Source organism: Cupressus sempervirens, chromosome 4, assembly GCF_028749045.1.
Source record: "Cupressus sempervirens isolate cs-2001-9-10 chromosome 4, ASM2874904v1, whole genome shotgun sequence".
Classification (NCBI taxonomy): domain Eukaryota; kingdom Viridiplantae; phylum Streptophyta; class Pinopsida; order Cupressales; family Cupressaceae; genus Cupressus; species Cupressus sempervirens.
In genome coordinates, this window is record NC_143121.1 from 417,111,289 (window position 1) to 417,255,467 (window position 144,179).

At 36.2% G+C, this 144,179-nt stretch overlaps 1 protein-coding gene across 4 annotated transcripts; it reads left to right on the plus strand.

The window, feature by feature from the left end:
• The first annotated feature begins 2,822 nt into the window (after positions 1 to 2,822).
• Positions 2,823 to 91,087, plus strand: LOC149561817 (Transcriptional coactivator/pterin dehydratase). Of its 4 annotated transcripts, none has more exons than XM_089825356.1 (5): positions 2,823 to 3,018; positions 38,382 to 38,467; positions 38,605 to 38,728; positions 55,521 to 55,589; positions 90,568 to 91,087. In XM_089825356.1, the coding sequence occupies exons 1-5, from the start codon at positions 2,994 to 2,996 to the stop codon at positions 90,657 to 90,659; spliced, it is 396 nt and encodes a 131-aa protein (XP_089681482.1). In that variant the 5' UTR covers positions 2,823 to 2,993; the 3' UTR covers positions 90,660 to 91,087. The 4 variants fall into 4 exon arrangements, with proteins under 4 accessions (XP_089681482.1, XP_089681481.1, XP_089681480.1 ...); XM_089825355.1 differs by having other exon boundaries at positions 2,864 to 3,018; positions 38,376 to 38,467; XM_089825354.1 differs by having other exon boundaries at positions 2,958 to 3,086.
• Positions 91,088 to 144,179: the final 53,092 nt, after the last annotated feature.

Sequence of the window (144,179 nt, forward strand, 5' to 3'; positions counted from 1 at the left end):
CTTTTTCACTCTTTAATTTATTTTTGAAGCGTTTAATTGATAAAATATTATCAACTCAAATAATAATAATATTTAGCATTTATTTAAAAATGATCTCCTAAATATATTACTACTTAATAAATATTATTATGCTCTAAAATTAAACTATAATTTTCTCTTTAAATTTAATTCTTTTTATTTAATTAATTTCTCAAATAATTAAATATAATTAAATATTAAGAAATATCATAACAATTTTTCATTAAATTAAATAATTAATTAAATCATTTAATTTGACTTAATTAATAGAAAAATTACCAAAGACTCACAAGACAAAATACGAAAACCCATCGTAAAATACCATATACAAGATCAAACTAAAGGGTTATAGTCACGAATTTATGTCATATGACACATTCAGAAGGTAATCAACTCAAACACTTGTCCTAATTTTCTAGGACAAATGGGTTTAAAGGTTAGGATTTGGACTGAAGAATTTATCTCCCCTCTCTTACTATTGAGATAATGCGATAGGGTACACTCATCCAGACAATTTAGGGAAGTCGATACTTGGTACCTACAATTTGCATAAAATCCATGCATGTACAAACACATATATACTAAGCTAAATAGGCAGTGGTAGGAAGTGGTGCATCATGCAGATCCCGACTAGCAGGTGACTACAATTGCCTTCCTTAACCACATCAAAAATGTCATACATAAAGAAAATATACAGGCACACCATACACATGTGGTATGGGGTAAGTATCCAGAAGAAAACACATATAATAATCCATCTAACTAATCATCATCAATAACCGAAATCACTATAATAATCGTCATGCATACATGAAGTATATAGTACCAAGTAGTCTCATCATAAAATCAACTGAATATGAAACAATAGCTGATAATCTAAAAAATAATGCTACCAATCAACAAGCATAAAATTGGCCTAAAAGAGTTAGGCAATAATAACAAAATGCAAACTAGGGCACGTACTGCATTCACCCGTCTCCTCTTAGTAACCTAGCCTACATTATATTCCCAACAACCTCACCCATGCCTTGAGTGTTTGTATAGGCTAGGGGTGGAAATAAGATGATACCTAGTGAGAGGTATGACTAGTTTACCTTGTCTTCATGAGAGGGTATTCTGGTTCCGCATGTGTCATGTTGAGGGTCTGGGTTCTAGAGTGACCAGTCTAGGGTAACTCAACACTTGAAGGTTCAAGGTCTAATGAGAGACTAGTCCAAGATAACACAAGTAGTTGACCATTTGATGACATTGCCTACTATGTAGTTTGAGTCTCCTTCATATATATATATATATATATGCCTTTGATTATGTACTTGTTGATGTTCCTCTCATTGGATTTTTTTTATTGTGGGTTGTTACATATTGGTTGGATCTCATTTATGGTTGGTGATTTACTTTTATTGATGATAGTTTGTGATCTGTGGATAATTGTACCTTTGACATGTGGCTTGACTTGGAGTGGATATCTTTCATTGACTTTATCTCTTGATTTCTAGTATTTGATTCATTCATGGTATTTGTATGTTGTCATGGTATGTGGTGTTGGTATTGGATTGAGTGTCCTTTCAATTTTGGCTATCTTTCTTCTTTAGGAGTTTACATACCCTTGAGGTAGAATTGACCATCAAGATTCTTTCCTAGGATCATTTTATAGTTTGATTATCTGTACCTCTGTACAATGGGATTGGGAGCTTGACTAGGTGACCACATAGTCAGAGGTAGTGTCTTCTTACCATTTGGGTCCTCCTCAGATTCCCAGTTGTTGGATGTTCATTGAAGCAATTTTACCTTTATCATTCTTATTCATATCTTAGAGACTTCTATTTAATTGATGTATATATGTTAACATGTATCTTGTATTTGGATGTACTTGTATCTATTCTCGCATACCCTACAACATGTGCATGGATGTTATTCATTAGATGTGTTTCATTGTGTCTGTTGTATTTATGCATTGACTTATGAAATGATGTATCCACTATTTTTTTAATGATCATGGAACATTGTACTTAAGACTTAAACTAATTAATAAAACTGTTGTGTTTCTATATATTACTTCCACATTGTTACTTCGATATTGTTTAAACTTAAAAAAAAAATAGTTCAATAAACACCATAACATGTTAGGTTCATTTCTCTTGTGTTCTTGAGCGGGGTGTTACATTAACCATTTAGCACTTAGGTCCTCTTAAGCCTAGTGAATTGTTTTCCTTCCTAAAGTATTAAGAACAATTTATGTTCGAGCTTGATTATCCATTCCAACGATTGTCCTTTACCCCTATTTCCTTTCTTTATAAAACTTCAATTGTAATACAAATATATTATTTCACATCTTGTACTTACATAAACTTTATCAAATACATTTAATAAAAATAATTATAATAATATATAAATACTCCTTTTGAAATATGAAGTATACATACTTCACTTTTGTATGTATTGTCACAATTTAAAGATTATAAGAACAAGAACATTATTATAAATAGAAATTCCCTTGACATAACAAAAACATTATTATATATATATATTTTATAAATAGAAATTCCTTGACATAAATTTGATAGCTAATATACAGTCCATTTAATATCAAACCATATGAAATATTACTTTACCTTTATTTTCTATTTAAGGTAGTTATTATTTTAAATTTTAATTAATCTTCCAATGTATTGTCCTTCGCATATCTAAATTAATATTGGCATCCATTGCACCTCATTAGAATGCAAGTGCGAATTATATCAGCATGAGGTACTTCACTGTATATTTACCCGTTATTCCATACCCAAAAAACAAAAGTTTGCTGGAGACCTTTTCTTTGCTTACAACTGTAAACGTTGACGAAACTTTTACTTACAAGCAACTCAGATCAAGACATTTTTAATTGAGAAAAATTAACCACATGTAAAAATGCGACAAATAGAAATTAACACAACATAATACGGGGTTCTGTTAATCGCTCTCCGGATTTTGCCGCAATGTCGGCAGCTGCATCCTCTTCTGGTAGTTAACTGGTTCATTTATTATTGTTTTTGACATGAATTATGGAAAACCGTTTCTTAAATCTGTAGGTATGAATGTAGGAAGTCAATTCAAATATGATAAAAGTGCACCTTTCAAATCTAACATGTATTGCTTGAATCTATCTAGCGTCATTCTTCCATTTTATGTACAGAGGATCAATTGTTCTCAGTGTATTAAATGCTCGAAGGGAAAATCAAATATTTTATGACATTCTGACGACTTTTGAATTTTTATAAACTACAGATTTTGGTACAATATGAGATTTTGTCTGTTCAAGTTGCAGCTTTGAATTGCCGATTTAGGGATACGTTTTAATTTAGCTATTATAAAGTTCGGAGTTCAAAATCAGCTGTTTTCAGGGGAAAACTATACCAAATTTGAGTTGGAATTGTGAATCTTTCTTGTGATATCTGTAGCATATGATATTTTTCGGACACCATTTTGAATTCCTTCCCCGCTCTATTAGAATATATAGTAATCGTAGTTTTTAACTCCCCTTTGCTTGAGATTCTGAGTGCTTTGCAATAGAATGAGGAGTCATCGTTTTCTGATCTCTTGGCCCATAGTACTAAAACTCAGAATTGAAACTTTAAGAACATACAAATTTACCTATGGTTTAAATGTTGATTTGTGCTCTGCAACTTTTTGCGCCCTGCAAGCTTTTTCGAATTTAAAAAATGGCGGTCTTCTGGGACCCCTCCCCCTAGTCCGGTGAACCCCCTCCGGATTCTTCTATCGGTGGTCTGGCTGTTGAGCTTGCCAAGGGTTCTGCAGTGAACACTTCAGATTCCCTGCCAAAATCTCCCCCAAAGCTTACTAGAAAGGTGCATTTTTTGGAACCCAGAGTAGTCTAGATTTCTTTTTGACTGATTTTACTTGCTCGGAGGAACTGAAATTACCCTTTAGGAGTTTGTTATGGAAATAACCATGGCAGATTTGAACCTGGCCGTCGTGTGTAGATATTTTAACTTTTGGCCCACCATTGATATGGTGAGAAAGTTGGTGGGATCTCAATGGAAACTCAAAGGCAGTGTAGTGCTCTCCGTGATGCCAGGAGGTCTATTCCTCTTCAGATTCACTGCTTTATAAGATCTCTCTTTCGCCCTCTCAAGATCTTGGTTGTATGGTATGTTGGCATAATTGTCTCAAACCTTGAAGACTGACCGGTGAACTCAGCTATGAAGATGTTGTCATTGATGTGAAGGCATAGGAAGGAACTAAGATCGGTTGTAATGTTCCCATTATAAAATAAATCATTAATCAAACTATTGTTAATGGGCTGATTGATTTAATATATCTCAGACCCATTTTTATTTTTGTTTCCGTAGTTTGTGTCGCTGTCGGCTATCTTTGTACACCCTCTGAAAGTTTTTCCGACGGGTATTTAAGCATGGCTTGTAGGTAGTCATTAGGTATGCAATTTGGATTATTTTCTCTGCACTGCGAATTCTTGTTGGAGTTCTTTGTTGTTCGCCATTTCGGAAGTGAAAGACCTTCCCTATTTGGTTTGTCCGATTTCGGTGGGACTTAACCCCCACCCTATTCCGTCGCTTGTAACACTTCGCTCGGATCTGGCAAATCAGAGCATCATCTTTCGACATATATATTACTTAAAGGAATTATCTGTATTCGAACTTCTATCATTGTGTTTGGATTTCATCTAAATCTTTGTGTTTGTGTAGGAACAAGAGTGTATTCATAGTTGGGTTTAGATATCTAACCGTGTGGCCTCTTGTCATTTCCATAAACTACATCCTCCTAGGCCGTACGACCTTCACCCTCTACCCACACCTTCGTACATCACTTGCGTCTTCTACCAATCCACTATACGGCTTACCGTACGACCATCCCTCCCCACCTTGCCCATCTTTCCATCGTACAATTGTAATACAGCTTCCGTATGACCACTACTCAGCTTCCATATGGCCACTATTGTGACCTACACACCGTACGACCCCCACCCTAGGCTTCTGTACGGCCATCAATTCGGTCATCACCAGGTCTCTGCACTTGGGAACATTATAGTGGTATTAGAGCTTCGATCCTGCCAGTTTGTGAACAATGAATGAGTTTATAACCAGAAGAGACAAAGAACCCATTCCGTTGATAGAATGGCTGTTGAATCGGAACCAACAGTTGCCGAACTTGTGGCACTATTGAGAGAACTTGCGAAGAATCAGGCACAAATCACTGATACTCAGTGACTCATGGAAGAGACTCTCAAGAAGTTGGCAGACAATAAAATATCCGGAGAACAAAATGGTCATAGCGTGGACTCGGTGTCGGGTAAATCAAATCCTCATCCAACACGCTCTCGACTTTCCATGTCGTCTTTTCCCCCAAAACGGAGGCACCACGCGGAGGAAAACAACCAACCTTTGAAGAGATGCAAGAACATTTGAGAGGAGATTGGAAGAATGCGAATTTTGAGGAAGATATATCCAACAAAGATTACGCAGATCTGCGAATGAGATATTCGGGAGGTGGAAATCGAGGATATTTTAACAATGATCTCAAAAGAAAGTTAAGTAAATCTATCTCCATTTGATGGATCCGGTTCCATATCTGCGCAAGTGTGGGTAATGAAGGCCGATACTTACTTCCAACCGAATCCCATGCTAGAAGAAGAAGCAATTAAATTTGCTGCATTGCACCTAGAGGGAGTTGTGCATGAATGGTGGCATCACGACACCATCACACTGGGGCATGATCAAATAAATACTTATGCAGAATTCACTAAGAGATTGATAGATCGATTTGATGATAAAGATCCAAAACTCAATTTCAAAGATTTGGCACAACTGAGACAAACTGGATCGGTCGACCAGTACATTGTGCAATTTCAAAAACTCTCTTTTGGTCACAGGCATTTTTGAAAGAAGACAGATAGTGCTCTTCATGGATGGACTGACAGAACCACTGAAAGGTTGGGTAAAGGGGTTCAATCTTGCCACCCTGTCGGAAGCTATTAAGAACGCATGGAGCATGGGATCATCATCGACGTCATCCTCTCAAAGTTACTCACACCCCAAACTGCCATGGACAAAGATAATAAACCTTTGCCTAGGAAGTTGTCATTGGACAAAACTACCAGACAGGAACTCCGAAGGAAGAAATTATGTTTCAACTGCAAGGGACCTTGGGAACCTAGTTACAGATGCCTTGGAAAAGGAAAAATACACTACATTGAGGTCATGTTCAATGATGAGGATAGACAGGAAGAAACACTCGCTGGAGACAACCAACATTGCGATGACACCAACATGGTTAGTTTGAACCATATGAAAAGGATTGCAGCGTTAGTATGATGCGGAGGAACTATCGCCCTTAGCTAGTAGCCCGAGGTGCACAGTGTTTCCCTTCAAGGATAAAGGGTTATGGTGATGCTCGATAGCGGAGCCACTCTAAATTTCATAAACTCATCTCTGGTGAAGTGAAGAGGTCTACCTACGGAGACACACACAGGATTTTAGGTCAAGGTTGCCGGAGGGACTCTCCTACCCTACACATGCCTTGTTCCTCAGCTAAGTATCACAATGGCGAATCACACAGTCATTGGGGACTTCTTCATAGTGGATCTTGATGATATGGAGGTTATTCTAGGCATATAGTGGATGGAGATATTTGATGAATACAGTCAAAGTTTCAAACAGATGGACTTCACTTTTGTTGTTGATGGAAAAAGGTTGTTCTCTGCAGAATGGAAAATGAAGGTCCAAAGGAAGTTTTTGCACATCGGATGGAGGCAATTTTTTGGCGTGATGACGTTGCGTGGGCTGCACATTGTTTTGTCTCAGCAGAACCTATAAAAGGGCAATAGACACCTCCCCAGGATGATGATCTCAAGAATATTTTGAGTAAACATGATAAAGTTTTCATTGACATTCCTCCTAGCATACTGCCTCATCGAGGGTTTGAACATACTATTGAGTTGGAAGTTGGAGCCAAGCCGGTCATAACTACCCCCTACCGACATCCCAAGAAATTCAAAGATGAGATCGAAAAGACTATTCAAGAATTGCTGGAGAAAGGATGGATCCATCCCAGTTCTAGCCCCTTCGCGTCATCAGTAGTATTGGTCAAGAAGAAGGATAGGATGCACATGTGTGTGGTCTACCGTGAGTTGAACAAAAAAAAAAAAAGAATAGATATCCCATTCCAAGGATAGATGAGTTGCTGGATGAATTACATGGCACAGTCTATTTTTCAAAAATAGATCACTGTTTCGGATACCACCAGATCCGCACGAGGGAGGAAGATGTAGAAATGATGACCTTCTATTGTCACTATGGGCATTACGAATTTCTAGTCACGCCGTTTGGATTGACAAATGCCCCTGCTACATTCCAATCTTGCATGAATCACATCTTCAGCAAACAATTGCGTAAGTACTTATTGATATTTTTTGATGATCTTCTTATTTATAGCAAGACATGGGAGGAGCACCTGAAGCATCTGGATGAAGTCCTAAGGATCATGGAGGTGCAGTCTTTGTTCGCCAAGCAATCCAAGTGTGAATTTGGTATGACAAAAATATTGTACTTGGGGCATGTTGTCAGTAAATATGGAGTTCAAGTTTATAAGGAGAAGATTCAGGCTATCCTTGATTGGCCTCCTCCAAAATCACTCATGGATTTGTGAGAGTTTTTCGTACTGTGCAGTTATTACCGAAGGTTCGTTAAAGGGTTCTCTCAGCTCGGTGCACTCTTAACAGATCTGATAAAGAATGAGTCTTTCTAGTGGAACGAAAAGGCACAACTCACAATTGATAAGCTGAAAGAGGCAATGAGTACTTGTTCAGTACTTGCATTACCTGATTTCACTCGACCGTTCATTTTGGAGTGCGACGCATCCGGAAAAGGCATTGGTGCGGTATTGATGCAAGATAGACACCCCATAGCTTATGAGAGTAGGAAGCTTACACAAACAGAATGCTTATATTCCATCTACGACAAAGAAATGTTGGCCATTGTACATGCGCTAACCAAGTTTCGACAGTATCTAGTGGGCGCCAAGTTTGTTGTCTGTATGGATCACAACAGTTTGAGATATTTTCTGGAGCAACGGGACTTGAACGAAAGGCAACAAAAATGGGTAAGCAAGGTTTAGGCTTTTGATTTTGACATTGAATATGTGAAAGGGAAGAACAATGTGGTTGCAGATGCCTTGTCCAGGAAACTCGCCATCTGCTCACTAAACAAGATTTCAGCGGATTAGAAGGCACATTTATTGGTAGAATATTCCAAAAATACATTTGCTTGTGAGCTAATGGATGACAACACCCAGGATGATCAGTACAAAGTAGTGGATGACATTATCTACTATAAGAATCGGATATTTTAGTGCCAGAATCCAAATTAAAGCAGAAAATCTTGAAGGAAGTACATGACTCACCCTTGGTAGGACACCTGAGTTTCCTCAAAACTTACAGAAGTTTTTGGGAGAGGTTTTCATGGAAAGGACTTAAGGGAGACATGTCGCAGTATGTAAGAGTGTGCGATCTGCCAGTGGAACAAATCCGAACATACTCTATCTGCCAGGTTACTGCAACCTTTGCCAATTCCATAACATAAGTGGAAAAGTATCTCAATGGATTTCATAACGGGGCTTCCCAAGGTGAACAGAAAGGAATGTATTTTCATGGTGGTTGACAGATTAACAAAGTACGCACATTTCTTCGCCATCCCCTCAGATTTTCAGCCCACACAAGTTGCCGATCTGTTTTTTAGAGAAGTATTTCGTCTCCACGAGTTACCTCGAAACATTGTCAGTGATCGGGATGGGTGATTCATCAGTATCTTCTGGACATAACTATTTCGATTGGTAGGGACAAAATTGTCACCAAGTACTAGTTACCATCCTCAGACAGACGGACAAACAGAGATTGTGAACAAGTGGCTTGAAGGTTACCTTTGAAACTATGTTTCGGCACAATGGGCGTGGGTCAAGTGGATACATCTGGGAGAATATTGTTACAATACCACGTATCACATGTCCGTTGGGATGGCACATTCAAAGCTCTGTATGGGTACGAACCCCTCTCCTTCATCGACATAGTGCTGGGAGATAGCTGGGCACCAAAGGCGAGAGATTGGCTTCAGGAGGGACAAGACATCCTACGATACTTGAAGGAAAGCTTGCAACGGGCACAAAATCAACAAAAGTTGTACGCCAACAGACATGGAATGGAGAGGAGTTTCGAAGTAGGGGATTGGTTTATCTCAGGCTCCAGCCATATCGACAATCTTTATTGAAGGAAAAGGGAAAAGAAAAATTGAAGCCACGATTTTATGGCCCCTATCCCATAGTTTGCCGCATTGGTGAAGTTGCTTACGAGTTGGAACTTTCGAAGGGAAGCCGTATTCATAACGTCTTTCATGTTTCATGCCTGAAGAGGGTCGTAGGGCAGAATGTCACAGTAGCCACAGACCTTCTGCCACTTAATGAAGAAGGAAAACTCATATTGGAACCAGCCGAGATCATCGAAGTACTTGAGAAGTCTCTGCGGAACCGCACAGTGAAGGAATATTTGGTACGTTGGAAACACTTGCCATTGGACGATGCAATGTGGGAGGGCGAGCACATTCTCTAGCACCCAGCATTGCATTTGCTTGAGGACAAGCAAAATTTGGGACGAGAGGACTGTAATGTTCCTATTATAAAATAAATTATTAATCAAACTATTGTTAATGGGCCGATTGATTTAATATATCTCGGACCCATTTTTATTTTTGTTTCTGTAGTTTGTGTGGCCGTCGGCTATCTTTATACACCCTCAGAAAGTTTTCCTGACGGGTATTCAAGTACGGCTTGTAGGTAGTCATTAGGTATGCAATTTGGATTATTTTCTCTGCACTGTGAATTCCTATTGGAGTTCTCTGTTGTTTGCTATTTTGGAAGTGAAAGACCTTCCCTATTTGGTTTGTCCGGTTTTGGTGGGATTTAACCCTCACCCTATTCCGTCGCCTGTAACACTTAGCTTGGATCTGGCAAATTGGAGCATCATCTTTCAACATATATATTACTTGAAGGAATTATCTGTATTCAAACCTCTATCATTGTGTTTGGATTTCATCTAAATCTTTGTGTTTGTGTAGGAACAAGAGTATTCACAGTCGGGTTTAGATATCTAACCGTGTGGCCTCCTGTCATTTCCGTAAACTGCTTCCTCCTTGGCTGTATGACCTTCACCCTCCAACTGCACCTTCGTACGCCACTTTCGTCCTCCACCAATCCACCTTACGACTTACCGTACGACCATCCTTCCCCACCTTGCCCATCTTTCCACCGTATGACCATAATACAGCTTCTGTACGACCACTACTGTGACCTATACATCATACGACCCCCACCCTAGGCCTTTGTACGACCATCAATTCGGTCGGCACTAGGCCTGTGCACTTGGGAACATCACACCGGTAGGAAGCAACAAATGGCAAGGCACATTGATCTAGGTTGTTCGACTCTAGTTCATGAGGTTGATCAGAGAAAGATGAAGTACAAGCCCTAGTAGAGGTGATGGCAGAGGAGATCCACTTAGATGGAAGTATAAGTGAAGAGAGACTGTGCATCTGGATGCCAAGCAGAAAGGAAACTGGAGCGACCGATGACCATATAGGATGGTTTGGCCGAGTCGACAAGGAAAGCATAAAGCAGGATACCCATGAATGCCATGTCACGAAGTAGGTAGAAGTGCGCTCATTGTTGCACTTAATGGTGATGGGTTAACATATCGAGAAATGGTCGAATAAGAATTCTTTCCAACAAGAGCAAGCCATCAAGGACACAAGACACCCATGACTCTTGTACGAAGATGCCACATCTGGCAAGAGCGACGCACTACTGGAACGAGAAGTTGAGCTTAAAGTAGGGTTGAGGATTCAAATTTTGAATTTGCAAACTAGAGTTTCAAAGCCAAGCAAAGTAATGAGAATCAGAACTGGCAAGGCTGAATTGAATTGCGAATCGGCTATGAAACAACAAATTAAAAAAACCCTTGAAATTTAGAGATGTAACAATTTAGGACTTATTTCATGCACCCTTTATTGAATATAACTTAAATACATTGTAACATTATCAAATAGAATCTAATAGACATAAACTTGGAACATAAATGATAAATCCATCACATATGTAAAATGTAAATAATAGATTAAGTAAATAAAAATCGTAGGATCATAATGAGTCACGACATAGATATATAGAATTATAAATGTTGTCAAATCATAAATGTATGTAAAATGAAGATCCTTAAAACCAATGACATCAAATCCTAAATGTATGTAAGATGAAGATCCATGAAACATATGTCTATCTATAAGCAAAACGAAAAGACAAGTCTATTTGCTCTATCTCTAGCTCAAGTCTATCTCTCACTTTTCCTCTCTTTTTGTCATACTTAACAAATAGAACGCCTTTTAGAGTTATAAGAAAGAGAGATGTTGAAAAAATCATTAAAAAAGTTGTATTTTTTTTTATGTTTTTATGTTGCCCAATTGGGCTGCCCGATTTTTCCAGCCAATTCATGCCAAGACATTGCCGATACGATTTACTGATTCACAAAAAATCGCCTAGCTTGAATTGAACCACCAAATCACGTGAATCGCCACGATTCTCGTTACTATGGAAGAGAGTATAAAAGGAAATAGAGTCAAAAGAGAAAAGGTTAGATTTATGAGTGATTAGCCAAAGAGCCAAGCGAGCCGAGCTGAGTGTAATCTCAAAGTGTAAAGAAAGTGACAGAGAGAAGTCACAGCTACAGAGTTAGCGAATGTGTTGAGGAGAAGCGAGGAGAAGCTAGTGAGCCAGAACAAAACAAGTGTGATTGTGTGTAAGAGCGGGCAGAGCCAAGCGCACAAGTGATCGTGTCTGAAGTTGCAGAGCCAAGAGAAGGTAGAGCATAGTTCCACACAGGTCAAAAGAGCTGAAGAAGGATCTATTTCCAAGCTAATTGTAGTAGCTACTTTGTTAGATCATTCCCTGTTGTTTACTAATCTCTACAACAATAAATCCCGTCAAGGGTGGAGGTTCTTTGTATGAAATCCCCTAACAGGGTGACACAAAAACTTTTGTTCTGAAGTCCTTTAACCAGGCTGCTCCTAACAGAGCAAGAATTTAATAGGTCTCATTAAAATCCCTTAATCGAGTGGCACCCAACAGTGTCTTTGCAATCTTTTAACAAAGATAAGCTCTTGACTAGGCGTACTTCAAGAGAGTGCAAGCTTTGTGATGATCAACTCACATACCGCGGTTTTTACCCTAGCTGGGTTTCTACAAGATAAATATTGTGTTATGTGCTTCTATGTTCATGTTCTTTGTTTTTACTCAATCCTGACCGGTTAAGTTGTAGCAAGCACAAACCTGAAGACTAGTGTGAAGTGTGATCAATGCTAAAAAGTTGAAACTAGTATAGTATATATTGATTCACCCCCTCTAAGTATACGGACCTGTGTGTGGACCAACATTGGTAAGCACTTCCTTACTTTTGCAAAATGGAAGCCAAGTTTCAATCCTTTTGCTAAGTTGAGTAGAGTGACTTCGGTTTGGGTTTGTTTACTTGGGTTTACTCTTGAGTTCTGGGAGGAACAAGTCTTTAGATGGATTGGGGACTTTGTCGGGCACTACATCTCGGCAAATATGGTTACGTTGACAAAGTCACGCTTGGTTTTTGCTAGGTTATGTGTCAATGTTACGATAAATTAAACCCTTCCCAACTTTGTGTTCCTAAAATCCAAACTTAGCCACTTGACTCAGGCTATAGTCTATGAGGATGCCACTCTTCTATCAAACTTGTAACTCAAAAGGCCATAGGGGAGCATATTGCAAGGCGTCCCAAAAGGAGGAGCCCAAGTTGAAAAACAAGGTTGCAGTGGAAATGATTGAGGTGGGGGTTAGCTGACTAAACCCTTCCGGGGATGAACCCCTTGCAAAGCCCCTTGTTTTGATGATTGATGCCTTGGTTTCTTTGGGGCTCAAAGATGGTGAAATACTGCTTGGTTCTACCACCACGGGTGATGGACTAAAGTGCTCACAACATGAGGTGACCTCAGATCTAGCTAGTATTTTTGGGCCCCCATTGTTTGGCTCCCTTGATGCCTCTACTTGGTTCCTCTTGTGGTGATTTTGATTCCGGTCCGGTTCTTGAAGTGCTTCCCCTACCATTTTTGCTCCCCCCAATATCTATGCTTGATCTTGTCCTATCACCTAAGGTGTTTGGCATGCCAATAGATGAGAAGGCTGATTGGTAGATTGAAAAGAAAAAAACCAGGAACAAGAAGGTGGATGTTGGCGCTGAAACAAAGGTGGGAAGGCCTTCTCAAAGGTCTAGAAGACAAAAAAATGTCGCAAGGGAGATTGTTGTGGGGAACCTAACCCAAAAAGGTAAGAAATGATTTTTCTCTCTTGGAATGTTAGGGATGTCAACAACCCTCAAAAACAATACGCTATTAGACAATATATTAATGACTACAAGGTGGACATTTTGTTGCTACAAAAGGTAAAGGTGACTTATGGCCTGGGGGCCACTTCTACTTGGAGGTGTTTGGGGTGTCAGGGGGCATTGCCACCTTGTGGAACCACTCTCATGTTATGGGGGAGACCCTTAGTTTATCCCAATATTACCTTGTGGTTACTTTAAACTAGTTTGAACAATGACACAACTTTAATGTGTATGCTCCTAACACCTGCTCTAGGAGGAGAGAGTTGTGGAACGAGCTATCCTTTTGTTTCCTCACCATCCAGGACTCCAAATTATGGTGGCGAGCGACTTCAACTCCCCCCTATACCCCTCGAAAAACCTAGGGGGTTGATGGATTACATGGACAACATGGACGACTTATCTATATTCACCAGCAACACTGGTCTCTATGATTTGGAACTGTTGGGTAACCCCTTCACTTTGTCTAATAATAGGAAGGGGCATCACCTCATCCATGTCTTCCTTTATCGGTTCTTGGTTTCCACCTCCTAGGACTTGAGAGCTGCTTCCTCTCTAGCTTTGCTTCCTAGGACCACTGCGGACCACAACCTACTCTTGCTCAAATGGGTGGAAAATCAGTGCCATGCCCTTGCTCCCTTTAGATATGAAATTATGGGCTTCTCTTCCTAACTTTCGCCAAGTCATGCATTGTTGGTCCATCTTAGTGAGGGATTCTGCTATGTTCCATGTTGCTAAGAAAATTGAGATTATTAGGGCTGCTATTAAAGGATGGAGTGAAATCAACTTTGTAGACATCTTTAAAACCACGAAGGATCTTGTTGGGAAGCTTGAGGTCCTCCAACAAGGGATGGCATTTGGTGACCTCTGCTCGGACCTTCACAATGATGAGAAAACTACTAGAAAGAACTAGAAGGATGTCATGACCAATGAGGAAGTCTTTTGGAAGCAAAGATCATGTGTCCAACGACTCGAGGAGGGTGACTGCAATATTGCTTTCTTCCACAAATCTGTTTGCAAGCATAAGAAACAAAGTTCTATCCACACTCTCATGGATAGCTAGGGGCAAGTGGCCTCTAATGCCACTTAATTGGGTACTATGGCTATTGAGTATTTTGCTCACCTCTTTTCAGAGACGAACACTCGGGTTGTGGATGACTTGCAAGATCAACTTCTCACCCACCTACCAAAGACCGTGACTAATGTTGACAATAACCTCCTCCTCTCTAGGGTCTCTGACTCTGAAGTCAAAAGAGCAGTCTTTACAATGGGTGCCTACAAAGCCCCCGACCCATATGTGTTCGCCCCAACAATTTTCCAACTTTTTTTGACATTGTGGGGCTTGATGTTACTTGTGTTGCTAGAGATTTCATTAGAATGAGCAAGCTGCTAAGACAACCTAATGATACCTCCAGGGTCTCTGGATTTGAAGTCAAAAGGGTGGTCTTTGCAATGGGTACCTACAAAGCCCCCGACTTGAATGGGTTCCCCCTAATGTTTTTCCAGCAATCTCCAGACATTGTGGGGCTTGATTTTACTTGTGCTGCTAGAGATTTTATCAGAATGAGCAAGCTACTAAGACAACTTATTTCTACCTATACTGCCCTGGTCCCCAAAGTTGAGAACCCAACATCTGTGGAGGATTTCAGACCCATAAGCCTATGCAACAACTTTTACAAAATTCTTCCCAAGATTATTGTTAATAGAACCAAATCCCTGCTTGATAAGATTATCAGCCCAAGGCAAAAGGGGTCTGTCCTAGGTCAGAATATTATGGATTTTGCCAATACAACTCATGAAATCTTCATTTCATTGATTGCAGTAAAGTTGTGGGGATGACCCTCAAGCTTGACATCTCTAAAGTCTATGAAAAAGTCAATTGGCCCTTCCTCTACAAGGTGTTTTCAGCCTTTGGGTTTAGTCAAACCCTCATCAATATTGTTAGGGAGTGTGTTGAGATTATTAGATCCTTAGTCTAATGAATGATGAACTTGGAAACAAGTTTCCCCCAGAAAAAAATTCTAAGACAAGGGGATACCCTCTCTCCCTACCTCTTCATCATGTTGATTGAGATTCTCAGACACAATATGATGCATTTGGCTAAGGATGGCGAAATTCGGGGAATTAAACCTGTCACCACCCCCCTCAGTTCTGCAACAGTTTGTCGATACGATTAGCCACCATCTTTGGCTATTGAGGCTAGGGTGTGGAAGATCCTTCTTGATGACTATGCCTCTACCTTCGGTCAGTACATCAATAATCACAAAAGAAGAATATTTTTCTTCAACACTAATCAGGGACTTAGAGGAAAATTTTGGATATTTTGGGCCGCTAGTCGGCCACTCTCCCAACAACCTATCTGGGTCTCTCCCTGATGATTAAGGATGTTGAAAATGATTTTAGAATTCTATCCTTGAGCATACTCAAAAAAAAACTTGCTGGATAGAAAGGTAAACTTCTCAGTATTGCTAGAAAGCTTTAATTGCTCTCTGCTTCCTTGTAGGCGATCCCGGTGTATTTCCTCTCCATTTTCAAAATTACTAGCCATGGCTGATAAACTGGAGAAAATCCAACACACCTTCATCTAGTCTGGTTGTGAGGAGTGTTGGGTGGATATTTTGAAACTGATAATTTTGGGTAAAAATCCAGCCGCAAAATAGGATGACCAGCCATAACATGTGAGATAGAGTCTCTCCTACCTTAAAGGGAGGGTTCCCCCTTCTCACCGTTTCTTGGATCAATTCAAGGTAAGCAAGAAGTTGAGAGATTTTATAAAATGGGTGTTACCAATATCCTTTCTTCTTATCTTTCAAGAAAGAATCCACTTACTCGTGGAGCGAGTAATGGGTAGGGTGAATCTCTAATTACACTTCTATCAAGAGCTGGAAACAGTGATACCAATAAACCTTCACTAACTCATAAAAGCTAGCTAAAAATGTATTGGTTTGGCTCTAAGTCCGGTTGTATTTCTATGTGAAAAGCTTTACAATTAGGGCACAAAGACTCCTAAAAGTAACAATACTTAACTATTTTTGCGAATTAAGAAATAAGTGTAAGTACAGACAAAGCTTCTAGCTATATGTTTCCACAACTACTCCTAGTCAAAGCTTCGGCTCCTATTGCTTCTTAAATCACTATGCTCTTTTATTGAACACAGTAATAACATGAATCAAGACAATAGGCACAAATTACAGTCAAAGATTCTAATTTGTTCTATCACAATTGCTTCCAGTCAAAGCTTCGAATCCAATTGCTTCTTTTATTTACTTTTCTCCCAAAGTCGTACTACACAATCAAAGTTATGCTTGCACAAATGTGGCAGAGATTTCTTACATACAACAAAAGATGATTTTTACAATGAGGGGTCACTCCTTATAGGCACAAAAGTTGAGAAAAAGGTGAAGGAAAAAGTGGGAGTAGCTCAACCAACTTTGAGCTAGTCTAACTAAAAGAGAAATTATAGGGTTATATGCAACTGCACGTGCAACTCACATTACCTCTTTACATGTACATGCGACTCTCATTACATGTAATTACACATCTTCATGTAATACATTTTTTTCAACTACAAACATGAAAGAAGAAGAAGAAGAAGAAAGACGAAAGAGAATTGAAACAGTCCTAGGGATTGTCCTGAAAGGCCTTGTACTTGACGATGCAATCTTGGATGATCACAGGATCGAAAGTTCTTGTACTTTGTACCGCTGCATTCCCCTTGATAACCATGGTCTTGCTTCTTTTGATAACTTGACTCTCTTTGCTGAATTGTCTGTTGTCATTTGAAAACTTGATGTGATCAAGCTTTTCTCGTTCAAGTTGTTGTGAATTCTCCTTTATAAATTGGCACATTTTGGTTTCTTCGACACTTAAAAAAACCTTCTTGACAATGTCTGGATATAAACTCGGAATAACTTTCCATCAACACCTTTTTATTTATTTATTTTTTAAGTAAAGTGCTTGGCGCATGGGAATGCGTACAAATGGAGATTGCTGATTTTTAAAAAGTGACTTGGGCTTTCAAGATGTCATTGCATGGAAAATGGATTACATATAAATGCAACATGTTATGGGAGATGAAAGGTGAGATGAGATGCGAATGTGGATGGAGGATGCGCTTTACATGAAAATGCGAATGGAGGATGAGGCGCAAAGCATGGAAAGATGTGGAAACATGTATTTGGTCATGAAGGTGCGAATGCATATGGAGGAATGGAAATGGAAAATGGAAAAGGGATAATGAGCTTTATAGTCACTTTTGGTGAAAAGGGGAAGTCAAAGTACATGGGAGATGAAAATGACATCTTTTTAACTTTTCAAATAGTGACTTTTAATCAAAATTGGACCTTTTGGATGTAATTACATGGAAGGCTTTTTGTGTAATCGTGTCGTGTGAGTGGATGCGGAAAGTGAGATGAGTGAAAATGGAAATGGAAAATGAGATTACATGCATGTGTGGATAGTGAATGAGATAGAAAACATGTAATCGCATTTGTCAGATGGGATGTGAAGTGTTGTGACATGGAAGATGAGAGTGGAACGGAATGATGCTTTCGCATGAAGTGAAACAAGAACAAGTTCTTGGGAAAGAACTTGTAATTTCTCCAAAGTGGAGAAAACCAACAAGCAAGCACAAAACACAAAAACACAAAGAAAAACGTACCTTTGGAAAGTGATTCAAACATGCCAAGATGCAAAACACTTCAACACTCAAATTCGAAATTGGAACTTGGGAAAGAACCAAAAACATGAAAATGAACAAATTATTCATTTTTAAAGGAAAAATGCACTTTCCATGGCATAAATTTCAACAAGTGGCAATCATCAAGTAATTATGTGCATAAAATCAGCAAGATAAGCACAAATTAAATAACAAGAAAGAAAAAGTCCACTTACGTGAAGATTAAGTGCCAAAAATGAAGGAGAAAGATGCTCCAATGTTTGAAAAATTCTCCAAAAACGTTTGAATCTTTCAACTTTTTATAAATTCGAATTGAAAAGGGCAGAAAACAAGGAAAAGTTGTTGAAAGATGCCAAAACGTGCCCTAAGCTTGCTCCAAAATCCAACGTTTTTGAGATGCTCATGCTTGGGACATTTTTGGTAAAAAATGTTTTTCACCATGAAGTAAGATCAAATCGATTTGGTGTTTAATCACCAAAATATGCACCAAGATGCCATGAAAACATCAAATAAAGCCAAATCGATTTGGAATGGAGCAAAAACATGGACCAAAAATGGAGTTATTTGCTGGTTTCTGCAAAAACGTGCCCTAGTTTGGAGCTTCCAAAAATGTTTTTTAGATTGTTGAATCCATTTTGAATGCAAGAAAACTCATTGCCCATCAAAAACACTTCAAATGGAAAAGATTTCATGTAAATCTATCAAGAAAATCTCCACTTATGATCAAAATCGGGTTCTTGGAGGGCAAAAACATGGAGTTCTTCAAAATCGAACTTTTTGGAGGCCATAGCATATATTAAAACATGTCTTAGTATAAAATTGGACCTTTTGGGGTCAAGAACTTATTTTAAAATGTGCATACAAGTAAAATCACACTTTTTGGAGGAAGATGCATGTTTAAAAATCTGCATACAAGCAAAAATCGAACCTTTTGGAGGAGGATTCATGTTTTAAAACATAGTTCAAAATATCTGCAATATGCTGAAAAAACCGCGAGATATCGCGAGATGACCAGCAAAAAGATTTAAACACCCATAAACTTGGGAACGATATTATCAAAAAATCGTGGCGTGAAAATGTAATTAAAATCGCGACTTACCAATAAAATCGTTGGTTAAAATCGTGGATGACAAAGTAAATGCAAAAGGACAATTTTTTTTAAGGTTTCAATGGAAGTCATTTGAATGGAATTAAAATCGCAACTTACGAATTTTCGGCAATGGACAGGACAACTCATGCATATAAGCTTGCTCCATGTATTTTCGGCTCAAGCTCTCTATCAACAAATAGTGAGAAGGAAATGGATCATCGGGAAAATTCTATTTTGGTCTTTACATTCTATCTTTAGGAATTGCAACTGAGGTAGAGTACTTCAACCAATGGAATTATTGGTCTAAGTGCAGTAACCCGGATCCTTATCTCTGATTATTTCAGCATTCGGTCTCTTCTTGAATTACACAGAAAATATCCTAGACAGTAATGCGTGGTCAATATAAACTTGTTCCTTCTTGTATATAATAATGTCCTCCCACCTAATAATTAATAACAAGTTTTACAATTAAAATTATAATATATGTATTGGTATATCAACTAATATTAAACAATAATAATTTATTATGATTAATTGAATAATAATTATTTACTATGATTAACTAAATAATATTAGTTTATAGGACATTTAACTAACATTAAATAATTAATATGATTAACTAATGTTATACATATATATAAACTAATGTTACTATATATATACTAAAAAATATATATCTTTTAAAGACGAATCCAAAACAAACCCGAACCCAAGCAAAAAAAAAAATGGACGAATTTTGAACCAGAATCTCGAACCCGCATTCGTATCGGAATCTTTTTAACATTACCAAATTGAGGGATTTTGTAGCTCCATCTTCTTGCCGTAGACTGGGTGATTTCCATGTTCAGATATTGGTCGTGGATTGGTATGACCGGTATCCTGTTTGGGACGGTGATGGTGATGGCATTGGAGCATAAACCATAACATTATTTCACATCCGTTGCTTCCTAGTTTTCTTGTAAGCTTTAAGGAAGCATAGACAACAATTGCACAGGTATAGATTGTTATTTTGTTCCTGATAACTTTAGTTGTGCTCACTGTTGTGCATTCAAGTTTGAACAGTCTAGATTCCTGATAAAAATTTGGTGTGTATGTATGCATTTTTAAGAATATTTTAAAAAATTTTATATTTTTAAATGTTCGATAAAAGTGCCAATTTATTACCGAATTTTTTGCCGAGTTTTTCCGATTTTGAGTTTTTCAAAAAATTTGGGCAGGCCGAGATATTGCCGATATCAAATTTCTAAAGTATGTTTTAAAATATGCATACAAGCAAAATCAGACCTTTTGGAGGAGGATGCATGTTTTAAAATACATCTCACTTTTTAGATGTAAAGGCATAAAAACTTCACTTTTGATGTATTAGCATCAAAAAGGTCCACTTATGATAGCCTTTTGATGTAATGATATCAAAAAGGTCACCAAAATGAACTTTATATGCAGTGACATGTAAAATGTCCACTTTTGATGGATTTTACATGTAATTGCATATAAAATGTCCACTTTTGATGATAATTCACTTAAATTTATAAAAATGTTACTAAATGGGCCATAAACAATATTTATCTATCATATTAAAAAATATAACATATAAACATCATTTAAATAAGCATTTGATTTAAAAATAAAAAATTAAATTGGAACTATATAGTTATATAGTCACTTTAAGTGAAAAATTAAAAAGTAACACTTAAAATTATAACATAAAGTGCACTATAGTCACTTTAAGTGAACAATTTAAAGTTAAAGTTACTTAAAAACATAACAAAAAGTGAATTTAAGTTATATTTATCAAAAAGTGAAAGTCAAATTAAAAATATAACATCATATTTTTAATTCGTGCTGTTGCACCAAAAAGGTCCACTTTTGAGGCACTAAAATGACATATCTTTTGATTGACAACTCCGATTGAGCTCTAGGTTAGACCGAATCAAAGGGAAAAGTGAAAAGCATGACATGAGCAAAACCAAAGAACTAAAAACCGACAAACACAAACTCGAAAGCAAAGAAAAGGACGATGAAGGTCTCAAAAATCAAGCAAAGACTTGATAGAAAGCAAAACGAAAAAGACTTGACAAAAGCCTTCAGTAAAAGGATTCATTATATCAATTGGTGTTGTTTGATTGATCAATACAAGCCAATAAAATAAAGAAATAAGCTTAGAGAAATGCGAAACTAGTTTGAAAAAGTTTCGTATTGTTACCTCCATTTTGTGGTGACAAAATGTAGGATAATAAGGAGAAGAGGAGTCTCCCTCTTGATTGTTGGGGCCAGGTCTACTTACCCAAGTCTCTTGGAGGCCTTGGGTTGCAAAAACTAAATAATCTTAACAGAGATGTGCTGACTAAGATTTGGAATAGCATCCTCAAAAGAAGAATCACACTTTAAAGGGGGCTCACCTGCTAGGTCGGCAATGGTAGGGACATCCGCTTTTGGGATGATGTCTGGTTGGGTGAACTCACCTTGGGCTCCACTAGGTTCTCCCCTCTCAAGGATATCCTCATGCTTAGAGTGGGAACTTTAGTGGCTAACTGTATCAACAATAGAATGAATGAACCTCCTGTCCCTCTTGGCTGATAGGGTGACCTTCTCTTCTGGCCACAAGTCTCATGAACCTATTGAAATGGACCTAAATTCCTTTGTTCGACCACCCTGATAGAATCTTCTGGTCTAACATTCAAAATGGGAGTTCTTGGTTAAGTCGGCTTGTTCCATGCACATCAAGGAAGTTGCAAACCTGACCTACTACAAAAAAGTGTGGAATTCCCAGCTTATCCCGAAGGTGAACTTCTTTTGGTGGGCTATGGCTTCATGGAAAAATCCTAACCTTGGATAATTTAGCTAAATGGGGATTTAGATGGCTAATAGATTAGCCTTTGCAAGGATGAGGAAATCATCAACCATCTCTTCCTGCATTGTGAGTTCTTCTTGACTGTCTGGCCACTGGCTAGCAATTCCCCTCTCAACATGTGTTGATCCTTCTTCTTTGGTAAAAATCTCCCCCCATTTCTGTATGAGTATCTAAAAGGAGCACAACAAGAAATTTATTCGAGACAGTCAGCTTTCCCCTGTTGAGGTCTTGCACCTGGGCTCTAAGTTGCTTTTGGAGAACCTCTCAGTTGCTCATTGGAAGAGCCCGAACCACCCCCTTTGTGACGTTGACCTGCATATTGCCAAAAGCTGAAGTACTCACAATTGACTGGATAGATATGATAACACCAAGTTGTTGATTAGGAAGGCAACCAAATGGCTTGGCCCCAAACATCATTGGGACAAGCTTAGCTTTGACGAGGCTGCCAGATGTGGGGCTAAGGCTTGTGGGGGCATAATTCAAAATGATAAAGGATGTTTAAAAAACTACTTTTGCTGGTCCTCTTTCCAACTACACTGTTAACCAAGTGGAAGGTATGGCCCTTTTGTGGGGTCTAAATTTGCCATTCCCATTAGAAGCAAAAAACATGAAATCGAGGGAGACTCAAAATCATTATTGAGGCTGCCAAAGGTAATTCCAAGTCTAGGTGGAAAGTGGATACTATTTTAAGTGACATCCTTGGTCTCCTTGGTAGCCTAGAAGAGGTTGACATAAGCCAAATCTATAGGGAAGGGAATTCCGTGGTGGATTCCGTGGCTGCTGTTGGTGTGTTGTCTAGTAGCTTACAATGTTGGAGAGTTGTTAATCAACTCCCTGAGTCTACACAAAGCCTAATTAGGTAGGAAGAGAGTGCTACGAAGAACTAACAATGATGATAAAACCCGAATGCCTTGAGAACCCTTGGCATGACATGACCCCCCTTCTTTTTGTTGATTTTTTGAGGATTACTGCAAATGTAATAGCACTGCCATTATGTTTGGTATGTGTTTTCCAAATGACAATGATCTCTTATTTATATTGAGAATAAGTCATGAAGAGACATGTCCCTTCATGGGACATGTCTATTCGTTAATCAAATAATTAATATAATAACAAATTTAATCATATATATACACACACCATTATATAACAATAAATTTATATCTCAAATATATGAACACACACATATATATATATAAATTATATCTCATGTATAATTATATATAGGTTTATCCGATTGAAGCTATCAAACATCAACAGTTTTCGCCTCCAGCTTTTTGTATTTTGAATCCAACGAACCTAGCTCCCGCTAGTTGGTTGGTGACAGAGTACTTGTGCTCACAAGATGGATGAGATGGAACCACAATCATAAATTAGTTTGCAACCTTTACAATATATGGGAAAGTGGGAATGTCACAAGGAGCACATGGCAGTACAAAAATGTGAAAGGTTCTTTAAATAATTCAAGTTCCCATCATATCAAAAAGGTGGATTTATGGAATTTGCCCAGCGTGATTGATTATCTTGGATTTGGTGTTTACATTAATGATAAAATAATAACTTGCTGCAAGCCCCATTCATGTCATCTTAACTGTGCATATTGAATGTACATTTTGGCATTCATTACAACTTCGCTCTGATTTATCACATCATTTATGGAAGGATTACTTATTTGCTGAGCTATTGCAATCACTTTAGTTTGGTGTTAGCGAACAAATGGGTTTATTCTGCTCTTCATTTGAGTTTTGTTTGTGATTTTGGGTTGTTACTCACTGGTTTGAATATGGGTGGCAATAAGCTCAAAATTGAGCTTGACAAAATCAAAGATGAGTTTAAGACTGACTCCATGGTGATTTATTTCTGCAAGGAAGGATGAATTCTCTCCTTTATGAAGAACATGAATGGTTTTGATGAGAGTGTATCTCACTAATTTGTGGCAACCTGGAATGATAGAAATGTCACAATGAAAGGCATTATCTTTGAAATAAATAAAGAGGTCAGCCACTGAACTCCCCGACACTGGTCATAAGTGGAAGTGGGCCAGCAAAATACTTGACCAGGTTGGGTTGGATCAATTCTTCAGTGACCCTGATGAGAAGCCCGTCCGCAAGCAAGCTGGCTACCGTGCAAAGGATCTCCAAGAGTTGTGACCTAAAATGTGCAAGACCATCACCAAGTACTTCACGTTGGAGGGTTGGTATGATATCTTTTAGTTTTACCATCTCCCATTCTTAAATCATCTTAGGCACAAGGATTTAATTTCTATTCCTTCCTTCTTACTCCACTCTATGGAGAGTAATGTTTGTGATGTGACAGAAGCCAATCCCCAGGGCAAAAAACCTGTCATTCTCCACCAGGGGCTAATGTTTTATCTTTATAATTACCACTGTGCTCTATGCCCCTCACTGAACATTTTGGTTTTAGCTATCAACCACCAGCAACCCAACCCTTTGTCTTCTGTGTCTCAGGACCAGGGCCCTTCTGAGTCAAAAGAAAAAGATGCATTAATACCCCTTCTGTGAGCCCTGACTCCTCTGGAGTCTGCCCCATCCTAGAAACTGCGGTTGATAAAAAATGCAAGAAGACCCTTGATGCCCTTGACCTTTGCCCTGGTAAAAAAGAAAATAAATAAATTTTAACCTTGATTCTGAAGATGTTGTCACCGCGTAGTGGCAAACTCTTTGCTTTAACAAATTGGCTGAGCGTGTTAAGAGGGCTATAAAAGATATGGTGGAAAAAGAGGAGACCTCGATTGAGTCTGGTAGTGAGAAGGATTTTGAGAGTAAATCTAATGGTGACTCCATCTGCAAGAACTCTCATAGTCCTAAGAAGAACATTTCCTTGACCGCTTCTATAAATTCCCCCTCCCTCCATGGTCCCTATTGAAAACTAATCTTTCCATCCCCCCCATGGCCCCTTTATTGAATTTGAGGCAAGCTGCGGTGGAAGGGCTCAACAAAAGAAACTTTAGCTCCGCTGATGTGTTGGGTAAATTCAAACACTAAATTACAGGTTTGGAGGTGTCCCTCAAGCAACTAAAGGAGGAAATGACTGATATGAACAACTGCTTGAGGGATGTGAGCCAGTTTGCGCTCAAAGTTATGCATGTCTCTATTACTACCCTTTGCCTGCTCCATGAAAAGGCCTCTGGTGGTAACTTGGCTGAGGTTGATGATGCTCGGGAGCTCTTCAAGTTCCTTCATGAGGAGTGGGCAGATGTTCTGCCATCAAAGTGTTTGGGGAAAGGTTATTGATATTTTTTTTCTTATGTGCTGTCATCTGGTGAACTCTCTTAGCCCTAGGGGCTGTTTTTGCTATTTCTGTTATAGTTTTAAGACTAAGACTAAGATGGTTACGTTTGGTTACAGCCCGGTGTGGCTTGTTATGCTTTTTAGACTTAGTATTTTGTCTAAGTACTCTGTCATGGTTTACACTTTTCTAGAATTCTGTTTTGATGATAAATGGCGGTGCTCTGCTTTTCTTAAGAGGGATTTTAATAGAGGTAGACATTTTGTTCTGCTTTTCTATGTGCTCTAGATATTTCGAGTATGCTGTTAATGAATATCTAGTGTGCTGTCATTGTACCACGGGCCAGCACTCTTTTGCTGCTGCTTATTATAAAAAATTAAAAAATCGTGAAACAATTTTCAAAAATATGCACAAAATTAAATTTATAGAACTGATGAATCATTTGTGGAATAAAAAGAAGTCAATGCATAACCTAGTATTGTGGGAGTATACTAGTGTAATGTCCCCTTCTTAGGCCTGTCTGACATGGAGAGACCATTAGCGTATTCATGAGGTTTGCCTAGGCAAATGAGTGAGTTTAGGAAGTCCTAGAGTTGTTGACATAATCATTTTCTTGTTTAGATGGATATAAGGAGCACAATGCTTTTTTCTAGAGCCTTTTGAGACTCTTTCTCATATACTTATATTTTTAGTTAGTGAAGTCAATTGCTATTTTTAGTAATCTTGGTGGAGATAGTTTTTAATGTTTATCATGAAATTTGATATAGACTTTTTTTTTGATAGATAATTTTTTTTAAAAAAAAGAAGGGTAAACGCTTTTGACCTGGAGCTATGAACCAGTGAGGCCACAAATAGGGGACCTCATCCCCATTAGATTTGAACCTTGATGGCAAGGATAACAACGCAACAATTCAACCATCACAACATGCCACTATTGGCGATAGATAAATTTGATATAGACTTGAGTTATTTAATAATTATAAGTTTTTGATTTATAAAATAGTTATTTAATAATTATAAGTTTTTAATTTATAAAATTAAAATTCAATATTTAACTTTATTGTTATTTTAATATATTTATTTAATGAAGGGACTATAGAGGGAAAATATTAAATCGAAAGAGATTATTTTATGGGATGCACCTTTATTGTTTAATGCTATATTGGGAGATTTTTTATTGAATGAAGGAAAAAAAGGTTCTCCGAAAGAAACATTCCTGAAATAATAGCTAAAAAACATTCCCCAAAAAATAGTGGGAGAAAAGAAGCTCTGAAAAAATAGTAGGAAAGGCAGTCTCAAAATTATAGTGGAAAAACATTCTCAAAAAAATAGCATAAAAAGCAATCTCGAAAAATAGCTTGAATGCAAAAAAGGTGTTTTTTTTCAAAAAAGAAGCTAAAAGCTATGAGAGGATTGAGGCTCGCATAAGGACATGTTGAATATTGTTATTTCTTATGCTTCTGATCTTGAAGGAGATTGTGAGGACAAAATCGCTTGTAGGCAACATTCTCCTCATTGTTAAGAGATACCATCTAGAGAATAATCTGGTGATTTTATTTAGACGTCACCTTTAAGCATATTAGAGTTTACATTATTAGATTTGCAGAGCTTATTGGATACCAGATTTGCAAAGAACAATTTTGGAGAAGATTGAGGAGAGTTAACTTAATTGGGAAAACAGGTTTCAAGATTTCCAAAAAAGAGCAAGAACAAATCACAAATGCAAAATCTCTGTTTTTCTTGCAGAGGGCCCTAATTACCAACGCACATGCAAAATGGAAGGTGAAATAGTATTACATAGACTATCTCATTAACAATATGGATATCTTAGTTGAGGGATCCACTAATGTTGATCCTACTAAAAATTCTTAAATTCCCATGTTAGTGTTGGATATGCTAATGTTGAGGAAATTCCTTCTGTTAGTCTTGATGCTTACCAAATCAAGGATGAAGCTCATTCTTCATATGCTTTCACTAGTGAAGATGAATACTTTGATGATATTAAAGAACTCGATTTCACTTAGACAATAGGAGGAGTTGGAGCAAGCAACAAGAAAGATAAAACCAACACAACTTTACAACAGGTTAGTATTGTTGAGGAAGAATCAATGGCTGCAAATGAGGGGTGTACAAAACTGTTTACTGGTGACCTGTAGATCATTATTGATAAAAAACAGAAGAAATAACTTCTTTGATGAATCCATGTATTATCATAATGCCATTCCATTGTTTCTACACAAAAGGTGCATGGCATCATCTAGAGAAACAATTGGGTGGGATGGTGATAATGTTCCTATGATTCAGAACAAATTGGAAAATTTAACGTGTGATAACTCATTTTCCCGAGATGAATTTGAACAAAGGCCTTTAGCATTGCAGGATTTAAAGGACATGTTATTGGTCATAGAAGAGAAGATTGTGCAAGTATTAACCAAGGCAGACGAATCTCATAAATACATAGAAGATCTTATTTGGAAAATCCAAATTGATGTTATTGGTCCAAGTATTGCATTTAATGTTTATCTTTTTTCCGGATGGGTTCGTGTTATGTGTGACCTATCCTTTGGTTTGGATGCACTTGGCTTGGGACCTTATTATAATTTGTCTTTGGTATGGTCGACTTGTAATTTTTCTTTTTTCATGGGTGACCTTGTTGTAATTCTATGATTTATCCCATAAGTAAAGTGTGTGCAAAGATGTAAGCGTGACAAGTGAGAAAGTGAAGTTCTATAAGCAGTGTTTAAGAAGAGCAAAGTTCAGTTTATGAGATGGTTATTTTGTGACTGAGAATAAAGGCAGAGACAATGTGTTGTTGAGGTTGATAGAGTTGTGTAGGAGAGCTGCATTATTAGGAGAATTTCTCTTTATCTATTGTGGAGAGTTGAATGTATCTCCTCCCTAGGAAAGTTAGTCATAGGTGTACAAAGTCTTTTCTATATCTTGTTACTTTCGGCAGTGAGCCTTTGTTTGCAAGTCTGAAGCAGTGAGCTCCTATTTATATTCAATGCTGTATTGGCGGTGAGTCTTTGTTTGCAAGTTTGGAGCAATTAGGTCCTACTATCCTTGTAATTAGAGCAAGCACTCACTATGGTTTTTCCGAGTTTGAGGTTTCCATGTATAAAAATCTTGGTGTTAATGTGTTTTTGTTTTAGTTCATTGTTTTCTCTATAAGTTGTGGGGTGGTTACTATTGATGATTGATTACTTAAGATTTTTCATTTATGCTGATTCAACCCCACCACTACCCCCACCTTCTCAGCATCCGGCGTGTGTTCTGTTAGCATGAATGCCGATGATACTACATTGGGGGAGTATCCTAAGCATCGGAGAGTATTGACATGTTGCATTCATGACTGTGTTTGTCATTGATGTCAACATAGCAGTAAGTTTGTGTAGACTGGCAGAGTAGCAGATAGAGATCTTAGTTGTATGGACAAGGTTTTGAGTGTCTGGTGATGCACGTTCATGGACATGTTTAGTACAGTGTCCTAATGACAAGGTTTAATGTGCAATATGTAAGTCAAAGATGTACGGAAGTTGTACCTAATTTAACGGAGTACCTGAGAAGCCATTTCTGATGTTTGTATTATATCCTCTAACAGAGATATAATCTGGTAATGCGCGGTCAACTAGTGACAGTGGACAGTTTGATGATGACATCAACAAGTGCGCAGGTCTTGAAGTCGCACGTGTGAAGTTTTGTATATATTGTGAGCCAACAGTATTATTGTAATTGTAATTAATTAATTATCTTATTATAATTAATTGGAAAAGCCTCAAGGTCGACTTAAGGAATTATTTTGAAGATATGGTATAAAGGAAAGATGTTTTCCTTGTTTGTAATGTGTTGTGATCATTGTATGAAGTGTGAAGTGCGAAAAAGAGCAGAGTGTTTGGTGAATGTGAGTAAGTGATCCAAGGGATTATTGGATGCGAGTTTTGTGCTTTGGTTACAAGATCAGGAGCAGAAGTCTAGTTGACAGGACAGAGAAAGAGGAGGTACAATTCATTTCTATTATTCTGCAAGGAATAATATAGAGATCATTTGGACAGTGGGTTCATTGGTCTTGCCTTGAAGCTATTTGGATAGTGGGTCTATCTATTTTCTGCAACTCCTAACAGGGTTGGCACAACTCCTAATAGGGTTGGAATCTCCTAATAGGGATTCAAAGTTTCCTAACAGGGACTGATAAGTATTAAATGTTGTTATAGACTCCCAATAGGGACTGATAAGTATTGAATGTTGTTATAGACTCCTAATAGGGTCCATCTTCTAACAATATTTATATTAGTACATCATCTTGTGGGTACCATCCCCATCGGGGTTTTCCCTTTGATCAAGGGTTACCCTAGTTAACATATCTAGTGTTATTGTGCATGAGTATCTTGTTGTGGTTTCTGATTATATTGCTTATATGGTTAAAGTTTAATAAGGTTGATAAATGTGATATTAGTTGGATAACTGATTCACCCCCCCTCCTCTCATTTATATTGGTGGACTATGTATTCTAACAATTAGTATCAGAGCGAGGTCCTTGAAGAGAAAGCTTAACAACCTTGATAGATCATTGGCGAGTTATTTCAAAAAAGATAGTCCTAAGTCTGATGGAGGAAATTTTGACACCCAGAAGATGGAGCTTCTTGGTGAGACATCAGAAATGTTTAAAGAATTGAGCATTGGGTTTCCAGATCCAGAATCCTTTTGTTACAAAAGAATAGAAGCACAAGTAAAGACATATTCAGATTTGAAGAAGACATGATGATCAAAGAAGGTATTGATCTGCTTATGGAAAGAGAGGCATAAGGTATGAAATTTTTTGTTTGTTGGACGTTTGGTCATTTTTTGTCTAGATGTCCTAAGAGAGTAAGGAAAGCTAGAAATAGTTCGCTTTCTAATGAAGATAAAGAATTTAAAGCAAGTATGGAAAGATTCTTGAATGATTGTGATGATAAAGATAATGATCCTGAATTGGTTAAGGAAGAGGAAGTAGTAGAAGAGATAGCTTTGGTAACTATTGTTGATCCAAAGTCTAACCATGAAAATGTGGATGTTATCATTGAGACTAACAATGATTTGCAGAATGGAAATCAGATTGAAAAACAAAGATCTGAGACTAGAATAGAAGAAAGAGTTGAGTTGACAACTTCTAGCAGAAGTATATCAAAGAAAATGAATGAGCAAGGCGAAGTTGTAAGAAACAAGGCTAGACTTGTGTGCAAAGGATATTCACAGCAAGAAGGAATAGACTATGAGGAGACATATGCCCCTATAGCTAGAATGGAAGCAGTAAGAATGTTCTTGGCTTATGCAGCGAATAAGAAGTTCAAAGTATGTTAGGTGGATGTTATATCAGCCTTTGTGAATGGAGAACTTGAAGAAGAGGTATATATTGAGCAGCCTAAAGGATTTCCTCTGACAGGAGACAAAGATATGGTATGTAGACTAAAGAAAGCTCTATATGGACTAGAGCAAGCACCTAGAACTTGGTATGCAAGGTTGGACAGCTATTTGACAAATCTTGGATTTGCTAAAGGTATGACAGATAGTAACTTGTATTTGAAAGAAATTGAGAATGGTTTGCTGATAATAGTAATATTTGTTGATGACATCATATTTGGAGGAAATGATGAAGCAAGTGATAAGTTTGTTGAAGAGATGAAGAATGAGTTTGAGATGAGCATGATAGGAGAAATGAAGTTTTCCCTAGGATTGCAGATTGTGTAGAATAGTGATGGTATTTTCATCTCACTAGCTAAGCACTTGAAAGACTTGTTGAAGAGATTTGGATTGGAAAGTTGTAAGCCTGTTAGTACACCTACGATAACTGGTCACAAGTTATCTAGCAAGGATGAGAAACCTACAGTTGAGTAGAAGAAGTATAGATCTATGATTGGAGGTTTGCAGTATCTAACTCACATCAAACCAGACATAAAAAATGCAGTTGGGATTGTAGCTAGGTTTCAAGCTGATCCTAAGGAGTATTAATATGCATTAGTAAAGAGGATATTTAGATATTTGAAAGGAACATCTGATTATGGAATTTGGTCTGATAGATCGAGTGATTTCACTCTATGTGCATATACTGATACAGATTGGGTAGGCAGTATGGATGACATAAAGAGCACCAGTGGTGGAGCATTTTTTCTTGGAGGAAGATTGGTTTCTTGGCTGAGGAAGAAACAAGATTGTATTTCCTAGAGTACAACTGAGGCAAAGTATGTAGCAACAACAAACAATTGTAATCAAGTGATGTGGATGAAATAGATGCTGAAGGATATCAGAATTGAGTTTGCAGAACCTATTATTATATACTGTGATAACACAAGTACAGTGAGTATGTTTAAGAATCTTGTATTGCATTCTAAGACTAAGCATACATCTATTAAGTATCATGTCTTGAGAGAGAAGGCAGCAAAAAAAGAGATTAGACTGGAATATGTGAGTACTAAAGATTAGATTGTAGATATCTTTACAAAGCCCGTACCTAAAGATAGATTTGAGTACTTGAGAGGTATGCTTGGGGTTATGCCCTTGCCTACTTCTGAGTAGATGATGCAAAGATTGCATCAGTCCAGTGGTACAGAGCACTATTGTTAGACTGGACTGAATTTTGATGCTTCTTGTATGGGGGAGTATCTGTTATGAGTTGATATTGAGGACTCTTGGTATTTGGTTTTGAACAATGTCTTTGGACACTTGAGCTGGTTGAAGACTCGGAACAATTAATTGACATAATGAGGCTTTTGTCATTGATGTCAATGGGGGAGAGTATGCATGAAAAACATCTCCTCAGTATGTCTGGAAGTCTCTACTTTATTAGGGAGATTTAGAAAGATTCATGTAAAGAAGGAGAAAAATCTCTTTGAGGGAGATATGTAGCATGAGAAATTCTGATGTATGGCGAGTTGTTTAGTGTGAACAACTATTGCCGATCCTAAGAAGAAGAAAAACAAAGTAGTGTTCCAGAGGATTTTAGATTTGATTGATGAAGAGGATTTGAGAAGATGAGAACTGCAATGACAACAAAGTACTATTTGGTATTCTTAGAACTTAGACGTTTTTCATCTATGTTGCCATCAATGCCAAAGGGGGAGATTGATAGCATGAATGCTGATGATACTACATTGGGGGAGTATCCTAAGCATTGGAGAGTATTGACATGTTGCATTCATGACTATATTTGTCATTGATGTCAACATAGCAGTAAGTTTGTGTAGACTGACAGTGTAGCAGACAAAGATCTTAGTTGTACGGACAAGGTTTTGAGTGTTTGGTGATGCGCATTCATGGACATGTTCAGTTTAGTGTCTTAATGTCGAGGTTTAATGTGCAACGTGTAAGTCAAAGACGTATGGAAGTTGTACCTGATTTACAGAGAGCAGTACGGAGACAGAGTACCTCAGAAGCCATTTTTGATATTTGTATTATATCCTCTAACAGAGATATAATCTGGTAATGCACGGTCACCTAGTGACAAAGGACAGTCTGATGATGGCGTTAGCAAGTGCGCAGGTCCTGAAGTCGCACGTGTGAAGTTTTGTATATACTGTGAGCCGATAGTGTTATTGTAATTGTAATTAATTAATTATTTTATTATAATTAATTGCGAAAGCATCAAGGCTAACTCAAGGAATTATTTTATAGATATGGTATAAAGGAAAGATGTTTTCCTTGTTTGTAATGTGTTGTGATCATTGTATGAAGTGCGAAAAAGAGCAGAGTGTTTGGTGAATGCGAGTAAGTGATCCAAGAGATTATTGGACGCGAGTTTCGTGATTTGGTTACAAGATCAGAAGGAGCAGAAGTCCAGTTGACAAGACAAATAAAGAAGAAGTACAATTCATTTCTATTATTTTGCAAGGAATAATATAGAGATCATTTAGACAGTGGGTTCATTGGTCTTGCCCTCAAACTGTTTGGACAGTGGGTCCATCTGTTTTCGACAACTCCTAATAGGGTTGGCACAACTCCTAACAGGGTTGGAATCTCTTAACAGGGATTCAAAGTTTCCTAAGAGGGATTGATAAGTACTGAATGTTGTTATATACTCCTAACAGGGTCCATCCTCTAACAAGGAATATCCATATTAGTACATCATCTTGTGGGTACCATCCCCATCGGGGTTTTCCCTTTGATTAAGGGTTTCCCTAGTTAACATATCTGGTGTTATTGTGCATGAGTATCTTGTTGTGGTTTCTGATTATATTGCTCATATGGTTAAAGTTTAATAAGGTTGATAATTGTGATATTAGTTGGATAATTGATTCATCCCCCCCTTCTCAGTTATATTGGTGGACTATATATTCTAACATGTTCAACAGGGCTAACATTTCATCCAACATAATATAACTTTTCACAAACTTTATTCTTCTTTCAGATTGATTTTTGAATTGTTCAAGTCCATTTCTTAAAGCCACAACTTCTCTTTCTTATTTTAAGCATCCTTCAGATTTCAACAAAAGTTCAGAATCGATTACCTCTTGTATTCTCTTGACCTCGTCAACTTCAACTTTCGGATTGACGATCATTTGATTACCTTCTTCAAGTTTTCTTCAGCGCTTCGTTTTCCTTCAATGCAGAAATCTTTTTCTTCTTGTTCTTTTTCATTCTTGCGATTTCATCTAAGACACACAGCCTTCAAGATCCATCTCTCCTTCCTCAGCATCATGTAAAATGTTAGTTTCATCATTGCTTTGATCTCCAGGAATTGATCCAACAACTATGAGTAAAGTTTCATATTCATCAGCATCAGATGCACAGACACTGTTGTCTTTTGAGTTGTTGATGTCTTCTTCTTTGATAAACACACTTTTCTTGTTCTTCGAATAATTTCTTTTCTTATAATGAAACTGATTTTGTTCTGCTTCTTGAAGTCTTCATCATCTTTGACATTTCTACCATAAGGACACTTAGCAACAAAGTGCCCAATCTTTCCACAACTGAAGCACTTATAAGACAACTTCCTTGAAGCACTTAAAAGGCAGCTTCCCTTGTACTTGCTAGAACCCTTTTTTAAATTTGTTAATAAGATTTGCAACTTCTTCATTAGTACCACATTTTGATTTAGAACTTGTCTCATTTTCTTTCCTTGCAGCCTTAAACACAGCTTCTCTTTTGAATGTATTTCACCAACCATTTTCATCTCAAATGCTGTAAAAATGCCATGTAGATCATCAATTGTAATTTATCAAGATCTCTGGCTTTTTCAATTGCAGATTTCCTAGAATCTACCTCAAACACATTGATTTTAACACCTTGTAAACAATGATAGTATCTTTTATGTCTCTTTCAAGACGTCTAATCACATTGACTATCTCATCAGCTCCTAAGAAGATGATCAGCAATCTACTCTTCTTTCATTTTCAAGCCTACAAACTTCACCTTGTATGTTTGAAACTTTGCTTGCTTTACTTTGGCATCACCTTCATAAATACTCCTTATCTTGTCCTTGATGTCTTTGGTAGTTTGACAATACATCACTTTAACAAATTTACTATTAGATAAACCAAAAAGAATTACATTCTTTTCTTTTGCATTGTTTTCATACTGCCTCTTTCCAGCCTGATCAGTTGGAGGAGTTATAGGGTTTACATAACCATATACAACAGTAATCCATCCATCAAATCCCAAAGAAGGCAAATAACTCTCCATGCTAATACTCTAGAAAGCATAATTAAAACCATCAAATAAAAGTGCTTTATTTGATTAAGATCCTTCTAGACAAGCCACATGCTCTCTATCTAAGATATATGTAAGCTGCTTAAGCCTTTTTGAGTGCTAGACTCTGATTCTAATCATAGAACTCAATTCTTCTACTTGGGGGGAGGGGGTGAATCAGTAGAAGATATAATTTAGATCCTTAAAAACTTTGATAGGCTGATATGCATAAAAACAGATTTAAAAAGAATGCAATCACACAAATAAGGAATAACACATGAAGTACGTGGGAAAACTAGGATAGATGGAAAACCACAGTGAGAAATGGTGCTAGGACCTGCTGTTTTAATCCAGCTTTACGAATAAAAATATGTACAATGCTTTAAGGGCACCGACTGTTTAGGAATCATCAAATTCCTTGCTTGAGAGCACCAACTCCAACAAAAAGATCAACTTCTCAAATTGAGCACCAACCCAACATCCTTTAGGTGCCAACCCTTTGGATGTTATGACCACCTTTCACAAAACTCTTTGTTTTTTTGGACCTCTCTACCTTGCAGTTGTAATACAATACATTTCTCTCAACTTGATGACTAATCTAAATCAGACAATAAACTCTCTTTCAGATTTTACAATGACATTCTCAGACTTTACAGCATCATTCAATTTTAGTCTCTGATTTACAATATCAGCCGACTATACATAAAATGAGACTAAACTTTCTTTACATCAGCAATCTCACAACTTACTTTGCATCAGATTTGATATCACTTATGAATGATTTACACACACTAATATCTCTCTTTACATTAAAAAAGTCTATTTTTCCCCATTGGAGTGGTAGATTTATGACAGTTCAAAATTGTTTAGAAATAGTTGCAACTGTCTTCTGTTACAACTGAATCTTTGACCAAATAACTTAGTTATTACAAGTACTGATGACAATCTTTTCAAATGCATTAAGCATCAATGATGAATATCTTCAAACGCACTGGTTACAAGCAGATACTTGAATCAGTCTCTAACAAAACTTTCAACCAAAATTCAGTTATAACCAAATAAACGATCAAATAATCACCAATAGCGAAAAGCAAAGTCTGTTCAACAGATCTGATTTTTGACAATGTCTTTCACCCAATGAAATCTAGGCTTACAGCATTACAGAATAAAATGTATGCAGAGCATGAACCTTCAAAAAGAATACATCTGCCTTCTAAAAATCAATATAGACAAACCATGTAAAGCTCTTCATTATTTGAACTTGCTTGGTAGGATTAAATGACAATATTGGATGAAACCCGATCTGACCAACTTCAGAAGCACACAACTCTAAAACCAAGATAAGTGACATTACAGAATGAAGAGGATTCAATGTGCATATCACCAACTTCCAAGAATAATATCTGTCTTCTAAAACCCAACATATTCATATCATTTATATTCAACACAGAATTTCTAATTCATTGATCGAACAACCTAATGACCTAGGGAAAGTCAAAAGCAAGATAAACAATGTTCAATTCCAATCGCTGTGAAATCAATACTGGAAACAACGTTCAATGAATATTCAGAAACTTTCTTAGCAACAGTGCTCACATTTATTATATATGATGCATTCATTGTTTTACTTTGCTTTATCAAATTACACAAACTTGTATTCATAGGTTTTGCGTATCTTTTGAACTTCAAAGGCAACTGCATTTCTTTGGAACATCAAAAACAACTGCATATCTTTTGTACATCAAAAACCAATCTGAATATGATAAATCAGTCTATCTGTTTGCATATTTATGTCTTTCTTTTTGGCATTGATAACAATCTATCTATTAAAGTTAACCTGAAATACACTAATTTTTGTTCCTATTATGAGAGCTGACATGGTTGTATAATAGCATTTAGCAGTGAGAATGTGCTAAGGTGATTCCCTGAGTGCCGAAGGAGTGTTTATCCTGTCCACCAAGCTGTGATCTAGTGGTAAATCAAGATGCTTGCCACCAAGATGGCTCAAGTTCAAAGGGCATGCCATGAGGCATTTGTAATTACATTGCCACTGTAAAAAAAAATATAGCCACTCACATGTTCTATAATGTAGGTCCCAAAGCTGTATTGTTCAATTGGAAAGGATGAGTACCAACTGGAGTATATAAAATTTTAGCAAATAAACATGCAATGGGAATTGATCAAATGTTCCAATATTTTCTCAGAATCCCAGAACTGGTTTCTCGTAGGTCTAGGATTTGTTTCATGAATTTCAATGCATTGCCTTGCCCTGGAAACAGCCAAAAACTCCTAGAGAGGCGACAGTAAACTTAATGTTTTGGAAGAGTATAGCCATTTTGTAGGATTCAACAAGTTTCTGGTGTTGGAATTCAGCTTCTCAAACTTCTAAAGGAAATCAACAAATGTTATTTGAAAATGTTTTTCAAAGTTTTCCATTACTGTTTCCCAGAACATTGAGAATTTTGTTTATTCTGATGTCATTTCGAGCTGCTTCTTTGATTCCTGCTATTTCCATAATAGGTCCATCCCATATTTTCCTCAAGTTTTAATATATTCATCTTGCCTCCAGTACTCATATAACTGAGCTTCCCAAGTACCTGTCTCCTGTTTCTGGTGCAATAAAAACAACCATTCTATACTAGTAGACAATTTCCCAATTAAAATTTTTCCCTGAAGTAATGCAACTTATGCTGAAGATATTTAGGTATCAAACACAACATTATGATACTTGTTCAGGTTGTAAGTGTTTGTGCACTACTAAAAGCTTTCAAAGTACCACAATTCAATGTACTAAGAATAAGATAAACAAACTCACTTTCTTGTTTTGTTTTATGAGGCAGGGCAACCAACACTATTAGTTGTTATGATAAATGATTCTATAAAATCTTTCATTCTTGATTTACTCAAATAAATTCATAAATGGGAGATTCCATGTTAAATGATATGATGTCCATCTGTTCTGTCTAATTCCCTTTTATGTTCTCTATTTTAACCATCTGTTGTCTTAAAACTTGCAAAGGTAGCACCTGCTTGTAGTCTTGAATTTGTAATAAGCCTCTAGTGATTCAACTAGTCTTACTCTCTAGCTCAGTTTTGAATCAGTAAGTTTTAATGCCTTGTGGGAGATCATGCTTTAGACTTCTCTACGGTGATACTGATCAGTAAATTGAAATACGTAAGATCTATGTTTATTTTATTGTAATTTATTTTTCATCTTTTATGGTTCTGTATGTGCGGTTTCATACAATACTGAATGATTGACAAGCTGGTAAAAAAGAGATTATGACTTAGGACACTCAGTTGAGTCCAAGGTCTTTTATAATTAAGTACACAAGATCTGTTATTACACTTGACTTCATATTATATGCTTGTGAAGAAACAGATCTAGCAAAGAAAAAGTGTATACCATGTCATTCAAAGGATGTTAGACCCATATCTGAAGAAGAAGGGAAGGAGCTACTACAGCAGGTGAATCTTTGAGATAAATTCTTACTCAAGTACAAATGGTACTGGCTTGATAGTTGACCTGTTAGCATTGTAAACATTGGTTTCTTCCTGTAATTTTTCTGCTTATAATGCTTAAAAAGTGACTACAATTGATTCAGATACCAGACTGGAGTATACTAAATGAAGATGGAAAATCAAAGTTGCGTAGATCATGGAAAGTGAAAAACTTTAAGAAGGGGTTGGAACTTTTTGAATGCGTCGGAGATCTTGCTGAGTCTGAAGGTAATTTAGAAGTTACTTGATTTTTAGAATTTTTCATACGGGCTCAGATATTATCAAGCTTTTGAGTTCTAGATTTTGATGTGGCTACTTTCCCTATTTTCGAATAAAGCCAGCCTTTATTAAAAATTAGCATGTAATAAAATATCATCCACTTCTCATACATACAAAACTGAGGACAGATGGTAAGAGAAAGATGTTTCCAGGGCCTCAGATTTTCTGATTTTGAGAAGCCATTTTAGTAACTGCCTAAGCCGCTAAGACTGGAAATAAGAAACAGGATCCAAGAAAGCTTCTATAGCTACAACTTTTTCCTAATCAGTATAATATTATAAACTGCATCTTTTCTTTTGACTGCCTTTTAAAACAGAAGATATCTTATGTATAATGTTATAGCAAAACACTAAGGAAAGATAACATAAATAAGCTCTTAGTATTCTTAGAGCCCATGGTAGAATCCTCTACCCAACTTGCTGATCTGTACCTAAGTATTGCTCGGTCGAGCTTGATCCCCCTCCTTAATCTTCAAAATCTGAACAGTTATGAGGAGAGGGCCTGCTTGTCAGCACAGTATTGGATTCAGTGATCAAAAACTTTTTTGCGCATCCTGATCCTTAGCTTGGAAGGCAGGCTGCCTTCGTGGAAGGGGGCAGAAGTCTTAGTGAAAACACTTCTCATCTATATGTAAATTTATATGTCCTCAATTCTAGCCGAATTGATCTGTGAGCTTTTGTCTCAGTTTCTGAGTTCCCATATGTTGTCGGGAAAATATATATTATAGCCAATGGGTAGAATTGCATCCGAATAGGCACGTGACGGTTGAGTCACCCCTTCAGGAAGTTATATGAACACCGTCCGGAATGGACTTTGGATCATAAGGAGAATTGTAATCATCATTGTAATCAATTATATCAAATATTGTAGTATCTTCTGTATACATGTGAATAATAAAAGGAATACTTCTATGTTACATGTTCTTATCTATTGTCTGACTACATTAATAAACTGTTTACCCTGTACAGTAAACACCATAGGCTGATTGGTAAGAGGAATGATGGCTCCAAAATTCTTGGAGGAAATAAGTTCATTATTTCTGGATTTCTAAATATTGCAGTCAGCAGTAAGCTGCATCGACACTTAGAAGTGTTTTTGGTCCCTTGGACTCCTAGGGTGTTCTCCAAACTTCTCGGAGAGCATGCCTATTTATAGTAAGTCACCATGTTGGCACCCTGTATCATTCTACTGTTCACTTTCATCATGGCATGATTAAAATTGGATTCCATTATCATTGCAGTGCTTTCTGCAACTCTGGGGAAATATTATAGGGGTATACTCAAGTTTCTAACATTTTATTGTTAAATTAAAACTTTTTAAATAAATTTTGAAAAGGTGCTTATGTCCCTCGAGTTGGACTCCTAGGGGAAATAAGGGTCTTGCACATTAAGAAAGTTTATTACTGGTTTAAAAGATCACTTGGTGGAAAATTGAATAATTTTGTAATTTTAAATTGACTAATTTCCTTGCAAAAGCTATAAAAAGAGGTTTAAGGGGCTGATTGTTGCATTTTCTATTGGAGTAGATTTTGCAGAGAAAAGGAGGTGATTCACTAGAAAAAGTCATACATGTACAAGATGGGGTGCTTGTTGTGGCATGATTTCTGAATATTTGAGTTCTAGTCTATGATGTATTGGGATTCCCCACATTCTACCCTGCAAAATGATCAACATTAAAAGAGGTTTCTGTCATTGGCTAGCTGTACATTTACCTTTGCTGTCTGATCATTATTGAGATGGGGATAGAATTGCTGCTTGCTAATTACCTCTATCATATTTGTTGGCGGTGCCTTGGTCATATTTCTCAATTTCAAGTGATTTAATCATCAAAATAACATGGAGTTTTGAGTTCTTTTGCAAGTGGTTTAATTGTCAAAATAACATGGAGTTTTGAGTTCTTTTGCAAAAACTTAGGAGTCTTTTCAACAATGTTTTCAGGAGTCTTTTCATCATCACTTTCAGAAACTGTTTCATCAAAATGTTAAGATTGTTCTTCATCAATAGTATCTAATTCAGGCTCATCTATGTTATCTTTCTACACAATTTCATCAATCTTCACATTAACATTTTTTACAAAATTTTTCAGCCTTTTGTTATAGCATTTATAGGGTTTTCTATGAGACTTGGAGTTCTAATGGGGTCCATAGTTCAGGTGGGGTTGCTTGCCTTGCTAGCGATCGGCTTGGTGGTTTGGTTTCTATTGTCCCATCAAACATCTTTGCTAGATTCGTTTGGGTCCAATTATGTCACATTGTTGCTCATGTTAGAGACATTTGTGTGGGGGTTTGCTACTTCCCTCCTATGTCCTCCCCCTATGCTACCCACAATGGTCCTGATCGGGACCCCTTTTCTGACATGTATGATAGCATTACCTAGTTCTTTACGATTGGGGAAGTCAAACTCCTTGCCCCTTGGAGACTTCAATGCTAGGATTCAAACTATACAGACTCCTATTCATAACAGGGTAGTTGACTCCCTATGTATTGAGGACTTGGATCCAGCTCAAATGGGGCTCCACAGGTTTTTCGAGGATGCAAATGGTCCCTTGACCAAATATGACTGGCACTTTCTTTAGTTAAGTGAGTCCTTAGACTTGGTGGTTCTTAATGGGTTATCCAGTTTTCCTTGTTCACACTCATTATGTGTAGGCCTCATCGCAGTGGTGCTAATGTGGTGGATTATGTCCTCTCTGACAATCCTTCATTTCTTCCATCAGCCCTTTATTCATTACCCCCTTCCTCTAGCCAACCATGCTCTTTTTTGTCTCTTCATCCCTTGCATCCCCTCCCCCTTCTCCCCTCCCACTCCTCCTGCCACCCCAACCACCCTCCTTGTATTTGTTTACCCACCATCTCAGACAACTTCTCCCTCCTCTTCCTGACTTCTCCACTTTGGGGTGTGTCTCCACCAAGCTCTCCCATCTATCCATAACCATCTAGGAAGCAACCATCTTTTCCACCCCTCATTTCTCCATCCCTTGCTTCCCTCGCCTAGACCCAAGAACATCTACCCTATGAATAACTGTTTTGATGAGGTCTGTGAGGCCTCCCATAGGACCCTTCAGTCAACCATCATGCTTCACCACCATTCTTCCATATCCCTCAAGGCTTCTTACCACCTTTTCCTCTTCTAGAAGCGTCTTTACATTTCTTTGGTGCAGACGTACCCTTCGTGCTTCCCTCCATTCCCCCAAGCTCTTTTGACATACCCTTTTCCCCACCATACCCACCTCTCTTTCGAGCTTGACCATAGTTTAGTGGTTTCCCATAGCTATGCACTTAGTGATTTTCTTGGCCAATAACCCTTCTAGCCTTGCCCCCCCTCCTCCCATTGTCACCTTTTTCCAAACACCATTAGGGAGGTGGTCAGAATTTTGAACTCTAGTAGGGTGGTTGTTGAGGAGGGTTTTTAGGTAGAGTTCTTTAAACAAGACATCACTATTATGGGGTCCTATTTAACTGATCTCTGCAGCCAAGTTGTTTGCACTAGCTTTCATCGTCTTGGTTGCTCCACCTCATACATTCGATCCACAAGGGGGGTTCTGCCTCAAACCCCAATAATTATAGAACAATCATGGTTGGGCACACTTTTTCTAAGTTGTATGCTACGACTCTTTAAATCCTTTTGTCAAGAGTTGGACACCATCACACTGGCACCAAGGGGCAAGCCAATTTTTGAGCAAATTATCAGCCTCAGGATCACATCTTGACTCTCCAAGGCATTATTGAGGAGGTGTACCATTGCTCCTTGAAGGTGCACTATTGCTTTGTGGACTTCTACAAGGCTTTTGATTCTGTACTTAGGACAACACTGTTTTTAGACACTTCAGGATATTGGTATTTAAAACTCTTTTGGCTGCTATCACGAGAATTTATGAGAGGGTCTTGGGCCATCTCAAGACCCCTGCTAGGCTTTCAGACTTCATTTGTAGCACTATTGGAGTAAAGTAGGGATGGCCCTTCTCACCTACTTTGTTCGGCATCTACATTGATGAACTGGAACCTTCAAGAATATACTCTTCCTGGGGATGATTGCCTTCTCCATCAGGTTCTGATCTCTATTCTGCCTTTTGTGGATGATGTAGTTCTTTTGGCTTCCTTTCCTGAGGGGTTGTAGAGACAACTTGACAATTTGGTATCTTTTTGCAAGTTGTAACTGTTGAAATGATAGCTTTGGTCAAATAAACATGACTGATGTATATATATAAAAACATAAATCATTATATTGATCATTTTGTAAATCAAATTATCATTCATGATAATTTGATTATCATTAATAATTGATTCCAAGTATAGTCTGAAATTACCGATCTGCATTATCTTTGTTATTTATGAATATCGATATCATTGATATTCTTGATAATGAGAAAATTGCATTAATAATATATCAGAGTCGAATCTGATAAAACTTGTTATAAATTTTGATAATCATCGGTGAGAAATAATGTTAATTTGCTTATTGAAACGGTGCATATACTATTCGTATGAGAAGCAATTGGTTTGCTTAATCCACCAATCATGAAGAGGTGCATGTCGGTGGAGAGACATGCCTCTCTATACAGAGAGACATGTCTATCCATCGACATGTCTCACCAAATAATATATGTATCTCCAACCAGATTGAAACATGACAAGGACAGAAATTCATAAGTGCAAGTCATTTGGATTTCGATCTCTCTTGCTTATATTGAGAAATAATTGAAGAGGCAATAAAATAAAAGACATCTATAGTCTGATATACAACAAATCTAATCCACATTAACATGGTATCCGAGCTAAGTTAAGGAAGATCTGATTAGATTTGAGATAACAAATTATCTAGACTACCAATTTAATTTAAAGGAGAAATCACATTCCATTCTTGTGTGAGATCAAGGTGTGAGTACTTGAATACTATGTGGATCCTAGGATATCTGCTTTGGGAGATTTTGCTTATTTAGGCGTGAGATAAAATGTTATAAAGAGCTAGAGGTTCTTCACATATTTTTTCTCTTGCGGCCTAAATTTCCTCATTTTGTGGGAGTCAATAGGCATATCATTGGAGGGTGGAGATATTTCTTGGCTTTATTTTTGGTCTTGGATGCCATTCCCAAGTCTCTCACCTTGATATTGATCATATGCCATTCTCGTCCTCTTCGGCATTCTCAGTGGCCCTGCCATCCCTACATCTTTCTTGACAATCTTTCCCTCTTTAACATGACTCCCATTGCAATTTTGGGAAGGCATCGGGTTTGAGAGATCTTCGATCTGTTTGGATGACCATGAATTGAATATTTGTGCCCATCGAATTCCATGAGGGGGAACATTGGAGAAAGAATTCTTCTTTCTTGGTTTGCAGGCTTGAGGATTTCAAAGGTGGGCTTCTAATTCTATGTTGATAGCGATTTGAGTCAAACGATGATTGTTTTCATTAGAGGAGGTAGCAGAAAGAATGGTGATAGTTTTATATTAATACCACCTCAAAGATCTTTGGGTACTTGGGATGAGTCTAGAGGTAGTCTCATGAAGTACTTTGGAAGCCTTGAATCAGACCTCTAGGAAGTTGCTTCAACATTTCGTATTCATCCACAACAAGAGCAATCTGTTATGTTGCATTTCGTTTCGTGACCATTAGTATAAATAGTTCTAATTCTAAAATCTTCAAAACTAATAAGGCATAACACAAAAATCTATTAGCAAGCGTGCAACATTTTTTTGGGATCACATTCCTTTGTGTTTAGGAGATAGTTTACTGAAGCATTGGTAAGGAAGGAACCAAAGTCAACCATCTCCCCTAAATTTGAACATTATCATTGTCATACGATAGCAAAAAGGAGTATACATTTCCATAATCACTTTATGTTGGGCATGCCAAATATTTAACTTCTTATGATCTCTCTTGCTGCAGACTCAAGGTTTGATAAGGGACAACCTGATTATAAAATGGGTGTTGCATAGAGATTTAACCATTGAGGATATTCGAAGGGAAACGATGATTACATTTGGATATATTGCGAAGGTAATTGGGCTACAGGATGTGCTTTATACTTTGTTGAATAATTTAGAGGACTAGGAAAGTTAGAAGTAGCCATGGCCCTCTCCATTTATTGTTCTGTCATCCCTAATGAATGTATACCGGATGCCAAAATTGATTAGTGTTCTCAAGTTACCTTCTTTTCTTTTGAACATATAGGAGATGGGTAAGGTCTTCATATATGCAATGACATCCTTGCTTGAACGAACTAGTATTGTGAGTATGGTGAAATATCATGTGACTTGATATCTGTGGACATGTCGTGATAATCAATATCTCTTAGACATTATGGTAGATATCATGAGACTTGATATCGTGTGGAAAATGATAATGATCTTTAAGAGTTAATCACAGTGGACAATATATCCCTGGATATGACATGATCAAATATTCATATGGTAGACATCATGAGACTTGATGTCTGCGCACATACCATAATATGGATATTTGAGTTATGAAAAGCTAAATGTCCCCAATTTAGCAGGTTCTAGGAGCTAGGTTTGGTCAGCTCATGATTGCGACCCTCGGGAGTTGACAATATAATTTGAGGGTCTCGGTTATAGACTTGCTAATTATAGTAAGTCTAATTTTGGCTAGTTGCTATTTTTGGTAGTGCAGAGTCGACACAGTGGTGGTTGTCATTTATTTACTCTTCTGCAAAGGATGAAGTTATTTAATGGCAGAGTCATATTTGTTGCATTAGTTACGAGGCTTTATAATTATTAATGTTATAAAGTGATGTTGTGAAGTTGAAGTTTCTTTAGTAAAAGGTGTAATGCTAAGTTAAGTTGCACAAAAGAGATTATAAATAGGGCTTTCATTTTGAGAATTGGTATCCAATTGAATTATCTATTATCTTGTTATTTTTTGAGGGTTTGAATTTGGGAGTTATGGAGATTGAATTGAATTGTGCTCCAATTTGTTGCTGAGGTATAACAATTGGAGATAGCTTCTTACTAGTGGCTACTGTATTTGAGAAGTCGAACTGTGTTAATGTTTTGCTAAGTCTTGAGACCCATTTGGGAAGGGGCGGTTGAGAATTCTCGCCTTTGTGAGTCCTTCATTTGCTGTTAGGGGATCAAACTGCATTCCAGAGACCGTTGTATGCTAGTAAGGGCTGCGTTTGATGATATCAGGGGCCTGCGTTTGAAGTTTACAGCCCTACGATTTAATTCAGGGTTGACATTGTTTATTGGTGAGCATGTGTTGGGGGTAATTAGGTCCATATTGATGCACCTGGGCATTTGAAGTTCCTACAATAGGCAGTGTGGGATACATAGCAGCCTGAGGAGGTTGGAAATTGCCATCACAACCTACATTTTTTGCAAGCTTTGTGCGAACTGGAGTAATATGCATTTTCAGACCTGCATTGCAATTTGGGAATAAACTTGAAGGGAATTGACTCAATTAGGTTCCTATATGCTATTTGTATTTCACCCCTAACTTACACAATAAGATTATTCATTTTAGCAATTGTATAGTTTTATTGTGGAATCTTCATTTTTGCATTTTCTATTTATACAATTATATCCCCAAAAAACAAAAAATCAAAAAAACACAAAAAAACAAAAAACAAACATCTCAATTTCTATCAACATAGCCAATAGACTAGTCAAGGTCTTATAGTGGTATTAAAGCGGTTTTTTGACAGCTTGTAGGAATTGGGCTCAAGACTATTGTGATTAGTACAACATTCAGAGATTGTCAGTATTTGATTAAGTGTCATGAATAGAGATAGGAGATTCATTTCCGGTATGCATTATGCTCGTAGAGGTTCACCTAGGGATGTAGAGCTTGAGATACAATTTGGTTCTTTAGGCGATAGGGGTGCTGGTAGTATGGGTGGTTCAGCCAAAACATGACTCAAAGATGTTGACACAGGTTCTGAGATTGATAGAGAGGTTAGGGAGACATTTAGGGACTTGGCAGTGGGACAACACCATGTGGTAGATGTGCTGCAACAACTTTCTAACACTGTAGTGGATAGCACTCCCTTGGGGACAGAGTAGGGAGAGGGCTTGAGATGATTTTGTTGGTTCTCATAGATCTCTTGTTGAGGATAAGTCAAGAGCGGGTGACAAATGCAGAGTAGAGGAGCGGATTGGGATTGATGATAGGGTGGACAAGACTGGATGTATTGGAGCCTATAATAGGCCACAAAGACCTACCTTCTTGAGACCTGAGATGGATGCAGTTAGTACTGAGCCTGAGGCTACACCCTTTGTAGATGATGTAGTTGCTCATTTCGCCGAGTGGGATGCGCTACCGCAAGCTATGAAGAAGAGTTTGAATTTTGACAGATACTTGACTCTGAGCATTCCAGAGGTAGGCCTACTCCTGATAGCCAGAGGCCTAGATAGTGAGACTTACTGGAGGTGCCCAGTAAGATGACACTGACACATTTTGATGGTAGCAGGAGAGTGACTTCTAGAGCTTGGGTTCACAAGTTTGACACCTACCTTGCTTTGCATCCTATGATTGAGGAGGATGCTATTAGTTTTGTAGTATTGCACCTTGATGGAGTTGCACATGATTGGTGGTTTCACAGTTTGGTATTCCTCCATCATGATCATATCACATCCTACTAAGAGTTTGTTGACATGTTGATAGAGCGCTTCCAAAAAGGAAGGATCCTGAGGTCTACATTAGAGAGTTGGCTTAGCTACGACAGACAACTAGTTTGAAGGCATTCATCAACGAGTTTCAAAGACTTTCCATGATGGTGTATGACATACCTGAGAGGAGGAGGGTCTTGTTATTTATAGAGGGCCTAGCTCTGCCACTTAGAGGTTGGGTTAAGTCCCTAGACCCACCTTCATTATAGGTGTCTATGAAGAAGGCTAGGAATTTAGAGTCATCTACACCTAGAGGCAAGTTTTCCTTGAAGCCTTCTAGCTCATCATATGATAAGACTGCTCCTAAGAGGGAAGAGAAATCAGATTCTAAGCATCCTATGGTAGCACCTTTGGATCAGAACTCTTTTAATGATTTGAGGAGGAAGAAATTATGTTTCTATTGTAGGGGTCCATATGATGTCACTCATGATTGCCCTATGAAGCCTAAGGGTAAGAATAAGATGATGGAGTGGTTATATGACGATGAGGATAGTTATGATCCTACAAGGCAGCTAGCGGATTATGATCACAATACTCACAGAGCTACTAGAGATGATGATGATGATGATGATGATGAGGTGGATGATTCCAACCTCAAGGTTGCCTACCTTTCTAGCACAAGAAAAGGAGCATTCAGGATGCATGGGCTTTGGGCAAGGCAGTGAGTGATTGCTTTATTTTATATAGGTATCACACATAATTTTATTGATGCTCGTTTGGTCACTAGGCGAGGGATTCAGATTGAGGATTTTGAGGGACTCGGAGTTCAGGTGGCTGATGGTTACACCCTTAGGTATAACAAGATGATTTTAGGTTTTCCAGTTATGGTATAACAAGATGATTTTAGGTTTTCCAGTTATGTTGAATACCTATGCTTTTAAGGTAGATTATTATGTGGTGTATATGGGCAACATTGATATAATTGTTGGCATGGCATGTTTGCATACCCTTAAGAACATTTATATCAGCACTAAGAGGATGGAGATGGAATTCATCATGGATGGTAAACCACAGATCCTTAAGGCTATCAGGAATGATGATCTTAAGTAGATTTCTCTCAGAAGCATGCAACACTTGGTATGCCGTGAGGATGTGATCGATTGGGCAATAGAGTGTGGGATGCTACTTATTTTAGATAGTACAGATAAGCCAACATATTATCCTGATTTTCAATAGTTGAGGACTAAACACTCTAAATTGTTTATGATTTACCACCTGGTAGGCCAGTTGACAGAGGGATTGAATATATTATTGAGTAGAGGAGGGCACCAAGTCCATCATGATTACACCCTACTGACATCCAAAGTGACTTAAGGATGAGATTGAGAAGACTATACATGAGTTGCTAGATGGACACATCAGGCCAAATAAGTCTCCCTTTGCTTTTTCGGTTGTATTGGTGAAGAAGGATGGCACATGTGGATGTGTATAGATTATCAGATGCTTAGTAAGAGGACTATTAAGAATTGGTATTTGATCCCTCAAATTGATGAGTTACATGGGGCACGCTTTTTCTCTAAGATTAATTTGAGATTGTGTTAACATCGATTTGAGTTAGGGAGCAGGATGTATAGAAGACTGCTTTCAGGTGCGTAGACATTTCAATTTTCTAGTCATGCCATTTGGTTTGACGAATGCTCCGCCTACCTTCTAGTCTACTATGAACAGGGTGTTTCATAGTGAGTTGAGGAGATTCGTGTTGGTATTCTTCATTGACATCCTTTTTTACATTAAGACTTGGGAGGATCATGTTGCACATCCTTGTTTACATTAAGAATTGTATGCGATGGAGTCCAAGTGTGCACTTAGGATGACAAAGATGCTATATTTTGGTCACATTATCAGTGTAGAGGGTGTTTTCATGGATCTTGATAAGATTTGTGCTATTTTAGATTGGCCTACACCTAAGCACCTGACACCGTTGAGAGGATTCATTGGACTTTGTGCTTTCTACCCTAGATTGGTGGTGGGATTCTTGAGACATGCAACTCCCCTTACAAATTTGGCTCGGAAGGGTGCCTTTCAGTGGACTCCTCAGGCACAAGAGTGCTTTGAGAAGTTCAAGGTGATTATAACTTTATGCCTTGTTTGAGCTTTTCCATATTATTCAAGGCCGTTTGATTTGCATTGTGATGCCTCAGGATAGGGTTTTGGAGCAGTATTATCCCAGGATCATCACCCCATAGCTTTTGAGAGCAGGAAGCCATGAAGTCCCGAGAGATCATTCAGTGTCTATGATAAGGAGATGTTACCCATTATGCATGCTTTGGCCAAGTTCAGGCAATACTTAGTTGGCAACAAATTTTGTATTAAGACAAATCATAATAGCCTGAAGCATTACCCAGGGCAGGGAGACCTGAATGAGAGGCAACAATAGTGGGTTAGTAAGTTACAGTCTTATGATTTCGACATCTCCTATATTAATGGTACACATAATGTTGTTGCTGACACCCTTTCTCGGAGGCCCCACTTATGCTTGGTTATTGAGATTGCTGAGGACTAGAGGCACTTGATCATAGCTAAGTATGCCAGGATCAGCAGGCAGCTAGTATTATTGATGGCAGTATTCAGGACAGTAGCTATACCCTTGTAGATGAATTGATCATTTACAAGGGGAGGATTTGTCTTGTCCTAGGATCAGGTGTTTGTGAGATCATTCTCTGAGCCTTTTATGATTCTTCTATGGTTGGTCATCCCGGATTCTTTAAGACATATAGGTAGATTCGAGAGAGTCTTACTTGCAAAGGCTCAAAGACATATGTGCAATCTTATGTTCATGAGTGCTCTATTTGTCAATAGAATAAACATGAGCATACTTCGTAGGGTTGGTGCAACCACTCCCCATTCTTGAGTAGAAGTGGGAGAGTATATCTATGGATTTATTGTGGGCTTGCCTAAAGCCCAAGGCAGGGATTGCATTTATGTGTTAGTGGACCGACTCATTAAGTATGCTCACTTTTTCCCTATTACTACTACATATTTGGTCATGCAGTTAGCTGAGTTGCTCTTCCAAGAGCTGTTTAGGTTGCATGGTTTACCCCAAACTATAGTGAATGACCGCGATAACAGATTATGAGTCACTTATGGCAGGAGGTTTTCAAATCATGTGGGGACAAAGTTGACTCCAAGCTTGAGATTGTAAATAAATGGGTGGAGGGCTATCTACAAAATTATTTTTTTTCTCAACAGAGGGCTTGGGTGAAGTGGATTCATTTATGCGAGTATTGTTATAACTCCACTCACCATATGACTATACATATGTCACTATTCAAAGCTCTTTATAGATATGATCCTCCGAGCTTCATGGGTTTGCTGTATGGCGATAACATAGTACTCAAAGCAAGTGATATGTTATAGGATAGTTAGGACATAATGAGGTCATTGAGAGATAATATTCAGAGGGCATAAAATTAGTAGAAGCAGTATGCTGATTAGAGGAGGGCTGCTGGCTCCTTTCAGGCAGGCGATATGGTTTATTTGATGCTGCAGTTGTACAGAGCTTATAGATAGTCTTCCATCAGGAAGAGTGGAGTTGAGAAGCTCAAGACTCGATATTACGGTCCCTTCTGCTTGGTGAGACATGTTGGTGAGGTGGCTTATGAGATGGATCTGCTAGATGATAGTAGGGTACATAATGTGTTTCATGTTTTGCGCCTCAAGAAGGTGTTAGAAAGACATGTGGTCCCATCTCCTGTGTTGGCACCATTAGACGATGAGGGGAGACTTGAGTTGATCTGTGAGGCGATTCTTGATACCAGGGAGAGACAATTGTAGAGGATTATTATTAGTCAGTATTGGTCAAGTGGAAGGGTCTACTGGATGAGGATGCCACTTGGGATCCAGAGGATATTCTAAGTTCTTTAGCACCCCAAAGTGTGATTCTTTGGGGAGGAAGGACTGTAATGTTCTTAATTTAGTAGGTTCCAGGAGCCAGGGTTGGACAACTCATTATTGCAACCCTCGTGAGTTGACAATATTTGAGGGTCTCACTTGTAGACTTGCTATTTATAGTAAGTCTAATTTTTGCTAGTTGCTATTTTTGGCAGTGCAGAGTCAACATAGTGGTGGTTGTCATTTATTCAGTGTTCTGCACAAGATGGAGTTATTTAATGACGGGGTCATATTTATTGCATTACTTATGAGGCTTTATAATTATTAATGCACTTTATGTTATAAAGTGATGTTAAGTTGAAGCCTCTTTAGTGAAAGGTGTAATGCTGAAGCTAAGTTCCACAAAAGAGATTATAAATATGGGTCTCATTTTGAGAATTGGCATCCAATTGAATTATCCATTATCTTGTTATTTGCTGAGGGTTTCAATTTGGGAGTTTTGGAGATTGAATTGAATTGTGCTCCAATTTGTTTGCTGAGGTATAACAATTGGAGATAGCTTCTCACCTGTGACTACTATATTTGAGAACTGGAATTGTGTTAATGTTTGTGAAGGGGCAGTTGAGAATTCTTGCCTTTGTGAGTCCTGCATTTGCTTTTAGGGGTCGAACTACATTACAGAGACTGTCGTGTCCAAGGAAGGCCTGTATTTGATGATATCAGAGGCTTGCGTTTGAAGTTTACAGCCCTGCAATTTAATTCAGGGTTGGCGTTGTTTATTGGTGAGCCCGTATTGGAGGTAATTAGATCCACATTGATGTACCTAGGTGTTTGAAGTTTCTACAGCAGGCAGCATGGGATATATAGCTGCTTGAGGACGTTGGAAATTGCCATCACAGCCTGTGTTTTTTGCAAGCCACGTGCAAACTGGAGTAATTTGCATTTTCAGAACTGTGTTGCAATTTGGGAAAAAACTTGAAGGGAATCAACTGAATCAGGTTCCTATCTGCTATTTGTATTTCACCCCTAACTTACATAATAAGATTATTCATTTCAGCAATTGTATAGTTTGATTGTAGCGTCTTCATTTATGGGTTTTGTTATTCATGCAGTTATATCCCAAAAAACAAAGAAATCAGAAAAACACAAAAAAAAAAAGTGAAAATAAAAACAAAAAACAAAAAATCTCAGTTTCAGTCAGCATAGCCAGTAGACTAGTCAGGGTCTTTACAAGAATGCCATGTGACTTGACATTCTTGCGTATACCATATCTCCTGATATCACAAGTCAGGTGATATCTCTTTCTCACAATAAATGAATCTATTGGGATACTTGGATAGATTTTATCTTCCCTAGCTTAAAGGGATTGTTGAAATGATAACTTTGGTCAGATAAACATGCATGATAATTATCAACAGAATGATCTATGATTCTATGCATGTATATATATAAATTTACATTGTGTATATTGACACACCCACACACCCACACACACATAATAAATTAAACATAAATCATTATATTGATAATTTTGTAAAACAGATTATCATTCATGATAACCTTATCATTAATAATTGATTCCAAGTATAATCTGAAATAATTGATCTGCATTATTATCTCTGTTATTTATGAGTATCGATATCATTGATGTTATCAATAATGAGAAAATTGCATTAATAATATATCAGATTCGAATCTGATAAAACTTGTTATAAATACCAATAACCATTGGTGAGAAATAATGTTAATTTGCTTATTGAAATGGTGCATATACTAGTCGTATGAGAAGCAATTAGTTTGGTTAATCCACCGACCTTGAAGAAGTGCACGTTGGTGGAGAGACATGCCTCTCCATATGGAGAGACATGTCTATCCATCAACATGTCTCACGGTTGTATATGTGTGTGTGTGTGTGTGTTATTTTGACAACGTATGTTTACATCTTATATTAAGTGGACATATTCATATGTCTGATTCACGCATATATATACAGCCAGTACTGAGATTGAGGCTGCACCTTTCATGGTTGTTGTGGCACACTTTGTTGAGTGGGATGCTCTTTCACAAGCCATCAAGAAAAACCTTAACTTCGATAGATTTTTCAAACAAAAGCAGGAGCATACTAGAGGTAGGCCTGCACCTGAGAGATACAGGCTTAGGTAGTTAGATTTGCAATAGGTGGCCAATAAGATGACCTTACCACACTTTGATGGGAGCGGCAGGGTGGCAGCTCGAGCTTTGGTTCATAAGCTCAATACTTATCTAGCATTGCGTCCTATGACTGAGGTGGATGCCATTAGATTTGTTGCACTGCATCTGGACAGAGTAGCCCATGACTGGTGGTACCATGGGTTGGTCTCCTTACATAATGATCAGATTGTTTCGTATCAGGAGTTCATAGATAGATTGATAGGAAGGATCCCAAGGTGTATTTTCAGGAGTTAGCTCAGCTGAGACAGACTGGTAGCCTTGAGGCTTTCATTAGTGACTTCTAGAGGCTTTCAGTCATGGTATATGATATCTCTGAACAGAGGAGAGTGATGCTATTTGTGAAGGGATTGGTTGAGCCACTCCGAGGGCGGATTAAGTCCTTGGATGTACCTACCTTGCTGGAGGCAATGAAAAAGGCAAGAGATCTTGAGTCATCCACATCTCGAGGCAAGCTAGCTTTGAAGTCTTCTACCTCTCCACCTGTAGATGAGGAATGCCCACTAGTTATTGATGAGAAAAGGGAAATTAGCTGGAAAGAATGACACGACATCATGGGAAGATTTGAGGAGACAACTTTTCTTTTAGTCCAAAGGACTTTTTGCTAAATGACATTTGATGATCGATTTCTGATTCCAAGATGTGTATTAATTGATAATGATTTGAGTGCTTGTTCACTCTATTGAATTGATCTTTGCTAATTGATAGATTGTTTGGTTCAACCTTTGCTGATTCATAAATTGCTTGATTTCCTAATGCGTTACTGAGTGATGATGTATTTGTGTTTGCTTGGAATGATCTCCCCTCTGTAATTTACATGTAAAATGGTCACCACCTTTTATAAGATTGAAGTCACCAGTTTCCGTTGTTGCCTTTGAGAATCATGTATTATTTTCCTGTTTGAGCTCCCTTTATTATTCCATGCACTTCTTCAATCAATTTCTTCTATTTTATATTTCCTTCGAGGGTAGGGAGCCACGTCCTTTCGTTTGCTAATGCCCTTGTGAAAGGGTCACACCCTTTGGTTATGAAAAGATACATCTGCTTGACAGAAATTGCTGCCCCTTTCGCTTCCTATTTCTTATTTCTCAAATCTGTCTTCACTACTTTTCAAGTCTGAACGTATCCCGTTAAAATCTGCCTATCTTCTTCTAGATCTAGATATCTTATTTTCTTCTTTCCTTCTCATCTCTTATTTCATATCACTTATTTTTCTTCTGCTTTGTGTCTGCTATATTATTCTCTATTTCTGTCTATATCTTTGGCTCAGCAACTACTTCCTTACGAATGGAGTTGGATTGGAAATGTCTTGCAGAAATCTGAAAATTCTACAGCTGTCCTCTGAGTGTTTTGGTGAATAATTGCTTCTGGTAAGTTGCCTTCACGATTGTGCAGCCTCAATGCATTATTACTGTGCATGTAAGAGAAGGTGTGCCGTCATATTAGCTAACTGTTCTTGTATTTCATCAATTCTTTTCAAATCAAGCACCATCTACGTCTTTGTTATTATTACCCATTGCTTCTTTGTCTTTCTAGGGAATCCTCATGCCTTGTTCTGCAATAATTTCCAGCCAATTCAAATTTCTCCTTATTTCTCTTTTCTAGTATTTCACTTGTTACTTTTGTGTATGAAGTTGATTCTGAAGATTTTCACAAAAAAATGTTTCCGCAAAGTTGGCAGGAAATTGGCATTAATACCACTAAAATATTCCCTTTAACAAATTGCTGGCAAGTTCATTAACATATATTTGTGTGTGTATTTTTATGTATGCATGTATTTTATTTTCTAACTATAATAATATCTTTCAGTCGTAAAATTTGAACTAACAAATGCTAACTTGAACTTAATTTCTATGAAAAAAATATTCAGATCATATTATTGAATGCAGCAGTTAAATAATATTGAATAAAAGTCAAATGACTTAGAACCTATTGTATATTGAAATATCCCTTGGCTTAAGTCATTGAAACCTTTATATTCTTTGATATAGCTTCATTTAATTATATATAGTCTAACTATCATTAATTATTGGCTACTTAATTGAGAAAAATGATTTTTGGAATATTATTGTGCAGATCATCATCCTGATCTTCATCTTGTTGGGTGGAATAATGTCACTATAGACATATGGACACACGCAATAGGTAAGGGTGCAAAAATTATTTTCTATAGTTTATTTATATTGTTATAATAGGATTGAATCTAAAAGTAAAATTTCTCTAGAAAGGAAATTGACATGAGAGTCCAGATGTGATTTACTTTTTAAAAAAAAATTCATCTCAAAAAATACTATAGGATTTATATCATATGTATAATGGTTAATCACCCATTTATTGAACACCTTCGAAAAATTGTAAGGCATTTTGTTAATACGAAAACATTTGATGTTGAGTTGTCTAAAAGCCAGAGATTATGATGTTACATTGAAGCTCAAAGATCAAATTGGATTAAGAGATGGTGTAAGCATCCAACAAGGACAGTAATAACAAGACATATGAGTACGGACTATATTAATATTTTCTATAGAAAATAAGACCATAGCTTATAGCAAAAGGAATCACTGCTGTCCAAAGTACTAAGTTTGAGGAATTCTATGGATCTTTGGATTTTTAATGTCTCTGTCAAGAAATTTGCAGTTCATTAACTAACTACAGCAAGTCACTCTGCCATGAGGTTGGTATATGTGGAAGTTGGCAATGTAAGGAACACTTCAATCAAGGGCTTGATTTTGTAGATCTAGAGTTACCAACTTGGAAAGAATTGTGTCTGTGATCTGTCCTGCTTCGGTTGCTCTTGAATTGCCTTTTGAACTAGCATTGTATGTGAACATGCCATAATTATTAGCTTAGCATAGATCAAATATGCCACAAGAAAATTATCAACATGTGTTACCTCTGAGGAGTATGCATGCGAGGGAAAGATAAAGGGAAGTTAAAAGGCGTATAAACAAATGGCCATATACCTTCTATTATCAGCTTGCTGAACATATCAAATTGCTCTAGTGTCTTCCAGTGCCGCGTATGAACTGTAATAACCCCAACAGCTTATAACTTCAATAAACACCAAATTCTTTTATAATTCAGTTGTTTCACATTTCGTCAAACACTTTGCAAGCAAGCTTTGATACCACAGTAATGAGCCCTAGTGGCTCTCAAACAATTTGTGATGAAGAATTGATTTCTTTGTTTTTTGATGTTTTGTAATTTTTGATACAACAATAGCAGCAAAACAGAGGATATTGCAATAATAATTTGAATTCAAATATTTGAAAATTGCATAGGGAATATACAATTGAAAATTTCAGATTTTAATATCAATTTAGATACTGAATATTTTCACAAAATATCAGCAACTCAGTTGATAAAATATCCCCTATTATCTAAATCAACAATATCCAGAAAAACTAGAAGTTACAGTCCTACATGTAGGCAAGTCTAGGAAACCCTCTAAAATGAAGATTAACATGTAATGGCCCTCCTCAAATCTGCTCTCAAAAAATGCTGATGAAAGCTCAAGGAATTTCATCAAACAATTCACATGCAAGGGACGTATGACTGATATAGTTTTTCAACTGGCTTTAAATGACTCTTTTTTCAATTTGCATTAATGAGAATCTTGTGCTAGAAGACTCCAAATGGACTACACAATGACCTAACAAGAGTGTACTACTAATTGTGACAATATTCAGTGCATATATATGATCTAAGCATGAGAAATGAACACCTACAACCAATTGGCATTATTACAAACAGTTGGTATGCAAACTAACTAGCTGATAAATAATGATATTGAATTGCTTAAATGACAACAGCAACTATTATTTTCTTAATTGCAATGAATTTTCTAATACAATGCTCATGAAATATAGCCAAGACTTTTGGCATTTACATGGCTTACAAAATGATAATGCTGGTATAATGCACACTTACAGCTGAAACTTATAACACCTAAAAATACAATACTAACAAAGGAACCTGGTTGTAGATGGCTGTAATAATTTTCTTCAACGTTGCCCCTTCTGCTTTGCTTTTCCGATTTGCTTTTTCGAACTGCTTTTTCGGATCCTCTTTTTTGAACTGCTTTTTCAGCCTTCTTTTTCGGTTCTGCTTTTTCGGACTGCTTTTTCGTATCTTCTTTTTCGGACTGCTACCATGTTGAATCTCAAGACCATATCTTTCAATAGCGTCAAGATTTCCATCTTGAAGGGATTTCGTCCTTCAAACTATTGAGACATAATCTCAAGAAAACTTTCCAATTTCTTTGATATTTTCCAAGCATGCATAAAAGAAGCTCTTCCATTTCTTTTATAGTGTTCTCACAAGAGCTCCATCCTTCGTTTTCTCAATGTGGGATAAAACATAACTCCCTTTATGTAACTTATGTCTCCAATGTGTTATAAAATAAAAGGGACTCTTTTAATTTAAATATTTCTCACAAACTATAGTCTATGCATTAATAAAGTTAAATATTTAAATTTAACTTTATAAAATAGCTTTATCAATGCATAACAAATCTTATCAATGATAAACAAGTCATCTTGTCGATTTTAAACAATTACCATTGACATACCGTTGCCACTGGATGTCCGCCCATGTCCAAGATGACTTACTATAAATAGTAAGTATGCCCAAAGTTGCCTCAAAACCCCTCAGAAAGACCTACAACTGAAACTATCTAGGCCAAATGGCCTCTAAGCCCCTTTAATGTCTTGGTTAGCCTACATGACCGTGGGGAAATAGGCTAACGACAACATCATGCTATGAATGCTAAAAAAAAGGGGACATTACAGTCCACCCTTACCAAAATTGCTTGTCCCCAAGCAATGGTCGAACAACAACCCAATCAACCCACCTGGATCCCAAATGTAGTCATGAACTATACTGCTGTCAGTCAACATAGGCTCCCGCAACAACTTCTGAAAATTAACCAAGAGGAATCCATAATCAAATTGGCGAATACAACTCACCCAAACTCCAAAGTCAGGAACCCATGAGAAACAAGCTCTCAAAATATCAGAACCCAAGTAGAGTAGATAATCTAGAGTGCCAACATAGTAAATACCATCAACACATCCCACTAGCCTATGTGGAATGTACAATACAATTCTGCAACAACGATGAATACTCCCGCATGAAATTGCACCAAATACAGAGAATCCACACACTGCACACCTACTGCAATTAACACAACTCTGTAGATCACCGACCACTGTCTCATAACCATAACACCCATGCACTGCTAATGGTGAATAGTCATTACATGGTAGATAGCAAAAACGAGAGCCCAGACCAAACTTGTCTACCATCAACTCCTCAACACATGGATCAAAAACAAACCGATGAACATATCCTATAGTATAATGCCGGTAAAAAGAACCAATCCCAGTCAAAGACTCATCCTGCAGACGTGATACAACCAACTGTGACTGATCATCAGCTAAGTCAGAGGATGATATAGCCAAGAGTGCAGAATCAACAACAACATCACTAGTCTCTGTGCCCTCCAAGTCAAACATACCATAATGCTTAGCTGCAGCGCCCAACTCAGTTGAACTTGCCTCCAGTGGAAACGGACCAAATATGCCAATACTAGCGTCGTGGACAGATATATCCTCATCTCCACTACCTCTATCAACCTTGACCATGGACATCTGCGGATCACCAGACACCATGGTCCGTGATTGTACAGAATCTGGTAAAGAATGAAGTCGTTTTAACTCCATGGTCACCTTAGCTAAATGAAATTGTGACTCCTTGAAAGCCAATTGTGTACTCTCAAGAAACTCAGAAGTCACCTCGAGCTGCTGAGTAAGCTCACTCACCTCATCTTCCTTGACCAATAATGTGTCATATGCTGTACTTCCCCACTCCATAAGATAATCTCTGTCGGCTACCAACTGCATATAATTCTGTCTTAGAATTTGGATAGCCTCCCATAAAGAGTGGATCTCTGTCAAGGAAAGATAACTGCCTCCCTGCTCATCACTAGTAGGAGAACCCCATCCATAAACTGCTAACAACTGACGAATAACATCGAAATGCTCGCAAGCGATAGAAATGTTTTGCTCGCCAACTCTCAGCTGACTAGACACATGATTGTGCCGACTGGTCGAACTCCTATACTCTATCCTTGGTATCCTGTCCAAAGGAGTAACCTCAGAATAGCTATCATCTGTAATACTCAGATCTTGGGACTCTCATGTAAACTCTATCATCTCTGAGAAATCATCAACATGTGACCTGACTGTAAAAAAAAACTGTCCCTGCTATACGCGGTAACTCTCGAACTGAGCTCACTTCAAGACAAAGCTCGTCCACATGTCTCTTAGAATCTTGGAGAGCCAACTGAATACACACCAAGGAATTCCGAGTATCCTCCAGTGCATGAGAAAGCCGGTCAACCTCCTCCTCCTTCTTCTTCAATGCATCTAAATAGATCCTTGCAAGATTAAGGAGATGATCGTGATCTGAAAGTAGGTGTATGTAACTTATCTTCATTGCCTCCATGCCTTCCTTGATCTGTTGTAAGTTGTCACAAGAAGAACTTGTTGTGACTCCTTTTTGTCTCAAATCATCCAAATGTGATTCTCAATCAATCCATGTATCCTGTCATGATGAGATAAAGCCGTGACAATATTCTTGTCCCTTGTCTTCAGCTTGCTTGCCAAACCAAGTAAAGAGCTACTAGCCTCTATCTCATGTGAAGAAGCATCCAACTGTGCTTGATACTCATTTTCTGCAAAGTCCTGAATGCTCACTTCTTGATCAACTGCACTATCCTCAAACATGATAATATCCTCAACTGCTGTAATTTCATCCAGCCCAACTGTACTGGAATCACTATCTGTGTCAATCACACAATCCAATGTGCCTGTGATATCACCTTCTGATGCTACTGGCTCAACCTGCACATTTGTAACCCCTTCTGCCTGTGAAGATGATGCAGATAAATCATTACCTGAAGATGTGCTAATGTCTCCCTGTATCAAATTAGCATGTCTGTTAAACTCCTCATACAAGTTTTTGCCTGTCATAGGGAGGGTACGATCCTTAGGCCTATCAAAGCGTTCAATCAGTCTCTCTGTAAACTCCACATATGAGGTAATGTGTGCATGACCCATAGTGACCATACCATGATGCCACCACTCGTGTGCTAACCCATCCAGATGAATTGCTGCATACTTAATAGCTTCTTCCTCAGGCATAGGGTTCAATTGAAAGTATGTGTTAAGCTTTTGAACCCAAGCTCTTGCTGTCTTCCCCGAGCCATCATAATATGGTAACTAAAGTTTCCCTACTTTTTTTCGTAGCTCATAGCTTTGGTTCCTGTCATGTCCACGTGGCATATGTTTCATCCACATATCCATATACTCCCTAAAGGTAATTGCAGTAGTAAAATCTGGACCTCCGGCTTCCCAATCTCTCCTCAACTGGTTCTGTATATCAGCGATCTGGGGCTCTGGTACGGGCTGCTCTGGAGCTCTAGGAGGAAATGTGGGAATCATGGGCCTCAAACTCACTGTCCTAGCTTGCTAGGGTGCATGACCGAAATTGTTCCCAATTTGTTCACCTCCATTATGTGTCCCATCTTGATTATTACCATTCTGATTATTTCCTCCACCCACATTAGCATTCAACCCCATTTGACGAGCCATCATCTGCATCATAAGCTCTAATCTCTGACTCTGTTCCTGTGCTCTCTGCTCTGCTAATTGTTGTCCCTGTGCTAAGGTGTCTAATAACTGTAAGAATCTTTCCTCTCCCTGATCTGGACTGGCATTCCCGCCTCTGCTTAATCCTGTATTCTTGTCATCTGGATCACCCATATTGATGTCTTGATCAAAGAATACCTCCTCTGTGTCTGTATGACTGGATTCTATGTCCACCTGCACGGATGAACTAGACTGTTCGCTCTGCAGGTCTAAAATCCTATTTTGTCTTGCTCTGGTATTGCGGAAATTATAAGGCCCCTATCACATGCTCAACATAAATGCTCTGATTTTAGTGTTTTGACATTTCGTCAAACACTTTCCCTTCTATCCGGTTGTTCCAAATTCCCTATAAGACCTCCACAAGATGGCAGGACTTATAGCTCTGATACCATTGTAATGACCCTCCTCAAATCTGCTCTCAAAAAATGCTGATGAAAGCTTAAGGAATTTCATCAAACAATTCACATGCAAGGGACGTATGACTGATATAGTTTTTCAGCTGGCTTTAAATGACTCTTTTTTCAAAATGCATCAATGAGAATCTTGTGTTAGAAGACTCCAAATGGACTACACAATGACCTAACAAGAGTGTACTACTAATTGTGACAATATTCAGTGCATATATATGATCTAAGCATGAGAAATGAACACCTACAGCCAACTGACATTTTTACAAACAGTTGGTATGCAAACTAACTAGTTGATAAATAATGCTATTGAATTGCTTAAATGATACTAGCAACTATTATCTTCTTAATTGCAATGAATTTTCTAATACAATGCTCATGAAATATAACCAAGACTTTTGGCATTTACATGGCTTACAAAATGATAATACTGGTATAATGCACACTTACAGCTGAAACTTATAACACCTAAAAAAAAATACTAACAAAAGAACCTGGTTGTAGATGGCTATAATAATTTTCTTCAATGCTGCCCTTTCTGCTTTGCTTTTCCGAACTGCTTTTTCGGATCTGCTTTTTTGAATTGCTTTTTTCGGACTGCTTTTTTAGCCTTCTTTTTCGGACTGTTTTTTCGTATCTGCTTTTTCGGATTGCTACCATGTTGAATCTCAAGACCATATCTTTCAATGGCGTCAAGATTTCCAGCTTGAAGGGATTTCGTCTTTCAAACTATTGAGACATAATCTCCAGAAAATTTTTCAATTTCTTTGATATTTTCCAAGCATGCATAAAAGAAGCTCTTCCATTTCTTTTATAGTGTTCTCACAAGAGCTCCATCCTTCGTTTTCTCAATGTGGGATAAAACATAACTCCCTTTATGTAACTTATGTCTCCAACGTGTTATAAAATAAAGGGGACTCTTTTAATTTAAATATTTCCCACAAACTATAGTCTATGCATTAATAAAGTTAAATATTTAAATTTAACTTTATAAAATAGCTTTATCGATACATAACAAATCTTATCAATGATAAACAAGTCTTCTTGTCGATTTTAAACAATTACCATCGACATACCGTTGCCACTGGATGTCCGCCCATGTCCAAGATGACTTACTATAAATAGTAAGTATGCCCAAAGTTGCCTCAAAACCCCTCAGAAAGACTTGCAACTAAAACTATCTAGGCCAAATGGCCTGTAAGCCCCTTTAATGTCCTGGTTAGCCTACGGGACCGTGGGGAAATAGGCTAACGACAACATCATGCTATGATTGCTAAAAAAAAGGGGACATTACATAACAACAGCAAAAGAATTCCCCAACAAATAAATGCAATTGCAGATATGTTGTTCCCAAAGTGCATATAGAGAATAATACCCAACAACAAATATAAATTGACGCTCAACCAACTCAAATTAATCAGCACACAATTTGATAGAACAATTCCAATGAATCCCTTCACAAATTCGAGAACAACCTCCAATAGCAAGAAAAATTAAACTTCTCCTTAGCAACAGTTAATACAGTAGGAGAAATGACAAATCGTATACCTCAGCACAATTTGCCAAGCAATCTCAAAATTGAATCTACAATACTTCAGCTGTAGATCCCAAACACTTATACTTTAGCAAGGGCACAAAATTTCAGAATTTCAGAAGTGTCACAAAGATAACAAAGAAAGATAAGATAATCAAATAATTGGATGCTTTTTTCATCAAATGTCCTTTTATTTATAATCTCCAAATGACACCAGTTTCCTAAAGAACTCTACTTAAGAAACTTTCTTTACACAACATTAAAATATAATAAAGTGCCATTAATATAATTTATTAATTGCTTTTGGCTCAAAAAATGACATTTCCACCATAACTTAATATTCTGACATGCAAGGCCACTGTTTCTTGTTCCCATGATTTAAAAATTTTCGTCCTAGTTCCAACGAGCTATGATACTGAGGTGACCAACCAACAATACCAACAAAAATAGCAACCTCAGCGTATTTAGATGAATAATAATAATAATTCACCCGTCATGCAAAAACAACTGAAGAAGCATCAGAATTGAAATCTGACAACACCAAAGTGATCCTGATGATGAAAGACGATGAATGAACCTGACGGGTGTGACTTACTATAAATAGACGCTCCCTCCAAGATTCTTGGAGCCCAAATCGGAAGCCCAAAATAAAAATTGAGAGCATCACCCAACTCCTCTAACTCAACCGAGCTCATCGGAATCAACGGTTTGACTTACTAATAAATAGTAAGTCCCTAAATTGGAGCCAAAACGCAACATAGGTTGTTGAAAAGCCTATAACTCCACAACTGAGATCGTCAAATCCCACTGTCAGCTCACAAGGGTCGCAATGGTGAACTGACCAAGCCAACTGCAGGAACCTGCTAAAAATGGGGACATTACAGTCCTCCCTCCCTAAGATTGCTTGTCCCCAACCAATCCTAGAGCAAAATGAACATAATAGTCCACCTGGATCCCAAAGGTAGAACTACGTACTATCCCTGTCATGTACAAGCAACTCCTATAGCACCAACACCCAAATAACGGGCATCAACATCAAAATAATCTAAAAATTGACCCTTGACTCCGTTGAAGGCAATAACTCATTGAAACTCAACCCAACTGAAATACCAACTCTGTCCACACTTGAGTTCCCATCAAACTGATACTCACACCCAATTGCATTGTGTAGATAGTAACAACCATAGGTACTTGAATCACTACCACCAACTCCAACCTCTGCCAAAATGTCATGGGTGTGTAGATACTGCAAGGGGTCTAACTTGCAACTATCAATCCCATCTGCAAAAGATGGTGTTAACCCATCCCATAATGGATGTTATGAAACTGGAGCCAATACACACCGATGTGAAACCAAGTCCTCTACCTATGGGTCAAAAGAAAAATGATGGGCACTCCTCACAGTGCAATGCCGATAAAAACTCCCAATCTCTATCAAAGGCTCATCATCATCAAATTGGGAATCAGAAGATGACTCTAATCTTTGACTCCAAACTATTGGTCGAGCAGGATCCTGGGAATCCCTCTCAGCAAACCCAACCTCAAAATCTTTGTGGGGAAGCATAGTAGATAGAGTCTCTACAATCTTTCCCACCAATCTCTGAATAGCACGAGATCCTCGGATGAGAGTACCCTCAGATGCTCTGTATGAATCATCCCTCACATTCGAACTCTCCAATAGATACTCCATGAAGGACTCTGTGTAGTAGAAATTATATGTGCAGTCATCAACCTGCTCCCCTGCAACCCACAGTTGATCCCTCTATAAATATTGCACTGCCAACTGTCCAATGGTATCAGCTATATGAAATGAAGAAATAGATTCGCTTCCGGCAGAATGAAGAAAATCACCATGAGAACTCGTCTCAACTGATGCTCTCACCTCCTCTGTACCTACTGTACCTATATGCTGGACGACTGTGTTGGCCACATTATCATGTCCATCATCCCCAATCGTAGAAGCAAACTCACCACCAACCACAATATGCAACTGAACTGGATCTGGGGCTGGTGTGGTCCAAACATGCTCCAACTCCACAGTCACCTCATCCAATCGTGATTGTGACTCCTAAAAAGCTAATTTAGTACATTGAAAAGAGTCCACAGTCACCTCAAGCTCTTGGGTGAGCTCAACCACCTCCTCTTTCCCTAACAATGTCTCATAGCAGATGCTACCCCACTCGAGAAGGTAATCTCTGTTAGCAACTAACTGAGAGTAACTATGCTTCAAGATCCCAACAGCCTCTTGAAGTGCATAAACCCCTGCTAGGGAAAAACTACTATCATCGTGCTCATCTGACATAGGAGCACCCCAACCTAATGTAGCTAGCATCTGATGGATAACATCATAATGCTCGAGGGCCGAAAAAATGTCACTATCACTCACCTTCAATTGACAAGTGACATGATGCCTCTGTAACCCCTGACTCCTATGCAAGCTCCCTATCTCACTAATTGCACTGTGATAGGAAAGCGAATCAGAACTACCCACCACAAGATCACTCACTGCATGTCTACTATCGACCTCACACAAATCTGCATTCGAGATACAACTATTATGTACTTTAATCAACTCCTCATCTGAAGAAATGGGAGCCCTCACAATATCAATATCCTCGCATGTCTCAACTTCCACCTCAAAAGATAGATCCTATAAACACTGATCCTAGGACCCATCCAAAACCTTCTCAGAGTCATCAGCTGATACCTGGCAAGGGATATCATACTCGGTGCAGCTCATAGCATCATCAAATGTATCATTAGATGTGTCCATACTATCTGCATCCGCATCTCCTAATAAAACCTCAACTATTGACACCTGACACTGCACACATGACTCAATGTCAAGTTGTGAATCAATAATGCTAGAGCATGGACCCACATCTACTAACTCCCCTGTAACACATAATCACCAACATCATAGTTGGGTGACTCCATATATGCATTGGACCCACTTGAGGAAGCAACTGCCTCCTATACAAGAGCAACACTATGATAACTCACATACAAATCTCCAAAAAAAATCCCCTCCTCGAGAGAGCCAGAAGTGTTAGTAGTAACAACTGCATCAACTGTTTTTGCACTAACTGAAACAACAACTCTGAGAGCCTCAACCAACTGAAGCTCAATGCTGCTATCTACCAAGGGTAGTGACACATCTATTGATCTTTGTGAAATGAGTCCATCATCAACACTACAACTAGGACTAGCAGGTGCCATACTAAATACAGACACATCTACATCATGGACACCTGTTGGGGAAAACTCAAGCTTCCCTCTCTGCAACCTCGATATTAGCTTTCTAAAGGCAGAAACCATATACCTCGCTGCCCTCTCAACTGTCTCTGTATCTAACAAGCTCTTCACCGACCTTTGTTGATGAAGCTTAAGTTTCTCCATACTCTCCTCCAAAGCATTCATTTTTTGTGCTAACTTCCTCATTACTTCATCGACTCTATAACTGTCTTTCTTCCTATGTCTGTCCATGGCTTGAAAATGCTAGAGTGCTAGTCACTCCAAATGCAACAAAAAATCTGAAAATAAAATAACTTTCTTACCCCATAGGATGGTAGGAAACCACTTTGATACCACTGTAATAATCCCAACTGGTTATAACTTCAACAAACACCAAATTCTTTTATACTTCAATTGTGTGACATTTCCTCAAACACTTTACAAGCAAGCTTTGATACCACTGTAATGAGCCTTGCTGGCTCTCAAACAATTTGTGATGAATAATTGATTTCTTTGTTTTTGATATTTTGCAATTTTTTATACAACAATATAGCAGCAAAACAAAAGATATTGCAATAATAATTTGAACTCAAATATTTGGAAATTACATAGGGAATATACAACTGAAAATTTCAAAGTTTAATATCAATTTAGATACTAAATATTTTCACAAAATATCCACAACTTAGTTGATAAAATATCGCCTATTATCTAAATTGTAATGTCCCCGTTTTGGAGGTAATTTGATTTAATTAATTTAATTAATTAAGTTGTCCAAAATAATGAATATTTTATGAGGATGACTAATTAATTATTTTAATTAAATAAATAAGTAGTATTAAGTTAATTATTTATAAAGTTATCAAATAAATAAATATTAAAACGTAACTTTATATTTAATTGATTTAATAAAGCGACTTGACTTATAAAATATTTTATAAAGTCACTTAATAAATAAAATAAAATAATGTTCTAGAAGTTTTTGGAGAAAGTGGAGAAAAAAGAATAAATAGGCATCTTGGGCTTCATTCTCACCAGGCAGATTTGTTGTTGTTGATGTTGATGTTTGATGGTTGTGGAGCCTAGGATTTCTGCAGTTGTCTTTGGCCATTGAGAACGAAAACTCTCAATTGGTGAGCAATTTTGAGGGTGTGAAATATCACTTGAATTATTGTAAAGTTGAGGAAGTTGCTTCAGATTTTCTATTTGTACTTCAAAGCAAAATTTTATGGCCTTTGGCCAAATTTTGGTGGTATCGATTTGAAGAAATCTATTGCAGATTTTGGAGGCATTTTGGAGTTTTGGAATTTCATCATTGGGTCGATTTCATTCATTGCATATTGCTGTTATAGTTATCAGTCTTTTTCAGAATTTAATGGAGGACAATTTTGCATATCATATTCAGATTTTTGCTTGTATGGCCTCATTCGGGTATTGTTTCTTTGTGGGTATTTGAGCATTCATCTTGGGAGAGCTTGGCAAATGTTTTGTTGTATTTTTGAGTAGCTATCGGGTTGCTGGTAAATAATTTCAGTGGTCTGATATACTACAGAAAGGGCACCATTGGCAAGACATTTTGATTCATAGCTCATCATTGAAGCATCCTACAGTTCGTGTTACAATCAAGTCCCCAACTCTTCTACAATTTGTGTACTAGGTTTCTCAAATCAATTGTTGCATATATATTGCATTTTAGATTTCATACTAAGGCTGCATTTGTACTTAGAAAATTACATACATATGTTGTAATGCCAAGAATTTTGGCCATTTCATATTAGCATTGTAGTTGACATTATATGTGCAATAAGGGAGACATAAGTTGCTGGTCTGATATAGTTGTAAATTAATATGTTTTTATCTTTCATGATCAGCTTATTAGTTTGCATGCCAATTGGCTGTAGGTTATCTTTTTGGCATAAATAATGTTATAATTTTGCATACCAAGTGTTTGTATTAATGCCACTTGGCTGTAAGTGCATTAATGCCCTCCTAGGTTGCATCCAAGTGTTTATCATAATTACTAGTTGTTGTAGCTGCATAATGCAAGTAGTTTCAGTCACATATATGCATTGAATATTGTCAAAATAAGTTGCACATTCATGTTAGGTCATTGTTTAGTCAATTTTGAGTCTTCTTGCAAGCATTCTCATTGATGCTAATTAAAGAAAAGAGTAATTAAAGCAAATTGAAATGTTATATCAGTCATATGACCCTTGTATGCAAAGTGTTTGATGAAATTCTTTGAGCCTTTATCAGCATTTTGAGATCAGATTTGAATAGGGTTATTACAGTGGTATCAGAGCGGTCTCCTGCCATCCTGTTGGGTGAAGAACAAAGACATTATGGCTATTTCTGGGATGCAGTTAAATGCTATGATGGGAGAATTGGAGAAGCTTATACAAAGTCAAAGAAAGATGGCTGAATTGCTCTCACCAGCAACCATAGAAAAAATTGCAAGGTGTATGACTTCCATTTCTAAGAAGTCTACAACACAAAATGAAAGGAAGGAAGAACAAGAGGTCTCTAAAAGTGAGGTATCTAGAAACCTCTATAAGGAGTTTGCAACAATGGGTGACCAGCATACAGCCTAATCTAGGGAGGACAAAAATCAGACCAGCTTGGAGGAAGATGTTGGGCACAAGACACTTCACGAGGATTGCAAGGTTGAAGAAGAACAAATGATGTTTGAAGACAAATCAGTTGTTTCTTGTGATGCTTCAATACGTGAGTTTAGCATTACTTCTTCTTCTCATGATAGTAGTTCAATGAATGTTCATTCATATGGAAGTCTATTGGAGACACAAGATGTTAAGGAGGATGTGGAGTTTGATCCTCTACTTAGTGGAGCAGCCACTAGTATTTTTTCTTCACATGATGAAGAAGGCATTCTACAATGTCATGATGTCATCACGGATTTGTTTGAGGACAGCAACATGGTGCATCATCATTATTATGAAGAAGAAGCTTGTGATCATGAACAAGCAAGTGATATGATATCAACTTTTGATAGCAGCCCCACACTCATTAGTGGACATGAAGATATCAAGAGGACTGATTTTGTGTACTTTGGCATTAAAGAGATTAGAAGGTCTGAAATGATGAATGATGAGTGGATGAGGAAGGCCAAGTAGGCTAGGTTAGTGGCTGCCAAGGCAAGACAACGCCTTCAAGATATGAAAGAAAAAATCAATCTCTCCAACTTGGGACAACAAAAAGGAGTAGATAACATTAGAAGATTCTTTTCTTAAGGGAAGGATGCATTTTGTAATGAGGTTGATCATTCTTTTGAGGAGGATGTTGATATTAGTGATTACACTCTTAGTGGGCCAGCCACCCAAGAGTTGTCCTTGGAGAGTAATGAAGACATCTCGAACTCATCTTTGGATTGGTTACCTATTTCATACGATAGGGCAGCTATCTACTTGTTGGTTGGTGACTTACTTTCGATCTCAGATGGTGATTCCAAGTTTGGTAGATCTTCTACTTTGTTCTTTCATAATGATTACCATTTGATTCAGGACTTGGGGACTTGCTACATTTTGGAGATGGGAGGTATCAGAGTGGCACAATGGGAAGCAATGGGAGGTGGCTTTGCAATAGTATGGGCACATCAGATTTATCATCGCAGTTTTGGGGTTGAGTTGATTCAATAGGTTGTGCTTGTGCTACAAGAGCTGTTTGGTGATGATTGAGACATTATACAGGTCTTCACTTGGGTTCTAGGTGGAGGAGAATGGTACTTGTTGTTGAGATTGCTTGGGAACAAGCAATTTCAGGAGGGGCGGACTCTAATGTTCCCGTTTTGGAGGTAATTTGATTTAATTAATTTAATTAATTAAGTTGTCCAAAATAATAAATATTTTATGAGGATGACTAATTAATTAGTTTAATTAAATAAATAATTAGTATTAAGTTAATTATTTATAAAATTATCAAATAAATAAATATTAAAAAGTAACTTTATATTTAATTAATTTAATAAAGTGACTTGAATTATAAAATATTTTATAAAATCACTTAATAAATAAAATAAAATAATGTTATAGAAGTTTCTAGAGAAAGTGGAGAAAAAAGAATAAATAGGCATCTTGGGCTTCATTCTCACTAGGCAGATTTGTTGTTGTTGATGTTGATGTTTGATGGTTGTGGAGCTTAGGGTTTCTGTAGTTGTCTTTGGCCATTGAAAACGAAAACTCTCAATTGGTGAGCAATTTTGAGGGTGTGAAATATCACTTGAATTATTGCAAAGTTGAGGAAATTGCTTTAGACTTTCTACTTGTACTTCAAAGCAAAATTTTATAGCCCTTGGCCAAATTTTGGTGGTATCGATTTGAGGAAATCTATTGTAGATTTTGGAGTTTTGGAATTTCATCATTGGGTCGATTTCATTTATTGCACATTGCTGTTATAGTTACCAGTCTTTTTCAGAATTTAATGGAGGACAATTTTGCATATCATATTCAGATTTTTGCTTGTATGGTCTCATTCGGGTATTGTTTTTTTGTGGGTATTTGAGCATTCATCTTGGGAGAGCTTGGCAATTGTTTTGGCGTATTTTGGAGTAGCTATCTGGTTGTTGATAAATAATTTTAGTGGTCTGATATACTACAGAAAGGGCACCATTGGCAAGACATTTTAATTCATAGCTCATCATTGAAGCATCCTATAGTTCCGGGTATTGTTGCATTCAATTGCTATTGTCGAGACATTTAAGGACCAATTCAAGGAGCCTAGAGTCTACATTTATTTATCTAAAGTATTGCCAGGCAAGAATAGGGGTGACACTTCAAGGTAGTTGATTTCTTCATTTGGAGGGGTCTTCATCATCAACAAGTGTTACAATCAAGTCTCTAGCTCTTCTACAATTTGTGTACCAGGTTTCTCAAGTCAATTGTTGCATATATATTGCATTTTAGATTTCATACTAAGGCTACATTTGTACTCAAAAATTACATAGTTTGCATATGTTGTAATGCCAAGAATCTTGGCCATTTCATATTAGCATTGTTGTTGACATTATATGTGCAATAAGGGAGACATAAGTTGCTGGTCTGATATAAATGTAATTGAATATGTTTTTATCATTCATGATCAGCTTATCAGTTTGCATGCCAATTGTTTGACAAAATGTCAATTAGCTGTAGGTTCTCTTTTTGGCATAAATAATGTTATAATTTTGCATACCAAGTGTTTGTATTAATGCCACTTGGCTGTAAGTGCATTAATGCCCTCTTAGGTTGCATCCATAGTGTTTGTCATAATTACTAGTTGCTGTAGTTTCATAACGCAAGTGGTTTCAGTCACATATATGCATTGAATATTGTCAAAATAAGTTGCACATTCATGTTAGGTCATTGTTTAGTCAATTTTGAGTCTTCTTGCAAGCATTCTCATTGATGCTAATTGAAGAAAAGAGTCATTAAAACAAACTGAAATATTATATCAGTCATATGACCCTTGTATGCAAAGTGTTTGATGAAATTCCTTGAGCCTTTATCACCATTTTGAGATCAAATTTGAGTAGGGTCATTACATAAATCAACAATACCCAGAAAAATTAGAAGTTATAGTTCATGAACTTACATGTAGACATGCCTAGAAAACCCTCTGAAATGAAGACTAACAACAGCAAAAGAATTCCCCAACAAATAAATGCAACTGTAGATATGCTATTCCCAAAGTGCATATAGAAAATAATGTCCAACAACAGATATAAATTGGCGCTCAACTAACTCCGAATTAACCAACACACAATTTGTTATAACAATTCTAGTGAATCCCTTCAGAAATTCCAGAACAACCTCCAACAACAAGAAAATTAAACTTCTCCTTAGCAACAGTTAATACAGTAGGAGAAATGAGAAATCGTATACCTCAGCACAATTTTCCAAGCAATCTCTGAATTGAATTTACAATACTTCAGCTGTAGATCCCACTTCAGCAAGGGCATGAAATTTCATAATTGTCACAAAGACAACAAAGAAAGATAAGATAATGAAATAATTAGATGCTTTTTTCATCAAATGTCCTTATATTTATAATCTCTAAATGGCACTAGTTTTCCAAAAGAACTCCACTTAAGAAGCTTTTTCTACGCAACATTAAAATTTAATAAAGTGCCATTACTATAATTTATTAATTGCTTTTTGCTCCAAAAATGACATTTTCCACAATAACTTAATATTCTGACATGTAAGGTCACTGTTTTTTATTCCCACGATTTAAAAATTTCGTCCCGGTTCCAATGAGCTATGATACTGAGGTGACCGACGAACAATACCAACAAAACTAACAACTTCAGCATATTTAGATGAATAATAATAATTCACCCGTCTTGCGAAAACAACTGAAGAATCATCAGAATTGAAATTTGATAACACCAAAGTGATATTGATGATGAAAGACGATGAATGAACCTACAGAGTGACTTACTATAAATAGACACTCCCTTCAAGATTTTTTGAGCCCAAATCGGAAGCCCGAAAAAAAAATTGAGAGCATCACCCAACTCCTCTAACTCAACTAAGTTCATCAGAATCAACAGTTTGACTTACTATAAATTGTAAGTCCCTAAGTTGGAGTCAAAACACAACATAGGCTACTGAAAAGCCCATAACCCCACAATTGAGACCCTCAAATCCCACTGTCAGCTCACGAGGGTCGCAATGGTGAACTGACCAAGCCAACTGCAGGAACCTGCTAAAAATGGGGACATTACATGAATGATGAAAATTGAGAGATTGTTAAATAGGAATAATCACAACGCAAGAACCCAAGATCTCACAATTCAATTAGTCATTCGATAAATCCATAAGATCAACGGACAAAACAAGATAAATGCATATCTTCACAAAAACCTTATTGTTGTAGTGTTGTTCTTTGATGTGTTGGTTTTTCAATTCGTCAAGCTGACAGTATCATTCTCTGGATATGATGTTGATACTAGATTGATGCTTGGTAATGATTGATTATACTTGTTAATGTTTATGGGAACCCCCTTATTGATGAGAGGTGGGTTGATTTATATATTTACATGGTATTGATTAGACAAATCAATGGATGAGAATGATTGAGAGGACAAGAGGGCTAAATGTAGGAGTGAATTGAGTGCATGAGTGAGCTAAGTGGATTTGATTAATGAGTAGACTAGAAGTAACTTTGAGTTGAACTAATGAAATGGAGGTGCATGAAAATTTATTAATAGAACTATTTAATTAAATTTATTTAAATCATATGCATGATGGGTAAATAAATTTAGAAAAAACAATCAAATTATTTAAATCGATTCATTTAATTTTGGAGGAAATATTAGCTAATCAAAAAATTAAAATTTGGATAAAAGACTAAATAAATGAATTAATTAAATATTAAAAAAATAATAATTAAAGAGGATGGAAATGATAACATGATGCGTAATATTAATTAAATAAATTAAGAGTTATATGTTAGACGTTAGGTGATGAGGTGATAAGGTGTTGTATGTGTACTAGGTGATAAGATGATAAAATGAATTCAATGAACATGACCTAAGTGATGATTAGATGACTTAGATGGTATAAGTGAAATAGACATTTTAGGTATCTACACTACCAAAGTTTGGATTTTTTTCCTCCATAAATTGTATAATGGGACATTGTTGATTATTATATTCATGACTGAGTAGAACATTGTTGCATTGATCTTCGATGCACTTTTTGCCAACGCATGTAATCTCAGTACAATCATCCCAGGCTGTTAGAGTAGATAACCAAATAATAAACAATAGGCTAAGAAATATCTCTGACATGGTTAAGGAATTTTTAGAAAATGGATGTATTGTTGGCTCAATCTGTTTCATTCAACAGTGATGAAAATTCCACAATTTCACCATTTATGGCATAAAGTACCTTGTGACACTACAAATCAATATGTGGGACACTCTAACTTCTGTCGAAGAAACATATGGCATTTATTGACATTTAAAAATCTAGTGCATTCGATAAATAGCTTTGAAATGTTATGAATGTATTTCAGAACTTGTGCTCCCAAGACAGCTTGGTTTTCTTAAAGATGTCTGAAAACAATGAAACTTACTAGTCTTAAGAGTAGCAAATCTAGTGTTCTACTCCAGCATTCTCACACTCAATCAAAAAACAATAGTGAAAAGAGAAGGTATGAGAAGGTAATGAAGTATATATGTTGTTTCATTGGGATTGCTGCAAATGTATTAACATTGCCTCTTCGGTATATGTTTTCCAAGAGTAGCGATCTCTCTCTTATATTGTGGAAAAGATATGGATAGACATGTGGGACATGTCTATTCATTAATATAATAGTTTATTATTTAACTACGTATGCAAATATATATATATATATATATATATATATATATATATATATATATATATATATATATATATATATATATATATAACTTCAGTTTAATCTTATGAGTTTATCCAACTGAAGCTACCAAACATTAACACTCCCTCTTAGCTAGGGAGGATAAACATAAGACAAATGTTACACCATTGGTAATATTAGGAATGACAAATTTTAAGGATATCTTTGCTCAGAAGATATCCAACATTTTGATATCACATTTGATATCATGAGTATTGGCCTCTAGAATAGTAATATATAATATTCACCAAATACTCTAAATAATGGCTTGCAGAGTATCAACACATGATATTCACCATTTTGAAATCACATGAGTATTGACCTTTAGAATATTAACATATAATATTCATCAAATATTTTGAGTAATGGTCTATAGAATATCAACATATAATATTCTATGTTGATATTCAGCATGTACTCAATAAGGTTTCGTATCTCATCTGATATCATGAGTATTAATCTCTAGAATATTAACATATGATATTCACCAAATTCTTTTTTAGTAATGGCCTCCAAAATGTTGAGATGCAATATATTCACCAAGTACTATGAGTAATGGCCTCCTGAATATCAAGCCGTATGATATTCACCATGTACTCAGTGTAATGGCCTCTAGAACATCAATTTGTGTAACATTCACCATGTACTAAAAAATGTTTATAAGGTATGTGCACACACATTCTCATATTGCTTACCATATAAACATTCGCCATACAAAGCATAATCTATCATGATTTGCATAAACATCTTAAGATATCCATCATAATAGAAAATTAAGTTATTGTAAGATCACCACCTTTTCAATAACTTTTGCAAATACAAGTGACATCATATGGAAGTCATCACTTCCTCATGATGTGCATAGGGGGTAGGCCCACTAAATCATGTAGTTACACACATGAGACCAAAAGTCTACATGAAGTCAAAACTCCCTCTGATTCTAATATGATCAAGAACTTCAAAGACTAGTTGAAGTATATCCTTTGTTCGCTTCTTCAGATGAATGTGTTAGACTCTCTCTGAACATCAATCTTTTGAGCTCCTCATCCAATGTTGCCTCCGATGAAGTGTTAGATTCCCTCTTTTTCCCGCAAGAACATTCTCAGAGGAAAAGATCAAGGCAAATAATTCTTATAATACAAATAAGAATATTAATATCTTTTACCCTTCATACTCCCATAATATTCTCAAAATCATTATATCAAATTATTAAATGTCATTTTGAACAAAGATATATAGTTCAAATACAATTGTACATATATGTAATTTATTGCTACATATATTCTCAATTATAATATCTCATATAATATTTATTAAATACTTACTATACATCTATTAATGACATTAATAGATGAAATATAAACAATATATTTCATAATAATAATATGAAGAGGGAATATTAAATCATATAATATACATACTTACCTTAGAGGGACTGGTGCTTGAAACCTTATAGTCCTTCGGTATGTCTTAGTACCCGAGGTCCCAATAGACCTTCAATATATCTGGGCACTAAAAAATAATTGACTATTATATGCATTTGCTTCACGTACTTGATTCCTTACCTGCCCGTCCTGCATGTAATTACTTCGCCTTGGACACAAGGATCTATTTACCCTTTCCTATGACTTTATTCACATAGACTCGCCTTCAAAATTTGAGTTATGGAATTTACTTTAATCTGTGATTGCCACATGAGATTTATTGTTTTAATATATCAGTAACCAAATACAAATACCCTGTTGTATTGCTCGCGGGTATCACATCTTAATGTGGGTGGGGCCGTACTCCATGTAGCCTACAAAATTTCTATGGCGGCGGAGTATGGGAATTAACACTTTGTCATGTTTTCTATGAAGGGTTGAGCCAATGAGAAGGCCACCCTCTTTCTTTCATAAGTTCCTCTTTCTCTGTGACGGACAGGTTACAATCATTGATGGATAAATCCCCTCAACACTAGACTAGACCATACAATACTTGAGGCTCGTACCCCATTTCAAGATCATCGAAGTAGCCTGATCCAAGAACAAAACACTTATTTGTATTTATAGCTTGTCTAGACAAATTGAAGATAAAACCAGAGGTCGTGGATATGAAACCCTATTTGAAGTAATTTAGTGTTGTTTCTGAATCCTTCTGTTGCTTTAATACCTCTGCAATAGACACTAGATGAATACAACAACCAACATTTTCAAGAGCCTTGTTCGCATAATTTCCCCAGCGACGTTATTGGAGTTCGGTTATAGGTTATCTGATCTATCCATCATCTCTTTCATGATTTCCTTCTATGCTGAAACGGAAGTGTAGCCATCCTTGCATCTCTCGAATGAACATCACTGCGATAGAATTGGTATTTACAGCTCCCAACTTGCTGAGACCAAACAAAAAATGATTCCATCCGTTGCCATTGATGCCATCATAGATATGATAGAAAATAAAGTGAATCTGCAGGGATATTCCGTCTCATAATCATCTACCGCAAAAGATTGATGCTAGGACCATGGTGAACTTCTATTGATATAATCGTTTTGGCTAATCATCTTAATCTCCCAAATTCGTATGTGATGAATGCCCATTCTCTAAGCCTGGTGATGACAGAGAAAGGAAGCCTGCTAAAAAAATTGTATATAAATCATCCGATTACTAATTCTTCCCTATAAATTTGTATGTCTTTTTTGTTCCTTTGTCTTTGGCCTCCCATCTCATTCTTTTATACTAGATCATATGTAACATATAATGTTTTCTTGTTATTTCTTCAAATTGATGGATGGAAAGTTGGATTTCCTTCCAAAATTCCTTGATTTGGCAGAATATGTGCTTGAGCACGTTTTGGGGGTCTTCATGGAAATTCCCTTCCTCAAAATTCCTTGACTAAGCTCACAGCATGTTGGAGCGCATTTTGTGTTCCTCGATGGACTATTTTTGGTGCATTCTTTCATTCACAATTCCTATACCATTGTTGAATTGTCTAATGTTGCATAGTCTAGACATATTTGATGCTGCTAATGGTTTATGAGTTTAGTTGTTTCTATGCTGAACCATTTTCTTGACATAAGTTCATTGAGATATTTATCTAGTAATTGTTCTCTTACATTTGCAGCCCTGCTCCGATACCATGTTTTATCAGGATCGCTGTAAATGTACTAACATTGTCTCTTCAGTATATATTTTCCAAGAGTAGTGATCTCTCTTATATTGTGGAAAAAGATATGGATAGACATGTCTATTCATTAATATTTAATCAATATAATAGTTTATTATTTAACTACACACACACATATAATTTCAGTTCAGTCTCATGAGTCTATCCAACTAAAGCTGCCAAACATTAACATATGTCTCTCCCAAACTAGTACATATAGTTAGTTCCTCTTGATGAATCATTGCTGACATATCTTAATAATGTAATTCAGTGATGTTTATGTCATCTAGGCACATTGGTCTGCCCCGCCCTTTTACTCCCCTGCAATTATTTTCATTTTTCTTTCTTCTGGTATGATATTTGCTCCTCAATCATCCTCTATGATCTATCAAATGACATGATTAGTGGAAAACTAGGTTTTTTGTATAGATCTTTTTTGGAATTGTATATTGTAGAATGGACTGTTAAAGCATGTAGCTTCGGTCAGACAATGACTGTGATCAAAGATCTATATACATATGTATATATATACTAGTATAATTTACATACTGATTTATACACACGCATTTATATATATATATATATAATCTCATTATTTGTCATTTTGCAAATGATCGATGCAGTTGAAATCAATGAACATATATATATATATATATAATTTGGGATCATATCTCAGCCATGATCGTAACTATTCCGATCCCTTTGATTTAAGATCATTATCGATCTGTATAAATATCATTATTGGGCTGCATATGAATCGAGTTCATTATGATCAGTAATATATGTTTAGGCTTGTGTTAAGTCCAACTAACACAGAATAGGTATGACAAACAAACACCGAATAGGTGTGATAGTGAATGGTCACATGCCAATTCACTCTCACACCCCTCCTTGTTATATATATACTCGATCTGCCCAATATTGCAAGGCATTGAAATGTATTAATGCAAGCATATCAAAGGAATGTAAGAATCACAAGTACAAGAACATCTTTGTTATTTCTGTGGTAATAGATACAGATTCTAAAGCAAATCAAATTCACTGGCATCAATGCTTAAACCTGCAAACAAAATTGTGCATCAGTCAGCCTTATATTGAAATCTAGTAAGAACCTTTACATAGTATCAGAGCCTTGTTAAGGAGAGATCTCATTAAGTTTAAGAGATCAGATTTCACATTAAGTTGCAGTCTCTCATTATTCTTCAAGTTGACAAACATGTTAAGATTCGAACACCACCTTACAAGTGCTGACAACTTCGAATCCTGGAAATTTTGTACAATGATGCTATTAAAAGACAACAAATTAGAATCCTTTGTGAACCTAAAGATGATCTAGAGAAAACTCTATGGATAGAGAATAATGAGAAGGCCATGAAAATAATAGTGGATGTTGTTCGAGTTCACATAGTGCCTATTGTGGCAAAACATGCAACAATATATCGCATGTTTAAAGCTATTGAAAATGCATTCATAATAAATAACACTGGTAGAAAACTTGCTCTTAAAAGACAAATGAATAATATTAGCATGAATAAAGGAGAAACAATAAATGCCTTCTTCATGAGAATCACAGAATAGAGAGATCAATTATCTTCAATCAGTTATGAGATTGACAACCAAGAGTTATCCCTAATAGCATTAGGAGGACTACCAAATTCTTGGGAGTCATTTGTACAAGTGCAAGATCTAAAATTCCAAAACTAGATCAATTAAGATTTGATTTTCTTCAAGAAGAGTTGAGATTATTGACTAAAGGAAAACATAAAACCTTAGATGGAGACATTCATGTTCTGAACACCAACTCTCATAAGAATGGTAAGAAGAAGAACACCAAAAGGAAAAGAAACTTTCATGGAAAATGACAGTCAAAATAGAAGAAAAACTTGTCTAAAATTCAATGTTTCAAATGTGATTAATATGGACATTATGCACTAAATTGTTTTGATCGATCAAAACTTCAAACATCATTTGCCAAAACTGATAAATCAATCGAAGGTCAAGATTCTGAGAAATATGCCTTCTACTTAGCCTTGTCTAGTCAAATATTAACCAAGTCCAACACTTGGATAATTGAGAGTGGATCTTCAAGACACATCACTGGATATCAAGATAACCTAGAAAGCATGCAAACACAAATAGATGAAGAAGTTACAATTGGGGATGATTTTGCACATTTCGTAAAAGGAATTAGGACTTGCACCATCAAATTAAAATCTGAAAAATCTATTCATCTTTCTGGAGTTCTATATGTACTAGGTATTTAAAGGAATTTAATATCTAGATCAACACTTGAAGATGATGGCTATAGAATTACATTTATGGAAGGCAAAGTACTAGCATGGGCAAAGAATTAAACTATAAAGAAGGCTCAAATGATAGGAGTAAGACAAGGACTATTATATGAGCTTTGCACTAAGACAAATCTTGCACTTGTTCATGAGACTTCAAATTCAAATGAAATCTGACATAGAAGATTTGGTCATATCAACTTTCGTGCTCTAACATTTATGGGGAAGTTGCTAACTAGAATGCCCAAATTAACAACGAATCCTGCAAAGTTCGTGCCTTGGGGAAAAAATACGAAAAAAAATCATTTCCTCATAGTTTGAGCAAAATTAAAGATGTGTTAGAACTAGTGCACTCTAACCTATGTGGACCCATGTCTACACCATCCATAGGAGGGTTCTTGTACTATGATATTTGTTGATGATTTTTCAAGGAAGACATGGATATACTTCCTTAAGTTCTTTCTAAATTTGAAGTATTCAAAACTATCACTGAAAACTCCCCAAAAAAGAAAATTAAAATTCTAAGAATAGATAATGGGAAAGAATACACTTTTGAAATATTTAAAGAATTCTGCAAACTTGTTGGGATTAAGAGGGAGTTCATAGTTCCCTACAGCCCTTAGCAAAATTGAGTTGCTGAAAAGAAAAATAGAACCATCGTAGAAGCTGCTAGGGCTATGATATATGATCAAAACTTGAGCATGTCATTTTGGGCTGAAACATCTAATACAACAGTCTATATTCAAAATAGATGTCATCACTCACATCTGGACAACAAAACTCTTGAATAAGCATTTTCAGGAATGAACCTGACATTAGCCATTTAAGGATATTTAGATGTCCTGTGTATGCACATGTACGTAAGGAGAAAAGGACAAAGTTAGAACCTACTGGAAGGAAAGGAATTCTTATTGGTTTTAGTGAAACAGTAAAGGGTTACAAAATCTACATACTTGGACAGAAACAAATAGAACTTAGCAGAGATGTCATTTTTGAAGAAGATATTGCTTTCAAAAGAGCCAAAATTTCAGATAAACTAGATACGAATGACTTATCTTGTTCCCTAGAAGAGGCTCCTACTCCTCAGATTCAGAGGGAGTACCCTGAAGAGACTTCAAATGAAAATGAGATACTTCTTGAGACTCAAGAAGAGAGTCTTTCCGACTCTTAACAATAATTCTAAAAGGCCACTTTGGGCAAGAAAAATGATAGAGGAAGGAGATGAATTTGCAGCACCTTCTAGGACATTCAAAAAAAGCAAAAGACCTTGAAAATTAACATACAATGCATTCATGTGTGAGATTCCAAACTCCGAACCTTCTAATGCTTCAGAAGCTCTTAAACATCAAGTTTGGAAAGATGCAATGGTGGAAGAATATCAGTCGATACTAAAAAATGATGTTTGGGATATAGTTCCTAGACCTAAAGAAAAATTTGTTGTTTCATCCAAATGGCTCTTCAAAGTTAAGTATGCTGTAGATGGTAGCATTGAAAAGCATAAAGGTCGTTTTGTGGCTAGAGGATTCTCTCGAAAGGAAGGAATAGACTTTGAAGAAACTTTTGCACCAGTTTCTAGGTATGCCTCAGTTATAACTGTAATAGCCATTGCAGCAGCTAAAGGTTGGAAAATTCATCAAATGGATGTAACAATTGCCTTTTTAAATGGAACGATTGAGGAAGAAGTATACTTGGAAAACCAGAAGGATTTGTGACTCATGATGCTGCCTCTTATGTATGTAAATTGAAAAGGGCTCTATATGGACTCAAATAGGCTCCCCGAGCCTAGTATTAAAGGATTGATAAATATTTTCGAAGTCTTGGATTCACCAAGAATGACGCTGATCCAAATCTTTACTTTAAAGTAACTAAAGGTGATATGTTAATTCTAATCCTTTATGTTGATGACCTTCCAATTATAGGAGAAGACCATCTCATTAATCAGTGTAAGAAAGAATTGACTTTTGAATTTGACATGAAGGACTTAGGGATTCTTCATTACTTCCTTGGATTGGAAGTTCATCAGAAGTCTGGGAATATTTTCATATATCAAAAGAAGTATATTGTCAATATTCTGAAAAGATTTGGAATGTGGAACTGTCGACCTATGTCAACACCTATGGAAACTAACTTACACAATCTAAACAAAGCAAGTGTTGAATCCAAACTTATTGATCTCACTTTATAAAGATAGATAATTGGGCCTTTGATGAATCTTGTAAATACCCTATTAGATATTGCTATGCAGTGAATGCATTAAGTCAGTTCATGTGTGAACCTCGAGAAATACATCTCGTTGCTTTGAAGCATATATTAAGGTACCTTCAAGGCACTATTGGGTATGAACTTAAATATGAGAATACTAGCTTGGAGTTACATGGATATACTGATTTTGATTGGGCCAGAAGTGTAAAAGATTGAAAAAGCACATTAGAATGTTGTTTTAGTTTAGGATCAGCTATGATCTCATGGATTTGCAGGAAGCAAGCTTCAGTCGCTTAGAGTTCTATTGAGGCAGAGTACATTGAAGTAGTAATGGGAGCAAGATAAGCAGTGTGGCTTCGAAAATTGCTTTCTAGTTTATTCTGTGAGCCTCTGAAACCTACCACTATTCACTGTGAACCAAAGTTGTATCAAGTTGTCTATGAATCCGGTATTTCATGATAGATCCAAGTGTATAGAAATCCCTTACCACTACGTAATAGACATGGTGGAAAGAAGAGCTACTCAGTTGGAATATATTAATACAGGTAATCAAACAACTGACATTCTCACCAAGTCTCTTCCTAAAGTGAAGGTTGATCATTTTAGAAAGAAACTTGGTATGGTTGAAATGTAAGTTTATGAGATTGAGTTTCAAGTTTTTAAATTTGTATTATTTTTAATAAAGATGTGTAAAGTGTAAACTTTTTTGTCATATGTGTGACTATGACTTATGGGCCTACCCTATGTACATTATTAAAAGGTGACAATCTTTTATAATGAAATGTTGACTCTAAGGTGACAACTTTATAATGAATAGATTACTATCATGATGAATATCATGTGACCAGATATTCATAGACAAGTCATGATAGTTAAAAGGAGATATTGATAGATATCATGTGATGTGATATCTGTAGAAGATCGGTATGTTCATTTTATCATGGTGGGTATTATGTGACATAATATTTATGGATATACCATGATCTCTTATGGTAGATATCATGAGACTTGATAGCTGTGTACACATCATAACTGGAAAGAATATCACGAGACTTGATTTTCTTAAGGTGATATAACTTTTCAAATAAGGAGAACTTATATATATATATATGCACTTTGTCTTCCCTAGCTAAGAGGGAGTGTTAAAGCATGTAGCTTTAGTGAGACAATGACTGTGATATATATATATATATATATATATATATATATATATATATATATATATGCACTTTGTCTTCCCTAGCTAAGAGGGAGTGTTAAAGCATGTAGCTTTAGTGAGACAATGACTGTGATCAAAGATCTACATATATATGTATATATATACCAGTATGATTTACATAATGATATATATACATACATATATATAAAATCTCATTATATGTCATTTTGCAAATGATCGATGAAGTTGAAATCGATGAACATATATATATTTTATCTGAGATCATATCTTAGCCATGATCGTAACATATTCCAATCCCTTTGATTTAAGATCATTATCAATCTGTATAAATATCATTATCAGGCTGCATATGAATCGAGTTCATTATGATCAGTAATATATGTTTAGACTTGTGTTAAGTCTAACTAACACAGAACGGGTATGACAAATAAACACTAAATATGTAATGTTCCATTTTTCCTTCTTTCACAACCCTACCATTAATTATTTACTAGAGATGCTAATGGAGGTGATAGTACGCTAGTGTTGATAGTAGAACTTGTTGTACGGTGGTAATATGATACTATTATGAAGGGTCGTACGGTATGGAAGTATGATCGTACGGTGTTGGTAATGGAGCATAGATGATGTACGGTGAGGGGGACAAGTAAATGCAAGCCTGTGAGGCCGTACGTTATTATAGTGAGCCATACAGGATGGGCCGTATGGTGTTACTACGAAATGACTGTGTGCTAGTCCAGAGTCTGTATGTTCGTGTTGTTGTACGGAAGAAGACGTGGGGGTAGTGGAAGGGAGTTTGAACAATACAACCATGAACAAGATGAAATCCAAATAATGAAAATTGAACACAGGTATATTCAATTAATATTTACAGATAGATGGTGCTCCGATTTGCCAGATCTAAGCGAAGTGTTACAGGCGACGGAATAGGGAGAGGGTTGAATCCCATTGAAACCGGACAAACCAAATAGGCAATGTTTTTCACTTCCGAAATGGCAAACAATAGAGAATTCCAATAGGAATTCACATTACATAGAAAATAATAAAAAATGCATACTTAAAGACTACTTACAAGTCGTGCTTAAATACCCACTGGGGAAACTTTTTGAGGGTGTACAAAGATAGCCGATGACAACACGAACTACGGAAACAAAACAAAAATGGGTCTGAGATATATTAAATCAATCGGCCCATTAACAATAGTTTGATTAATAATCTATTTTATGACGGGATATTATAGTCCTCTCGTTCCAAAATTTGCCAGTCCTCAAGAAAACGCAATGCCGGATGCTGTAGAATGTGCTCACCTTCCTAGGTTGTGTTGTCCAGCGGCAAGTGTTTCTAACGTACTAAATATTCCCTCACCATTCGGTTCCACAGAGTCTTCTCACGTACTTCAATTATCTCTGTTGGTTCCAATATGAGCTTTCCTTCTTCATTGAGCTGCGGAAGGTTTATAGCTAACTTGACGTTCTGTCCCACAACTTTTTTTAGGTAGGAAATATGAAAAATGTTATGAATACGACTCCCCTCTAGAAGTTCCAGCTCATAGGCGACTTCATCGATGCGGCGCACTACATGATAAGGGCCATAAAATCGTGGCTTCAGTTTTTCTTTTCCCTTTCCTTTCAATGAGGATTGTCGGTATGGTTGGAGCCTAAGGTAAACCAAGTCTTCTATTTCAAAACTCCTCTCTATTCGGTGTCTGTTGGCGTACATCTTTTGTTGATTCTATGTCCGTTGTAAGTTTTCCTTTAGGTATCTTAGGATGTCCTGTCCCTCTTGAAGCTAGTCCCTTGCCCTTGGTGCACGACTGTCTCCTAGAACTGTGTTGATGAAGGAGAGGGGTTCGTAACCGTATAGAGCTTGGAATGGTGCCATCCCGATGGACATGTGGTACGTAGTATTGTAACAATATTCCCCTAAGTGTATTCATTTGACCCATGATTGTTGTGCCGAAACGTAGTTCCGAAAGTAACCTTCGAGCCACTTATTTACAATCTCTGTTTGTCCGTCTACCTGAGGGTGGTAACTAGTGCTTGGTGAGAATTCTGTCCCTGCCAAACAAAACAATTCTGTCCAGAAGATACTGATGAATCGCCCGTCCCCATTACTGACAATGTTTTAGGGTAATTTGTGCAAACAAAAGACTTCTCTAAAAAGTGTGGCTTGAAAATCTAAGGGGATGGTGAAGAAATGTGCGTACTTTGTTAATCTGTCAACCACCACGAAAATACAATCCTTTCTGTTCACCTCGGGAAGCCCTGTTATAAAATCCATTGAGATACTTTCCCACTTATGTTCTTGAATTGGCAGAGGTTGCAGTAATCCAACAGGTAGAGTATGTTTGGATTTTTTCTGCTGGCAAATCGCACACTCTCTTACATACTGCAACACGTCTCCCTTAAGTCCTTTCCATGAAAACCTCTCCCGGAGACTTCTATAAGTTTTGAGGAAACCTAGGTGTCTTGCCAAGGGTGAGTCATTCTGGGTGTTGCCATCCATTAGCTCATAGGAAAATGTGTTTTTGGAGTATTCTACCAGCAAATGTGCTTTTCAGTTAGTTGAAATCTGGGTTACTAAGCAGATGGCGAGATTCCTGGACAAAGCATTTGCAACCTCATTGTTCTTTCCTTTCACATATTTAATGTCAAAATCAAAAGCCTGAACCTTGCTTACCCATTTTTGTTACCTCTTGTTCAAGTCCCATTGCTCTAGAAAATATCTCAAACTGTTGTGATCCATACGGACAACAAACTTGGAACCCACCAGATACTGCCAGAACTTGGTTAGTGCATATACGATGGCCAACATCTCTTTGTCATAGATGGAATATAAGCATTCTGTTTGCGTAAACTTCTTGCTCTTATAGGCTATGGGGTGTCTATCTTGCATAAGTACTACGCTAATGCCTTCTCCGGATGCGTTGCACTCATTAATGAACAATCGAGTGAAATCAAGTAAAGCAAGCATGAGACAAGTGCTCATTGCTTCCTTCAGCTTATCAAAAGTGAGTTGTGCATTTTCATTCCACTGGAAGGACCCCTTTCTTGTCAGATCTGTTAGTTGTGCGTTGAGCTGAGAGAACCCTTTTACAAACCTCCGGTAATAATTGCACAGTCCAAAAAATCCTCGCAACTTTGTGAGTGATTTTGGGGGAGGCCAATCAAGAATAGCCTGAATCTTCTCCTGATGAACTTGAATGCCATATTTATTGATAACATGTCCCAGGTAGAATATTTCTGTCATACCGAATTCACACTTGGATTGCTTGGCGGACAAAGACTGATCCTTCATGATCCTTAGGACTTCATCTAGATGCTTCAGGTGCTCTTCCCATGTCTTGCTATAAATAAGAATGCCATCAAAAAATACCAGTAAGTACTTACGCAATTGTTTGTTGAAGATGCGATTCATGCATGATTGGAATGTAGTAGGTGCATTTGTTAATCCGAACGACATGACCAGGAATTCATAATGCCCATAGTGACAACGAAAAGCCGTCTTTTCCACGTTTTCCTCCCTCATGCAGATCTGATGGTATCTGGTATGGAGATCTATTTTCGAAAAATAGACTGCACCATGTAATTCATCTAGCAACTCATCTATCCTTGGAATGGGATATCTATTCTTTATTGTTTTTTCGTTCAAGACATGGTAGTCCACACACATGCGCATTGTCCCATCCTTTTTGACCAATACCACTGATAACTCGAAAGGGCTAGAACTGGGATGGATCCATCCCTTCTTTAGCAGTTCTTGAATCGTCTTTTCGATCTCATCTTTGAATTTCTTGGGATGGCGGTAGGGTGTGGTTATGACCGGCTTGGCTCTTGCTTTCAACTTGATAGTATGTTCAAACTCTTGATGAGGTAGTATGCTAGGAGCAATGTCTATAAAAACTTTATCGTGATCGCTCAAGATATTCTAGAGATCATCATCCTGGGGAGGTGTCTATTGCTCTTTTATAGGTTCTGCTAAGATAAAATAGTGTGTTGTCCAAGCAACGTCATCATGCTGAAAAATTGCCTCCATCCGGTGTGTAGAAACTTCCCTCGGACTCTCATTTTCCATTCTGTGGAGAACAACCTTCTTTCCATCGACAACAAAAGTGAAATCCATCCGTTTGAAGCTTTGAGTGTATTCATCAAGTGTCTCCATGCACTGTATGCCCAAAATAACCTCCATGTCATCAATGTCCACTATGAAGAAATCCTTGGTCACCATGTGATTCGCCATTGTGATAGTTGGCTACGGAAGGCAGAAGAGTCCCTCCGACAACCTTGACTTGGAATCTTGTGTGCATCTCCATAGGTAGACCTCTTCGTTTCACCAGATATGAGTTTATGAAATTTAGAGAGGCTCTGCTATCAAGCATCACCATAACCCTTTGTCCTTGAAGGGTTCCCAGTACATGAAATATTGTGCACCTCGGGCTACCGGCAAGAGCGATAGTTCCTCTATGCCTCACCAATATTGCAATTCTTTCCATACAGTTCAAACTAACCATTTTCGTGTCTTCGTGGGGTTGGTTGTCTTCGGAGGGTATATCTTTCTGTTCGTCCTCATCATCAGATACTACCTCAATGTAGTGGATTTTTCCTTTCCTGAGGCACTTGTGCCCAGGTTCCCATCGTCCTTTGCAGTTGAAACATAGTTTCTTTAGTTTCTTCCTCCGGAGCTCCTATCTGGTAGCTTCGTCCAACGACGGCTTTCTCGGTGGAGGTTTGTTATTGTTATCCCTCGGAAACACTGACAGTTTGGAATGTGAGTAACTTCGTGAGGATGACGCCATTGATGATGCCATAATCCTTGGCTTCTTAATGGCCTTTGACAGAGTGGCAAGATTGAACCCTTTTACCCAACCCTTTAGTGGTTTTGTCAGTCCGTCCATGAAGAGTACTATTCGTCTTCTTTTAGTATCGTCCGTGACCAAAACAGAGTGTTTCTGAAATTTTGCAATGTACTAGTCAACCGATCCAGTTTGCCTCAGTTGTGCCAAATCTTTGAAATTGAGTTCTGGATCTTTATTGTCAAATTGATCTATCAACCTCTCAGTGAATTCTACATAGGTATTTATTTGATCATGCCCTAGTGCGATGGTGTTGTGATGCCACCATTCATGCGCAACTCCCTCCAAGTGTAAGGCCGCAAATTTAATTGCTTCTTCTGGCATGGGATTAAGCTAGAAGTATCTACCTTCATTACCCATGTTTGCGCAGATATGATTCCAGATCCGTCAAATGGTGACAGATTTACTTTACTCAACTTCCTCCTGAGATCATCATTAAAATATCCTCTATTTCCACCTCTCGAATATCTCATTCTTAGATCTGCATAATCTTTGTAGGATATATCTTCCTCAAACTTCGCACTCTTCTAGTCTTCTCTTAGCTGTTCTTGCATTTCTTCAAGAGTCGGCTGCTTCCCTCAGTTTGGTGTCTCCGTCCGTGGGGAAAAAGACATGGAAGGTTGAGAGCGTGCTAGATGAGGGTTTTCTTTTTCCGATGTCGAGTCTACGCTATGACCATTTTGTTTTTCGGATATTTTATTGTCTGCCAACTTCTTGAGAGTCTCTTCCATGAGTCGCTAAGTATCATTGATCTATGCCTGATTCCTCACGAGTTCTCTCAGTAGTGCCACGAGTTTGGTAGTCGTGGGTTCCGGTTCGGTAGCCATTATATTAACGGAATGGGTTCTTCTCTTTTGGCTATAAACTCTCATTCACTATCCACAGGTTGGCAGGATCGAAGCTTTGATTGGCAGGATCGAAGCTTTGATACCACTGTAATGTTTCGTTTTCCCTTCTTTCACAACCCTACTATTAATTATTTACCAGAGATGCTAATGGAGGTGACCGTACGCTAGTGTTGATGGTAGAACCTGTTGTATGGTGGCAATATGATACTATTATAAAGGGTCGTACGGTATGGGAGTATGACAGTACGGTGTTGGTAATGGAGCATAGATGGCGTACAGTGAGGGGGACAAGTGAATGCAGGCCTATAAGACCATACGGTATTATAGTGAGCCGTACAGGATGGGCCGTATGGTGTTACTATGAAATGATTGTGTGCCAATCCAGAGTTTGTATGTTCGTGTTGTTGTATGGAAGAAGATGTGGGGGTAGTGGAAGGGAGCAATACAACCATGAACAAGATGAAATCCAAATAATGAAAATTGAACACAGGTATATTGAATTAATATTCGTAGATAGATGGTGCTCCGATTTGCCCAATCTGAGTGAAGTGTTACAAATGATGGAATAGGGTGAAGGTTGAATCCCACAAAAACCGGACAAACCAAATAGGGAAGGTCTTTCACTTCCGAAATGACGAACAACAGAGAGCTCCAATAGGAATTCGCAGTACATAGAAAATAATAAAAATTGCATATCTAAAAACTACCTACAAGCCATGTTTAAATACCCATTGGGGAAAACTTTCCGAGGGTGTACAAAGATAGCCGATGACAACACAAACTATGGAAACAAAACAAAAATGGGTCCAAGATATATTAAATCAATCAGCCCATTAACAATAGTTTGATTAATAATCTATTTTATGATGGGGATATTACAGAATAGGTGTGACAATGAATGGTCATGTCTCCATTTGGAGACATGCCCATTCACTCTCACACCCCTCCTTGTTATATATATACTCGATCGGCCCAATATTGGAAGGCATCAAAATCTATTAATGCAAGCATATCAAAGGAATGTATGCATCACAAGTACAAGAACATCTTTGTTATTTCTGTGGTAATATATTCAGATTCTGAAGCAAATCAAATTCATTGGCATTAGTGCTTAAACCTGCAAACAAAACCGTGCATCAGTCAGCCTTATATTGAAATCTGGTAAGAAACTTTACACGGACAACCTCAATATATTGAAATGAGAAGTATGCGCTCTAAATGGTGGTCATTCTTTTGAATTCATTTTTTTTGGTATCATGCATAGCTGTATTTATTACAATGTAATACATTTTGTGCAATGTATTATTGATTTTCATGCTTCTTTAAATGTTTTTTTTTACAGGATATCTATCTGAGAACGACTTCATACTTGCAGCAAAAATAAATACCCTTGACTTAGAACCATTTCTAAGGAAAAAACCTGTCCCAAAGTAGTGATATACTAAGCCTAAAATGGAATCTGTGTACTTTGAAGTTGGAACACTCATTGGAGAGCTGATGATATCATGTGTAAAAAGGGTTACATGAGCAAATTCTGTAACTATATGTTGTGTGAGCTTTTCATTTGTTATTTATAGATTTTATATGGTTTATTAGAGAGCACTAATTTGTTTTTTGATTTGGATTGAATGTTTGTGCTTGGCTCATGTCAGAACATTACTGTACTCTAGAACATTCTGGCATTAAACATTAACTTGCATTGAAGCATGTTGATGTATTTTTTAATGTGTTAGAGGTTTATCATGCTGTTCTGCATTGGTAACTTCCGATGAATGATAATGCCAGTGCATTCAACCTTTTATGTGCAATTATAACACTTTTGAGCTTCTAGTGCATATACAAGAATCCAACAAATCTATGCAGACATGTCCATTTTCCTGTTTTCAGTTTTTTGAAATTTACTCTGTATTCTTTCTTTCTGTCTGTGCTGAAATATTATTTCTTTCTGTCTTCTCTGAAAAGGTGCAAAGATTTGACAGTTAGCAGTGAACACCATGCCATATTACAGAAAATATATGAGACTGTGTAACCTGTTACCTAACACAACCCATGCAAACATTTCTAGCAAATAACAAGTCAGATGTCAATAATGATTTGTTTTCAAGTTGTTTGGAACATACGTCATGGATATCCTATGCACATTAAATCGAACAGATGTATCTCTATGTCTGTTATGTTGACTACTTTTATACACATCTACTTCTTTATCATAAGTTTTTTGATGTGCAACCCATTTCTGGTCGTCTGTTTCTTAGCCACCATATTGGGTGCACATTTACTCCATGTTCACAAATATGGAGAACTTCCTGACATAATTAAATATACAGTTTGGCATCTCAAAACTGCCATTAAGAACACGTATTACTGCTCAAATGCCTGACAAATAAATCAGAGGGTTCTTGATTCTTTATTATTCATTCTTTAGATGCTATTATTTTGTTTATTGTTTTCAATCTTGCTATATCTAGTCTGTCGCAACACATCCAAGGGTTATTTATTTAGGATTTTTTTCTTAACATGTGTATTGCCTTGGAAACTGTTAAAAGTTTTCTTGGGTCATTTTCTTGTTGAATGGTAATATGAAAACTTAATGAACAGATAAGAGTGACATCTCTCCCAATTTTTCCCTTATGTACTCAAACGTATCTTTTGAAAGAGGCTTAATTAAAATATTTGCAATATGGTCCTATGTAGCAACACACTCCATTGTTGCTCTCAAGTACTTGCTCCCACAAGAAACGATACTAAATTAGAATCTGCTTTGTTTTGGAGTGCATAACTGAATTCTTTGATATGTTGATGACACTTTTATTATCATAAAGTATGGGGATAGGATGTTTGTACTCAATATCTTTTTAGATATGTTTCATTTATAGAACCCATGTGCAACAAGTTGTTGGCACATTATATTTCATCTCTATTGTATATAGTGAAATTGATGATTGTTTCTAGTTTAAACAAGATACAAGACATTTGTTGGGAAAGAAAACTCCTCAACCTATGAAAAGAGTTGCGATATGGTCCTATGTATCAACATGGTCCTATGCAGCAACATGCTCCATCTTTATTTGCTCTCAAGAATTTTCTAACTCAAGAAACAATACTTAATTAGAAATATCCTTTGTCTTGGAGTGTGCATAAATGAATTCTTTAATATGTTGATAGCACTTGTATTATCATAGAGTATGGGGATGGGATGTTTGTACTTATTCATATCTTTCAAGGTCTATTTTATCCATAGAAGTCAACAAGTTGTCGCCACAATATATTTCTTCTCTATTGTAGATATGCCCGTGTCTAGTTTAAAGAAGTCACAAGACATTTGCCACATAAGAAAGTCCATCAACATATTCTCTTCTTGTCATCAATACTGAAATCTTCACCTCTTAGGTACCACAATTCATTCCATACTTTCCTTAAAATATTTCAGCATTCCTTTATTGCATTGACATGAGTTTCCCTTGAAGATGACTAGAATTGCACCATCTAACCAACAGCTCCTATAATATCAAGTCTTGTAGCTATGAGGTATAGCAAACCTCTAGTCACAGATTTATATAGGGTCCGGTTTGTTGCAGGAAGTTCACTTTTTTTTTTCTCAATTTGCAACTAATAATCATAGGATTACTTAGTGGATTACAATCTTCCACCTTGGACTTCTCTAACTTTTCCTTAGCATATTTGGTTTGTGATATAGTTATTCCTTCACCAGATTGAAAAATGTGCAAACCAAGAAAGAAAGGTAGCTCACCTATTGCTGAAATCTCAAATTCTTTTTGCATGTTGGCTGTAATGCCCTGCCAAGGAACCCTTGGAACAAAGGGTTAAATATGCACTAATATGTTTTTTTGAAACATTGCATAATCTGTATGTAACAATGTGCATCTCAACCCACAATATAAGCAATAAACAACATGCTAAAAAATCATAACAATCATCACATGATCGAACCCAAGCAAAAAAATTCATAAGCACTTCCAAACTTTATGTACTGTCTGAAAATGAAAGCACTTTCATTAAACTCTTTTAGCCCTCTTTAGTGTGGTCTGGTACATTAGGACTTCTTATTGCTTTTAATTACTTAAATCAAGGTTCTTCTTTCTTCAAAACTTTCTCAAAATTCTATGCTGGCACATATTTCTATGCTTGACTTCCCATTTACTCCTCCCACATGAATCATGCTTTAAATACATTTTAGACTGTTTTTCCCACATCTGTCATCATTTGTTCTCAATCTTGCAACATTTCTCAGATCCAAAGTCCATTTCTAGGCACTTTCACCTCTAGGTCAAGGATGACCTCATCCCTCACTTGGGGTAAGTGATGAGACCGTCCCTTACCTAGGTGGTTAGAGATGACATCGTTCATTACCCTAGAGATTTTCCCAAGGAAATCCTAGGCCCAATGTTAGATATTGCTTGTCCCATTGTCCCAACTCAACTCTTCTTAGTGTTTGTTCTGAAATTGCTATAAAAGAAGACCTCTCCTCATTTGGGCATCCATTATTATCCACCACACACAAGCAACCCATTCTACATGCAATTTATCCATGTTCAAGTAATCAAGCAAGTGCATTCAAAGAGTTTCAAGCAAGTTCAAGCAATCAAGAAAGTGCATTCAAAGAGTTTCAAGCAAGCTAGACATTCTTCATTCAAGCATTCAAGATCTTCATCCTTCATCATACATTCCTCCTAGATCTAGTCACATTGTGGAGTTTGACCAACAAAGAGGAAATCTACTTCCACACAAGCAATTATCATTGATGCATCTTGCAAACACATTCCTACATGACGTTTTGTCTTACATGATCTCCTTTTGGGATATTTGCATTGAGTAAAAGTTATTGCATTAACATACTTGATCACATATTAAACAAAATTGCATCAACATTGCTATAATAACCTACATTGTTATATTTTTTTCTACTACGCGTTAGCATTTCTTTATTATGTCTATTTTGAATAAGGACAAAGGCACCAAACTTGCAAGGTTGAGGTTCGTGCTTTACTCCATCCTTTAGTGGCTCTTGTTGGATCTACTTTGTGGGCTCAGTTTCTTCCTCTTCACTCCTAATTGTAATCATGGAGTGCCTACAATTTCATCTATTACATTTTGGTGAACCTAATATCTTACTCTCCATTTGGTCTTTGGTGTTAGAGTGCCTTTTTTAGCTAGATCTAGTTGATTTCATTGTATGCATCTAGTTAGTTTTCTTTTGCATTACATTCATATTATTGTATGCATTGGTTTCATTCATTACATTTTGGTGAACTTGCATCTTTCATGCATTTCATACCTTTTAAATGGTTGGTTAAATCTTGGATTCACTTTCATTATATTAAAAATACCAAAAATATTTCATCTATTGATTAGATTTATCTTTCATATCTAACATTAGATTGCATTATTTGCATCATAAAAGAAAAAAAATCACAAAAACAATTACATTTCATTGGTTGCATTTTCTAGTTAGATCTCCTTTACATTGCATGTTTAGATCTATTTTGTATACATTTCATTTTCACCTTTGTTATTACCATATCTACATTCTTGCATTTCATTTTTCCAAAAATACAATTTTTTTTTTCATTTCATGCACTCATTTAGTCACATAGGTCATTATATCTCTTCTTTATGTTTCATATTTCATTTTGCATATCTCATCATGAATATTTTCTATATGTTAATCTCATTTTGTTCTCCTAAGGCTCCTCCTCTTCATGGGGGCATATTAAGTCAAGACAATAATCCATATCTTTGTAATCCCCCTATTTTAGATGAGTCATTACAAGATAATGTTGTTTATTCTCTTAATATGCATCTTCTCCATGAGGATGCCATTTAGCCTTTCAAGGATACTTTACCTTCTCTCCATCTCAATCATTTTCCTTCTACCAATGATGACTTAATGAATAATAATCCTAATTTTATGACATCCCCTCTTAATGAGAATGTCTTAGCTACCTTTGAAACAAAGGATCATATTAATTCCTTAACCCTCTCCCATCTAGTGATGAACCAATAAAGAATCAAGAGCCTACTCAAGTTAATGTTGTCAATATTCATGCTCAACCTTCGATAGTCAGAATGCCTATGATACATGTCAAAGGTTACCCTCACTCAATTTCCTCTCAATCTCCTAATAAACCTCTCATCGCTATTAAGGTTTATACTAAACAATCTAATCCTCCAACTTCCACTACACCTCTCATAACTGTCAAAGGGAAACCTAGAGATGCTTTGGATTATCATGTGGTGGCTCACACCTATCCTACAAGAAATAATTCTCAATCTACTACTTCTCTCCCACCTTCTCAGCCCATTCTTCCTCCACCCCGTCTTCTCCAAAATCTTGGAAAAGCCTATGATTTCGTAGAGCAATTATGTAATGCCCCTACCAAGATTTCTCTTAGGGAACTTCTTGAACCATTTTTTACATATCTTGAAGCCTTGTAAAAAGCTTTAACCACTCTTCCAAGTACACCACGCAATTAGGATAACATCAATTCCTTTTTGTAATCATGTATGTTATGCCTATTCCACCTCAAATTGTGTTTACTAAAGATGATTGACCTCTTAAATAAATTCAAGATTGCTATGATGCTCTTATGGTATTTGTCCTTATCAATTGTAATCTTCTCCATAGGATCTTAATTGATAATGGGCTTGGGCTTAATGTCTGTAGTATGGACATGCTCAAAGTGATTAAAGTTGATCTTTCAACTATTCAACATTATAATGTGTATATATTGAGCTTTAATAACGTTTCTAAGAAAACATTGGGCATCATCTCTTTACTTATTAAAGCAGGTCTAATTATTTTGAATACTCCTATTTATGGGATGCTTAGACCTCTTAATTACAATCTTCTTTTGAGTAGACATTGGTTACATAATTTTTTTCTATCCCTTCTACACTTCATCGAAAAGTCAAGTTTATCTACAATAATGTGATGTACACTCTTCATGCAAATGATAGATCAAATAGTTGTTCAAATATTGAATCAAGCTACTTCAATGTCTCTTAAGGCCAAACAAGATCAATAATATAATGATGGTCCTCCTTCCTCTAGTTCTCTCTCAAAGGATGATTGATGATCCTTATATTTCACATCAACTTTTATTGGAGAGTACAAAGTTTTAGACCTTGGTTTATGTAATTTAAATCTGAAAAATAATTCAAAACAACTCTTTCTAAACAACTTAGTAACAATTTTGTCACTACACCCACTTCTAATGAATTTGTCAAATCTAGTTGTGACTACATAATGACTAAGGAAGTTACATTATCTCTTTTTGATATGGCTTCTTGTTATGGTGTTGGTTATCATTTACTATCAAAACATGGATTCAATGAGAATGAATGTGGTAAAAAAGAGCAAGGAATTCAAATGCCTTTAAGAAATGGGAGACATGAGCATTCTTATGGACTAGGACTCAATACTTATAAGCGACCAGAAGTTAACACCATTATTAATCACAATTCTGAACACGATTTCAGATGTGTGCAACAAAGTTTTAATTCTCATCTTTGTCAACATCCTCTTCTTCATCAACCAAGACTTCTCCTCCATTCACTTTAAATCATGACGTAATTTTGCGGAAACTTCTTCATGCTAAGGTGATTACTAGATCTAAACACAAAAAAGGCACAAAGTTAACATCTTTTGAATCTTCCATTTACTAATGATTGTCAAGCTTTATATTATAAAATTAAGCAACTTATTGATAATGAAGTTATTTAGATATCTTCTCAAATTGAGTTCCATTTCAATCCTATTTTTTCAAAATAACATCTATGCTTGTATTATGCTACTCCATGCCATGTAACATTGTTAGACTATTCCTTGGGGGCTCATTTTTTTGCATGGTCCACTTTGTGAGTAGCATAATTGGTTCCCTTTACTCTCGTTCCTACACTTGGGGACAAAGGGCATCATATGCATCTCTCTCTCATTCTCTCAAGGATCTAGTTTTCCCTTGGTTAAGTGCTAATCAATTATCATGTGACATCCAATCTTACATCATCTGCAATTGGGTTTCTATGGTAGATAAATCCCTTACCTTGGAGCCTACACAATGTGTTATCCTTTACAAGGATTTATTCTTCTTGCATGGTATCTCATTGCATTCTTCCTTTCTATGGCCTCATTGAAGTGACCTGTTTGGCTTGGACTAGGTGTTGCTTGCAGATACTATATTGATACTGATTTTTCTTTATCCTTGTTCATCTCTTCCTTAAGATGCCAAAATAAGTACTTATTTTTTCATCTCGGGGCGAGGGCGACATACATAGCCTCCTTATTGCATATAGTTTTGTTCATTTCAAACATGGTAGATAGAGTAAACTAGCATGACACAACTTGCTAGGGCTAATGATGCTCTCTTTTCACATATTTTGGATTGGTTGGCTAACATAACACTATAGACACCTAAATCTGATTACATCGCTTCGGTAATCCTATTTAGCTATCTCTAAAGGCATCATTAATTAAATTCTTATTTAATTAATCCTTTTCCATCCCCTAGTTGATTAATTTAATTAATCATCTATAGTCCTAATTGATAAATCAAATAACCCATTATTTATCAATTAATCCTATTCTCCTATCTAATTCCAAAAATTTCAAATTTATTAAAATCACTTTAATAAAGCCCTCAAAACCTAATAATCCTAAAAATATCCTAAATCCCCCCATTAACTTAAATCCACCCCATCCACCCATACTAACTAAGCTTAGCCACTAACTCACCCACCCTCATCAATACCATCCACTTGCACATCTCTAACACCCCTAATGTAATCCTAACCCAAGCCTAACTCATCCCCTAATCATTTGCACAATCCTAAATGAGCTTAAGACTTTCCTAAGCCAAGCCAAAGTCTATCCCCTCAAAATATCCCAACCACCAAGCCATAAATGTTCCCACAAAGCCATAAATGACTCTTACAAGCCCATTTATTGCTCTTACAAGCCATTATGAGGGTCGTTATGAGCTTTGAGCCTCCTTTGTTGACCTGTCAACCCCTCTTGCTCTAACCAATGACCTTGTGACATGTGTCACTCTCTGATTGGCTATAAAGAAGCACAATTCATGTGCTCTCCTCTCATTCAATCTGAGCCCTCCATAAGCTTTTTCCTTTCCTTCCATCCTAGCCATCGATCCCTCAAGCCCTTTGCCTATTTAAGGAATCCCCTCCCAAGCCAAATAATCACATTCCATCAAGTAAAGTTACCATGCCATTTTGAGAAGCCAAATTCATGCCCATTTCAAATATCCACTTCCATGCTAATATTATGATGCTATTTTTTTTGATGAATAGTCCTTTTCAATTAATAAAATTTACTAAGATTACAATTCACAAAAAAGGGGCCAGGGGATACAGGATCATCCCGCGAATGAGTTCAGACAGCCGAAGCCAAAAAAAACAACATGGCCTTAGCCAGAAACTATTAACTATTCATCAAAAAAATTTTTAAAGCTGCCAAGGTAGTGCCAGTAGAGGGAGGCTCATCTTTATCAGGAAATCCCCACGCATCATTGGGATTGTGCGGCGGACTGGGAACAGTGCACCCGTCAGCAGCATCAACAGGATCTGGGGTAGTCGCAATCTCCGCATCCTTCTTGTCTGGCCGCAGAGGAGAAATTGCCAAGGCTAGCCGAGGAAACTTGCCAGAGTGCGCCCGTCCAGGGGGAGGAGCTGGGGACCGGCCAGAAGCCCGCCCAGGGGGAGGAGCCGAGGACCAGCCAGAACCACCACACGGTGGGGAAGTAGAGCGGCGCCTCCAACCGCCATGTCCATCGCTGGGAGAGTGGTGGCGAGAACCCTGGGAACGCAGTGTGTGTGAATGGCGGCTAGAGGATTGGCGTCGGGAACGGCAACCGCGAGACGAAGAGGCATTGGTCGAGGCATCCAGAGGCACTCTGACAATGGTGCATGGAGCATTGCCCCAATGATTTAACAATTCCTGTAAGTGCGCAACTTCTAGGGCAACTTTATTAGCTATTTTGAGAGCTTAAGGACTATCAAAATACCATCATAATGGAAAAATCCATCCACAAATCCACTTTGATCCATCTTTTTCATTGAAGCTTGAGCAATACTATTGAGCAAACATCTACATCAAAGGACGCATCTACAAAATCAAGGAGGCTTTTGGAGTGATCTTGCACTTAGTTTGCACTCTCTTACACCTTCTTTTGTCTAATCTTATATGTGAACATAGTTTTTAGTTTGTGAATGTTTTCCTTGTTTGTTAAATGTTCTTTGCACCCTAAATCTTGTTCTACAAACACAACTTGCTAGACCATTTGACCTATCTTGGCACATACGTACCTAATCTCCATAGGTCGACCTATGTAATGCTGATACATTTCTTCATGGATAAAAGAGCTCAATCAATTCACAAGCACACATATACATACATGCAAAATCAATAGAAGGTGCAAGGTTTAATGAGATTAACTACTGGGAACAAAAACTCGCTGGACCATTTGTTCCTGTCCTTTATTTTTGTAGGATTTCTTATCAGAAACACAAACCAACTAGACTTTTTAATCCTATCCCCCCGATAGGATTGACAACCAAGCACACAAACCTACTAGACTATTCAATCCTATCCCTTTGGTGATTCACAGTAAGACACACAAATCTTATTGGTGAAGATAATCACTTCTTTCTCCCTCCCTCTCTCTCTCATGGCAATAGATAGATCATGAAGTTTATATTATCATCGATGACGCTCTTATCTTACCATTTAATCTTTTGTGATGGGTTTCCAGACATGATAGTAATGGGCAAGGCATTTCTTGGTCGCAACCTCTTTCACTTATTGATTTGGAGTTTGTTTTAGTACTAAGCCCTTTTGTACCTCTTGTTTTGTTTTCATGATCTCATGCACAAATGTAGAGATATGATCCTTAGTTTGGGGGCTTATGTCCTTAGGTTTGGTGATGTCCTAACTCTTTGCAATGTGTCACCTCATTCATCCTTCTTTTCTTCTCTCTCTTCCTTTACAATAAGTATGACTTACCTCACACTCTTGCTAAAATGGGGCCTAAATGTACCATCTTAAAATGAAAGCACATTCTTTTAAGACCTTTAAGCCCTCCGTAGTGTGGTTTGGTACATTAGAAACTCTTATTGCATTTAATTACTAAAGTAAAGGTCTTCTATGCTTCCAACCTTACTCCAAAATCTATGTTAGGTCCAATTTAATTTCTCAGCTTCCCATTTATTCCTCCATCCTATGCATTTTCGATCATTTTTCTTCTATATATTTTCTCAATCCTATAACATTTCTTAGATTCAAAGCCCATTTTTGGGCCCTTTTACCTCTAGGTCAAGGATGACATCATGCCTCACTTGGGGTAAGAGATGAGGTTGTCCCTTACCTAAGTGGTCAGGGATGACTTCATCCCTTATACAGGTGATTTTCTCGAGGAAATCCCAAGCCCAATGTTAGAAATTGCTTTTTATGGTTTCTTGAGTCATCACTTCTGGACATTTTTTCTAAAATCACTATCAAAGAAGGTCTTCTCTCCTCATTTGGGTATCCATTATTATCTACTACATGCAAGAAATCCATTTTATATGAAAGTTATCCACATCCAAGTAACACATGCATTCAAGGAGTTTCAAGCAAGCAAGACATTGTTCTTTCAAGCATTCAAGAATTTCTTCTTTCATCATGCATTCCTCTTAGATCTAGCCTCATTGTGGAGTTGGGCCATCAAAGAGGATATCTACTTCTACACAAACATTCATCATTGAGGCATCTTGCAAGCACATTGCTACATGAAGTTTTGTCTTACATGATTTCCTTTTGGGTTTTTTGTGTTGAGTCAAGGCTATTACATTAATGTACTTGATCAAATATTAAATGTAATTGCATCAAAATTGCTATGATATTCTACATTGTTGTATTTTCTTCTACTACATGTTAGCATTCCTAAATTTATCTTTATTTTAAATTAAGGTTGATTCCTTAGTTGAGGCTTGACCAAGGCAAGCTCCTCCATACCAACCAATTTTCACTCTCTATTATGCAAAGGTGCAAATTCAGAGTATAGTTTCAAGGATAGATTTGGGGACCACTTTTGAAGCTCTTTTCAGATCTATATTCATTTCCAAGATTCAACATTTCAAGGTTGAAAATAAGGTTGACCTTGACCCAATACATTTTAGTTGTAGATCAATTGTAGTTTCAAGAATCTAGAGTGCAGATTTGGGCATCTAGTCAAAAATTTGTGGCTGAGGTAAGGGACAAGGTTGTCCCTTAGCTAGTGTTAGGGAGGAGGCCGTGTAAGGAAATTGCAACAAAAAATATTACCATTTCCATATAACCCATAATAGATTTGAAATAAATAAGCACTTAAAATCCACATCCAAGAAAATAGACAACATACCCACAAAAAGTGTGACACAAGATATACCCTGGGAAGAGGAAAATAACTCAACTTTAAAAAGCATCCATCACTATTTATTATTTAGCAAAAACACCATTGCAATACAACCATGGAAGCCTTCAAAGCTATAACCACAACCAAGAAATCCAAGTGAACAAGCATGAATCCACACATACCATGTCATGCTTCTAACCTTCACAAATGCTCCCTTTGGCTAACTTGTCTCACGAATCTTACCTCAACAAATACCCTTGTGGTTGCTTATATAGTAGCAAGCTCCCACAAAAACACCAAGTGGTATTACATAAACCATGTGCTACCAAACCCCTATTGACACATTTAATATTTTTCTCAATATTAAATAATTACATCAAATATTATCATAATGTTACAATACAACTCATCAAAGATTTTCTATGGGAATCTCTCAACTCTATACATCAATCTAGGTGCTCCTAGGTGCAAAATTACATAACAAAATAAAATAGTACAATATAAAAATATTATGCAATGTTTGCAACACTCATAATCTCAATAATCTCCCACTTGTATACATTGCATAGGGTTAATCCATAGTCACATAAATGAAAAAGACAACAATCCCTCATAACACATCTACCATCATGGATCAAAGTACACCAAATGCTTCATCCTGGTACTTGCAATAAAATCAAAGTATCTAACATCTCAAACATGAATGATCCCACCTCCTATTACACCACTACCACTAGACATACATAGAAGCCATGCATAGAGAAAACCACCCAACCTATTACACAAGAATCATAGAATCTTGTACCAACTGAAATGCCAAGCACAAAAATCTGATCTAAAGGTAATCATATTTATCCGTAGTTGTAAAACATCCACAAATAAATAACACTTAGAACAAGTGCTAACTCATCCAACTATCCATACCTTTAAAGATATACCAAGTAAATCTCACATCATTAACATATTCAATCTATAACATGCAATCACAAGCTTAAAGAGAAATACTTTCCACATATAAACCAAGAAGCCCCCACTGCAAAAGATAATGTCAAATCTATAACTAATCCACTCACAACATCTCATAGAAGTGAATCCATGTCCTCTCAAGGACATCCACAACACCTAAACCAATATCTTGCAAGAGAAACTCTCAAAACAAGGCTCCAACACTCCCAAGTTCTCCACAATCAACAAAGGAAAGAGATAAATGAACAACCATGTCATATCTCACATGACATACATGAACACAAACTAGTGATCAAAATATCCAACCAATATCAAATCCAATGTAAGTGACACCGAACATCAAAAAAGATAATAGAGACCAAAGAGAAACTATATATGAAAATCATAACCTGTATCATGTCCTTCTACACACACCTCTAGATGTAAACAATGCCAAGTAAGATCTCCATAAAACCCCAACCAAGAAGCTACAATAACATCCGAGCCATACCATATAACTAATCATGGATGTAAGCCTCCCACAAGAAGATCAAACTCATAAACCATAGAATAACCATTCCTAAGCCAAGGAATATGCCCAATATAAACTATCTCCCAAACTCATCCAACATAACAACATATATACAAGGAGATAAGAAATGCTAAACCATATCTTATATAAACCTCATGAATTAACTCATGTACCATAGCTCAAGATCCATATCAATGAAAGATAAACATAAACATAATACACCTGAGAGAAACAATGGGCTATACCTCTCAAGAAGTAAAATCATCGAGTAGACACGAAGTCAGGAATGAGAATTCTCATCAAGATATCTATCACCAACCAAGACTAAGCTAAGATCAATCTCCTCTCAAGCCCATATCAAGTGAATGCCCCTCAGACTTCTTGCTGAAACTATCAACCGTCCCAAAAAATGCATCTTTAATCATGAGAGAAATCAACATCACCACCATCTCTAAGTATCCATGAGCACCTATAACTGATCAATCCATGCCAACTTCAAATGCAACATAAAAACATCATAAAGTATCCAAAAAATGATCAATGTACTCAATACCAAGAAACTAAACCAAGATCAAGGTCAAAGTTTCAACCATGGCCTCAAAAACATAAACATGACAATAGGAGCTAAAGCATCTCAACTATAGAGATAACATGCTCCATATGAACATACTATAACATATCAAAATTCTAAATGCATATCAAGAGTATACCATGACATAATAATGAAACCATTCTAATACAAACGATAACATGTCAAATAAAAGCATAAACCACACCTCACCAACAATCCCATGAGTCCTTAAGATGAAACCATCTCCACACACCATCAAGAATCATCTCCACACACCATGAAGGTAACCGCCACCAACAAGTGCACCATGCAAATGTTAAAGAAACTTATGCAACAACAGGATCTAAGACATCCCCCAACATCTGCAAACACTCATAAATATATCAATGCCAAAAAATCTCACTCAACTATGGTATTGAGTCACCCATAACATCATAAAATCCATCTATATGATGATCGTCCAGGTCTACACACATACAACCAAAGTGTCAGTACCAAGTGAAACCAAGATATTCAAACCTAACCAAGAACTAATCTTGCACTATCACATCATCATTGTGATAAGATCCCACTAAATCATGTATCGAAGCTATCCACGACATAATGATGAAAATAATATCCTCTAATCATAAGAATCAACCAAGACATAAAACCATCAAAGAACTCAAAGTACAAATCATGAGCTCCTCAAAAGAAATTAAATAACCACCATCCTTGACTAGAAAGATATACCACCGTAACCAAATCAAGAATCAAAACCAATGAGCATCAATTAATTACCTATATATCAATCATGCCATATCAAAATATATGACACCATGATCGCATCCATGAAGTGAACAACTAACTCTCAAAGTTTCCAATTTGCCAACATAAAATAGTCAACCACAATCCTCCACCATGACTATACCTGATAACAATGTCTCATCCCCTCTACATGAAGAATAATCAAAAAATCATTCGACTAAGGGCATAGACAACCTAATTCAAATCCACCAATATAAATCTCCATAAATAATAAAATATCAATGGGAAAAGGCATCCCATATCCAAGCCATAAATGCAACCTGTAAGTATAGACTGCTTATAACACTTCACAACTTGTAGACCAACAAGTCATTATACATATCCAAATAAAACACTGTTAACCATATCATCATGCGACCAATCTAAAATGTAAGTTAAGTATACAATGACATCCAATTCCAAATCTCGAAACATACAATGTCATAAACTCATAATGTTACCATAGTCAATATATATCATAAATCATTCAAATCAATATATCACCAAATAAACCATGCCAAACCTACACCAAATCTAAACCAATGTGTAGAGATCTCCAAGAGATTTTAATTGACTATTTGATGTCCAAAATCCAACTCTGTATTCCCAAAATTGTGCTCAAAATAAACATCTAACTTTTGGGCTCTTAAAACTTGACAAAATGTCAAAATCATAGAATTAAACCTATACCTAGTTGAAGTCTCCAAATTAGCTTTCCAAGAGCTATTAGAAGTCCGAAATATGATATCCTAAGTGAAATTTATGGTCATTTTACCAAGACAACCTTTTAAAAAATTTCAAAGCAAATTTTCCTTTTTTTGTGACAAATATCCTAACAAGATTAAATTTGATGACCCTTATGGCCTGAAACTAAAAATATTTTGCATTTTCTCTCAATATGGCCAAACTAGGGCATATTATATATCAAAACTTATGGAAAGGCAAACCTAGATCCAATGGTAAGGTCTATTTTTACCTAGGAGGTCATTTTAGTAATCTCCCCCTAAAACCCTCATTTAAATTAAACATCCAAAAAACTCTTTCGACCAACTATTTCACATGCCCAAAATCTACCAACAACCCAATCCAAATCCCTCAGATCTGTAATAAACAACCTACAAACCCCATATATCTTGCCCTTTCTTTTATCCTTTAATGAATTCCTATAGATTCAATCTAGAGTTACAACAACAAAACAATAGCTCTGATACCACTTGTAAGAAAAATTACAACTAAAAATATTACTGTTTCCATATAAACCATAATAGATCTGAAATAAATAAGAGCTTAAAATTCATATGAAAGAGAATAGACAACATAACCACAAAATGTGTAACAAAAGATATACCCTAGGAAACCCGCATTAAGGGAAGAAAACCCAACCTCCAAAAGTATCTATCACCACGTATTATTCATCAAAAATACCATTGCAATACAACCATGAAAGTCTTCAAAGCCATAGCCACAATCAAGCAATCCATGTAAACAAGCATGAATCTACACATTCCATGCCATGCTTCCAACCTTCACAAATTCTCCCTTTGGCTAACTCGTCTTTTGACTCTTACCTCAAAAAATACCATTGTAGTTGCTTATATAGAAGAAAGCTTTCACAAAACCACCAAGTGGTATTACATAAACCATGTGCTACCGAACCCCCATTGAAAAAAATTTAATATTTGACATTTAACATTTTCTCCAATATTAAATAATTACATCAAATATGATCACAATGTTACAATATAACTCATCAAAAATATTTCTTGGGAATCTCTCCAAATTGTACATCCATCTAGGTTCTTTTGGGTGCAACATTATATAGTAAAATAAAAATAATATAACAATATTATGCAATGTGTGCAACACCCATAATCTCAACATGTCATCCTTATCAAAAGCAAAAACAAATCTCTACCCAATTTAGGTTTTATTATTTGGCTAGAGCAGGTGATTTGGGAGCAGTGAGTGGGAAAGGTGGTATTCAAATTTCAAATGGGACTAGGACTCTTGTAGGCCTCTTAGGAGTGGGAGGTCAAGGCGAGATTATACTGGATGTAGGTCAAGTTGGGAAGGAACTCAATGGAGATGAGGCACCTAGGGATCCCGGGGGGGGGGACCCAAGTTTTGTGGTTGATTTTAATATTTCTGCCATTGGAATCTATTAGAGTAATAAAGTGCTTTAATAATTAATTAAATCATATTGATTTAATTATTTAGTCACTTATTACCTCTTTCGACTTAAGCTAAACTTTAGGCATATAATAATTAATTATCTTTATTAATTATTATTATGCAACCTAGGTCTTATTTTTCCTTTAGGGTTTTCCCTCCATTTAGGGTTTTGGTATCCTTTTATAAGGATTCCCTCTTTGTATTTTATTTATTCACTTATTGGATTATATGAGATATTGCTCTTTGCATGTCCATAAGATGGATCTGGCTTTTTGGCCTCCATAATTTTTTCTTACTTCTGTTCTTTGCTTCATCCATGTGACAGGGTTATGCATGCAGGTGTTCTTGGGAGATTAGTTTTTCACCTAATCTAACACGGTATCAGACCCATCTTGCTGCTCGCTGTTCATGTTTTGTTGAAGCATTTTAGAAGTAGGAGGTTTTCAAGGGTTTCAAAAATTTTATGTGGTTTTTTGAGAAGGGTTTTGTTTCTACTCGCCTTGGGCTCAAACAGATCTCACGGTTGTGTCCAGAAGACCCGAGATAGTCAAAATCCATATAAAACTTGTCCATTTTGGACAACGTTGGTCTGGGACGCGCAATATCTCATATAATCCAATAAGTGAATAAATAAAATACAAAGAGGGAATCCTTATAAAAGGATACCAAAACCCTAAAGAGAGGGAAAAGCCTAAAGGAAAAATAAGACCTAGGTTGCATAATAATAATTAATAAAGATAATTAATTATTATATGCCTAAAGTTTAGCTTAAGTCGAAAGAGGTAATAAGTGACTAAATAATTAAATCAATATGATTTAATTAATTAGTAAAGCACTTTATTACTCTAACACCCCCCCTTAAGATAAACTTTGGGAGAAGCTAAAAACTTAGAAAGAACTACTAAAAGCAAATGGGTCCTGGCAACAAGGCCTGATCAGGTACCCAATACAAGGAAATGAACTAGATGAAGGAAATAAAGCCTCTAATCTAGGAAATGTCCCAAAGAAAGGAACAAGAAAGAGCATGAAGCATCTCTGAAGCATGAAGCTGCAAACACTGTCAGAAGAAACTGCTGGAACCCCCACTAAAATAATGCATGACCAGGTAGAGAAGACAAAGTCTGAAGAGCTGATCAATCGAAGAGGTGACCTCCAAAAGTAGGAATGAATGAGTGTCTATATAGTAGATGAACCATCTCACCGAAATGCATAGGTGCCTAGCCACTACATCTGCCTAGTACATAGGAACAAAAACTGAATACATAGATCACTCAACCGAACCAAGGAAGCAATAGAGCCAATAGGTGAACCCCCCCATAATGCTGAATAGGGAGAGGGGTGACAGGAACACTGAAATGCAATGCCAAAAACATCTGCAAGAAGAAGAATCAGGAACACCAATAGTGCAAAAGAAGTACAAGCACAGGATAAAGGACGGTGTCACCGACACACTACATGGGCTAATGTCGTGGAAGAAAAATTCACTTGACAAAGGTGGATGAGCACAAAATGGCAAAACATCATGACCCCCCCATGGCACTTTATAACTGAGTGCGAGTACAAACAAACACAAGGTGTATAAGATCCCAAATATGCAAAGAGCAATATCTCATATAATCCAATAAGTGAATAAATAAAATACAAAGAGGGAATCCTTATAAAAGGATACCAAAACCCTAAAGGGAGGGAAAACCCTAAAGGAAAAATAAGACCTAGGTTGCATAATAATAATTAATAAAGATAATTAATTATTATATGCCTAAAGTTTAGCTTAAGTCGAAAGAGGTAATAAGTGACTAAATAATTAAATCAATATGATTTAATTAATTAGTAAAGCACTTTATTACTCTAACACCCCCCCTTAAGATAAACTTTGGGAGAAGCTAAAAACTTAGAAAGAACTACTAAAAGAAAATGGGTCCCGGCAACAAGGCCTGATCAGGTACCCAATACAAGGAAATAAACTAGATGAAGGAAATAAAGCCTCCAATCTAGGAAATGTCCCAAAGAAAGGAACAAGAAAGAGCATGAAGCATCTCTGAAGCATGAAGCTACAAACACTATCAGAAGAAACTGCTGGAACCCCCACTGAAATAATGCATGACCAAGTAGAGAAGACAAAGTCTGAAGAGCTGATCAATTGAAGAGGTGACCTCCAAAAGTAGGAATGAATGAGTGTCTATATAGTAGATGAACCATCTCACCGAAATGCATAGGTGCCTAGCCACTGCATCCACCTAGTACATAGGAACAAAAATTGAATACGTAGATCACTCAACTGAACCAAGGAAGTAATAGAGCCAATAGATGAACCCCCCCATAATGCTGGACAGGGTTATGCATGCAGGTGTTCTTGGGAGATTAGCTTTTTGGCCTCCATAATTTTTTCTTGCTTCTGTTCTTTGCTTCATCCATGTGACAGGGTTATGCATGCAAGTGTTCTTGGGAGATTAGTTTTTCACCTAATCTAACAGAATCAAGCTGACAGGTAAGTCTTCCTTTCCTTCGGTCAAGAATGTTTCTATTTCTGAGGAAGGTTTGTTTATCTTCAAAATCCCAGACCAAATCATAGATATGAATATCTCTAGAATGGATCACACCCTTGTGAGGAGGTTCTTGGGAGCAAGACCTAATATTGAGATTGTTAGAGCCTCTTTTAAAAGGAAATGTGCTTTGAAGGGATAGATTGATGTTGTTGTAATGTCAAAAGGATGCTTATCTTTTTGTTTCTCTTGTAATGAAGATAGAGGAGACATTTTATACAATGGACCATGGATTGTGGGTAAGTATACTATGATTTTACAAAAATGGTCCCCAAACCTCAAATCCCAGGATGAATCAATCATTCAAGCTCCTGTCTGGATCAAAATTCCTAGTTTGCCTCTTGAGTTCTGGGTTGAAGATATTTTCCAAGGAATAGCTAATACCTCTGGAGAACTCTTATCCATGGATCCAGTGACAGTTTCAAGGAGGCTAACTTATGCTAGAATCTATTTTGGGGTGGTGCAGGAGCACCCTGACCATCCGCATGGAATTTTGTGTCATATTTAGTATGTTTGAAGTCATGATAGATTAATTATTTATTTCAATTAATGTAATTAGGTGTTAAATTAAGGTCATGTTGACCAAGGTTATGTTTCAGTCAATGTTGGTCAAAGTGAGTCAAAGTCCCTAAAAGTGGAAAATGCCATGAAAGGCCATAGATGGAGTAAAATGTAGTGTTAAAATTTCATTATAAGCCTTTGGAACTTTTTAAGGTGCCAAGAAAGCATGTAGGAGCATAAAATGCAAAAATGCAAAAAAAGTGTAAATTATTGCTATGTTGTAAAAAATGTTACTGATAATATTTTGCAACATGACAAGTTTTTGGAAGATGGAAGGTCAACCATCTTGGAAAAGCTATTAGGAGAGGTGAAAAGTCATGCTATTATATAAACAATAAAATCTCATATAGGAGGACAAATATGAGATGTGGAGAAGAGAAATGAAGGGTATGGTGTATGGTTTTGAATAATAAAATCAGTGTTTTGGTTGTGAAATTTGCTGGAATGGTATTTGACTAAAGTTCTAATTATTTCTTCCTTACTCCATGGATGTGGTGATTTTTAAGCTTCCTATATATGGTAATGAAGTTTAGTACTACTATTAATGTTAAATGTTTGGCTAGTATGATTGGGTTATTGCCAAGAACCCACTATCCCCTATTTAGATAGTAAATTCTACATATTTTCAAAGAAAGGTGCCACAGTAACTGCATGTTCCCATTTTATGGAGTTAGTAAAGGTTTTTAAAGGTTTGTGTGTTGTTTGAGACTGTCCTCTCGTGAGTCTACACCATAACCCTAATCCCTATAAAGGTATGAACCATGTATCAATAAGTACTTGCTATTGCATGTAAAATATAGTAAAACAACAATCAAGAAATGTGACATAAGCTTGTTTGGAGTCAACATGTGAGATGGAAGGTTTATCTTCATTTATGCAATGTTGGAGGATCCATTTGATGTGTTGGCAACTAGGATGAAGGAGGTTTGGAGTTGATTTCTTAAAATAGCCATGAAACCCCCACTAAGGCTAGGGCTTGAAGGATCTATTATATCCTCAACAACTAGGAGTCCAAAAATAGGAAGTTTGGAAGCTATTAGTAAGGTAATAATGTACTCAAGTTCATTTTTTAGTATTCTTTGAGAGTTTGGTGAATTTGTAGTTTGAATGTGTGTTTTAGGCCTATTAGCCTAGATTAGGGCTTGTAGGTTGAATGCCTTATTGAATAGTTGAAAACCTAAGATTTTGGAATTTAGTCAAGCTCAGTATTGGGAATCTAAATCCTCCTTTAGTTTGGGTAGTTTTTTGGAAAGATTTTGTTTTCTTTCCTAAAACCCCAAGATAAGACTACAAGGAAGAGCCCTCATTAGGTCAATTTGTTAGAAATAATGTTTGGAGCCCAGTAAGGTGTATGAAACTTTATGATTGGTTGTAATCACTTTATTTGTAATGAGTTAAGCCCTTGGAAGCAATTGGTGTGTGGAGTTTGTGAAATATCTTGGAGGGTGTAAGAGAGTGGAGGTGTTGTGTGGTATGAGAGATAGTTGTTTGTGTTTGTGAAGATATAGGTAGAGATACTTGGAAGAGGTGAGTGTGGCATGAGGAAAAGGCCAACCACTTGGTCTCTAGCCTTTGAAGATTCTTGAGGGGCTGATGGTGATATGCTTGGTAGGCTTGGAAGAAGCCCAGTGATAGAGTTTGTGAGAAGAACATGGCGAATACCTCCATACTTGCATCGGGGGGTCATTCAAGGGGTTGACATGCCATAAGATATTTTACTCAGATCTAAATTGGGAGTCTAGTAGAAGAAGATTGAATATGAAACCAACCATTTTTCTTGTTTACATTGTAAGAAATTGGGCCACTAGGCGAAGCAATGCTCTTCTACAGTTAGTATTCTAATTTTTTTATAAAAAAGAATGGGTTCAAAAAGGTTCTATGGATGCTGACATCATGGGAAAAAATCAAGTTATGAAGGGAATGAAAGAGAATATTTTCTATGCTCAGGTAAAGGCTATCCACTTGTGTAATATTAATGAGAAGGTGACCTTGGAAAAGGAGACAAATAATACTTGTAATAATCTAGAGATCGGGGATATTCTAGAGGAGGATGGAGAGATTAGAAGAGTGGTAGTGGTTGAGGCTAAGGAGATCTTAAAAGTTGGAATTTTGGGTGATTGTAGCAAGAATATTTCCAACAGTAAGGATTCAACTTATCAAGATGCACAAGGTTGTGTTATTCTCGGGCTGGGATCCATGGATAGAAGGTGTTCTCCTCATAGAGAAGGACCTTCAAAGGAAATTTCACCCAAGTAGGGGGATGCAGATGATATCTCAAGAGCTTTGATGGATGAGGAAGAAGGTATTGGAGCAGACTGGACATGTGTGGAGTCTAAGAAGAAAATTATAGCTAAGAAAAAGGAGGAGATCATCTTTAAAAAGAATAAAGAAAAATCTTTGCTAAATAGGTCTATAAGGAGTAATAGGTCAAGGGATGCCTCTCACTCCCTAACTTCATCAACAAAATCTAACAAAATAGGAGATCAAAGGTGAAAGAAATTTGGGGTTGTATCCCTAACTGCAACAAGGAAGGGGATCAAAATTGGGGATGTTGGTCAAACCCCTATCCCTTTAGGGAGACCCACTAATCAACATAAAATAATTTTGGAGACCAACACAAGTATAGCAAATGGTAGTCAAAGGACTATCTTAGAATAAAAAAAATTCCTTAATAAATGAAGATTATTTCATGGAATATAAGAGGATTGAATAATCCTCATAAGCAAGATATGATGAGGAACAAGATTAGAGATAATAAACTAGATATTGTTCTTCTATAGGAAACTAAGATGCTTAAAGATAAAATTGAAAGTCTATTTTTGTTTAAAAATGATAATATTTTAGGTGGTGATGCTGATGGGGCCTCGGGCGTATGGCTGTTCTATGGAATGATTATAATGTTCATGTGGAACTTGTTTCACAGAGTAGGAATATGATCAATATTAGATTCTCTAATACTAAGGATGGCACTTCGTGGGTGCAAACTAATGTTTATGCACTTAATACTAAATTGGGTAGGAAAGCACTTTGGATTGAACTTTCTAATTAGAGGAAGAACTTTGGGGATGAGGAATGGGTCATTATGGGTGAATTTAATACATCTTTGAAAGAGATGAGAAGATGGGCGGTAGTCAGACCAATTTGGATATGAGAATGGATTTGATGGAGTTTATTGATTATCATTTACTAAATGATATGGACTTGCAAGGTGTGGACTTCATTTGGACCAATAGAAGGTTGGGTAAGGATATTATCCAGGTTAGACTTCATAGAGCTCTTATTAGTAATGACTGGTTTCAAAGTTATAAATGCTCCCTATCTGCTCATGTGAGAGTGGGCTTTGATCATTATCTCATTTTTTTTCTGGCTAGCCTAGTCACTATTAAAAAGCACTATCCTTTTTTCTTTGAGAAGATGTGGACTTTACATCCTAGACTGGAAAACATTATTAAGGATTTGTGGGGGATTCATGTTGAGGGAACAACAATGTTTAAAGTTGCTACAAAGCTGAAAAATGTTAAAGATAATATTAAAAGATGGAACAGGGAAACTTTTGGGAATATCTTTGATAGAAAAAGTAGGACTTTGGAGGATTTGAAAGAGATTCAGGATAACATTCAGTCTGAGGGTTATGAGAATGTGACTAGGGAGGAGGAGGATACAAAATTAATTGAGTTGCATGATATTATTACCAAGGAGGAGATGTATTGGAGACAGTGGTTTAGAAAAGTGTATATCAAAGAAGGGGATAGGAACACTAAATTTTTCCATATGACCAATTTGAAGCATAGAATGACTAATAAAATTTCCAGATTAAATATTCATGGTGTTTTTACAAATGAGGATGAGGCTATCAAAAGGGAAGCCATGAATTTTTTTAGTGGTTTACTAGAAAGAGAACAAAATCTTAATAAGGAAAAACAATAGGAGTTTCTAAAGTGTCTTCCAAATTGCATATTTGATATCCAAAATAAAAACCTCACGACCATCCCTTCCAATGCTGAAATTACTAAGTCCATTTTTTCCTTTGAGGGAGACAAGGCTCTTGGTCTGAATGGTTTCCCCTTCCTCTTCTTTCAAACTTACTGGAATATAATTCAAGAGTATGCATTTAATGGAGTTAAAGATTTATTTGGTTCTAGAAAACTTCTTAAAGAGATAAATGGTGCTTTTTTTTCCCCTGATACCAAAAAAGCCAGGGGCTGATAGCATGTATCAATTTAGACCTATTAGTCTCTGCAACTCATTTTATAAGATCTCTAAAATTTTGACTCTCAAGATTTTGTCTTTATTGCCTAATTTGATTTCAAGACAACATAATGGGTTTGTTCGTGGTAGGAAAATTTTGGATTCTATTATTTCAGTGCATGAAAATGTTCACTCCCTCACCAAATCCCAAAATGAAGGGTTCTTATTAAACTTGGATCTATCCAAGGCTTATGAGAGGGTGGATTGGGATTTTTTAAAGTGCAGGTTGGAAACTTTTGGGTTTAAGAATAGATTTTTGGAGTTGGTGCATATGTTGGTTTCCTTTGCTACTTTTTTTGTTCTTGTTAATGGCTCTTCGACCCCTTTCTTCTAGGATTATCGTGGACTTGGACAAGGGGATCCATTATCTCCTATTCTATTCATCTTCTAAGGATTTGATTTGTTCCCATTAGCAATTTGTGGATGATTCAATTAAGATGGGAGAAGCCTCAGTAAAAAATACGAGAAATATAAAAAAGGCTCTTGAGAATTATGGCTAGGCAATTGGTCAGATTATTAATTAGAATAAAAGTTTGATCTACTTCATTAATGTTAATGAGAATAGAAAAAAAAAATGAATTATGGGTTGTGAGGTTGGCAACCTTCTAGGGTCTTATCTTGGGTTACCCCTTTGTTTGGACCTACTTGATTCCTTCTAGAGTTCCTTGATAGACAAATTTCACTCAAAGTTAGCTGGCTAGAAATGATATCTCCTTAGCTAGGCTGGTAAGGTCATGGTTCTAAAATCCACTTTACAAAACATGCCCTTGTATGATTTGAGTATTTTCAAGATACGTAGGAAGTATGCTTTTGCTATTAAAAAATTAGAAAATTTTCTTATGGTCTGGTATGGAAAAGAAGAAAACATTGTCCTTTATTTCTTGGGATAAGGTTTGTATGCCCATTAAAAAAGGAGGGTTGGGTCTAAGAAAGATTAATACCATGAATGAATTTTTACTTGCTAAGCTTATTTGGAGATTATGTAATGAAGATGGAGAATGTAAATATATATGGAATGATAAATATAACAAGGAGAATCATGGCTTTAATCTTTTCCTTGGTAGTGAGGATACTCAAGGAGGTTTTGTGATTTGGAAGTAGACTCAAAAAAAGAGAGGATTATTAATAAAGGAGTTAGATCAAAGGTTGGAAATGGAAAGACTATTCATTTTTGGGAAGACATTTGGATTTTTGATCATGCTTTGTGTTATGATATAAGTGGAATGAGTACATGGATCAATGCAAGACTATTTTTGGGACTTTTGTGGCTAATTATTGGGAATAAGATAATTGGGTGAACCTATCTAGAGTGGATGAAGTTCTTAATGACCTTAACAAAATGTTGAATGTTTCCTTTTTAGTTCATGAGGATGATACTTTAATTTGGAAATATAATCCAAATGGAAAGTTTTCTGTTTCATCTCTGTATGGTAATTCTTTTGAAGACTATCATGTGCCTTGTTGGGCTAAAGCTTGGTTCAAAGGCTTGACACCCAAAATTAACATATTTTTTGGGATCTTATTGCATGATAAAATCCTTACTACTAACAATTTAATGAAGAAAGGTATTTGTCTTGTTAGCAAGTGTTATCTTTTTAAGGAAGAGGAAGAATAAGTTAACCATTTGACCATTCATTTCCCTTAGACTAGAAGGTTATAAGAGAGGATTTGTAGACTTCTGGATGTGGATTGGGTCTTTCCCCTTAGCATTTAAGAATTATTCCTAGCTTGGAAGTCTCCTTCTCACACTTCTTTCTTACTAATTTATGGGATTTCATCCTTTCGTATGTTTGTTGGGATGTTTGGAAGGAAAGAAATGATAGGGTTTTCAGGGGCAAAGAGACTTTTTTGAATCAAATATTCCATAAGATTAAACAAATGGTGATGGATAATATTAGGATATATGGGAAAATTCAAGAGTCTCAAGATGAATAGGAAGCTAAAGTGATTCAGAACTGAAACTTGGAAGGGATCAGATTCTCTCAGCATGATAGTAACCTTAGAAATTTGGCTAGGTGGGATTTTCTACCTCAGGGATGGTTTAAGATTAACTTTGATGGGGCCTCGAAGGGCAACCCATTGATTGTTAGTTGTGGTATTATTATCAAGAATGAAAATGGAGATAGTTTGGGGGTTATGACTATTCCTATTGAGGATCAAACCAATTATGTTGTGGAAGCTAGTGTGGCTCTCTATGGTCTTTTATTTGCCAAGAGTTTGAATTTAGAAACAATTTGGCTAGAAGGGGTTTCCCTTAATATTATTAATTCTCTTAATAAAGTTAATATCCCCTCTTGGACCATCCATAATATTATTTTTAACTCTAGAAATTTGATTAATTCCTTTGTAGATTGTGTCATCACTCATAATTATAGAGAAACCAATGCAATGGCTAATTGGGATGCAAACATGGCATGCAAAAGCCATACAAAGATGATATAGAATCATGGTGACAACATCCCTATTAACAAGCTTTTGCTGATAGAGTATGAAAAGGTTAGAAGTTTGCAAAAGAGTTTTAATAATGATGAAAATGACATTAAGGAATAATTATGAGTTGCGCAAGAAAGAGGAGTTGTGGTTTATGATTATACTTGATGAGACAACTCATTCATTACCACATAGATTATGGGTATTTCAGCATAAGAGAATACTATGCTGGTATTTTGATAAAGAGTTTTTCATTTTGACTAAGATTTCTAGGACTGTGTAAATTTTTTGCAGTTTGAAGATGTGTGGTAAGAGAAAGAGGGTTGAGCCTGCAAGTTGAAAGGATTGGAAGCAGAAGATTAAAATTTGGGATATTTTAGAATAGGGGCAATTTACAGGCTTCATGGAGGGATATATTCTTGCCATAACCCACCATTTTATCAAGACATGGAAGAATGGAAGCATCTTGGTAGGAAACTAGAGAATGGAAGTCACATAGGACATTAAAGTTGAAGCCACCAGTCTTGAACTAGACAAGATTAATTTCTACAGGGATAGGAAGCTGCCTAATCGTGTTGTTGATGAGTTTGCAGAGACAACCAAGGAGAGAAACAAGTTGGTGAAAATTGGCAATTCCTATTTTAATCCTCACTCCATTTCCAAACCTTGGAGGTTTGTTGTGATTGAATACCTATCCTTTGATGACCATTTTACCAAGATTTTTGGGCACCATTTTATGCTGGTCAATCATTTCAGGCATAGAGTTAGAATTAGTTTCCCTTTCTACCCAGGGCAGTCATTGGATAATACCATTCTTTCTATTCAGAATGACCCCCAGGGGGATCATGCTTTCCATGAGGATTTGATGGTGTTGATCATGAATATGCTCAAAGCCAAAAAGTGGAAAAGCCCCGTATTAGTGAACAAAAATTTAGAGTGTGATGCTGAGGGGAGTGATCAGGATGATGGCTATGAAGAAGAAAAAAACAATGAAGATGAGGAGATGGTCAACAAGAAGAGGAAAAACCTCTCACTTGGGAGCTCATCTGCTAAGAAAAGTAAGACTAAGGAGGTGGATTATGAGACAGATAGATTCTGAGGAGGATATTGAGAAGGTTACAAGGCAGAAAACCAAAGGCAAAATTGGTATTGGTACCAAAACCAAGGGGAAGAAGATAGAAAAAGCCTTGAACATTCCCTTTGATGATGAGCCTCTTATACAAAAGATGGTGCTGAGAGGTAAGAAAGTACATTCTCAAGGGAAGATTGATGACATTGGCATCAAGGAGGCAGATACTAAAAGAAACACTATGGATTTGGATGAGGAAAACCCTAATTAGAGCAAGGACTATGCTGAACAAGGGTATATGAAGGGGACCATTGGTAACCTAGGTGTGATGAAAAGGGATATAACCAATATGAAGGAACAAATATAGGATATTAGGAGGGATTTTGAGCAGCTAAGCAGGACTACTGCAAGGGAGAGTACTCTTGGTCAACATCTAGACAACCTCTAATACAGAAGAAGTCAAAAATTTGATGAAGAGAGTCCCACCTTTGGAAGTGAAGAACATAGCTAATGAAAAAATGTTGAAGGAGATGTAGAAAAAGATGGATGCCATGGGAAAAAAAGTTGACAAAATGGAAAATGATATTAAAAAACTTGCTAATCAGAATTGCTCCATATTGAAAATTGTTGTAGACAACATCAAAACTCTACTGGACAAATTGGATCAGGGGATAATTCATGGGTCTAAGGATAGGACTGAGGATCAAAGCCCCATTAAACACACTAGAGCTAATTGAAAGAAAATAGAGGTTGTGGAAGAGAAAGAAATTGATGAGCTGAAGGCCTCTACAATGAATATGAATATCCTTGCAGATTAGGCTATTGATTTATTGAAGATTTTGTAGCTGTCCTGGTGCTATCTTTTTGCTGTCTTTGTGCTATTTTATTCGTGTTTGTTGTTTTAAGGCTTCTATCTCAGTTTGTTTTGTTTTTTTTGGTGCTGATGCATAATTCCTCATGGGCTTTCTTAGCTGCTTCTATCTAATACTTTTTAAAAGGTTTTGGGTCCTTTAAAACCTATTTTTACTTAATCAAAACAAGAATTTGATCACTTGAGGCTTTTAGATAAGTCACAATTCAACTATTTATCCATTTTCGTTCCTTATTAATGACACACATTCTTATTCTTATTCCTCACATTCCCTTTCCTAGATCATATTTGCATTTTTTGTTATTTCACTTATCTTCATAGTTGGGGTTAATGCCAAGGAGGTCACCAAACTTGCAAGGTTGAGATCTCATACTTTAACCTTTTTTCCTTTAGTGGCTCTCACTAGATCTACTTTTTTGGCTTGGTTTCTTCCTATTGTATCCTAATTATTATGGTGGAGTTCCTACCATTTCATCTATTACAGGTTCAAAAACAACTGAACATAGACTTTGAATTGAGAACACACATTCCTGAGATTATCCAATAAGGATCCATTATAGTGACTCGCTCAGGAACCCAAAAGAAATAAGCCTAATATGTTACAAATTTTGTTGAACTATTTTAAAAAAAATTAAACCTCATCAAAGTAACAATACACATACACATCAGTTACAAATAAGCCAATACAATTACAGATTCTATTCCTCAAGGGTTCTTTCACATTGAGTCACGCTTAAGAAAGTTTTATTAATTAGTTTTAATATTGAATACAATGTCCATAACCATAAATGAATAAAATATACATAATCTCATAAGGAAATACATGATTAAAATTGATATGATAAAGTACATCTAGAAAACATCATCTATTGCACATGTTGGAGGGTATGTAACAATAATACAAGTACATTAATATATAATGCAAGATCCCATAGGATCTCAAAATACAAGATACATTATACATAGATACATCAAATAAATAGAAGTCTCCAAGGTAAGAACAAGAATGATAAAGGTACAATTGCATCAATGACCATCCAACATTGACCAATCTAAGTAGGACCCGAATGGTAAGAAGTCACTACCTCCCAATCGTGCAATCACCTAATCAGGCTCCCACTCTCACCGTGTGGGGGAGATAATGTACGATCCACATACGTATATCAAATCACAAAAGAAATCCTAGCCAAGAAATCCTAAAAGCCAAATCTACCTCAAGGGTACACAAACTACTAATACAGAAAGATAATCAATGTGAAAAGAACAATCACCCAATACCAAAATCACCACATACCAAAGTCAACAATAAGATACCAAGTCCAAATTAAAAAAAAATAAAAAAAAATACAAAACTGAAAGAATATCCACTTCCAAATCAAATTTCCAAATGCCCAAAACATAATAACAAAGAGTTAAGCAACTGTCATCAATGGGATTAAATCACCAACAATAACTTCAACAATAAAAATACCACCAATGAATAGCTGAAAATTATCAATAAAATTCAACCATCAACAATAAATGACATCCAATCAATATGTTAAAACTCCCAATAATACACCAGCAAAAGTAACATCCAACAAATACGCCACTAGAGGTAAATATTAAAATACTAAAGGAGACTCAAGTTACATACTAGAGAGTGTCATCACATGAGCCAACTTTAAGGTTACCTTGACAGTCTCTTTGGATTCCAACCCCTTAGTGACTGTATGAGAAATCAGGATACCCTCTTGTGAAGATGAGTAACTAGTCATACCTCTCACTAGGTATGATCCCATTCCAATCCTTAACCTATTTAAGCACTCAAAACATGGGTAAGACAATATCTCTAACATATCTTTTTTATATGAATATAAGGATTTTAATTACCATGTTATCACTTATTACACAACTTATAATGAGATACACTGGTAGCCACTTTGGGCTTTGGCCCCCATTGCAAGCTACTCCCATACGATGCACTTAGACTACCTTCCCAAAAAACTCATAAAACACAATTGTGTCCTATACCACAAAAGTAATAGTGATCGAATTCAATTCCTTAATAGGAAACTCGAAAATAATGTCGGTTCTCAAAACCTAGTTCTCATAAATGCTCATCAAAATAAATCTAATAAAAAAAACCTCAATTTGAATCATAGAATACATCATGACATCTAATCAAATAGTCATCTAAGAAATCTCAAAAGCCTTTGGTGCACATCCTAGTTTGGCCAACTATACAAGTCACATAGACCCATCACTAATAAATATCATAAGGGTTTAAACAAAACATTAAGAAACACTTAATTTTCAGCCATACAGTTTAATTCCATCATTTGCTACATTTCAATTGAGCCATAAGGATGTGTTTAGCAATAAAGTAGGAATATACATGTTTACATAAATTGCTAGGCTAATTTACTTATCTAAATAAATAAGTATTTATATGTCAAATCTCTTTGTGCATATAAAGTATCATGCAATATTATCATGTTATTAATTTAAATAATCTTAAATCATAAATGACTTAATTAACAACATAAATGTATATTATTATATTTAGATATTAATATCATTTTCATTTATAAAATATTAATTTTGACTTCTATTTAAATCCAATAGTAATATTTGCTTTTCATTTAATTCATAATGCAACTAGAGATAACTCAAACTTGAAATTATAATTATAATTAAATTATTTATAATTTCTCCCATAATATTAAATATTCATCATTGGATGATTATATAGTGAACTCCACTATAACTTTTCTAAAATATAACTAACTCACAAATATATATTTATTAACTTATAATTCCACTTACATTAATAAATATATAATAAATTTTATATTACAGTAAAAATTGGTTTTGAGGGCACCCAAAACTCCTTATGTCAAGCAAAAAGGATAAAATGAAAAAAGAACCCCAAGTTTTACAAGGACTAAATATATAATAAGTTATATCCAATTAAGAGTTTCAAAAAATATTAAAATTAATAATCCACTTATAAGAAAACAAGTATTTATTTATTTATTTAATTTTTGAAACAAATAAATAATTTTTTTAATTTTTGAAATAAATAAATAATTTTTTTAATTGCTGAAATTAATAATTAATAATAATAAAAAATAAATTATTTTTTATTTTTAAATCTAAAAATTAAATTAAATTTTATAAAATAAAAATAAGCATGCAATTATTATTTTCATATGTATTTGATATTCTGAAAAACATGCAAGCATAATATACTTCATTCTCTATCGTGAATGTATTTATTATTCTCCAATTTTTTATTGTTGAAATTCTCATATTAAAAAGGGTTCTAAGATGAATATAAATGTCACAATTTTTTAGTTTGTTTAAATTTCAATGTGTATTTCCTGTTGGTTGCTTAGATCTAGATTTTCTAATACAAATTTCAACAACATAATTCTATTGTTTACTTCTCATAAAGTTTCCCAAACAATACATGTTTCAAATTTTATTTTGAAATTGCACACCAGAATTGTTCCTAAGATTTCATTCCATAAATTTTAACAAATAAATTTCAGCAATGTAGTAGACATGAGGTAGACATTTTCCAAATTAATTTATGCAAATAGGTTCTCAAAATCTACCTTAATCTAATAGCTAAAATTATGAACAATTTGGTGAATGCATGCAAATCTAAACATCCAAAACTTTTAACAATTCTTTTTCTCCAATTCTAAATTTGCTTTCCCAAAACTTGTGTGTCAGAAAATGAAATACAAACCCTTGAATAAAGAGTCATAACCCTAACTAAGGTTTCCATTCCTCCATTTTCTAAAAGCCATTTTTATTATGAATAAATATATATTTTAATTGTTTAATTCTTTCATGCACACTTAAAGTCTTTATAAATTGAAATATTTTTTAATTTTCTTTTCTCCATTTAATATTTATGCAAATCACTTCTAAAAGCGCAATTTATTATTATAAATAAAAATAGTAATTAAAGCTCATTATTTAAATGCACCTCTAATTGAATCACTATTAATTAAATAATTACAATGAATCAATATTAAAACTTTAATATTTTAATTCTTTTTATCCAATTTCTCAATCATACTCTTAAATTAAATTAAATTATATAATCACATATTAATATTGTTTTTTTAATCAAATAATATTTAATATCATAAGATTAATCCATATGTCATAATTAAATCATTTACCAAGTAAATCACATAGCCAAATGCACATAAAGGCAACATTAAGAGGACCGATCTAAACCAAAATTAAACAACACATACAAAAATAAACTCACAGGTTTAAAAATGGTAGGTATTCAAATACATGTCCTCATTCTTAGGACAAATAATTATATTATGGGTGGGATTGGACTTGAACATTATCTCCTCAATCTTACCATGGAGTCATTGTGATAGGGCACACTCATCCTGACAATTCATGGAAGTCGATGTTTGATACCTACAAACCTGCATAAAAGACAAGCATGTACATGTGCATATGTATCTAAGATAAACATGCAATGTTAGAGAGTGGTGCATTTTGTAGATCCTAACTAGCAGGTGACTATGACTCCCTCCCTCAACCACATCAAGCACGTTAGGTAGAAATGTAAAACAAATATGCACACCATAAACATGTAAGTATGGGATAAGTATAGTAGTAAAACATCATATTCTAACATGAAAATCTCATCATTATGAGGGTACAATAAATATCTTTTAAAGACATGGCATATGACATGATCGTGAATGTCATTTCATTAACTAATTAAGAGCAATAAAAGTATCATAAATGCTAGTATGCAATCACCACTAACTGATATAAATTAATTACTCTACATATCCAAGTATTGTATTTTAAATATCAACTAAGGGCTAACACATTCTATGAAAGAGTCATATAGAACTTTAAGAACTAAGTCTACAATGATAGGAAACGAGGGATATTGCATCTAGACAACATCTACAAACAACAAGAGGCTAATCTAAAAATAATTCACGACTAACATAACAGAGACTAAATCCAATCCCAACTAATAAAATATATTCTCTTTTAAATTACTAAAGAAAATGTTCTTAATGTGATTAACCATACAAATTTATTTCCTTTTAACAATTAATAGAAACAATTACATAAAGACACCCTCAAACAATCATATATAAGGGACACACAAGCATCCTCCATAATCCAACCCAAAAGAACATGAAAAAAATTGAATTTCCATGAATTCTTGGAAATTAACATTGGAAGGAGATGAAATTCCTTAAGAATGATGGCTTATGTGCATGCCTCTATGGGTTTCCTCTGTCATCAACTCTCTGATGGTTGTCCCTACACGTCTTGCATCTCCCACCATAAGTTATGGTACTTGGTAAGGGGAATTTTCTCATGGTATGACTACTAGTAAGAGCTCCGAGGATGTGTGTAGGCTTGTGGTTGAAACTTCTAGTCCATTGTGCTCTTCTTTGAGGATTACTGGAGTTGGTAGTCTAGTTACTAAGATCAACTTGGTCAAAAGAATAGGCTTGAATCCTCTTTTTGATAGATTAAAAAAAGGTGGTATTTTGGGTTTGAAATTGAATGACCTTTCTTATTTCTAACCCTCTTCTTGTCTCTTTGGATGAATATGTGGTGAAATATATTGATATTTCTTCCTTTGATATGTCTACCAATGGTGTGATCCGCTGCTTCAGAAGTTTGTGGTTGAGTCTTCTTGACTTGCACAAGTGGATCTCCTCTCATTGATAACCAATTTTATCTGGTACTACTCACATCTTCCCTATAGATAAGGTATTTTTTATCACTAAGTTTGAAAATGTTGAAGATAGAAAGATGATTTTGCACAATAATTCTTGTACTTGAGAAGATCATTTTGTGTTGATGGTGAAACCGTGGCACTGCAATTTTCCTCCTCTTTTGAATTTTTTAATAAGATTCCAATTTGGGTGAGGCTCCCCTATCTCCCTCTTCATATTTGGGTTGATTCCCTATTAGAGGAGGTGGGAGTGGCTCTTGGAGATTTCTTGATGGTGGATGACTAGTCATCTAATATTTTGCACTCTACTTATGCATGAATCTTGGTAGAGATATATGTCTCTAAGGGTTATCCATAAAAGATTAAGCTAGAGAATTCTAAGTGTTTTTGGATCCAAACTTTTCACTATGAATGATTTTATTTTAGATGCATGAGATTATTTAAAATGGTCATGTGGTGACCCAATGTAGGTTAGAGAGGGCTAAGACAAAAAAAATCTTCTTCTTGCTAGAAAGATGGTTCTTTTGAACATTATACTATATTTAAGAAGAATTTTTTCCAGATCATGGTGCAAGAATCTTCCAAAGGTGAGAATCCTATTGGTGGTAGTTTTTATTTTGCTAGAAATATTTCTGTTGGGTCTACTAGTAACGTGTCCTCTAGAGGTGTGACTATTAGTAAACCTTTTGTTGGAAATGTTTCTTTTTAGTCTGTTGGTAAAGATTATCTTAATTCTAGTGGATCTATTGGTTTCTCTATTTTAGTTGGAACTATTGTGCATGGTTTTTCTCTATTTCTAGAGGAGATTCATCTTTCTTCTATTATCAGTGTTTTCCTTGAGTTGGCTAGTTCTAGGTTTCTTGCAACATCTTTGAGGGGTGTTGGACCTTTGGCTGTAGATTCTTTGAGTTGGCAACTAGTTTCCACTAAATTTGAGGATGGATCAATCATTATGAAAGGAAAACACTCTAAGCATTTTTTACATGCATTTGATATGATCCTTGCATCCTCTGAGAAGGGGACTAAAGGTAAATCCTAGTGGGGATTTATGGTTCTAGGCCATTGGTTCTTCAATGTTTCATTTGTGATAATGTTCTATCATATTTTTGGTTGGTGGGTTATTGGCATTGAATGACATGTTTCATGTACTAGGGAATATTAATACTTTATTTTTAAAATTAATCTTTGTATAGGGTTTTGAGTCCCCTTAAAACCTATTTTTGCATAATGAAAAAAAAATTGGCCGAAGATGCTAAAAAATGGTTAGAGACATTGATTCTTGTTGTATAGACCTTGAAAAACAAATATGTGATCTATGATTGATAGACCTTCAAAAAAAAAAGTCTTAGTCTACAGAGATGGAGATGTTGTTCTATGCAGACATTAATCCATGAACCCTGGGGAACAAATGCAAGAATTAAAAGGTGGAGCTTAAGTTGACTCTAATGTGTAGATGTAAAATTTCTAGCCATGATCACTCACTTACATCAATATAGCATTAATAAAACATAAACTCAATGGATAAAGGAAATATGTTCTAACCAGGAGCATAAAGTACAAAATAAGTATATATACTAAAACCATCAAAATAAAGTACAAAAGAAGGTCATTCTCACACCAATCAAATGCATGATTCAAGGAGAATACATGGTTCTAGTATAAATGCAGTACAAGCACTTATAAGTACATTTAGGTTAGTACTCAAACTAAATAGAGTATAATATGGAGACACAAGAATGAAGTTTAATAAGATGACTCATATAGGCCTGTGTAGCTTCGAGTTACCCTTCTCTCATCAAGGATCCTCTACCAAACCATATTAAAATCCATAGATGGTTAGGTTACAATGTACCATATCAATGTCCTAAAGTGATAACAAGGTACCATACCATATGAATGTCTGTGAATGACAAGGCAAGGTAGTTACATTCATCTTATATTATGTTTTATCTTCATCATTTTTCTAAGGTTTTTGTTGTTATTAGAGACTCTAAGAAGGTTACCATGGATCCCCTTTGTGCTCTAGTGGTCTTCCTTGAAAAGCCACTCTCTCCCACTACTCACACAAACCATCAAAAGAACAAAGCATAAAAGACTCACAAGTCCAAAATCCTAAAAATCACTAAAAGACTCAATTACTCTCAAACCAAGAGTATTAGTCACTCATATTCTCATCATGACACACTTAATGTTCTTTTAGTGTGGTCCCAAACACCAACATCACTCATCCCAAGATTTAGTAGATGGCTTCAAGAATTTTTGAACTTAGCCTAAAAATTCATCAAAATAGTGAAAAAATAATAGGGTTTCCAAGAGTGAAATAGAGAATTACATGTTTAGTGCATTGGGCAACCAAGCATGAAAAAATACTATAAACTCAAAGAGAGACTAAAAGGACCAGTTAATGGCTATGAAAGACATAACATTTTAGATTATATAAGAGACATCACTCATAATTTGGTAATTTAATTGAAAATTTTAAATAATGTTTTATTAGAAACATACATATATTTTATTAATTTTGTTTTTCTTTCTCTATTTTCTTAAATGGGGATATTATGTTTATGGGTTATTATGACAACACATTATTTGGTTTGAGCTATTATGATCCTAGGTATTTTGTCCTTAGGTTATTTTGTCCAAGGTTATTTGGGTCAGGTTATTGTTGAAATATTCAAAATGGGAAGAGTACTTTTGAGGGGGGGGCGCTAATCAAAAGACTTATGGGCTTCCATGAGGATAAGAACATGCAATGTGTTTTCACTCTGTTCACAATATAAAAAATGGAAACACATGTACATAAATAATAGAAAACAAAGAAGGAGAACCATACATCATGTGGATCTCACAAATGAGTGACTATGAATTCATTTAACTTCATACCTGTTGTGGTTTCACAACCCCATTTTAACATAGAAAATAGGGACCCCCTAGTTTTAATTTCCCCTTTGAGGCTTCTAGTCTAGAGCCCCAATCATTTTGGGCCCTCCTCTGGGTCTAGGTAAAATGTCAGTCTCTCTAACTGGGAAGGTTCGAGTAGTCATAGACAAAAAAAGAGGTTAGTTTTGGGATATATCATGCTTTAAGTGTGAACATATGCATTGCACCCCCAATCCAAGGATAAGAACATGCATTGTACACACCCTCAGAGGGTATGCACCTTCGTAGGTGCATACCTATGGGGGTGCACGTTTGACATACCTTGGGGCATATATAAGACCCTGACCCCCTATCTCTTCAATATTTTTCTCTCACTCCCTCTAGCACCACACCTTTGCACCTAGATGGCATGTGCTGCTCCACTATTCAGCCTCCCTACATAAAGAACCAAAAAGGTCAGACCACAAGGGTGCACACACGTGCACAAATAAGAGCTGTGCACCTCCACATAATAAATCCCCCCCCAAAAAAAAACTTCAAAACCCTAAAAAACTAATCAAAAGACTTATGGGCATCCATGAGATGCACACATGTGCACCCCATAGAGGTGCGCATGTGTGCTTCTCCACTCTAGAAACCAAAAGGAAAGACCAAGCACCCTCTCCCCCCCCCTCCCTCCCCCTCCCTACCATTTTACACTAGCTCCTACACATGTGCGTACTTTGCCAAGGTGCATAGGTGTACAACTACACAATAAAGCCATTTTCAAGGCTAACCAAGTGCACTGGCACACTTGTAAGGGTACGCTAAAATTTTGAACAAGCTATTCTAGAGGGGGGACTACATTTTGATCTTTTCTAACTGATCTTGATATATTTTGTAGTTAGTCTAGGTTTTTTCTAGGTCTCATTTTTTCCTTCTGATATTGATAAGAGTAATGCTTTCCTCTTTTGTGTAGATTAAATGGCATCACCATCATCTTCCATGGTGGAGAAAATGACACCAAAACCTATTGCATTCAAGTACCAAGGAGAGCTTAAGAAATCAAGATTCAAGGATGGACATGTAGAGATCAAAGATACTGAATTGGGTCACATCAACTGGAATGCCTTCCTGAGTATTTGCAACAAACCAAATGAGAGATCAACGTTGGTATTTGCACTGATTCGAAGTAGTTGGGTGAATGCATCATCACACCCCACATTAGTTCAATCTTTTGAATTAATATTGACATGGGTGGAAAATTATGTGATAGAGGAGAAGGTAGTGAAAAGCATCATAGGAGAGATGGTCCTAGACCTCCGAACCCAAAACATTGAGAAAGTGCTTCACCTTCCAAGGGTGGAACAATACCTCTAGATTTCATATGATGGATCAGAGAGGCAGTATAGATAAAATGAGAAAGAGAAAAAAGAGCTAATACATACCTCATTTCTGATTGACAAGGCACCTTTGGGTCAAAGAGTTGGAAAGGTGTCTATGACTAGAGTATACATGAAAGACGACATTAGATACTTGATTGTACTCCTTAGTAGAGTTATGGGTCTTCTTGCAACGAGTCACCTTTAAACATGGATGGTTCATTTCATTGAAACCATAAGGACCACAAAGATTCCCATTGATTGGGCCACCATCCTAAGTGATAACTTGGATGAGTAGCTAGTCATAGTCAAAACTGATCCTCGATTCTATATGACATCATACATGGTGTACTTCCTAGTGGCCAGAACCACTCATTATCTAGGCTTGCACACAAAGGGAAGCATGCAAGATGTGAATGCTTGGTCCTATGTGGTATATCCACAACTAGTATAAAAGAAGCTCCCATTACAAAGCATGGAATATAGAGTGGTTAATTATAGATTCATCTTCACCATCATTAGATTTATTGAAGGAGATTATATGAAGAGAATGTCAGTAGAGGAAATAACTAGAATCACAAAGTATGTGCCTACTATATTCAATACAAGAATTTCACATATCTTTAGCTAGCTAGTACACTTTTGTGCCACAAAAAGACCCCAAGATATCCTTTAGATTGACTGATACTTCTAGAGATAGCACACCAACTCACTTCTCATGACAAAGTGAGGAAACAAACATAAGAAGACATGGGTTTGGCAATTACAATTGGCACATTCAAGGTGAATAAAAAACAAGACATATCTACATTTGAATCTAAATGGGATTAGTGTCCCTTGGTAAAATACAACTCCCCTCACCCATTTTCTGACAACATTGGGATGGTTTAACATCTGACAGGAAAATAGTTTGTACATGTTGATGCCCTAGAATATCATTGGATGAATGCAGTAGATGACTATGATGCTCACATAAGGGACTATTGTAGGATGGGTTTATATTTAGAAGAAAATATGCTCAAAATGAAGATTCCTATGGAGGTTGTAGAGAAGGATGTCCCTAAAGTCATGAATCCTTTGTACAATAGAGATAAAATCTATGATAGACCTATCATGAATGCAAAGATAGGGTGGGAGGAAAATGATGACATTAATCATCGGGCCAGACATGTGGTTGAATTGACAAGGTAATTGATCTAAAAGCCATTTTTGATGGATCTCATTGCCCATGCCATACCTCTACAAGCCACAACAAGGCCTTAGAAAGGTAAAGGTGCTAAGGTCATCATACCAACCTAGCCTATTCAATTCCTAGTAAGGCTAGAGATAGTACATCAACATGAGAGGGAGGTTGATTACTTTAAGGTTGATAAAGGAAAGAAAAGGAAAAGGGTACCCTCTAGGGAAAATAAAAAAGAGGTTGAGGTCCAAGCACCTCTAGAAAAGGAACAACCCGTGCAAGGGCAAGTTGAGTGTCAAGTAGAGCTAACGGATCAACCTCTAGAGAAGACACAACCATAACAACAAGAGGATGAATAAAAAAAGGAATAGAGGGTCCTACCACCTAGGACTTTAGAGGAAGAAGCATCCCCCTTAGCTCCAAAGAGATCTAGGACATAAACAACTATGGTGGGTACACTAAGGAGGCTATTGAAGAATAAAAATAATCCATCCCCATAGGTTCTTGAGACCATCCCAGAAGCCAAGGATGAAGAAGATGTGGAACAAATAAAGTTGTTCCCCTTGAGCCAGAGAACCCACTCAACCAAAACTACAGAGGAAGAGAGGAGAAGAAACTCTACACAAACACCTCCATCTTCTCCAAGAGAGCCTATCCAAGTATCAACTCTATAAGATGAACAACATAAGTAGATAACATAGATATAAAGTAAAGGAACCAATGTCTTTGACCTCTCAGAATTTGATTTTATACCAATGGGTACTAAGATGGTGGGAGATAAGATTAGAGATACTCCCACAAGTGAGCCATTAGGAAAGGATTGGAATCAATTGCCTCTTCTACCACAAGAACCTCTAGGAATTCCATCACCACCACCACAAGATATGGCCACCATTCTAGATAAAGGGTTAGTAGCTCCATCTCCTCCAACAAAAAAAATAGATCCACAAAGTCAAGGAAATAGGGAGGGTGAATATGAATAGCTTCATGCTGATGAAGTATTTGAAGAGGGTGAGATACAATAAACTCAAAAAACTCTCCAAGATACACATGGTAGATACTTAGCCTAATAGGACATAGAGACTCCTTCTGAAGATCTTTCTCAATGCAAGTAAACTCCAGAGAGAAGTGATAAGGGAAAGGAGCCTACTACACAACCAACCTCTTCAGCCAAGTATATGTTAACTCTTAGCACCATAATGTCATGGCTTAAGAGGGAGGTTATGTTCTGATAGAAGAGGTAGATGAAGCTGATAGCAGAGGAAGGAATGAAGGAATTTATTAAAGTGGTAAAGAGGCCTAAGCCACCTAAGGGTTATGTAAGAACACTGAACTTCATAAAGAAGAACCAAGACTAGGACCTTCTCACATATATTTCCATTCCTCCTCCTCGCACTAATAGTGAAGAACTAACTCCAAAAGATTACCAAATCAAGGAGCTCATGTTAGGAAAGACCACAATAGACATGACCAAAGTAATGATCACCATGGGAATGAAGGAGGTGTTCTGACATATGGATCAGGATTAGACTGAATTGATAACACTGAATAAGTAGAATGAGCTACTTAGAGGCTAACTAAATGAAGTAGTGGGACCTAATGACCTAGAAAATCTAGAGGTTTCCTTTGGAGCTACACTAGGAAGAAAGTTTTTAGTAACATAACTGGATTCATTTTTGGAGGTATGTCAACAATGGCATGACAATTTTGAGGAGAAAGGAGTGAAAATAATATAGGGAAATTTGAACATTTTGCACCACATCCTGTCAAGTGCCGACAAGTTGGTTTCTATATTGAACCAGTATTTTTGGCTGATGGATGAAGTACATACTTGGGACAAGGACTTACATTGATTAAGATCAATAAGGATTAGAGATATCATATGCTTATGGAGGTATACACTGATGAGGAGATAGATAAGCTCAATTATTGAATCAAAAAGATATTAGAAGGAAATAAAATAATGGAGGGATTGTGTGATGAAATCCAAAGAATAAAGGATAAAGCTCAAGAGCAACTTTTGGAAGTGGAAAGGTACTATAATGCTGCTAGCCTTGATATTTTTGAAGATGAGTCAAAGACCAAGATTTTTGTGATGCAATTAGTAGTCAAATAGTTCAGAGGAACATTTGAAGATGCTTCATCAGGCGATGACATAAGACAAGCATTCATGACTGATGGAGAAATGTTGGAGTTAGATGCAAAGCTCAAAGATTTTGTAGAGACAAGAATAGAAGTTAGTAATTATCAAAAAGTAGTGAAGGATACGCATGAGGCTTTAGATTTATCAAAAGCTAGGCAAGTAGTAGATATGATAGAGAAATTTAAGAATAAACATTAAGACATCGTTTTGATCCAAAGGGGATGAAAACCCAGATACCGAATATTCAATTTTGACACTTAGAAGATTTTTGGATTTTTGAAACCTATCAACAAGGTGTTAAAGGTGTGCATGTACACTTTTCACATAGATACACTGACTATTTTGAAGAAGAAGCAGTGCATTGATAGTTAACTGTCAGTTCCTAATTTAGAGCATTCCATACACTAGAAACACATTTTGACGATAGTTCAACTCCAAGAAATGCTTAGGGAAGGTCAATATCAATTTTTTAGAGCTTCCAGAGACTTCCATATCATCTTAAAACTTCCTTCTTCTTTCATTCTTTTGTGTCATTTAAAGGCTCATGCACCCATTAATTGATATAAACAAGGGTGGAGACCTACTTAGCACCATTTAGAGAGTTAGTCTATATATAATTAGATTTGTTTTATTAGTTTAAGTTTACATTTTAAGAGCTCTTACTCCTAACACAAAGGAGGGAGATGATTTCTTATAAGTACATGGATGTAATATGTATTTTAGGCCATTATTTTGATGCAATAATATATGCTATTGGTGCTCTCATTCTAAGTGTAGTAAATCTTGCTAGAGTGTGTTATTTTTGTGAATGCATATTCATGAATAATAATGGAGCCAATGGTTTTATTGTGTTATTATGATTGTGCGACCTTTAGTTTTGGTGTTTGCCTCATGTTAATGAATTCTACTATTGTGATGAATTGGAGAAAGGATCTTCTTTGTTCTTGCATAGCATCTTGTCTCACATGAGCACACTTTTCGTGACCTTGTGATTTAATGAAATGTAAAATATCTTTTGGTTTATATTGAGGTCCCATTGATGATTGCATCAGTAGAGTTGAGGAAGCATTGCTCCTAATTTCATTTGTTTCCTACCCAATCCTTTTGATAATTTAATTTGCAGACATCTTATTACCTTGGTTTATGTCCATTAGGAATGTCCATTAGGATTGTATCTTATTATTTTCTTTTCTGACACTTGGTTAAAAATAGGAATTCATATAGTTGCATTGATAGATTACATTCATCATAAAACAAAAAATACAAAAACATATATCTTTTATGGTTAGACTTTCAAACAATAGATTGTCTAAGATTGGTGTGAACCAACAATGGCCTCCTCATGAATATATATAATTATCTTCAATTGAGCGAACCTAGTAGGTTGCAAAACCCACCTAGAACCTTGGAGTTGGTCCTTGATTGAATTTTCAAGAGAGGAGTTCAAAAGGATCGCTACTATTCAACATCTTACAAAATGACAACACAAAAGCAATGGTGCTAGATGGAGGGCCTGAAACCATTTGGAGAAGAAAAATAAGTTATTGCTTGAAAATTCTATAGTTTTCAGAAGTTTAGGAAATTTTTCATTCATTGCTATCAATAGGTGTGCAAGTGCGTAAGTGCACTTTTTGAGGAGGTGCATTTTATATAGGTGCACTTCGCAGAGGTAAACTTTTTTAGAATCAACATAAATTGGAAGAGCCTGACCCACCATCTCCATTTCAGTGAGCTTTACAATCTTCATCAGGTGGACACGAGTTCATAGAACTCAATCATTTTTGTAAGGCTCACAATGATAAAGGATTTCCAAGAATTCTACCACTTCCATTCCAAATTTCATCATCTTCTTTAGTTTAACCTCCAAAACTACTTCCACTTGTCGTTCCACCTAATCCTCAAGCAATGGCCTTCTTTGAAAATGTAGTAGATTCACCAATCAACTTGCAAGGTGCACTTAATGACCTTCCCAAGAATCCTAAGAAATTCTCCCCAAGTTTTATCTATGGAGAGACACGAATAGCTAAGGATCATATCAAGGTCTTGAAAGGAATATGAAATCAAAAATAGATTCAAGAAGAGAATGTAGTTCTTCATTTATTCCCATACACTTTGGGAGAAGTTGCCTTCAACTGGTACATAAATTTTCCACTAGGATGTATCTAGAATTAGGCAACCTTTGAAAAATTGCTTTGATATCAATTTAAAACATTTACAAACCTAGCTATGATACATCATCAATTTATATCAATCAAAAGGGATCCAATAGAAACCATTTCATGTTTTAGTCATCTCTTTCACATGGTATATCGCAAGTTGGAAATACCCTATACCATACTAGTTGAAGTTGCAATCCAAATTTATCTTAATGCTATAGACCACCTCACTACTATCTTTCGAAGAAGACTTCTTGCTACAAACATCAAAACATTGGATAAAGTCTTCAAAGAAACAATTACATTTACTAAACAAGCCAACCCTAATGGAGGAGGTTTGATGGTTTTAGCTGAAGCTACTAAAATAGTACCGACATACCCTACTGGAGCACAAGTAATGCCTAGTCAATTCATTCCAATGACTCCAATTCCACTATAACAAGCATCCACCATACCAGTTCTAGCTATAACTTACCCAGGATATGAACCTTTGAAAGCTTCTTTCTTTGAGAAAAAGGTAGCCACATCCGATGAAGCAGAAAATAATGTTACAACTGAGATTAGACAAATAGAGAAGACCATGTCTTAGATTACCAATGAGCTAACCCATTTGAGGTTGTCACAAGGGTAGAAATTTTTTTTTCAAAGAATGAAAATAGGCCCCTACAACAACAACTATGGTTAGAATAACAACAAGAATTTCAGCAGAAATAACAATTCAGGGAACAATTTTCAATCTTCCAGATCACAACGATGGTTTCCAAAAATATAATTGATAATGGACCACTCGCCCAAACAAAAAAAGTTTCCTTATAGAAAATAATACAATGCTCAATTCATCGACATCAATCAATTTGACACTAGTCAAAATATGACTAATGATGACAACTCACATCTCAATGGAAATCAAGAAGTGAACCAAAATTAACAGAGCACTAACATCAATCCCCCAATGCAATTCAATACTATGCTATTAGAGTGTTATGATTCTACACAAAATTCAAGAATAGAAGAACAAGTCAACAAAGAATTTACTTTTCCATTCAATCAAGAATTAGATCCTCAACCATAAGAAATATTTTCTTTTCAGAATGATAATCAAAATACTTACAATTTGCAGAATTGAAAGGAAAGCATGATTGATGGGATTCCTCCTACATTACAGCTAAAACCTCTAGATCCAAGGGATAATAAAAATCTAGTACCTACACGAGCACCCTATGTTGGAAAAAAAAATTAGAACCAAGGAAATATACCTATGATACTAAAGAATCTTGCATGGTCAACCGAAAAGTTAAGTGCAGTTAAAGATTTAAAAAGAACAAAGGCCAATATATCCTTGTTTAATATGCTACAAAGTTGTCCTAATTAGAGAGAAACACTGCTAAATACTCTTGATCATATAATGAAAATGCCTGCTAAAGGCCATTAGAAGAAAATATCACAACAAGTCAACACTTCTAAGGCTATGCCAACCATGTATAAAGACAAGGCAGAAGTGCCTCCTTTCTTGCTCAGTCTTAGAACTTTTGGAAGAAACCTTTACAATTGTCTCATAGATTCAAGAGCTTCCTATAATGCCATGCCACTTTTGATAACTCAAAGGTTGGGGGTCACCCCTCAACCTATGAATTAAATAGTAATTCAACTTGACAAAACATAAGTCAAAGTTATAAGGGTATTCAAAGATGTTTAAATAGAGTTGACTATAAACCCTAGAATTCAAGATATCATTGATATACATGTGGTGGAGATTTTAGGAACATACAACTTGTTACTAAGTAGAGAATGGAAAAAATTCTTAAGAGGATGGTTTTCAACTGATTATAGTCAACTATGGTTACCTTGGAAATGATTGAATAATCATATCAAGATTGATGCTGAGCCAAAATTGAAGACAATGATCACAGAATACACTGCACAAAATGAGGTATCATTTTTCCATTTCGATTTAGGTTCTTACAAGGTAATAGATCTTGAAATAAATTCAGCCAAGAAACCAAGCAATCTATATAGAGAATCCATGGATTCTACTCCAAGATAAGAAGAGGTTGTGACTCAGTTCATAGAAAACATGGTTGTAAATTTACAATGCTTAGGTGAAGAAGCAAAACCAAATGTTTTTCTCCTCCTAGGATTTTGTAGGTTACACAAAATGAGTCATTCAGAATTTGAGTGCTCACATTGCCAAGAAGTGATTGCTTGGGTATTAACTCAGATGATGCACTTAAAAAATAATTGAATGCAAACTAAGATATAAAAGGAAAATTAAAGTCCCAAGCGCATATCTAAAGTCATTGAGAATGATGAAGAGGAGGAAGAAGATCTTAATGAGTCATATAGTGAAACCTCTTTAGATGGTGGGGCTTTGTCTTGCCTTCCACTAGGGATGATTAAAGTCCTAAGGAGAAGACATTTTGTAAAAGGTCAAGGCTGGACCTCACACTACTACATTTGGGCCCAAATTGTGATGACATGACATCACAATTATGATAGTAACCCATTGCCTAATTGACATCAAGAGGAATTGGCTCTTGTTGGACTTTTTCTATCACAAGTTACGATGACAAGGGTGGCCATCACAATTGTGACATCCACAAGTGTCATAAATTGAGCTAACATATTGTCAAACCGTTCATTATCATCATCCTAATTGCAATAGAAATCTATCAATGATACTGTCATAATTGCGCTATCTATATGATGAAAATGCTATGGGCTGCACGACAAGCTATAAAAAATTTCCATTGCAATGGAGATGGGCATGTGGAAGGAATGTTGCAAGTTTGAAGGCTAGCCATCAAAAGTGATTGTCACAATTGTGATATGTGCTGTATTAATAAAGAAACAATTGGCAATGAAAATTGAATAGGTATGATGCAATCATAGGTTAATATTGAGCTTCACTTAGTTTAGAGAATAGTTTAATATTCTCTACTAATCAGGGCCAACCATGTGAAGGTTGAAGCTCATTTGCCCCTCCCCCCCTGCCGTTAACATCTAAAATATTTAAGAAATGATCAATGTTTGAAGTACCAAAAAAGATTCTAGATTTGCAAAAGTGACATCATTTTCCCATCTTCTGGTGCATGTCATTTTTTTGTTGCATCCAAAATAAGATTCTACCACTTTGAATCAAGAATGCATGTGCATGTGCATTCAAATGCATGGACAAGAGGAAGAGTTGATAAAATACAACAGGACTACATTTATTTAATAGGTACCCATGTGATGAATTGCTCATGAGCAATGAAGATGCACTTCCTACAATTTTCTTCAAGGGTAGAAGAGATACCTATGTAAGTAGTCTTTTTTTTTTTTTTTTTTTCCTTCTAAGCATGTATCTCTTTATATTTCCCCTAACAGGTTATTAGAGAAGCTTCTCTTTATGTATATATATGTGTGTGTATGTATGTGTATACATACATGCACACATATGTGTGTGTATGTCTGTATATGCACACACATACACATACACATATATACATATATAAAAACATACATATAAAAAGATCACAAGGGTACAACAACAAGATGTAGAGATATACATACATACATACATACATACATACATACATCTACATATACAATTTTATTAGCTTGGAAAACTGTATTTAATCTTTACTCAATCACCAAGAGAGAATATAATTTGTAAGTACAGATTTCTGCATACTTAGTTTGGTATGAATAGTTTCAATTGAATTTGTTTGAGGAGAGTGAGTCTCATGATGATGATAATGGCTCCACGTATTGGGTTTTTAGAGGAGAGAGAGTTACATAAGATTATATGTTGTTTATAGATATGGGATGATTCATTTGTGATGCCAATATATCCTTCTCCATATGGAATTTTTATATCATCAGTTGTCCAGATACAAATCACTGGACTTGGTCTTCTGAAATGGTGGGACAAAGATATAAACCTCAAGCAAGGGCTGCATGCTATGATGGGTAGAAGGAAGATGATTGTGTGAATGGTTGATTTGGCAAATTGCAGAAAAATAGGGTGTCAGTTGCAAGTAGTTTCAATAATTTGATAAGTGAATCAACCTTAAAAGCGAGATGATCAAAATTGCCATGTCCATCCTTATGATAGACGTATCTATCTCAAAATAGAAAATTACCTCAAATGACAAGCAACAAATTATAAAATAAATGGAAAATCATAAGAACATTCACCTATACTATTTTTTAAGGACAAAAATATAACAAAAAATATAATTTGGTGGAAAAAGCCATGAGTTATGTGGCTCTACATCATGGCTATTCCACTATCTAGTAGTGGAATTTCTTCACATTAAATATGAAGATCTTGAAATTAAGAAAGATAACCATAAAATATCTATATTTGTGTTTTAGTGATAACAAATATACAATCTAATTTAAAGAAAAATAATAGTCTTAAATGTATATGATTAAAAAAAAAAAAACAAGAGTATTAGTTGTAGCTGTATAATTCTAGTATTACTGAGTATGTTAAACAAAATGTTCAATACAACAAGTTTGAAGTAACATAAATGGACCATCTGCTGAATCCTATTATGACTTAATGTGAATGCATATGATTATTACCTGGATGATATTATGCATGAGATCTTTACTCAATCACCAAGAGATAATATAATTTGTAAGTACGGATTTTTGCATACTTAGTTTGGTATGAAGAAATCCAATTGAATGCAAGGATAATTGTTTGTGTGAATTCAAGACATGAATGATTAATTTAATTTAGCACAAATACTATGCAAGTGTGTGTATGCATGTAAAGTAGTTTACATAGTAAACTATTTTACATACATACATGCACATATGCATACAATCATCATAATCAATTATCCTTGAATTTTACTGAAGCTATTATAAATGAACAAGAGATACATATTTATAAGGAAAAGAAAATATCATTTACATAGGTATCTCTTCTCCCCTTGAAGAAATTTTTAGAGCAAGGGTACAAAGGTCAATAGGGAACGACAAAAAAATCCTAGATTTGCACTGATCTTCACCAATGTTTAGAGCTCTCCACCCTCGTTTATAGCTTTCCACCCTCTTTCGCATGAAACTCTCCACAATAAATCAAAACAAATGGGGAATGATTCATGTCATGTTTTCTTTTCTTTTTTGTTTATAATCCATAATCAGAATCTACAATAGAAAAGATCTCTTTATATACATACATACATACATACATACACACATATTTTTGACATACATATATACATGAAAAAAACAATGCACTTTATAAGAGTTTAAAATTGTTCTACAAAATTAATGTTTTACAAGAAAATGCATCTGAAGAATTATTAGCTTAGAAGCAAGAACATGGTGTTCAAATAGTACAAAAAGTGCTTGACATGAGAGGTCCACAAATGAGAGTGTTGACCAATCTTAAAAACTTGAATGTTGAAATGAAAGCTATCGATGATCAAACACCTATGCCAAAGTTACAACACACTATGAATTTGATTTTAGATAATGTAGAGGCAGATATTCAAAATTTTGATAATCAAAATTTAAGGCACGAGAGCGAAGGAGAAGGAGTGAATTTAGAAAGAGAATGAGAAGGAGCAACTTTAGAAAGAGACTACACAACATAAACATCAAGTAGACAACATAGAGGATATTATGGGAGCCACTGGATATAATCCAAGAAAGTGTTGTGGTAGGTAATATGACATTGGAATCACTTGCAAGTGTCTTTGAGAATTTACAATCCAAATATCAAATAGTTATAAGAGTGTTTCAAGTATTGACACAATCTCCCTGTGTTGATCCCAAGTATCAAATGCTTATAGGAGTATTTCAAGGTTGGGAACCACTTCAACATCATTTTCTTGGTTTAGAGGTAATGCCATTGTGGCAGAGGCTTCTACAAGGGAATCATCCTTGTGATTATGGCATTTACATAGAAGAAGAAGTTGCTTCTTCAACTCCTTACACTCAATTCTTCACTGAAGTTATTCTTCAATTCCTTGCATATGCAATTTTATCACCTTGGAAAACTGTATTTGATCCTGCTAGTTGGGAACAACTGATTGTACCTAATCTAATGATAGTTGTAGACCAATTTGTAATCAACCTAGCTAATCAGAATCTATATCTATTTAACTGGTTATGGCTATTTCTTTATAAAAATGTCTACTATAATATGTTTTTTGCAAAATTTCTCTTCATTTTTCCTAGTTTGCATTATTTTTGTGGAGGATCTTGAGGTAAGTCACTTAGCATGGGTTGAGTGAGTTTTATTTTATTATTATCTAGATTCTGGAATATGTATGTAGTTGGATCAATTTTTCTTTTGTGTAGTTAAGATGTAATAAGCACCTTAAAAAGATCTCTAAATATACATGTTCAAAAGGAGATATAAAGAGATACCTATTTAGAAGGAAAAGAAACCAACATTTACATACCCTTGGATTAAATCGCAGAGCTAGGGCATGCAAACAAAATCATAGAGCAAGGGCACAACATTTCAATGAAATCATAGAGCAAGGGCACAACATGGCAACAAAATTCCAGATCAAGGGCACGACACCAAAATCGCAAAGCAAGGGCACAACAGAAAAACATAGAAATCACGATGTGTGACAACCAAATCATAGAGAAAAATTGCAAAGCAAGGGGATGACAATGAAATGTATAGACATATTAGAGGAATGAAATGCACTAAGAACATATGCATAATCATGAGGCTCATTCCCTTGCAAAAGTCATAACCCAGTTAAATATATGTATATATCAACCCAGCTAATAAAAAACTAGACCCATTTAATTGGTTATGGGTTGTTTCTTTCTAAAAATATCTGCTATGATATTTAAAAAAAAAAAAATCTTGCAAACTCTACCCATTTTTCCTAGTTTGCATTATTCTTGTGGAGGATCTTGAGGTAAGTCACTTAGCATAGGTTGAGTGAGTTTTATTTTATTATTATTTGTATTCTGAAATATGTATGTAGCTGGATCAATTTTTTTGTTCTGTAGCTAAGATGTAATAAGCACCTTAAAAAAGATCTCTAAATATACATGTTCAGAAGGAGATATAAAGAGATACTTGTTTAGAAGGAAAAGAAACCAACATTTACATACCCCTAAAGAAAATTGTAGAACCAGGGCATGAAAATGAAATCATAGAGCAAGGGTACAACATGGCAACAAAATTATAGAGCAAGGGCATGACTTGGAAAAAATAATTGTAGAGAAAGGGCATGACACCAAAATTATAGAGCAAGGACATGAAAATGAAACATAGAGATTACAATGGCACATCAACCAAATCACAAAGAAAAAACACAGCAATGAAATGTAGAGATCACAACAAAAAAATTGTAGAGAAATGACACAATAAGGAAATGCATAGATATATCACAAAAATGAAATGCACAAAGCACAAGGGCATGACAATGTTTAGAGATCTCTACCGTTGTTCAAAGCTCTCTAGCTTCTTTCGCTCATAACTCTCCACAATCAAAACAAATGGGGAATGATTTATGTTGTGTATTTTTTTTGTTATACTTACGCACTTGTCGCAATTATGACACTTACATTGATATTGCGATGGCGTTGGGGAAATTTGCAATGAAAAATATGAAAATCACCACAAATTGGATCACAATCACAAAATGTCATCACAATTTGACCCCAAATGTTGTAGTGTCTATAGTTGTTGATCCTAAGCCACAAGTTGATAAAATCATATAATTTATTGGGGAGATACAAGATAAACAAGAGAAACAAACAACCCCCATATCAAAGGTAAATAATGGAAACTCACCAAGTCCACTATGTGAAATATTATAATTGATCCCAAAGAAATAGTCCTTCAAAGTTCAAATGAAAGAAAATTTTAAAGATTTGAACAAATAAACACAAGTCTAGAAAGCCAAAAGAACAACTGATATGGACACTTAGGTTTGACGACTCCAAATGAAAATTAAGAGCTAGTGTAGGTATAGAACTGATTAATCCCAAAGGGAGGTCTTTCTATGTTGCATATCATTTACAGTTTAGATGTACTAACAATGTTGTAGAATATGAAGCCTTGATTTGTGGACTTCTCTTTGCATTAGAGAAAGAGGTCAAAGATCTCATAATTGAGGGAGACTCTCAATTGGTGATTAGATAGGTGAAATAAATCTACTCTTGCAATGATAAAAGACTACTTTCTTAGCGAAAAAGAGTTTGGGACTTGATGGAAGATTTTGAGGCCTTGAACATAAGGTCTATTCTAAGAAGGAGAAATATGGTAGCCAATGCCTTTGCAATTTCAATGAGTGCATTACAACCCATTGAAAGAACAAAACTAAAAGTATTTTCAATTGAATTGGTTGCTGCCCCATCTATTCAAGATAACATTACAAACTTCCAAGTCTTCCAAGATGACCAACATATTCTTGAGTTCATTATGTGCAATGGTCTTTTTGAAGGAAAAGGGATTGATGATACTCCTAATAATAAGTCTAAGAATGATAGAGACACTAGGAGGCTGGAGTCTAGAGAGGCTGCTAGGGTAACCTTAGAGTTGGCTCATGCGATGACACTTGCCCACTTATATAGTATATTTCCTATGTGTCTTTGTTGCCTCTAGGATTAGATGATACTTCAGTCTTGGTACCCTTTGAGATAGTTTTCTTTCAGGTATTTCCTTGACCTAGATGTTGGTTATGACTTGTGCTTTGAAATTCTGTATGAGACTTGATACTATATCCTCATCATGATGGGAGTGGTCCATTTAGGTTACCATGAGGTCAGGTGGTAGTGCATTTTTCTTATATCATTGAGATCTGACCTTTGGATGTCATTGTTGGATGTACCTGTGTATATGTACCTTTCTTTCTGATCTTGCTTTTCTATTGGGTGGTTATGCCTTATTATATGTATTTTTATATTAGAGATCTTATGAGATGATGTATTTTATTAATGATATATATTCTTTAAGGTTTTCATACACTATGACTTTTACAGTGGATGATTATGCATTTTGGTTATGCGAAGTGGCATCCTTTGTAATTATATATTATTTATTGGATTTGTACTTGTGATTATTCCATGATGTGGATTTTGGTTATGTGTTAGATTTAATATTAATAAACTTATACATGCGATTCAACATCATTGAACTCTTAGGAGATATAATCTATTTATGATGGTTGTATGTATGTGAGTTATTTCTTTTGATATATTATTTGTTGATGTTATTATCTTTTAAAAAAAATGTTTGACAAACTTAGGGAAACTTTAGATTAATTTCTTTTGGGTTCCCTAGCGAGGCATTACATTCTACCTAGACTTATCTAAAGATGCTTGTTTATTTCCCCAAGTTGAGGATGTTTGGTTATGGCATAAGAGGATGTTTTATGTAAACTTTGATAATTTGGTAAACATTAGTAAGATGAAAAGAGTTAGAGGGTTACCAAGATTAAGAAACCCTAATAAGGTGATGTGCAAATAATTTCAAATGGATAAAATGATAAAGTATAGTTTCAAGGGCAAGATCTATTATTATGATGATATTTTGAAATTGGTTCATACTGATTTATGTGGTCCTATTGGAGAAAAAATCTATTATGGTGACTGTAAGAATTTGCCTAACGAAAAAATTCACCCAGAACTAAGAACTCAAACACAAGCACAACTGTAGACCAAAAATGGATATGATCAATTAATTAGTGTATGTTCGAATACATTGCTCTATTCAAAATGTGATGTTCAACACACTAGGAGTGCCTGTATATAAAGGCCCCTTAGGAAGCACTTAAAATGTCTCTAGAAACAATCAGAAGATAAGACAACTAAGCACCTTATCCAACATTCTAGATGAATGGATAAGAATGACAAAGCGTCATATGTATGTAGAAGTTCAAAAGAGGCGTGGACCCCTGTGATGTCATCAAGACAACTCACAAGAGTGCACAAGCTCCTAAGTGTCTCACAAATAAAAATAATAAAATAATGCAAAATAATTAAATAATGCATTAACCTAAGTAAACTTAAGTAAGTGTAATAAGTAAATACTTATTTACACCAACACCCCCCCTTAAGTAGGAATGGCCTTAAGCTTACAAAACTAGGATGAAATGCATAATGGGTCCCGGCTACTAGGCCATATTAGGTACCCATGTACATAATGAAGATGCAAATCTCTCATAAAGCAGGGAAAGAGGGAAAACCTCATGGGAAAAACCCTCCCCCAAAAGAGAGATAAAAGGGATGCATGGATGGATGGAGTAATCAAGACCCCCCCATTATGACATACATCCATGTATATACAAGAAAGAATGGAGAAGGAAAAAACCTCCTATGAGGAAAAAGTCCCCCCCAAAAAAGAGAAGGAGACAAGGTAGTCCCCCCCACCTTAAAAATAGTGTGCCG

Bases quoted from the DNA above. Each gene is read 5' to 3' on its own strand.
- LOC149561817 (XM_089825353.1), top strand. From the start codon at position 3,053: ATGAATTATGGAAAACCGTTTCTTAAATCTGTAG. The intron at 3,087-38,375 runs GTATGAATGTAG...ATGCTTGTGAAG, and splicing joins ACCGTTTCTTAAATCTGTAG to AAACAGATCTAGCAAAGAAA. The intron at 38,729-55,520 runs GTAATTTAGAAG...ATTATTGTGCAG, and splicing joins AGATCTTGCTGAGTCTGAAG to ATCATCATCCTGATCTTCAT.